The sequence below is a fragment of the Arvicanthis niloticus genome, chromosome 16 (genome assembly GCF_011762505.2).
Source record: "Arvicanthis niloticus isolate mArvNil1 chromosome 16, mArvNil1.pat.X, whole genome shotgun sequence".
Classification (NCBI taxonomy): Eukaryota; Metazoa; Chordata; class Mammalia; order Rodentia; family Muridae; genus Arvicanthis; species Arvicanthis niloticus.
This window is the reverse complement of record NC_047673.1, coordinates 30,335,150-30,479,328: the sequence shown is the minus strand read 5'-3', so window position 1 is coordinate 30,479,328 and position 144,179 is coordinate 30,335,150. Positions and strand designations below refer to the sequence as shown.

The 144,179-nt window shown below is 36.2% G+C and overlaps 1 protein-coding gene, 1 long non-coding RNA gene and 1 pseudogene across 3 annotated transcripts; 2 read left to right on the top strand and 1 right to left on the bottom strand.

Moving 5' to 3' along the window:
- The first annotated feature begins 21,472 nt into the window (after positions 1 to 21,472).
- On the top strand, positions 21,473 to 21,667 carry LOC117721296 (H/ACA ribonucleoprotein complex subunit 3 pseudogene; annotated as a pseudogene).
- A 30,729-nt stretch (positions 21,668 to 52,396) lies between these two features.
- On the top strand, positions 52,397 to 112,096 carry Msr1 (macrophage scavenger receptor 1). Of its 2 annotated transcripts, XM_034520314.2 has the most exons (10): positions 52,397 to 52,548; positions 61,445 to 61,550; positions 63,130 to 63,243; positions 71,481 to 71,890; positions 75,640 to 75,826; positions 77,820 to 77,900; positions 81,807 to 81,896; positions 85,467 to 85,520; positions 103,358 to 103,546; positions 110,804 to 112,096. In XM_034520314.2, the coding sequence occupies exons 1-10, from the start codon at positions 52,450 to 52,452 to the stop codon at positions 110,935 to 110,937; spliced, it is 1,464 nt and encodes a 487-aa protein (XP_034376205.2). In that variant the 5' UTR covers positions 52,397 to 52,449; the 3' UTR covers positions 110,938 to 112,096. The 2 variants fall into 2 exon arrangements, with proteins under 2 accessions (XP_034376205.2, XP_034376204.2); XM_034520313.2 differs by lacking the exons at positions 103,358 to 103,546; positions 110,804 to 112,096 and adding an exon at positions 87,661 to 90,210.
- Positions 98,618 to 110,819, bottom strand: LOC143434683 (uncharacterized). The gene is made up of 3 exons (XR_013104385.1): positions 110,777 to 110,819; positions 101,479 to 101,528; positions 98,618 to 99,054 (listed from the first exon to the last, which is right to left on the bottom strand). It is a non-coding gene; the product is annotated as an uncharacterized LOC143434683 (long non-coding RNA).
- Positions 112,097 to 144,179: the final 32,083 nt, after the last annotated feature.

The following is a 144,179-nucleotide window of genomic DNA, read 5'->3' as shown; positions in this document are numbered from 1 at the left end:
GCTCACATTCCTCTGCCTCACCTCCCTTCCCCAACTTGTTGCATTGTCCCAGAACACAATTCCAGCAAGCACCCTATCCCTTTAATCCAAAGACCACTTCTCCCAGGGAAACAAGTAGGCTAAAGGCAGACCCATGCATCTCCTACTGCTCCTGAGATCCAACCCCTCCAGTCTCATTTCCAGTTCTGTATCTGGAAACCTATGTGGTTTCCCTTTCTTCTCTGACCTAATCCCCAAGGGATCACAAAATTCTCCTCCAACCTTCTTTTCCCAAACTCATCTCAGTTAGTCAGCCTCCAATACCAGCAGGAATTTCCTATGGACATATGAGCTGAACGAGCCAGGAAAAACAATCAACACATAGCCATCACATTTCCAAAAATCTAGAGAGGAAACTAAGGAACAAAACACCCATACATCAAAGACAAATCCAGAAGTCAGCACCTAGAGCATTAATCATCCCAACCCCAGATGCTAAGATGCGAAGATAAAGAGAAAATCAACAATAATCTTGGCAATATGTCTCCATTAGATCCCAGTTATGCCACCATAGTAGGCTCTGAATAATTCCAACACAGTTGAAGCACAAATAAATGACCTAAAAGAGCCTTTATGAATATGATAGAAGTTCTTAAAAAGGAAATGAATGAATCTCTTAAAGAAATCCAGGAAAACACAGCTAAAACTGTTCAAGACCTGAAGTTGGAAATAGAATCAATTAAAACAAACAAGCAAGCAAGGGAATTCTGGAAATGAAAAATGTAGGAATTTTCATTTGCATTTTTTCTACAAGCAGAACTTCAGTTTGACTAGCACCATTTGTGAGAGATGCTGCCTTTCCTCCAACCCTGGGTGTTCTAAACTTCTTTATCAAAAAGTAGGTGTCCAGATTAAGGAGGAAACTTAACCAACAGTAAGCAAGAGACAGAAATGAGAAACTCAGGCATTGAAGATGTGATAGAAGAATTGGATATATGGATCAAATAGAATATTAAATCTAAAAAGGTACTGAAACAAAAATCTAGGAAATATGGGACACTATGACAAGACCAATTATAAGAATAGATATAAAGGAAGGAGACGAATCCCAGCTCAAAAGACCAGAAATTTTTTCAACAAAATCATAGAAGAAAAATTTCTAACTTAAATAATGAGCTGTGTATAAAGGTACACGAAGCATACAGAACATCAAATAGATTGGACCAGATCAAGAGTTCCCTCAGCATTTAATAATCAAAGTATTAAATTTACAGTGAAAAGAATATAAAAACCTGCAAGGGAAAAAGACCAAGTAGAATATAAAGGCAGGTAGACCTATTAGAATTACACCTAAATTCTCAATGAAGACTCTAAAAGACAGAAGAGCCTAGATGTGATGAGACTCTGAGACACCACAGATGCCAGCTTGGACTATTATACTCAGCAAAATTTTCATCAATGGAGAAATGAGATATTGCATGACAAAGCCAAATTTGAACAATATATATCTACAAATCCTTATCATCTACAAATATAGATGGTGATAAAAGGAAAATTCCAATCTAAGGAGGTTAACTACACACCTGAAAACATAAATTATCTCACAGGAACAAAATCAAAAGAACATAACACTAAGTACCTACATAAAAAACAAACAAAAACTAAATGGATCACATATTAGCCATTTAACAGCATACTAGAAAGCACTAAAACAAATGAAAGTAATCACTCACCAAAAGGAGTAGGTGGTAAGAAATAATTGGACTAAGGGCAGAAATCTATAAAATAGAAATTAAAAAGAATTCAAGGAATCAATGAAACAAAGAATTGGTTCTTTGAGAAAATCAACAGATAGCCAAACCCTTATTCAAACTAGATAAAAGGTAGAGAAAGATTATTCAAATTAATAATATCAGAAACAAAGTGGGGGAGCATGACAATAGACATTGAGAAAATACAAAGAACCACACACATATGGACACCTGATTTTTGCTAAAGAAGTTTAAAACACCAAGGGTCGGGGGGGTGGGGGGAGGAAGAAAGCATCTCTAAAAAATGGTGGTGGTCAAACTGGAGTCTTGCTTGTAGAAAAAAACTGCAAAAAATATCATTGTTACCACAAAACTCAAGTCAAATTGGATAAAATAATCAGCATAAAACCAGATACATTGAACCTGATAGAATATGAAGTAGAGACTAGCACAGGAGAAAACTTCCTGAACAGAACACTGATACCACAGGAACAATTAATAAGGGGACCCTATGAAACTAAAAAGATTCTGTAAGGCATAGGAAGTTGTCAATTGGACAAAATGAACCCTATAGAATGGGGAAAGATTTTCACAAACTTTACATCTGATAGAGGACTGATATCCAAAACTTACAAAGAATTCAAAATTTTGTACACACACACACACACACACACACACACACACACACATATTCTGGAAAGAGAGAGAGAGAGAGAGAGAGAGAGAGATTCCAATTTAAAAATAGTCCACAGATCTTCATGGAAGATTCTCATTAGAGGAATGTCAAGTGGCTAAGAAACACTTAAAATGTTCAATATTCTTAGCCATTTGGGAAATGTTAATCAAAATTTCTTTGAGATTCCATCGTATACCTGTAAGAATGGCTAAGATCAATAACAAAAGAGTTAGTTTATACTGGGGAAGATGTGGATGGAGGAAGAGAAACACTCTTCTATTGTTGATGGGATTTCAAAATTATATAGCTATTATGAAAATCAATATAGTGGTTCCTCAGAAAATCAGGTATCAATCTACCTCAAAACTCAAGTATATGACTCTTGTCTGTATATGCAAAGAACATTCTACCATAAGGACACTTGCTCAACTATGTTCAATGAGACATTATTCATAATAACCAGAAACTGGAATTAACCTATATGTCCCTAAATAGATGAATAGATAAAGAAAATGTGGTAAATTTACACAATGGAGTTAAAAAAAAAATGACACTAAAATTTTCTGGCCAATGGATGTAACTGGAAAACAATCATTCCTGGGTGAGGTAACAGAGACACAGAAAGATAAATATAGCCCTCGCCCGGATCCCGGTGGCTGGAACAGACACCCAGCTTGTCTGCTCTATGCCCCAGAGGCGCAACTGGCACATGCCCTATGCCCCAGAGGCGCAACTGGCAGCAGGGAGCCTTGAGGGCACACCTGGCACACAAACCCCGCCCCTGCAGAATACCACTCCCCTTCTGCCCCTCGCCCAGATCCTGGTGGCTGGAGCAGACACCCAGCTGGTCTGCTCCCATGTGGAAACCGCATCAGGAGACATCCTAGAGAGACCACTGACCTCAGAGCATGGGACACCATATCCCGAGGCATCCTAGAGGAGCCACTGAACTCAGAGCAGCAGACACCATATCCTGAGACATCCTAGAGGAGTGACTACACTCAGAGCAGCAAACACCTAGCTGGTCTACTACCGTGGGGACACCATATCCTGAGATATCCTAGAGGAGTCACTGTACGCCGAACACCTGGAGCTTAGGATCACAGAGACATCTGAACCCCAAGGAGTTCTAACACAACCAAGATAACTGGAAAGGCAGGCTCCGGTCAGAACCAGTGAGTGCAGGTAGCACTAGAGCTAACCAAATGGCGAAAGGCAAGTGAAAGAAAGTAAACAACAGAAACCAAAGTTACTTGGCATCACCAGAACCCAGTTCTACCACTATAGCACGTAGCAAGTAATGAACACCACATCACACCGGAAAAGCAGGATTCAGAATTAAAATCACTTCTCATGATGATAATAGAGGACTTTAAAAAGGACATAGACAACACTCTCAAAGAATTTGAGGAGAACAGAGGTAAACAGGTAGAAGCCCTTAAAGAAATGCAAAAAACACAACCAAACAGGTGAAGGAATTACACAAAACCATCCAGGATCTGAAACTGAAAGTAGAAACAATAAAGAAATCTCAAAAAGAGACTACTCTGGAGATAGAAAACCTAGGAAAAAGATCAGGAGTCATAGATGCAAGCATCACCAACAGAATACAAGAGATAGAAGAGAGAATATCATGTGCAGAAGAAACCATGAAAAACATTGTCACAACTGTCAAAGAAAATGTGAAATGCAAAAAGCTCCTAACCCAAAACATCCAGGAAATCCAGAACACAATGAGAAGGACAAATCTAAGGATAATATGTATAGATGAGGGTGAAGACTCCCAAGTTAAAGGGCCAGTAAATATCTTCAACAAAATTATAGAGGAAAACTTCCCTAACCTAAAGAAAGAGATGTCCTTAAATATACAAGAAGCCTACAGAACCCCAAATAGACTAGACTAAAAAAGAAATACCTACCTTCACATAATAATCAAAATATCAAATATATAAAACAAAGAAAAGATACTAAAAGCAGTAAGAAAAAAAGGCAAAGTAACATATAAAGGCAGACCTATAAGAATTACACGAGACTTCTCACCAGAGACTATAAAAGCCAGAAGATCCTGGACTGATATTATACAGACCTTAAGAGATCACAAATGCCAGCCCAGACTACTATACCCAGCAAAACTCTCAATCAATATTGATGGAGAAATTAAGATATTCCATGACAAAACCAAATTTACACAATATCTTCCCACAAATCCAGAACTTCAAAGGATAATGGATGGAAAACTCCATCACAAGAAGGAAAATTACAACCAAGAAAAAGCAAAAAAGTAGTCTTCCAGCAACCCCAAAAGAAGATAGTTACACAAGCATAATTATATGTCTAATAACAAAAATAACAGGAAGCAACAATCATTTTTCCTTAATATCTCTTAATATCAATGGACTCAATTCTCCAATAAAAAGACGTAGACTATCAGACTGGATACATAAACAGGACCCACAATTTTGCTGCATACAGGAAACACACCTCTGTGAAAAAGACAGACACTACCTCAGAATAAAAGGATGAAAAACAATCTTCCAAGCAAATGGTCCCAAGAAACAAGCTGGAGTAGTGATTCTAATATCAAATAAAATTGATTTTCAACCAAACGTAACCAAAAAAGATAAGGAAAGACACTTTATACTCATCAAAGGAAAAATGTACCAAGATGAACTCTCAATTCTTAACATCTATACCTCAAATGCAAGGGCACCCATATACATAAAAGAAACTTTACCAAAGCTCAAAGCATACATTGCACCTCACACAATAATAATGGGGGACTTCAACACCCCATTCTCAGCAATGCACAGATCATGAAAACCAAAACTAAACTGAGACACAATGAAACTAACAGAAGTTATGAACAAAATGAATTTAACTGATATCTATAGAACATTTCATCCTAAAACAAAAAAATATACCTTCCTCTCAGCACCTCATGGTACCTTCTCCAAAATAGACCATATAATTGGTCAAAAAACAGGCCTCAACAAATACAAAAGGATTGAAATAATCTCTTGTACCCTATTAGACCACCATGAACTAAGGCTGGTCTTTAATAACGATAAAAACAATGGAAAGTTCACCTATACCTGGAAACTGAACAACGCTCTACTCAATGATGACTTGGTCCAGGAAGAAGTAAAGAAAGAAATTAAAGACTTTTTAGAATTTAATAAAAAGGAGGACACACCATACCAAAACTTGTGGGACTCCATGAAAGCAGTACTAAGAGGAAAACTCATAGCTCTAAGTGCTTACAAACAAACAAACAAACAAACAAACAAAAAACTGAAGAGACCATACATTAACAACTTGACAGCACACCTGAAAGCATTAGAACAAAAGGAAGCAAATATACCCAAGAGGAGTAGATGGCAGGAAATAATCAAACTCAGAGCTGAAATCAACCAAGTAGAAACAGAAAGAACTATACAAAATATCAACAAAACCAGGAACTGGTTCTTTGAGAAAATCAACAAGATAGATAAACCCTTAGCCAGACTAATCAAAGGGCACAGAGACAGTATCCAAATTAATAAAATCGGAACTGAAAAGGGAGATATAACAACAGAAACTGAGGAAATTAAAAAAATTATCAGATACTACTACAAAGGCCTATACTCAACAAAATTGGAAAATCTGGATGAAATGGACAATTTTCTAGACAGATACCAGGTATCAAAGTTAAACAAAGAGCAGATAAACTATCTAAACAGTCCCATAACCCCTAAAGGAATAGACGCAGTGATCAAAAGTCTCCCTACCATAAAAGTCCGGGACCAGATGGTTTTGGTGCAGAATTCTATCAAACCTAACAGGAAAACTTAATATCAATTCTTTTCAAACCATTCCACAGAATAGAAACAGAAGGAACACTACCCAATTTGTTCTATGAAGCTACAATTACACTCATACCTAAACCTCACAAAGACCCAACAAAGAAAGAGAACTACAGACCAATCTCTCTTATGAATATTGATGCAAAAATACTCAATAAAATTCTCACAAACTGAATTCAAGAACACATCAAAGCAATCATCCATCATGATCAAGTAAGCTTTATCCCAGGAATGCAGGGATGGTTCAATATTCAGAAATTCATCAATGTAATCCACTACATAAATAAACTCAAAGAAAAAAACTACATGATTATCTCACTAGATGCTGAGAAAGCATTTGACAAAACTCAACATCTCTTCATGTTAAAAGTCTTGGAAAGATCAGGAATTCAAGGCCCATACCTAAACATAGTAAAAGCAATATACAGCAAGCCAGTAGCCAATATGAAACTAAATGGAGAGAAACTTGAAGCAATCCAACTAAGATCAGGGACTAGACAAGGCTGCCCATTCTCACCCTACCTGTTCAATATAGTACTGGAATTCCTAGCCACTGCAATTAGACAACAAAAGGAAGTCGTAAGGATACAAATAGGAAAAGAAGAAGTCAAAATTTCACCATTTGCAAATGATATGATAGTATAATTAAGTGACCCTAAAACTTCCACCAGAGAACTCCTAAACCTGATAAACAACTTCAGCAACGTGGTTGGATATAAAAATCAACTCAAAAAATCTGTAGCCTTCCTCTACTCAAAGGATAAACAAGCTGAAAAAGAATTTAGGGAAATGACACCCTTCACAATAGTCACAAATAATATAAAATATCTTGGAGTGAATCTAACCAAGCAAGTGAAAGATCTGTATGAAAAGAACTTCAAGTCTCTGAAGAAAGAAATCAAAGAAGATCTCAGAAGATGGAAAGATCTCCCATGATCCTGGATTGGCAGGATTAACTTAGTAAAAATGGCCATCTTGCCAAAAGCAATCTACAGGTTCAATGCAATCCCCATCAAAATTCTAAATCAATTCTTCATAGAGATAGAAAATGCAATTTGCAAATTTATTTGGAACAACAAAAAACCCAGGATAGCAAGAACTATTCTCAACAACAAAAGAACTTCTGGGGGAATCACCATCCCTGACCTCAAACTACACTACAGAGCAATAGTGATAAAAACTGCATGATACTGGTACAGAGACAGACAAGAAGATCAATGGAATAGAACTGAAGATCCAGAAATGAACCCACATACCTATGGTCACTTGATCTTTGACAAAGGAGCTAAAACCATCCAGTGGAAAAAGGACAGCATTTTCAACAAATGGTGCTGGATCAACTGGAGGTCAGCATGTAGAAGAATGCAAATCAATCCATTCTTATCCCCTTGTACAAAGCTCAAGTCCAAATGGATAAAGGACCTTCACATAAAACCAGATACACTGAAACTACTAGAAAAGAATGTGGGGAAGACCCTTGAATACTTAGATACAGGGGAAAAGTTCCTGAACAGAACACCAATGGTTTATGCTCTAAGATGAAGAAGTGACAAATGGGACCTCATAAAATTGCAAAGCTTCTGTAAGGCAAAGGACATCATCGATAAGACAAAACAGCAACCAAGAGATTGGGAAAAGATCATTACCAATCCTAGATCCGATAGAGAGCTAATATCCAATATATACAAAGAACTCAAGAAATTAGACTCCAGACAACCAAATAACCCTATTAAAAATAGAGTACAGAGCTAAACAAAGAATTCTCAACTGAGGAAATTTGAATGGCCAAGTAGCACCTTAAGAAATGCTCAACATCCTTAGTCATCAGGGAAATACAAATCAAAACAACCCTGAGATACCACCTCACACCAGTCAGAATGGCTAAGATCAAAAATTCAAGTGATTGTAGATGCTGGTGAGGATGTGGAGAAAGAGGAACACTCCTCCATTGTTGGTGGGATTGCAAGCTGATGCAACCACTCTGGAAATGAGTCTGGTGGTTCCTCAGAAAATTGGACATAGCACTACCTGAAGACACAACTATACCACTCCTGGGCATATATCCAGAAGATGCTCCAACATATAACAAGGACAAATGCTTCACTATGTTCATAGAAGCCTTATTTATAATAGTCAGAAGCTGGAAAGAACCCAGATGTCCTTCAACAGAGGAATGGATACAAAAAATGTGGTATATTTACACAATGGAGTACTACTCAGCTATTAAAAATAATAAATTTGAGAAATTCTTAGGTAAATGGGTGGAACTAGAAAATATCATCCTGAGTGAGGTAACCCAATCACAAAAGAACACACATGGTATTTACTCATTGATATGTGGATATTAGCCCAAAAGCTTGAAATAGCCAATATTCAACTAACTGACCACATGAAGATCATGAAGAAGGAAAAACAAGTGTGGATACCTCGGTCCTACTTGGAAGGAGTGACAGAATGCTCAAGGGAGCAAATATGGCGACAAAATGTGGGACAGAAAGTCAAGGAGGGGCCGTCTGGAGACCACTCTATCTTGGTATCTGTCCCATGTGCAGTCACCAAAGATAGACACCGATATGGATGTCAGGAAGTGCATGCTGACAGGAGCTGTCATGTAGCTGTCTCCTTAGAGGTCTGCCAAAGTCTGATATATCCAGAGGTGGATGCTCACAGCTATCCATTGATCTGATCAAGGGTTCCCAATGGAGAAGTTAGAGGACTGAATGAGGTGAAAGGATTGGTGGCCCCAAGAGGAGAGCAACAATGCCAACAAACCAGAGCTCCCCAGGGTCTAAACCACCAGCCTGGGAGCACAAAGGGAGGCACCCATGACTTCAGCTGTATACTTAGGGGAGGATGGCCTTGTCAGGCATGGGTGGGAGAGGAGATCCTTGGTTCCATGAAGGCTGAACACCGAGCATGAAGGAATTCGAGGGTGGGGAGGGGTGAGGGGGGAGGTGGGGACACACCCTTGTGGAGGCAGGAGGGGGAATGGGATAGGAGGTTCCTGGGTGGTGTAGGCAATGGGGTGAGGGGATAAAATCTAAAATGTAAACATAATATCCAATAAAAATTTGAAAAAAATAAAGATAAATATAGTATCTCTTCAGTTTTAAGGGGATATTAGCTGTTAAGTAAATAATAACCAAGCTACAATCTGTAGAGCCAAAGAGGTTAGGTAATCACAAGGGGTCAAGGGGGATGTAGGGAAGTCCCTGGAAAAAGAATAGAATTGGTTTTATGGACAGATTAAGAGCAGGTGGTGATTGGAGTGGGGATACAGATAAGTTGGGGCTAGGAATGAGGTGTAGAAAAAGCCTGAGGGGAGAGACAGCTGGAATTGGAGGCATTTGGGGGAAACCCAGCACAGTGGAACCTTCCTGAAATCTAAGGAGGTGATCCTAATAAGGACTGCTAGTAATGGAGAATACAGAGTCTCAACTGCCCATCTCTTGTAGCCAGATGAGGCTTTCAGTGGGAGGATACATTCTGTAGAGGGCCAAGAGGGTCCCTGAAAATTCCCAAATAAAACAAGCTGTTTCTGAGACAAAAGGCTATTCTCCACAAACTGACAACTGGGATCCGTTACAGGAACAACACTCATATATCTCACTGAGCCTAAGAAGTCAAGTGGTGCCTCCACAGAACCCTCACCCCAACATTCCAGCCTCTCTGGAGTTAGAAGGTGCTTTGTAGGCTACCAAAGAAGAAACGTGGGTTCCAACCTGTGACCTAGAAACTATCCTACATGAAAAATTTGCTAGAGCAATGGTGACTGAGAATTTATGGGAGAAACCAAACAATGTCTGATTTGACATAAGGCCTATTCCAGGAGATGGAACCCATCTTAAACACCACTTTCATAACCAAGCACCAGAGACTAGATAGCCCAGGAAGCTAAGAAAAAAATAAACCACTTCTAGTCTAAAAATAAAATATTCCTAATGATATTCTGATATACTCATAAATCAGTGCCTTATGTCAGGAGCCATTTAGGAAAGACAAGGGAAAAATGACTCACTGGAGATTGTTCATCATGTTGTCTGGTTGTGATGGGTGAACTCTGAATTGCAGGGCCTTCAGAGATCTCATCTCAGGACTAATTCCTGTTATTGTTATGTCTTTCCTGTCATTATCAAATAGTATAGTGATTCCTGAGAATTAGCCCACCCTATTGAGTAAATTTTCTGCAGATTAGCAAATATGTACTCTATTGTAGTAATGTTACATAGATAATATGATTTCAGAATTCCTAATATGTTTCTATACAATTTCTAAACTTATAAAAGTAATTTTGAGTCAGCTATAGTATAAAAACCGCAATTAGAGTTCTGTAAACCTTTATTGTCAGGCTACTTGCACTAGGATAGAAAGCAAGCTTGGGACAAATGTACAATCAGGGAAAACATTCCTTCTAGGTTAGCTGTGAAACCATTATCTGATAACTAAAGGTCAGAAACTGGGAATGGACAATTTATTGTAGGTACAAGGTCAGAAGATAAAATATTGACTGGATTTATCTATATAAAACTTCATTACTAATGAGACACAAGGCAAATGATTTGCTTCTTGGTGAAACTGTGCTAACTTACGACATAAGTGTGCTCTGAACTCATAATGTACGTGTGGAGCTAGTGACAGATAATAAATGTTTATTTAGATACGAGTCCTAATGGAAACACATGTAAATATTCCTCCTGAAACTCCTTATTTGATTCATGATGAATTTTCAGGATGTAAAGGTCCTAGGAAATCCATGTGAGCTATTCTCCTGAGAAAGAATAAAAACTAAGAACAATGACAATAAGAGATAGGGGGCTTCTTTCATTCAGCAATAAAAACAAACAAACAAAAAAAAGGGCATTTTATCGCCAATAGAGAGATGAGTCTTTCTTCTTACAGCAATAAAGAGTACTAGGTTTTTCTTAGGGGCTTTTCCTTACTTTCAGCAATAAAATACTTTCTTTCTCTGAGCAATAAAGGACGGAGCTTCTTCTTTTTAAGTCTGAATGAGTGAGTTCTTTCTGCGCTGGGCCTTGCTCAATAAAAGTTGCTTCTGGTGGCTTTTGCTCCATCCACTCTATCTATCTATCTATCTATCTATCTATCTATCTATCTATCTATCTATCTATCTATCTATCATATGTAAATATAGGTGCATGTATGCAAATATGCATGCATGAATATTTTGTAAAGTTGATGAGACAAGTGGTCAGGTCCAACCAGAATGTATGTGTGTATGAATGTGTGTGTACCTGTGCATATTGCCTCTGGAAGAGTTTTTCTTTCTGCCTCTTTTCCTGGTTCTCCAGGAGTTAAGGAACTGAGAGCCTCTGGAGATCAGTTATGCGGCTGAGAGAAAAGAACAAAGAGCCAGACTATTCACTTGTTTGCTTTCCCCCTCCACCCAGCTAAACAGCAGGTGTTACCAGGGATCAGCACTTTCTTTTCTTTTGCTTTTTATTTTCTTTTGAGTGAATTTTATTTACATTCCAGACATTGTCCCCTGCTCTAGGTATACCCTCCCACAATTCTTTCCATTCCCTCTCCCCTTTGTCTCTGAGAGTTTACATCCCCAACCCTGCATCCCCCTTGCCTGGGGCCTCAAGTCTCTGTAGGATTGGATGCATCCTCTCCAACTGAGGATGAGCCAGTTAAGGGAGTCCTCAAGGATACATATGTGCTAGGGGCCTGTGATGGTTTGTATGTTTGGCTCTGGGATTGGCACTACTGGGAGGTGTAGCCTTGTTGGAGTAGGTGTGTCTCCGTGGCGTGGGCTTTAAGACCCTCAACTTAGCTGCCTGGAGGTCAATATTCTGCTAGCAGCCTTCAGATGAATATCTAGAACTCTCAGCTCCTCCTGCACCATGCCTGCCTAGATGCTGCCATGCTCTTGTCTTGATGGATTGGACGTCAAGACAATAATGGACGGATTGGAACCTCTGAACCTGTAAGCCAGCCCCAATTAAGTGTTGTCCTTGTAAGAGTTGCCTTGGTTGTGGTATCTGTTCACAACAGTAAAACCCAAACTGAGACAGAGGCCTAGGACCAGCTCCTGTATGATCTTTGGTTGGTGGCTCAATCTCTGAGAGTACCCAGGTTCCAGGTTAGCTGAGATTACTGGCCTTCCTATTACTCTCCCTCCCATTCAACTTCTTCAATCCTTTCCCTAATTCAACCATAGGGGTCCCTGACCTCAGTCTAGTGCTTGACTGTATTTATCTGCATCTATCTCAGTCAGCTGCTAGTAGAGCCTCTCAGAAGACAGCTCTTGTCTGCAAGCACAACATAGCATTAATAATAGTGTCAGATTTGGTGCCCACTCATTGAGATCCTAAGTTGGGCTGGTCAACAGACAGCTTTTCCTGTAGTCTCTGCTCCATTTTTGTACCTGCATTTCTTTTATACAGGAACAATTCTGGGTCAGAAATTTTGATGTGGGTTGGTAACCCAGTCCCTCCATTTGGGGCCCTATCTACTGGAGATGGGCTCTGCAGGTCTCCTCTCCTCGTTGTTGGGCATTTTGGCTAAGGTCACCTGCAGTGAGTCCTGGGGAATCTCTCACATTCTATGTCTCTGGGACTTTTTAGAGTGTCCCCTCCACACCCTCCCCCAGAAGCCACACATTTCCATTCATTTTATTGACTCTCTGGACTTCTCTCCTATTCCCCTCATAAACTATCCTGACCCCTGTTCCCCTCCCTCTCCCCTCTCCCAGCCTACTCCCTCCATCCCTCTGCCTTTCTTGATTATTTTGTTCTACTTTTTAAGTGTGATTGAAGCATCCTCCTTTGGGCCTTCCTTCTTGTTAAACTTCTTATGGTCTGTGGGATATGTCATGGGTATTCTGTATATTTGGCTAATATTCATTTATCAGTGACAATAAATGGTGCTGGTATAACTGGTAGTCTGCATATAAAATGAGAATAAATCCATATTTATCACCTTGCACAAAGCTCAAGTCCAAATGAATTAAGAACCTCAACATAAAACCAGGTACACTGAATCTAATAGAAGAGAAAGTATGGAAGACCCTCGGACACATGGGCACAGGGGAAATTTTCTTGAACAGAACACTAATGGTTCAGGCTTTAAGATCAAGAATTGATAAATGGGACCTCATGAAACTGAAAAGCTTCTGTAAGGCAAAGGACACCTTCAATAGGACAAAATGGCAACCTACAGAAAGGTAAAAGATCTTCACTAATGCCATATCCAGTAGAGGGCTAATATCCAAACTACATGAAGAACTCAAGAAGTTAGCCTCCAAAAATACCAAATAACCCAATTAAACAATAGGGTACAGAACTAAACAAAGAATTCTCAACAAGGGAATCTCAAATGGCTAAGAAACACGTAAAGAAATGTTCAACATTTTTAGTCATCAGGGAAATGCAAATCAAAACAATCGACCCTGAAATTCCACCTTACACCAATCAGAATGTCTAAGATCAAACACTCAGGTAACAACAGTACATGCTGTTAAGGATGTAGAAAAAGAGAAATACTTCTTCGTTGCTGGTGGGATTGCAAACTGGTACAACCACTCTGGAAATTAATCTGGTGGTTCCTCAGAAAATTGGAAATAGTTCTACCTGAAGACCCAGCTATATCACTCCTGGGCATATACCCCAAAGATCCTCTACCATACCACAAGAATATGTGTTCTACTATGTTCATAACAGCATTATTTGTAATAGCCAGAAGCTGGAAACAACTCAGATGTCCCTCAACTGATGAATGGATACAGAAAAATGTGGTTCATTTATAAAATGGAAAACTATTCAGCTATTAAAAATGAGGACATTATGAATTTTGCAGGCAAATAGATGGAACTAGTAAATATCATCCTGAGTGAGGTAATCCAGACTCAAAAGGATCACCACTTTATAAAGCACAGTTTTATAGAGTAAAATATCAGCACTTACTAAAGCACAGAACAATAGAAGCTAAGCTTCCAAGCCATCATCCTCTGGCCCCCACAAAAGTAAAAAAAAAAAAAAAAAAAAAAAGTTACAAGGCCAGAGATCTTCAGTGCTGGGCCATTAACTCCTTGTTCCACCTCAACTTATTCCCCTAAAGGCCATGTAGGCTCCCAGTATTTTATCCAGTATCATCAGAGAAGCTTTCTGTGCCAGCAAATGGGGATATATGCAGAGACCCACAGCCAGGCATTATTCCAAGAAAGTCTAGATTGGAGGTTTAATCAAATCCACAGAGCTCAAGAAATCCTGATGAAGAAGAGGCACAGAGAGTGTAAGAACTAGAGGGGATGGAGGACACCAGGAGAACAAGCTCCTTAAGCAAGACACATATGAGCTCAGAGAGAATGAAGCAGGAAGCACGGAGCCTCCCCAGGTCTGCATTGAGTTCTCTAGGTACATATTATAGCTATTAGCTTAGCATTTACATGGGACCCCTGATTATTAGAACAAGCGAGTTCTGATTCTTGTGTTTGCTCTTGGAACTCTTTATTCTTCTGTTGGGTTATTGTGTCCAATTCTGACATGGTAGTTTCTGCTTCACACCATTATATCTTATTTTGTCATGTTTGTCTGTCATCTTGGAAGCCTATTCTTTTCTAATGAGAGATATAAAGGGAGTAGAGCTGGAGGAGAAGGGAGGTGGGGAGATACTGGGAGTAGTAGAGGGATAGGAAACTACAATCAGGATATACTGTATGATAAATGGATCTGTTTTCAATAAAAGGAAAAAAAAAACTTCCCTAATGATAATACCAGTTGATGCAAAAACCTGGAGAGAGAAAACCTGACAAGGCTCATGAATGAATTGCTACAGTTAATTACTGGCTACTGAGAGAGGGAGGACTGGTCTTTTCAAAGAAAAAAAAAACTCCCTGATAGATTATCCAATTCTAAGTAGTCAGCTCTAAAGTTATATATCTACAAGCAACAGTAAATGAATTTAGCAGTTGTGCACACACATATACACAACCTCCTTGGGGGCAGAGAGAGAGAGACAGAAAGAGGGAGAGGGAGAAGGAGAGAGGGGAAGAGAGACAGGGAGAGGGAGAGGAAGAGGGAGAGGGAGAAGGAAAGGAAGAGGGAGAGAAAAGCAGTCAGTCGTTCTCAGATCTGGGAGAACAGCAGTTTATAAACAGAGAATAGAAAGTTCAAAGAATTGTGAAATGTATACATGACTACAGCAGTCTTAACAGCAACAGTCTGAGCAAGGAAGGGACAAAGAGACTGGGTCATATAGGTTTATAGATGTAGATTTAAATGCACATTTCAGCTACAACAAGATGCTGGCATAGTTTGATTCTGAAATGTCCCTCAGAGTTCCTTGTATTTAAAAGCTTTTAAGAGCCTGTGGCATCACTGGAAGCTGGTGAACCCTTACGAGTGGACATGAACCAGAATGAAGTTAGCTTATTAGAGTTATGTCAGGACAAAGGATTTCCTTCCTGTCTCTATGTGTTTTTTTTCCAGACCACTATGAGAAGAGAAGCATTATGCCTGTATGTGTTTCCAAAATATACCCAGTACAGACGCCAATAAATTTAACCAATAATGCATTGATGCCTCTGGAACCACTAGTCAAAAGAAAGATTATTTTTCTCTGAAAGTTGACTACATCAGGTACTTCATTCCAGGGATGAAAGCTGACTAACACTGATGCCCCTGAACGATTTTCAATAGGGAAGTGTGTGCAGAAGGCAATAGTGAGACACACAAGAGAAACATTACTGTTGTGATATATTTTAAGGAGAGAAATCAATGACAGTGACAACCCTTGCTTTGTTTCAGATTGCTGTCATTTTGCATGTTGTTCCCAGAATTGTTTTTTTGTTTGTTTGGTTGCTTTTGCTGGATAATCAATTTTCTAGTCTTCCTGATATTCATGTATTCATGCAGAACATTTAAAAATATTTCTTGAAACTCTATGTACAAAACATTTTCCTTTCACTGTATTTTGAAAAGGAGAGTGATTTTCATTAGAACGATTTAGGTATCTCCTCATCTGAATCTAAAACAGGGCTTTGCATGGGTCCTGCTTTTAATTCTACTCCAGTGGTAAAAGTTTGCGAATTTTATTATTTCACATTAAAATGAGACACATGAGACAACTCTCAGCCTGCTGCAAGAAATTATCCAAATGGATTATAAATCATCTTTTTATTATCCCCACAGTTGCTACTGAATTGTTTAGATAGAAACAAAGTATCTGAGTCTTTTATTAGGTTGGACAAAAGTGGAAAAACAATAAAAGGCCCAGAAAATGTGTCACACAGGAACAATAAAGAGGTGATAAAAATGACTTGGGTTTTGTTATTCAGTTTTGATGTTTGACATCCAGTGCTCAGGAAGCATGCAAGAGGGTCTTCTATAGTAGATAATAAATTATTCAGCACCATTGAGTTGTAGGAGTTAAGCACTGAAGTCTTGAGATTCTCTCTCTCTCTCTCTCTCTCTCTCTCTCTCTCTCTCTCTCTCTCTCTCTCTCTCCCTCTTCTCTGCTTTCCTTCCTCCCTCTCTCCTTCCCATCCTCCCTCCAGTTCTTCCTAGCTCTCCTGCTATACTCAGTTACAAGGCCCTTTGTTGGAGTGTTAATAAAATGGAATTAGAGAAGGAGAAGCAAAGCCTAAATCCACCCCAGCAGGGAGCACCACACAAATGCAGGCACTAAAATCTGGACCATTTAAAAGTCCCAGAAAAGCAGTCCAACCAACCATCTCTAGGAGCCAGCCTCTGTGCTTGCTCTTGGCAAATTTAGACTATTGTTCTATTTACATGTCTGCTGTAGCTACAGTAACATAACTTTTCTTCTGAGTGTTGAATATTTTATTATTACTGTTGAGAAGAGTCTAAAATATTAAACTTGTTGATGTAGGGACTAAGACAAAAGTTATATGGAAGCAACTCTGAACATAACAATAAATAAGAGACAAAATGTAAATATGACACCAAAATGTAAATATATACCCCACAAATAATATTTGTATTTTACTTGGATAGAATCCTCTAGTCCCACGCTCATGCATCAGAACCATTGTGGTTTCAAATGGAAGGTACATTTATACCTTTCATTTAGTTTCTCTGTTGACTTTATGCTAGTACAATGATTAATGCTGAATGATACTCACTTGGGGCAGATCACCTGACCGAGTTGGGAATTATATTTCATATGAAGTATTCCAATTTGGTCATTTGTACCACTTATTTTTATAAAACTCAAACTCAAACACTATATATGGTGGGAAACATCTATAAACCAAGAACCGAGAGACCAAGGGAGGAATGTGCTATCTTCCAGTCCACTCAGTTCTCCATAGGAATATCCTTCCCCCATCCCTAATTCAGTAACATCTAATTTCCACAGGCCAAAGTTCAGCCTGTTATAGAAATACTCTTTCAAGTCAAACATGGTAGTTCACATTTCCAATCTTAGTCCTAAGAAGGTGGATTTCTGTGAGTTCTAGGCCAGCAAGGAATACATAGTAAGAGCACTTTACCCCCCTCAACACACACACACACACACACACACACACACACACACACACACACACACTTCCACAGGCCATTTATTTTCTAAATAAATCAGACCAAACAATCAGCACAAAGTTCAGTCATGAATATAGCTTTTTTCCTTGTTTTTTTTCTATTTTTCTTTTGATTGTTTTAAATGCTCCGTTTCCTCTGAGAACTTCCTTGCCTTTGAATCTCAGGGCAAAATAACTCTGTTGCCTGCAAATTGGCGCACACATGCATTAGGAAAGCAGCACAATACGCTGGGAGCTAGGAAGTCTGTGTTGGTGATGATGCCAACAATTTGGTAATCTGATGCTGATTACCATACAAGACTAAAGGCACTATGGCTCAAAAATCTGCCAGCACACAGGATGTTAAGCACAAGGTGAAGACTTACCAGTTTTCATTAAACAACTCCATGTTGTCAGATATTACTATGGTTATTTTTCAAAATATGTGGATTTTTTTTTCTTTGGGTCTTTTAATCACAAATAAAGTTTGGGAAATCTCCACTGTCCAGCATGGATTCAACCCAGGGCCCTGAAGTAAGAGCAGTTGGCATCCTTCTTTCCAGACCTTGACTAAACATAACTAGGTGGACTTCTATCATTCCTGGCCTTCCTGCAGCCCTGCAGTGTGTGACTTCTGTGATGCCTATTAGCCACAGGGGCAGGCATAGCAAAGGGTTGATCTGGGTCCCAAACTTTTCCCAAACTGAGATGATGTCAGAGGGTTGAGGATCTCTCATTCCTTAAAAACACTTTTTAATGGAAAATTGTCCATCCCCCCCCCCAAATTCCTTCATCTAGGAAGTATGGGAGGTGTGAACAGGATAATCCTCTGATAGCTGATTATACCCTGCATTGGGTAATTAGGAATGGAATGCACTACAGTAAGGAAAAAGGTGTGACCATTCTTTTTTATGGTCATTGGTCATGCCACATAACCTTATTTCCTTACCCAGTCCCCAATCCTTTGTTTTACAGAGGTACATTGCTCTCCCATTCTCTTAGATCAATGAGTGGCTTTTCAGACATATGACTTTCTCAGCATCTTCGATTTCAAAAGCAATAAGGGGAGAGAAGAGGCTAGGAAAGAAGAACAAAGGAGGAGAGAAATGGAAGAGAAGGTAGGGGAGAAGAGAGAAGCCGAAAAGAAAATAATGTTGTGCATACAAATGCTGGCAAACCTTCTGAAGACTGAGGGCACCTGAGGCTCGACCTAGTCAGGTGTGAAGGAGTCACTGTACCCAGCTACTTACTGGACTGGGTTTTCTTTATCTTTTTATAGTCACAGAGAAAGTAGAGGCTGAGTGATTATTAAATGAATGTTAATGATGTGAAATATGTTTTCCATGTTAATCATCATTACTGGAGAAATTCTGTTATCCTCAGGGACACATTGACAGTAAATGTGTAATTTCAGAGACGTATCAGAGCCAATTAAAATGTCACATGCTGATATCTCTGGTTCATAGCCCTCATGAGTTAGTGGTGTGTGTTGGCCTTATTTTATTCTTCTCCTTTTTCTTTTTACATTCTATTATTATGAACATAAATTGTCCTTGTTTGAATTGCCATCCCAGAGTTCCGAAGATATTCTCTTACTTACAAAGGCCAGAGAGACACACAAGGTACATACGTTGTTAAAATGCAATTTGTTCATAAACACAACATTCTACAACCCCTTTACACAGGCCATGTACAACCCAGGACTTTGTCTAGCATAGTGGGCATTACTGTATGCCAAGTCCTGGGCATATGGCAATGAGGAATTCTGTTTGAACTATGCTCTGCTGCCATTACACTTTCCTCCTTATGGTTTATGCTTCTAACACACTGTTGAAAAGATGTAACTCAAGGGAACCATTCCTATGTTTAAATTCAGGCTCTTGGATTAATATTCCTTCATGGTTTGCCATCCTGTGGAAGCTCTGCAGCCTGCATTCCTGTTGCCTCCTCTTTGAGATACCTGGTTTTCCTGCCCTGGTGACAAGAGTTTGTTCCTACCTTCATGTGATAGATAAAGTTAAAGCTACTGGATATTCTTCCTAAGCTGCCACAGATGTCCAGGTCTCAAGTCTTTAAAGCATGCTTTCAACATCGTATGTGATCTACCTTTAAAAATTAATCTCTCTGGATATCTTTGTTCCTTAAGTCACTTGGTACTTCCTGTGTCTTATGTCCTGCATGGACATCATCAATGTGAGAATGATTCCTCCTTATTTGTAATTGACTTTATGTAGCTAATTTCTCTGTTTTATTTCCATTGCACTTAATAATATAAAATAAAAGTTGAGGTGAAGTCAAAACATTGAGATGAGGTTAAGTACAATTTTTATAAAAGTAATATGATTATACTCACATTATTTTTGAGAAAGGAACACTGCTTAGATAAATTATTTCAACTCTAATTTTCTATTTACTTTATTAGAAATTGATTCCTTTTAAGCTCTTTTAGTTTCCATTCTCTGTGTTGTTTTTATTCTTTTTGCTTGAGATTTAAATAATTAGTTATTATTATTCTTGAATATATACACATGTTACATATGTAAAATGATTCTTAAAAAATATACTGCAACTCAGTATACATTGGAAATTTCATTCCATAAAAATTCACAATGCAGCAGGCTGACAATCCTCAATATACATTAAAAGCTTCTGTTGTGGTTGATTAAGAAGATATATCCTGAGGAGAGGCAATAGAGAGACTCAATGGCATATACTGTCCTAGGACTGTGAAACAAAAATATCGGCACGGTTTCCCTCTGAAGGATGTGGCATTTTAGATCATTGCCCTTGGTTATGTTCTTGTTTTCTTTGTTTTTCTAATCATAGACTTAAGGAATATTGTACTGTTTCTCAAAATGTTTTTTTGCCCATTTGTAAGTAACTAGCTGTGGATAACCCATATCTTTCTCTTTAATCAAACATAAGAATTCATTTTTGAAGAGTGGCCTTTATATTTTGTCAAATTAAAATAAATGCTTTACAAAAGACTTAAGCTCGTTTTGTCCGTTTAACTTATTATAACCATTGGGGTTATTTTTCTCCACTATCATCACCATTGTTGCTGTAGTCATTGTCTCCATCATCATCATCACCGCTATGAGAGAGGGCCTCATGTATCCCAACCTAACACACACTCCCTAAGTAGCCAAAGATGACTTTGAACTTCCAATATTTTGCTTCAACCTTCAAGGGCTGGGATTTCAGTCTTGCACTCTATGCCTAGGTTATGTAAGGCTGTGGATGAAACACAGGACATGTGCATGCTAAAAACTTTATCAACTGAGGTACAAACCTAGATTTTTTTTTTTTTACTTACTTTTAACTCATGGTGACTTTGTTCTCTTGGATTTAAAAAATCTAAATAAATTATTATATCTAAAAATGCATCAAAATATTTGGAATCTTCTTCTTTGAAAATAATTTATGCCTGAGAAGAGATGGAAAATGTATTTTCCATATATTAATATTGGCTACACTGTGGACTAACACAACAAAGAAATGGAAGCCGGGCATGGCTTAAATATCTACCTTGTGGTTCTTTCCAAGAAATGTGCAACAAGTGATTCTTTAAGACATATAAAATAACAATCATGTTAAATTTAATTAAGTTGAGTGAGGTAATTTGTTGTAAAATATTAGGTCTTATATTAAAGAGTTATACATAAGTTTGAACTAGTTTAGACAAACTTAAAATACACTGTCTTTCCGCTAAGGGGCATCAGTCATGTTTCTCCAGTATTACCTATGTGAGCAGGGCGGTCATGTCTATACACTGAAGAAATTTGACCCTATGGGACAACAGATTTGCTCTGCCCATCCTGCTCGGTTCTTCCCAGATGATAAATATTCAAGACACCGAATCACTATCAAGAAACGCTTCAAGGTGCTCATGACCCAGCAACCCTGTCCTATCCTCTGAGGGCTCGTCAATCTTGTGCTGCTCAGCCACGGGCCGATTATCAGCAACCAAATGCATCAATCTGTAAGTCTTAAAGCCTTCCCATGCTGTTTGAAATCTTATCTCACTCACTACATGAACGAGTCTATACTGGTTGGCCTCACCCTTAAAAGGAACAATCTTTTTTTCCTTTCATGTTTTGACTTGCTGCCAGATTACTAAAGATACAATGACAGAGAGAGAGAGAGAGAGAGAGAGAGAGAGAGAGAGAGAGAGAGAGAGAGAGAGAGAGAGAGAGAAGGAGGAGGAGGAGGAGGAGGAGGAGGAGGAGGAGGAGGAGGAGGAGGAGAAGGAGGAGGAGGAAGAGGAGGAGGAAGAGGGAGGGAGGAAGGAAGGAAGAAAACAGGCTGTTTTTATAAGCTATAGTCCCCATTAGAAGTAGTATTGTGGATTTTAATTTACTATTCTTCTTTTGTAGTTAATATCAAATATTTGTTTCCTCATACTCAAAGGAAACCAATATAAACCACATGAAAGCAGTATAATTATACTCAGGAGGAGATATTTCCCTCACTCTTTTCCCTCACACTATTACTGTTTACAATTGGGCTGCTGAGAAAAGTATAAAGAAGTCATGAGAACTTTGATTGCTTTCTGCTCTGGCTTCAGGTAGAAGAGTGGTGGTTTCTACTCTTTATGCTTACAGTAGATCCCTTTGCCATTTGTTTTTTGCTTACATGCCTTTATTATTCTTTGTTGGGTTATACTGAATAGTCATGGTACAATTGAGTCTCTCAGATTCATGGAGTCCTTTTTTATGTGTCCTCGCTTTTTATAATTTCTCTTTTCCCAAGTCTCAGTGTTCACTTTCACAACAATGGGGGATGTGTTTAAGGTTTCTTTGGACATGTATATCCGGGTTTTGTGAAGGTACATCAAGTTCTGATGCTCAAACATGTAAGAGAGATTCAGACACAATATTGAATTTCTGTAAGTATGAGACACATCATCATGGAGATGACTTCACTCAGAAAATAAAAGAGTTCATGTCATAGCTGAAAGTGGCTTTGCAGATTCCATCCTCTTAATGTCCAACTCCCTTGCCCAGATCATACCAAATGACTTTGTTCTTAATCGTCACTTCCAGATCAATGCTCAATTTCAGAAATCCACCATCTTGACCTGTATTCACCTGTAACATTACATTCTTCCTCTTTAGGCCAGTGGTCCTGATTCTTTGGGTCTGTAGTTATACATACAAATTGTTCCCACTATCATCAATGAATGTGGTTGTGTATGTCTCTGGATCTTTCCAGGTAGCATGGCAAATTCTTAATCTTTAGCTAGGTGCCATTATTCTTTTGCATTCTCTCTTCCTTTGCCTCACACAGTAGTGACATTTTTCTTTGATTCATTATCTTCTTGGCAGAGGAATGAAAAAAACACTGATAAGGCAATATGGTTTCTCTGACCATGACTTGTAAGTGCCCCTCAGAGGAATTTCTGAAAATGTGGGCCTGAAGTAACTGACATTAGCTGGAATATGGTGGAGGTTCTAACCAGTTCAGGCATGCACTTAGTAGCTCAAATGCATTTCTCTGCAGTTTTGCCAGCTCTGCTTGGTATGCAGGAAGAAGACTTTAATCTTTCATTGAGTTTCACAAACAGGATGTGAATGTAAAAGAAACTTAGAAAAGTTCCCACAGCAATTCAGAAGTAAGAGATTTGCAAGACATTTCTGGAGCCAAGTTTCCTGTTCTCCAAGCTGAGCTGTTATCTGCTAAGTGCAACTAGGACTCCTGGGATTCACCAACAGGCCAAGGAAGATTGGCTCTGATAGAGCTTGCTGTACAAGTCTTTGTCATGAGTCCAAGGAAAAGTTCTGGGAGCCATTGCTGAAGTCCATAAGCAGGATGAAGTTAACTCATATTTCCTGTGATAGTAAAATAGATCGAGTTTATTAATGCTAGCTTTCTTTTGCTGATCTTTTTTATCACCCCAAAGGATATTTATAAGTGCTTATTATACTTATGAAGTATATTAGGAGCATGTGGAGAGACTACAGCCACAACTCACTAAATGCCTTCTACATACAACTGCCGATTCCAATATTACAGGACAAAAAAAAATGTTCTTTATTTTTCCAAACTGCTTTATATTTTTAGTTAGATTTCCCCCCTCTTACTCCATCATATTATGCTATATTTAGTCCTCTAATGTTTAACCTAATTTTATTTGCAGTTTTCATTAGATTTTACAATCTCTTAATTTTAATAAATCTCATAAAATTAATCTCTTGGTTTGTACTTATTCATCACAAAGTCACTTTTGTTTTGTACCTACCTTTGCAATAGTTTGATTTATGTGTAAAGTTGCCAAAACCATGAATTACCTGGGAAGAGAGTTTGCATTGAAAAATTATTTTAGAATGGGTTGGGCTATGGGGATCTCTCTGGGTAACTGTCTTCACTGTTGGTGTATGTACATGGAACCGGCCCATTGTGAGAAACAGCATTCCCTAGTCAGAGGCTCCTAATCAATATGTCAGAAAATAAAGCTAGAGGTTGCAGGCAGGTACCACATGGGTGCCCTCACTACAGGCTGTTCATGGCTATGAATGCGACGTGACACTCACTCTTAGCAAACTTTTCCCCAGAATGACTGTAACCAGAGCTGTAAGCCAGATGAACATTTTACTACCTTGTTTTCTGTTGCTTTATTTGTTTTGTTTCTTTCTGGTTTGTCTTAATTTTGGTCAGGCTATATCATTACAGCAACAGAAATAAGCTAGAATGACCTTTATTCTATTTCTTAACCTTTCTCTTTTCATCCCTCATTTCCATTCATATTTTTGTCTCATCCAATTCTTAATTTTAAACTTTATTCTATATTTTTAGCCATTTCTCTAGATGTTTAGTCATTTTATTTTACCTTTTCAAGGTTATTTTTCCTTAGTACTTCAAATCACACACACACACACACACACACACACACACACACACACACACACACACACGTATATATAAAGTATATATTTTACCCCAGAACCTTGTATGAGGCTATGAGGTCCTTGGATTCAGGACTCCAATCTCATTGTCTCAGTGATGAAAGTGTGTAGTTTCTCTAAATGGTGTTGCTCTCTTTAGCAGTGAGAGTCATTTTCAATCCAGCTACCATGTCTGCCTGTCTATACTGTGAAGAGTCTTATACATTTTCTGATCCACTTTTAATGTCTTTCATGGATAATTTTTTTTGAATTCACACTCTGTGTCTGGTTAAAAGCACAGAGAAGCAACAAAGCTTGGGGAAAGAGAGTTTAGAGCATTTGCCTCTCTTGCAGAGGACCTAGGTTTAGTTGCCAGAACCAACTTGTCAGTTCACAACCATCTGAACCTTTATTTTGAGGAAACACAACACTATTTGCTGGCCTTTGCAAGTATAAGGCATATAGATGAATATATATGCAAATTCTCATAAACATAAACAAAAATAAATCTTTAAAAGGAAATGAAGTGTGAAAGCTACAGCTTCAATCTTATGATCTCATAAAATACTTCCCAACACATAAATTAAACTTGCCAGAAATTTGTGGAGATGAATTACAAAGTGTATCATGGATGGGTTATCATTTAATACATATTCTTTTCTAAAACTTCATGTATAAAACTCCTACAATGTGCATTTATCTAAGGCACCCAAGGCACATCTGTAGCCTGCAGTTTTAAACTCTTCTACAATCTTATTACATCTGAGTCCCCGATTACTATGAACCACACAATTGGGTTTATTAAAACAACCACAAGCTTAGTAGTAACTTTCCTCATTAATTACTTTTGCCATTGCCTTAGCAGAATATGACATAGACAAGTTAAAGGAGGAGATTTATTATAGCTCACAATTTAATGATAAGGAACACAGTTTGGTTGAGGCAGTTCAGTTAGTGGAAGTGAGAGAGCATGGCAGAGCTTATTCACAAGGTGGTTGACAGAATTAGAAGAACTCCTATTTGCTTTAGTTTTTCTTCATACACACACACGCACACGCACGCGCGCACACACACACACACACACACATACATACAGAAAATAATTAAATTTTCATCTTGTTTGTATTATAAGTGAAGCCCTGCAATGCATGTTGTATCAGAAATCATCTTAAAATAAGATTCTCAACTTTTAATGCAGGGGGTTGGCAATCACACAATTTTCCTTTCTGTATAATAAAAGTAAACTGATACCTCTAATTGATCAAACCAGGAGTCGCTTTAACTAATTTAAATAGGTAAGTGTTCTACAACTTTGTAAGGCAGACAACTTGTTAAGTTATGGTCATATAATTAAACCAAGAGAATAAAAAGAAAATTGTTAGGTTTCAATTTAGAAGAGTGTAAACTGTTTATCAGCCATATTAAGACAAAAATAACTCTGAACCTCCTTCCAATAATTTGAGTAGTCTCTTAAAGAATATCAATCCATTGTTTCAAATGCCTATCTAAATCTTCTTGTATATTCAACACATTAGTAACATTTTTTTTGCTAAAGGACTAACAAAAGTGGTTGTTTTAACTTCTTGTGTCAAATAAATTGCAGAAGCAGTGGTGCTAGCAATTAATGTAATTAAAGCTGTTATTCCAGGAGGTTCAGAGTTTAAGAGTAAGGAGCCACCTCAAATGTCATATCAAATACCATTGGATTTGTGTTATTTCTAAAATTTACAGTGGTAGTCATTATAATTAGGAAAAAGTTTGAAGACACTTGCAGTGTATTTGGCATAATTCTAACACCTGTCTGGATGTTTTAACTTTGCATAGTGAGCATATGAATTTAAAGAATGCTGCTCTGCTGAGCATTGATGGTGCAGATACTGTTGATAAAATTACCTGTGGCCTGAGGTCAGTATTTCTATTTTTGTAAAGCTTCAAGAATTGCATATATAGACTGATCATGCTAGCCCTTTTTGTCCTAAAAATACTTTTATTCCTGCCCATCATGTTAAAGTTACAACATCAACAAGTTGGCAGCCAAAGTACATGGCTTGAAACTGAAAATGGACACCCAGACAGAGTTATTAAATTAAAAGCCTGGCGAGCCAAAGACAGGTAAGATTCTGGACAGAGCCTTACCAACCTAAGACACAAATGCATTGCTTTTGATAATGCATATTCCATGATGGGTAAGGAAGGCATTCTTGTCAGAAGGACCTAAGACAGTCTCAGTCTTGATTATAAAATAAAAAAGAGGGAGAAGCAAAGAGCTTTTGGGGCTGCTTGGCAAGAATCTGACATGGGCCAAGGACAAGGAAATGGGCTGCTTAGCAGGAATATGGCATTGGCCAAGGAAAAGGAAGTGGAATTCAGGCAAGAATCTGACATTAGGCTAGAACAAAGAAGTAATTTCAGGCAGGAATCTAAATTTTAAGCTAGAACAAGAAAGTAGGCTTCAGACATAAAAATGACTTTGGGCTAGGACAGGGAAATTGGCCCAGATATTTTAGTCATCCTGACAAGCCCTTAGAAACAGTGACCATAGGAGTGTTCAAGGAACTTTGTTTATTGCCTTGCTTGTTTTTTGTCTATTTGTGTTTGTTGTCTTGCTTGTTCCTTGACTATTTGCATCTATTATATTGCTAGTTCCTCAACCTAGAACTGACCTTAATACTTGCATGTAATTAAAATGGTATAAAAGCAAAAAGGAGGAAGGTAGAATAGGGGTTTTCTAGAGAGAGGAAATGGGGGAAGAGGATGGTATCTGAAATGTAAATAAATAACATATTCAATAAAAAAGACAAAAATAACAACTAAAAACTTAAAAGTGAGAGTTAAAAAAATAATTTAAATTATTGAACATTGTGTAGTATAAATTTACATTTCTAACTGAAAAAAAAACCACATAGCATTGTAATGGTTTCTGTATTTGTGATACTAACTAAAAAATACACTGAAGCCTTGATAAATGAGATTGCTTTACAACCCAATTAAAAGATGAATACAACAGAGTACAAAGGCAGACACATAGGAAAGGTAATCATTCGATTAGTTATCCAACTCATGTACAATATAAGTCCATACATTTATGGTTTAGGTACAGAAAAGCAAATAGATGTATAAAGTGGTCATAGTTTAATTATTCATCAGGTAAACTAAAGCCTTATCTTTCATAGAGTGGTAAAATGAAAGTAAAAAGAAAATATCAAACATGTACTAGCAAGGAGCACCTGAATGATGAATTGCCTACTAGTATGTGAATTAAGACAAAAATCTTGGGAAGACAACTTTTTTTTTTTTTGCTAAGTTTGAACAAATCACATACCCTATATTCACATATTTGTTACCCATAAAGTTTGTTTTATTTAGCTAAAATGTGACCACTGAAAAAGACCTTATATAATAGGACTATGCCAAATATAATTCTAGGAATGTTTATCAGCTATGTATTTCAAACTAGCACCAAACAAAAGCACTTTAACATCAGTTAATAGGAAAAACCAATAAGCAAATTTACAGCATTTATTGGAATTCTAACTACTGAAATGAGTGAGCTGTAACAAAAGACCTCCATGCTAAGACCCAATACTGTAAAAAGGAAGGGGAGTCCAACATAGATTGTATGATTCTATTCATGATTTACATCAAAGAAGCAAATAAAAAATAGTCTTAGACATCAGACTTCTGAAATCATTTTCAGCCTAATAACCGATAAATTCATTATGTAAAACTGAGATTTTTAACAAAAAATAAGCAAATGCTAACATTCCTATCAGTAGATGCTGCATATAATTAAAGATATTCAAGTGATTCATGAACAACTCTTTTGTAGAGATTTTAATTATATCCTGAATCAGTAAACTTCAGTAGAAGACCAAGTAAAAGCATCTACAGCTGAAATGCACAATACAAACCACAAACCTTGTTTTCTACCACACTTTAACATCTAATCCTAATTAATGTTGTTGTTTTCTTTATGAGCTAAGAAGAAGTTTACAGCATCTGTCCTAATAATGTAGCAGGTTCTGTAGACACCATTATATAAATAGTTCTAAAAACAACTGTGTCTGACGCAGCTGATTTCTGACTGTTCTACATGGACCAGTAAAAAATGCTGAACCCAAGGTTACTACAGTTCTAAAGGCAATAGACCAACATCAATGGACAACAGAAACAGAGCTCATCTAGGTATTTTCATGTGAATTTTTATTCTATTTTTTTCTGGTGGACATACTATGTACAAATACAGAAATTTCAGCATTTCTTCAGATTCCAGATTTTCATTGTTTGTAACATAAACAATAGTGTATGGTAGACACTAGTGTATGGCATTTGGAAGAAAAGCATAGAATGAAAATTGAAGTCCTTGCATTTTTGAACTTGGTATTGCAAACAAGCTTCTCCACAAATGACCAATTAAAATTATTTTATGGATATAACCAAAAAATAAGCATTACCAAGCAAGAGCATCAGGGCATGCTGGTACTGAAAAATGTTTTTTGCTTCATGAAATCAAGAAACAAAATGTGTTGAAGAAAAGTAATTATCTGAAAATATTATAAACACATTAATTAACATAGAAATAGAATACAATGGGAACAAAGTTTGTCTCACATATTAATTTCCAAAAATGTATATTATTTTATTTGCAAAAAAACCAAGGAAATCCAATAATCTTACTAAGATTTCTCTGCTAATTTTATTTACATTAAAAAATATAAGTATCTAGGGACAGGAAAGATGGCTTGGAGTTAAAAGTTGATGCTAGTCTTGAAGAGTACCAGAATTTGTTTTTCAGCTACCCACAGCACATAGCTCACAGCTACCAGTAATTCTAGCTTCAGGTATACAATATCCTTTTCTAGCCTCCAAAGACACACACATACACATGTACATGAACTCATATAGGATTCCCCCATACATATCAATTAAAATGTATGGTTTCATACATTTGTTTCATACATATGGTTCATTGCATGTATATGCTTATATGTATTTATGTATGTGTGTATGTATGTATGTATGTATATGTACCATGTGCATGCCTAACGTAATTTTAAAATTAATTAATTAGTACCACAAATAACTATCTGGCCCTTAATACCTACAAATTGTAGTGTGGATCATTATGATTAAATGCAAACATGGAATGACCTAAATGGGATCAGAAGATGCTTATATTTTCCAAATTTCGTGGAGAACCTATCTGGAAATAACAAGATTGGCAGTGGAAGCATCCATGTTTTTTGACAGTACATACGATCATAAATAGTGTTGTGCAACACAAAACACAAAGTCTGCAAACTGGGTCAGTTTCCACTGAGTTGTGGGATGAACTACTGTGTGAAATTGTTCTCCCTTCCATTCAATAGGTGCACTGATAATGACTAACAACAGATGAATTTGTAGAAAGGTTCCCTTGTGTCTTGTCTGTTTCATTTTCTTTTGAAGGGACCTGAGAGATACTTGAGAAAGGGGCTACACGCTGAGAAAACTCACAGGTAAATAGTGACATAAACAACCCTGAGTCACAGAAATGAAAACTAAAGCAATGTTGGGTTCCATCTCATTCTGTCAGGTTGAATACCATTAAGAACACAAACAAGAGCCGGGCAGTGGTGGCGCACGCCTTTAATCCCAGCACTTGGCAGGCAGAGGCAGGCGGATTTCTGAGTTCGAGGCCAGCCTGGTCTACCGAGTGAGTTACAGGACAGCCAAGGCTATACAGAGAAACCCTGTCTCGAAAAACCAAATAAATAAATATATAAATAAATAAAATAAATAAAATAAAAAAAATAAACAAGAAGTGCTAGCAAGCCTGCAAGGAAAAGAGATCCCTTATGTGCTATTGATGGGATTATTAAATTAGGGTATCCAGGAAGGGAATTGCAGTTGAACTGTCTCAAAAACTGAAAACAGATCTACAGTAGAACCTGGCTTTAACATTGCTGGCTGTATAACAAAGGACTTTATCTACCACAGATGCTTGTACAGATGTTTATTGAAACAGTATTTACAATAGTGCAGATATAGGATCAGGCTGTCTTTTCATAGATGAGTGGATCAACAAATGTGCTGTGTATATATATTAGAGCTCTTCTTGGGGACAAATAATTTAAGGATTAACAGCTTAGTAGAATTTTGGATATTTTACACAGTTCACATAACTCAGATTACACTTTCATTTCTTTTAATTTTTAAAAATTTATTCAGTTTACATCGATGCCCCTTCCTGCTCCCCACTCACAAAGTCCCTCTCTCATTCCCCTTATCCACTAAGAGAGTTGGGGACACCCCCTGGTGTCCCCAATCCTGGCACATCAAGTCTCTTCAGAGCTAGGCACATGCTCTCCTATTGAGAGTAGCAAGGCAGCCCAGCTAGAAGAATGTATTCCCAGACAGGCAGCAGCTTTAGAGGTTAGCCCCCTCGGCCCCCACTCCCCCACTACCCACCTCCTTTTGTTCAGGACCCATATGAAGACCATTTGTTTTAATTTCAAATTGACACATTAAAATGCTAAACAGCACTCCTGTATTGTTTCAGCAATATTAAGCCAAATAAGAAACGTAAAAAGTGACCAACTGTTTTAATGCAGAAGTGTTTTCTCATTTATTTTGAACTTAGAGCTATACATAAATCTTTTTGTATTTCATATATTTCTCAACAGGATATAGTAGTGATTCCAGTTGTGTGAGAAATTTAAACTTTTCCTCCAGGCAATTTGAAGCATGCCTGTGACACCAGCACTGAGAAGGGAAAGGAACAATGTCACAAATCGAAGCCATCCTCTTAACACAGTGAATTCTAAGCTAAAAAGAGCTGCATAGTGAGACACTGCAACAAAAATACAAAACAAAGCTCTCTGAAAGCCCCTCCTGGTAACTCCTTTTCATAATGTAACTGTTCTTACTATTTTTAAAGGTAAAAATCCTTTTATTTGTATCTTGTAGTGACCATATATGACTTATAGGATTTAATACTTAAATTCCCCCATCTATGAATACTCCATGTATGGTTTTATTAATTGTTCTATAGAATACTGGCCTCATGTTCTTATGCTGATGATCTTGAATTGGTATGGCCATTTCAAAGTATAGCTTATGAACCTTGTACAACAACCCTAAATAAAAAAAAGAAGTAATTAGAAGAGAAACACATTTGGGTTCTCTGCTTCTGACTAATTTCCTTTATTCTGGACTGCCATTCAGTAGAAGGAGAAGTCAATTTACCTCCCAAACTGTCTGGTGATTGCTGAAGATTGAGTATAATTAATTGCTTGCTTATGTATCTAATCTTTTAAAAATTTGTCGTTGGCATCTGCTTGTAGCGCGCAGCCTCGCCGATAAGGAGCACGCCACACTCAGGATTCTTCTGACAGCATTTATTGAACAGCTCTTCAATATGGTGAGGTGGAGGGAAGGACGCCCGAGCTCAGAAAACCCGCTGCTTAAATAGAGCTTTGGGAGACGTGCAGATCCCTCATTGGCTCAAATCTTTCATCCAATTGTCATACTCGGTTTTCGTGCCATGCGCAGGCGCATTCTCAAGTAAAGCTTCCGTGAAGAACCAGGAAGCAGAAGCCTGCGCCATCTTTTAATGGCAAATGCGACTCCTCACATCTCCCCCTTCCCTATTAAACTGCAACAACAATCGAGGACTGTTAGGTTGCCGATCTAGCCCACCGTTCTACCGATAGGCGTTCAAGGCAGTTAAACAGTACGAGACCCTCCACACCTTTTATCCCGTGCAATGGGAACCTGAGCCCCGGGAAGTGTGGAGGACCACCACTAGGATACCTGGTGCAATGGGAACACGAGCCCTCAGGATATCCTGTTAAGTGATGGTGTCTCATTGTTTAAGCAGATTCAACCAGGCTTGAGGGGATGTTCCCTGCTCCATGGCAAGCAATGCTTGCGTGATCACCACCTTATCGTTTTGATGTTGATGTTTGAATTTGCAGAGCAACCAGAGGGTAAGCAGCACTCCCCCAAAGATCATGCAGCCAAATAACCCTACCCCCACCCATTCCTTAAATTCATATTGAATGGAGGTATTTGTATACACAAGCAGGAGAACACAGGTGAAAACATTTTACCACATGCACCATACAGCTGAGGTCACTAAACAGCAAAACAAGCTATGTGGGATAAACAATATATTTATCAAAGTGTGCTTCAGCTGTTATAGGCTTTTGAAAACCACGTTTTCAAAACCATCAGGGTATATGGTTCCAGATGGCTGCAAAGTTGATCTAGCCGCTTTCTACCAAAGCCATCAGTTTGAACAGCATGAACCCGAGAGACAAGAGACTTAATATCTAAACCGTTGATATAAAAGCAACACTCTTTAAGGCAACACACAACTTTCCCTGTTGGAGAAGTGAAAGATCTAAGCCTTGTACCCACAAATTTATACCAATGAAATCCTTGAATTTTGCATCAGCTTAGTAACAATTATACAGATAAAGACAGCCTAATATTAACCACCTCAGTCCCCAAGTCCAGGGAATTGGGGTGCCGACTCCTCATTAACTTCTTCAAGCTGAACATGGGCGTTGACTTTTAGAAGAGGAATGAGGGGAAGGGTAAATTGATAAGCATCTGAAGTCTGTCTTAACTGCATCCAGCTGGAAGTCCAGGGCATCAGTGAACATGCAGGTGATAAGATTCATTCTCCAAAGCTGTGTATTCTGCAATATACAAATCTCAAAACAAGGTTTTAGTATCAAGATTATTTTGATTCTCTGAAATCTAGTGTTCTGGAGGCCTACCTCTGTCATGTCTGATCCATATAATTCTGGAAGACATAACTATTACCTTAATGACTTCTTCAGAAAACACATAGAAAAACTTTTTCCAAATCAGCCTTTCTGTAAGTCAGTAACCAGAAAAACCTTTAGAGTTTTTATCCAGAAAAAATATTATACAACTCAGAATCACACCCATTTTGAAAGTTAAATCAATTAACATTATCATTCTGCTTAGCTCTCTGTTTAGAGCAGCCTTCTATTTATTCCTCGCGTCTTTAAAGCCTTTTTCATCTGTTTTTACTCACTTATTTCTTGCCCCATTTTCGTTACTATGTAATCACCTTTGTTTCACTTCTGAATTCAGCCAGCTCCTTCAGTTGACTAGTGCTCCTTCAGTTGACTAGTTCTCCAGCGCAGGAGTGAGGATGACCGCTTCCAATTTCCGTGGTGTCCTTCACTGTATCCCGCTTACTGGAGCTCTAACGTTGAGACTCTGTCCAAATTAACCTTTCCTTCTTAGTTTTCTTCTCTATCCTAGTTTTCTTTTTTATTTTATTAGCGCTCTCTCCCTTTTCTGCTTCTGATAGGCTATCTTGTTGTTAAGCCAAACAAGATCCACCATACCTTGCAGAAAAGTGTCTAGACTCTCCGCGCCGCCAGTTCTGAATCCTCTGCGAGCCAACAGGGTCCTTCGTGACTGGTCAAAACCCCGAGACGTTCGGCTCCGCCCGGGTTTCGGTACCAAATGTAGCGCGCAGCCTCGCCGATAAGGAGCACGCCACACTCAGGATTCTTCTGACAGCATTTATTGAACAGCTCTTCAATATGGTGAGGTGGAGGGAAGGACGCCCGAGCTCAGAAAACCCGCTGCTTAAATAGAGCTTTGGGAGACGTGCAGATCCCTCATTGGCTCAAATCTTTCATCCAATTGTCATACTCGGTTTTCGTGCCATGCGCAGGCGCATTCTCAAGTAAAGCTTCCGTGAAGAACCAGGAAGCAGAAGCCTGCACCATCTTTTAATGGCAAATGGGGCTCCTCACATCTGCTCTGGACTATGCCTTAAATAATGGTGAACAATTAGACAGATACATGAGAAAGAAACTCTTTCTGTGCTGATGACAGGCAAGTGTGTGTATGAAAACTACGTTTTCCCCTGCTCTATAAGTAAAGACCTAGTTAAAGTAAGCCAGAAAATGGCTTGTAGGAGATGACAAACATAGCACAATAAATGGGAAAGACCTTCATAAATGGCTTGTTATTATTCTTAATCACTCACTAGTTTCAATTATCTTTGCCTTACACTTCTAGATCACAAATCTGTCTTTGAGGAATGTCATAGCAGAAACTCAGAGTTCTTCAACCTAGAAAACTGAAGGCAGGAATGATAGAGAATCACTCCTTGATGCTTCTTTGTTCTTTGTCTCATTTACTAGTTCATGCCTAGCTAATTTTCTTAATCAGTCTAAGACCATCTGCTTAGAGTGATGTCACCTGAACCCTCCTACATCAATTAATAGTCAATAAAGTTACCCATAGCCATGGTTACAGGCCAATGGTATGTGTGCAATTCCTTAGGTAAAGTTTCTCCCTCAGTGACTCAGGTTCTTATGGTTCTACTCTTGTCTTTGCTCACAAACAATTCTCTAATATACTCTTGAATAAATTGTCTCGGTGTCTGTTTCTTTTTAAAAAAATATTTTTATGACTAGATGCATGTAATATGAATCATGAATCATGATATATGATCATGAATATATGTCATGCTTATGAGGGTGACCCTAGAGGCCATAAAAGAAAAAGTAAATTTCCTGGATCTAAAGTTATAGGCAATTATGAAGTCTCCATGTGTGTATTGGAAACCATGCTATGCTTTTCTGCAAAATCAGCAAATGCTCTTAAGTGTTGGTCCATCTCTCCAGCCTCTCAGTATGTACTTTTTAAGACCCTGGACTAACACAAGGGGAAATGATTGTAAATATAGAGTGACATACATACATATATTTATATACAAATATTTTGTATATTGTTTCATAGTATGAGAGAAATCTAATGTGGGACTTAGAAGTATATAGGGCACTGTTATCAGATATAGGCTGAACTAGATAATAATCAGCAGTAACAGAGATTTACAAACAGTGGACAAGAGAGCCAGGCCTCTTTACTACATGAACTGAAGGCTAGGATAGGACTCCTCTATGTCTGTCTGCTGTACTTGGAATGACCAGATGCAAGGAATGGAGAAAGCAAAAGATGAACATTATACAGTAGCTAAGTAAAACTCACTGGCTACACACATGAAACTGTTTTCAGTGCCTTAGAGAACTCATGACTACAAGTAATACATCTGAATTTAGAATTGATCCTGGTGTTGTTTTAGGGGATTAGAGTGAAGCATCAAGTATAAAGAGGGACAGGAAAGAGGTCAAGAGGACCAGGAGAATGAATGTAAATCTGCAGCTGCTCTGGGTTGGGGCGTAGGGTTTGGGGTGGGGGGGAGGGTCTCTTGGAAGTTCCAGAAACCTAGGATAGGGAAGGCTCCAAGAAATCAATGGAAGTCACATTAACCTAGATGCCTAACAGTGGGGACATGGAACCTGAAGGGGTCACCTCCTGTAAGCAGGAAGGACCCACGGTGGAAGTATCAGAACACCAACCCTCCCACTAAACTTTTGATCCAAAATTTGTCCTGTCTAAAAGAAATGCAGGAACAAAGACGGAGCAGACACTGAAGGAATCACCAACCAATAAACACCTCAACTTTTGACCTACTCATGGGCAAGCCCCTGACACTATTAATGATACTGTTATCCTTACATACAGGGACCTAGCATAGACGTCTTCTGAAAAGCTCTATCCAGTATCTGACTGCAACAGATGCAGATACTCACAGCCAAACATTGAACAGAGGCCAGAGACCCTTATGGAAGAGTTGGGGCAAGGATTGAAGGCCCTGAAGGGGATGGGAACCCCAAAGGAAGACCAACAGTGTCTACTAAACTGAACCCCTGGGAGCTCTCAGAGACTGAGCCACTGACCAAAGCATACATGGGCTGGACCAAGGTCCCCAGGAAATATTGATCAGAAGGCTGCGTTGTTTGGCCTCGGTAGAAGAGGATGCACCTAATCCTGCAAATAGTTGTGCACAGGGTTTGGGGATACCCAGGGGCCTCCATCCTCTCAGAGGGGAATGGGAGGGGGATGGGGGAGACTTTCCATGTAGGGGGAACAAGAAGAGAAGTAGCCATTGGAATGTAAATGAATAATTAATTTAAAAAAGAAAAAAAAACGAAAGAAAGCCTACTAAAGTGACAGTATGCATTAAGAAGAAGAGGAAAGTGGGAAAGGAAGAGGAGGAGAAGGAGGGGGGAGGAGGAGGAGGAGGAGGAGGAGGAGGAGGAGGAGGAGGAGGAGAGGAAGCAAGGAAACAAGCACAAGATTTCTTACTAAAAGAAAAAACAGAAAAAGAGAATAATTGTGTTTTTTATCAAAGACAGCATTGATATTAAAGTTGCAAATCATGTGGAAAAAATCATCACAGAAGAGGAAATGAAATCAACAATAAGGAACCAATCTATTCAAAATGGGAAAATGTTTAAACTGTAACACATGATAACTTTAAAATAAATGTGTTAAAAGTTTCCAGAAAAGGTAATACTAACCAAATAAAAGTAAAAAACAAAATGTTGAAAATCAAATATAGTTAGGCATTTCCTTATCTATTTCATAATTATTTAAGAAGTTATGTTATATTTAAGAAATAGCCTGTTATATACACGGACAAATTAGTAGTCAAAATACAAACCCCAGGTAATCCCAGTAATAGAAAATGGTACGTGAAGAATTAACTTTAGATCTACCTAGAGAGAAATACATAAATCCCGTGAGAACGAAGCTATAATTACTGAATCATGAACAGTAAATGGCACTCATATACCAACCATAGTCTACAAACCAACAAGAAAATTAAACACTATAAAGCACTATAAAAGACATGTAAGATTGGTTTTTAATTCTATTGAATATTATCAGAATTATCTATTATTAGCTGTAGTCAAAGACAAAGCTTACTAATTAGAATTTTTCCATGTATACTGAGTTAGATTGACGGGAAGGTTAGCATTTCCGACTAAACAAAAAGAAAATGTTTACCATAACACATAGAATATGCACTTTTAAGAAACAGAAAAAGTAAATCTAGAAGCAATGAGTAAAAAACACTATGTGAAAGTGAAAAACAATACTATATGAAATACAAATTATACAGAACATGGATAAAGTAAAATAGAAATCACTAGATATATTTATTTAACTTATATTTTAACACTGTAGTTTTACTTAAGATTTTATACAAATGTTACAAAACTATAATGCTAAATAGTTAAATAATATTACTATCTTTTTCCTTTATAAGAGTACAACAATGAAACTAAAATGTGAAGATTTTCCAGAAGGATTAAGTCTGTCCTATGTTAATTTAAACATTAGTGACCACAACTGTAATAAGAAAACACATTATAACTATTTCAGATTGAAAAGGGGTAGTAAACAAAGGAAAATTGATACTATTTCTATTTGTTTGTTCACACATTTCTATAGCCAAGCCTATACTTCACATCACTTAAGACCTCTAAACCTGTATAGATTGGCAGTGTGCTATGTTTTACAAGTTAAGGTCCTCTCACAGTTTATATATCAAAATCTGACAATAATATCAAAACCTGTGTGAGATATATATATATATATATATATATATATATATATATATTATATATATCACATCACACCAGGATGGCAATGTGACTGTGAAACAAGAAAGCGAGTAGGCTTAGATGAGATCTCTCAAGTTCACTCAGTGCTCTCAAGAGCATATATATACATATATATATATATATATATATATATATATATATACATATATATATATATGTGTGTGTGTCTATATACATATATACATATATATGTGTATATATGTGTGTGTATGTATGTGTGTGTGTATATATATTAGAAAAAATTCTGAATATAACATGATAAGATAAGGAACTTCCAAAGAATTTCATTTTCTGTTGACTGTCTACTGCTGGGCATGCAATCTACCTTTATGAGTGTATATTAAATCCTAGAAAAATAAATATATTTTGTGAAAGACAAAACAGTCATTCCAAAAATATTGTACACAATTTGAAAGACTCTGTAACTTTCAAAGATGCTTAGTATGCAGTAAAATACTTTTCCACAGATGAAAACCATTAATAATAACTTATCATGTCGAGCCTCAAAACATTTTAGGAATCGTATAAAAGTAGTACATAGACTCGCCCAGTTTATATGAAAAAAGAAAACAATCATACTAGGATGTTAACAACACTCTGATAAAAAATCTGAGTCGGCTTGGATTAGATCCCAGGTTTGTCCCAGATCTCTCAAAATTTACAAAATATGTTGCTGTTATTTTCACAAATAAAATTTGTTTTTAAGTTATTTATTATTATTATTATTATTATTAGCCTAGGGAGTACTGCAAAGGAAAGGAAGGAAGGGTCAGAGGAAGCAAAGGGGTCAAGGACATCAGGAAAACACAGCCCACAAAGCAAACAGATTTCTTACATACTAGATTTTTTTTTTAACAGAATGTAAAAGAAGCTGACATCTACCATTATTATTATCTATAATAATGGAATATTATTCATCCATTAAAAAGGATGCAAATAAACATAAAACAGATATCACAAGAATGATATGTTAATACCAATAGTGATGCCTGATAACCATTTTTTAAATAAAATACATACAAGATATTTTTAATTTAATATTTTTACTAATTTACTTTGCATCCCACTCATTGACCCCCCACCTCTGCCACCCCCTCCCATAGTCCTCCACCTATGCCCTTTCCTGTTCTCCTCTGAGTCGTTGCCTGTCTCCTTGGGTATCTCCCACACTCTAGCACTTCAAGTCCCTGGGAAGCTGTTTTCTTTCCCACTGAGGCCAGACAAGGCAGTCCATCTAGAAGGCAACAGCTTTTGGGATAACCCTATCCCAGTTGTTTGGGACTCACATGAAGACCAAATTGCACATCTGCTACATATGTGCCTGGAGGCCTAGATCCAGTATGTTCTTTGGTTTGTGGTTCAGACTCTGAGAACCTGAAGGGACCAGGTTAGATGATCTGTTGGTCTTCCTGAGGAGTCCCTATTCCCTTAGGGCATCTTAATCCTTCCTCCTATTCATCCATAAGAGTCCCTAATCTCTATTCACTGTTTGACTATGGGTGTCTGTATGTGTCTGAGTCAGCTGCTGGGTGGAGCTTCACAGAGGACAACATGTCTACAAATGTAAAAAAGTATCATTAATAATGTCAGGGATTAGTGCTTGCCATGGGTTGGGTCTCAAGTTAGGCAAGTTACTAGTTGGCCATTCCTTCAGTCTCTACTTCTTCCCCCATGTCTATATTACAGGTAGATAGGATAAAATTTAGGTTGAAAGTTTTGTGGCTAAGTTGATGTCTCTATAGCTCCACTGGGGTTTCTGTCTGGCTACAGGAGGCTGACACCTATTCTTAATCACTAGGAAAGGCAGGAGCTTAAGCTCATTTACAAGACTACCATGTAGCTTAACTTTATCCTTGTTATCCAACAGGAAAAGTATGTACAGGGTTTAAATAATTTGCACAAAATGATGTATAGTAGTTAAGAACTAAATTCAAGATTTGAAACCCAATAGCATGGCTCGAGGTTGGGATTTTTATCATAAAGCTGTAATAGTAGACTCTACATGCAAATTAGTTAATTATATAGTATGCATGATAAAGATCTTTCTAATAATATGTCATGTTTAAAAATTGTATTTCCGTTGTTGAAATGTCAAAAGAAAAGGAATTCTACTGAACAAGTGATAAATAAGGGGCTGGGAATTTGCCTTAGTGGTTAACAGCAGTTATTACTCTTGTGGAGAAACAGAGTTCTGTTTCCAGCACCTATATGGTGGCTATAACAATCTTTAACTGGAGCTCCAGGGGAAATTAAACATCTTCCTCTGACCTCTGTGTATCAACCACATGCTCCAGAGACACATGTGAAAGAAAGACATCCATGCAAATAAAATAAAATAAACCTTCAACATTTAAAATATTAATTTAAAAAGTAGAAGGCAAAACTGCCTGCTGCATTTCTTTAAAATTAAACACTTTGATTGAATTGCTGGATAAATCAGTGTGCCCAAACTGTTTGCTCTTGAACAATCAGATACAGAAGTTTCAGAAATTAACCAGTAAGTCAGCGTATATTTCTGAAGAGATTATGAAATTGGAAAAACAATATAAACATCAATAAAGGTAATTCAATTTTTAATATTTTCTTTTATTTTGCATGCTTTTTCCTATTTGTTCTATGATAGGTTGAGACAGCATTGTGCTCTGCAGGCAATGCTTGTGTCAGGAAAACAATAAAAGTCATTCTTATCAATCTCGCAGTGCTAAGCTTAAGGGGAGAACCACTATGTGCATGTTCTTATATTGGTTTTGTTTTTTAAAATTTTTTGTATACTTAATTTGTAGTTTGTCATTTGACAGTAAACCAGTGGGAGGTGCAGTAGATGTCAACACCTTTATATATTTTCAAAACTAAGAAGTTAACTCTTGGCCTTAGTTAGTGTCTAAAAGAAATTTTAATTCATATTTCATTTTAATTTTCACTTGGCAATAATAATATCAGGCTAAGTAACTTTTTTACCTGATGTTACAAAGTAGGCTCTAGAAGTTAGATTGAACATCTAAGCGGCTTTGTAATATGTGGGTACCAGATGGCTACTAGTGTCTTTCATAATACCTAGCTACCAGATGGATACTACTATTTTTCTCCATTTCAAAATGCAAATATAATGATGTCATCATCGATTTTCAAGCAATTCTCTTTAATCTCTCTTTGGCTTGTAAGTATAGTGTCTTTGTTCTAAGTTTTAAGATGACACATTTTGTATGCCACTCTCTACCTCAGTAAGCGAAAATAAAAGAACAAATACACAAACAAAAATCTTTTTCATATAAAGAAGAATCAGCCAGAGAAGACTGCTCCCCTGGGTTATGATAATGCCATGTGAAGTACTATGTATATTTGTTGTAAAAATTATAACAAATGGAGATGAACTGATTTGCATTTTCAAAAGGCTTTTGCATAGTAAAGGGATATTCTTAAGATAATTTGTCTGCACATCTAAATAATAAAAAGCTCATCATCATTCATACTATTAAAAATGCAATCTTGAACAACTTATTACAGTTTCATTTTTTTTCCCATTTTAGGAATCTTCCTCTTCTTTGAAATAGTATTCAAAACATGCAGCTGCCTTTTGTCCTCTGCAAGGTCTCCTACACTTTGGCAAATGACAGATGTGGCTGTTTTCTTTAATTCTTACCACCATGCCCACGGTTCATAGTCAGACACATTTTGAAAATTCTTGTCCTAAAGAACGCTGTAGGACTTCATCCTATCACTAGAGCCTATTTAATGAAGCTCTGAATATGCTTTTGACCAGAGACTTTGACAATAGGGATTTTGTCTTTAAATCTCTTCAGTTGAAAGAATAATTTAAAATCGAACATTTCTAAGAATAACAAAACATATCCCAAATTCATGACACATCTGGGGAAGGGAAATAAGTATGGCAAATGTCTTGAAAGAATTTGTGTGATCATACCTGCCATGATTTGATAGAAAGAGCTGGGCTGATTGGCTACTTCATGTGTGTGATGGCTGAAGAAGTTTGTTCCCAGGAGGCACATAGCATGGGGGACATAATCAAGTATATTGTGACACTGTGAGTCTGATAGAGTGCATTTTTAAAAAAATAAAGAAATTAAATTTTATTGATAAAAAGGAAAGTTAGACATTACATCCCCTCAAATAACCAAGTTCCATAGATTGAGTTGTCCCTGTGATTAGTGTTACTATACAGTTGTTCCTGCTTGCAAGTAGAGGGATTGAATACTTAGAGTGGTCTACTTGCATGACGAATGATACTGATTTTTGCTCATCCTGATAAGCCCTTAGAAACTATGATCACGGACTTTGTTTAATGCCTTGCTAGTTCTTTGACAATTTGTGTTCATTATCTTGCTAGTTTTTTGACTATTTGCATCTAGTGTATTGCTAGTTCCTCAACCTAGAACTGGCCTTAATACTTGTGTGTAATTAAAATGGTCTAAAAGCAGATTGGGGTTTTGGGGAAGAATGTATGATCCAGAAAAAAAAAGTGTATGTCCTTTGGCTTGGGTTCTGTAACAGGAGGCTAAAAATTCCTGGACATAGGTCTTTTAATATTTTAAAGGAAGTGTGTATGCTATTTACATAAATGACCAAACACAGCCATTAGTCAACAACACAAAATACAAACACATTTCATTTTAACCTACCCATAATGTAATGTTGAAATTACAAGTGACAATTGCTATCCTTACTACTGCATTGATAGTGTTTTGTTTATGAAATTCTGGGCAATAGCATAAATTATTTTTTGTGTTCATGCCCACTAGAGATCACTCATCTGTACCCCAGTGACAAGAAATGCTTTATTGCATAAACTTTTATCACTTAGCTTTCTATAGAAGCATCACAGAGTTATTACTATCTTCTGTCCTGAATTCCTCTCCCTAGAGGGCTTCAGTGACCTCCATTCTACAAACCGGAGCATTGTCATCCCGTACTTTAAACCTCACAAAGCCGATTTGGATTCTGCCCATTACAGAAAAATAGTTCTTCTTATCACTCATTTTGATTTTGCACTTAGGGAAAACAATCCCAGGATAGATCCACAGTTTCCAGAGATGTAGATATCAAAAAAAATGAGTTCTGAGATTCTAATGCTATTGCTAATCTTTAAAATACAATCGTATATGATTTGAAAATTCCATACATCTTTTGCTCATATTTCCCCTTAACATCTCCCTGAATCTAATCTCATCTTCTGTCCCTCTAATCTGTATGTTCTTTGTGTCTTTTAACTCTATTAAAATAAAACAAAAGGAAAATAAAACAAAAACGCCATAACAAAAGTCTGGGGTCTGATTTGTGATGTACAATTAACTATTCCTGAGTGAGGGGTCTGCCTTGGAGTGTAGTTGACATACTTCATGTCACTCCATAAAAAGAAAAGTAATATTCCATCTTCAGGAAGCTATCAATCGCAAATAACTTCTTGGCTAATGGTGGAACTCTGTGACCATTTTCCCTTCTCTGACTTGAACCTTTGCAGGTCTTTACATACTGCTATAGTCTCTGTAAGCACATATGTGCCTTGAGGTACCTGGAAAGGCTTTTTATTTCTAAAAGTTGTCTACCATTTCTGGATCATACAATTTTTCTGCACACTCTTCCATAAAGATGCCTGAACGTTGCAGAGAAGTTATGATGAAGACATCCAATTTAGAGCTGACCTGCCTTTATCTCTAGACCTGAGAGGTACAGACTTCTGTTTTTAAGTCACCTACACATGTATTTTGCTACTACACTCAAAAAACCTAGCAAAGTTGTTGTTCTTTCTAATACTGTTCTACCTGTCTATACAAACAGTAGCATAAGAAGCAGGAGTTTATTTTCCTATCAATGTACAAATTAAATGTTCAAAATGAATCTTCTTGAAATAAAATCAAGTTGCTAACATGTTAGCAATGTTTTCTGGATGCTTGAGAGAAAAATATGTGTCCTTATGTTTTCTTATTTTGGGTACCACTCATAATGTTTAGCAAGAGGATTTATTTCTCCATCATCAAGGTCAGCAATTTTGCATTTCTCAATCTTTTCTCTCAGAGCTTACTTCCTCTGACCTTCCTCCTATTTCTTTGTTTTCAGCTTTTACTTAGAAAGATGGTTCACTAGAATCACTTGGGTGATCCAGAGCAATCTACTTCCTGTAATGTCAACTGAGCAGGTTCAATGTAAATGTAATTAATTTTACATAAAAAAATGTGGCTCTCCTTTAACCTGAAATGAGGGTTTCTCTTTTGAGAATTAGGATGTGGACATCTTCAAAATAAGAAAATTATTCTGGCATTTTTTCCCTGCCTTTATCACTTTCTGGAACTTTCCACAAATTATCCTACTCTTGAGATATAGTAAATCTTAAACCTGGGTAATTCTACAGTTAAAATGTTTTGAATCCCAACAACGGTGGCAGGTGTTAAGGATGATGCAAATATAAGAGATATTATTGTTAAAAATTTACCCAACAGACCTAGTTGGGGTTTTTTGCTCTTTTGTTTATAGAGTCATATAATTTTTTAAAACACTATAAGCATTCTAAGACTATATTCTTTTGATTCATTTTTTGGTACTTTATGTGGAAATTCATATGGAGATTTACCCTTCTTCCTTTGGGAAATCTGCTTCCTAACTTCCCTTTGACCAAGTGCGGTCAGCAGTCGGATGTCTGGAGGCCACTTGACTTCGACTAATGTGTCAGCCTTCTATGAAAAGCAGAAGGCGGGGACAAGCTGGAGAGCACAAATGAAGTAAAAAACAAGAAAAGCTCTATTTTTCACTGAGTACATGAAGCAACATCCTTCCTGAATAGAAATCTTGAATGAAGTGACTTTCACAAAGTACATAAAAACTGTCTGATCTTTAATGTATATTTTATCAACTCATATTAACTAAAACTGTGAGAATGAACTTTGACTCTACTACTTATCCTATAAGATATGAATATATTCTGTACAACATATAGTCTTTCTTTAATTGATTTTATTTCATTTAAATCACCTATCAATTAGGTATTTGCCCATGTTTGCTAGACTATTTTTACAAATACACAAAAATTACAGATAGGAGATTCAAAAATTTAACTTCCTTGTAATAAGTAGTGTAGAAAAAGAAAAGACAAAGGAGAAAAATAGTAGGGCCTGTTGTCAGCTGTGAGCTAGAAAGAACCTAAATCTAGATGGCAGCCCTTAGCATTCTAGGGAGAAACTCAAAAGAAAGGAAGGTTTTCCCAGGGGCAAGGCCTTAGTCAGCTGGGAGCCAGGCAAAGATTTGATATTCTCATTGAAGAATCCTGGGTACCAAGCAAGAGTTTCTGTGATTCTCATTATCTTCCATACATGGTGGGTCTTTAGAATCTTCCATTAAATCATGCTAGGAGATGTGGGGAACATGAAAAGTCGACCTTTATTATTCAACTGTAGACAGGTCAAAGCATAAAAGAAGGACTCTCCCTTTAGAGATGCTATAGAAAATGATGAGCGATAACTTCGGGGGAAATTAAGCTGGGGGAAGATGCATAGAATCTATCACCGTGTGTGATTATGGAAGATTCAGGTGACCCAGGTGACTTAGTGGGAAAAACTTCAAAGAATATGCATTGTGATAACATGCTCTGTCATTGGACAAATAACCTTAGAGAATATAGGAATTTGTTACATTGTATAATTTGTTTATTTTCAAAACAGAGACAAATAAAATGGAAGGCATGAAATGTTTATGAAATAAGTAGTATCCACTTCGCTACAATCTACTCCTCCAAGGTATAAGATTACCTCGACCTCCTTCCATCTTGCCTTCAGCCTTTGCTCTTGCTTTCCCTCTTGCTCTCCCTCTCCCTTTCCGTCTCTCCCTCTCCCTCCCCCCTCTTTACTTCGTCTCTCTCTGTCGCTCTCTCTCTCTCTCTGTCTGTCTCTCTCTCTCTCTCTCATGTGATTCATGTGATGTGGCTGGGTATGTGCGTACACATGAATGATTGTGCATTTGTATGGGAGCTAGAAGTCAGCACCAGTATCTTCTTTAATTATCCTTCATTTTTTTGTTGTTGTTGACTTTTTGGGATGACAGAACATCTCACTAATGTATCCCAATTTGGCTGGACTTGCTGGCCAGTGAGCTCTCCAGTGAGCTCTCAGGAGACATCTGTCTCTGCCTTGTTAGCACTTGCAAGCCCTCACTGCTGTTACCAGATTTTACCTGTGTACTGGGTGACAAATGTGAATCCTAGATCCTTCACAAAGTGTGACATCTCTACAGACCCCACTTCTCTTTGTGGAATCTCTAGGTTGGTGTCCCTTCAGTTCAGAGATTCTGCGTAAGTATTTTCTTAGTTCTGTTTGCTTAGATTTTATTCAATTGACATCTTCACAACTCTTAAGCTTACTTAAACCACATCTTGCCTTCAATAGGATTCTATAGCCTTACTTGCCTGAATTTAGTTCAATGTATATTCATGTTTCTAAAATAGCACCCCAAATGGATTCATGTTCACTTTTTTTCTTACATTTCTGGTTCTTTTCAGTGAGACATAACCGTAAGGAAATGGTGAAATGTGGGTGTTGGTTGCTGTAGACAGCTGACTTTGCATGGTAATTAGTCACTATCATTTTGTAAATGCGTATTTTACTTCCCTAGTAGCCCAAGAAGTGCATGATCCATGGCATTAAGGATACACTAATAAGGAGGTTTTATATTACTTTAGCAAGGTGTTGGATTTTGCTAAATCTTCCTGTAGATACAGCCATCAGAAGCTAAAACTTTGGGTTTATCTACATACTACCTTTAAAAAATAATTTCTTAAACATATATACAAGTAATTAATATGAATTTGATGGGCTACATTTAGAGAGATATATGTGTATACAAACACATATATGCATACAATAAAAATTAATGGAAAACAGGTCATAAATTTGAAGGAGTGGACAGGTACATAGGAGAGCTTGGTGGGAGGAAAGGGAAGGGAAAAGTGTTATTATTAAACCACAATCTCAAAACAAATGACAAAATGACCTAGCAGCCCCTTCTGCTGCAATCCTGCACTCTCTTCTCCTGCAGCATTGTTCATTGAATGGTAAGGTATAGGGAACAGAAACATTTAATTCATGATTATGTTCTTTCTGTGGCCCTTTGTCCTATGACAGTGGGCTTGACAAGTATTTCATAGCTGAATATTTTTTCTTTACTAAGTTGAGCTAGAATCAAGTAGTGATCCCTCACTTACATAGCTAGTATGAAGCCCTGCTGATGTCTCCTAAATGAAGAATGGGTCTTGGTTGTGGCAATATCTGGAGCATATGATAAGTAGTTAATTCCCTATCTTCATTGTTGTCAGGTACTTTAGGTGGTATTTCCTGCCTCTGAAGTCTGAAAAACTCAACACATTATTTTTATTTATTTATTTATTTATTTATCTTAATCATTTTATTTGTTTACATTTCAAATATTATTCCCCTTCCTGGTCTCCGGTCTATGAACCACCCATACCATACCCCTCCCCTTTGCCACTAAGACTATGCTCCCTTACCTGCCTACCCACTGACACCTCACACCTCTAGCATCATTTTTCCCTGTGGCATCAAGCTTTCACAGGACCAAGAGCCTCACCTCCGATACAAGATATGCAGTCCTCTGCTGCATATGTAGCAAGAGCCATGGACCAGCCTATGTATACTCTTTGGTTGGGGGTTTAGTCCCTGGGAGATCTGAGAGGTCTGGTTAAGTGATACTGGTGTCTTTCCTATGAGGTTGCAATCCCCTTTAGCTCCTTCAGCCCTTCCTTCCACTAACTTTTCCAATGAGGACCCCGAATTCAGTCCGATGTTTGGCTGTGAATATTTGCATCTGTCTCAGTCAGGTGGGGGCAGAGCCTCTCAGAGGACATCCCTATCAGGTTCCTGTCTGCAAGCACATCTTGAAATCAGCAATAGTGCCGGGGGGTTTGGTGTCTGCAGATGGAATGGATCACATGGTGGGGCAGCCTCTGGATGGGTTTTCCTTCAGTTTCTGCTCCGTTTTTTTTTTTTTTTTTTTTCTTTTGTGATCTGAAACAGAACTTTGTAAAGAGTGACAGTAAAATGTCTAAAGGAGACAAATACAAAATGTGGGATTTGGGGTTCAAGTAAGGAGTCCATGCTTTCAAAAAAAATCAGTTTCTATGTATCGGTTATATTCCCACAACTTTGAATGTTCTCTGGACTTGTTTTTTGTTGTTGTTGTTTTGTTTTGTTTTATTTTTTGGTTTTTTTTTTTGATAATTCTATAGAGTTACAGTATTCAGTTGGAAATATATGTCCATTTCAGCATTCTTAAGTTCTATATTAAGTCAGAACTCATTTGTTTGATTCCAGAACCCACAAATATTACCTAAAAATCATATATATATGTCACAACTTACATATTTTATTTTATCATTTTTAATTCTGTATTTGGGTGTATGTATATGGGTTAGCTCATGTAGGTGCAATTTCTGTGGACAACAGAAGAAATCATAAAATCCTAGGAGTTAGGATTTCATGTGATTCTGTAGCAAGTGACATAGGTGCTGGTAATCAAGCTTGTATCATATGGACAAGTAGTGTATACTCATAATTGCAAAGCCATCTCTACAGACCTTTCATGTCATATCTTATCTCTTAGGACTAATGACTAGTTGAAAGGTTAGGCATATATTAGAATAAAAAATATTAAGTATTCTGTTAAGTTCATGATGCCTCTATGACAATGAATCCTGGTGAGCTCAATTCAGCTTTCCCAACCCATTTTCCTAATTATGAACTTTTATTGAATACTAGGCTAATCTTATGCTGCCTTCACTGTCAACACATGTTTAAAGGCAGAAGAGATATAGTGACTAGACCCTTGCCTCATGTACTGATAATAGGTGAGTACCCTATGGCCTGAAGTATGCTCATGTTTTGTTTTTATGTAATATTTCTGATGAAGAATGTACACACCCATCTGTAGGCTTAGATTTTTTAGTATTTATTCTAATAAGTATTCTTAAGTGCTTCAACCTCCCTTCTAGACAACTGATCAAAGGGAAGGGAAAAGAAAGATTAATAGGAAAAGGGGGAGGTGGACCTGTTTAGATATAGTTCTTTGGGGTGATTCCAAACCAAAATCAGTAGCGAGAGCCTAGTCCAATAGGCAAACAAAAACTAATCAGTAGCAGCAGCTCAATCCAGAAGAAACTACCAAGGCTTTACCTAATTTGCAGGAGTCTGCAGAAGTAGCAAGAAGCAGCCAGAATACCACAAGAAGTTTTTTTTGATACTTTTCTCTTTATTAAGTCACAAGGAGAAAAAATAAGCAAAGATCAACAAAGACCAAAAAAGCATTGCAAGGCGAACCAATGCAAGAGTGCCATTTACTGTTGGTTGGGTTATACTCAAACTCTTTCCAATCATCACACACCCTCTCATGTGTCTGCTTCAGCAAAATATCTTCCCATGTATCTGTTTCAGCAAAACATTCTCTTATACATCTGCTTCAGCAAAATGTGAATTTGACACAACTGAATCCCCAAAGAAACCAGAAATTTCCATTTCACCCCTCTATGGTCAATTTGTGGACCTAAGATTAAGAAATAATATATTTTGGGACATTCTGGAATCAGTACAGTCTACCTGCTACCTCTGATAACTCAGAGCTCAAGGCTCTTGAAATTTTACTTCAGTACATCTTAAAGCCATACTTCTTTTTGTGAACATTTAAGTTTTGAATAGAATGGGTGGGATTGGGACATTGTTCCACAGTACACATGAGAAACTCAGAAGACAGCTTGAAGAAATCAGCTCTTGCCTTCCACCAATTGGATCCTGGGAAACAAACTTAGGTCATCAAGGGTAGTGGCAAACACAGTTATCCTCTGAACCATCTCCTTGGCCTACCACACTGTGTTGATCAGGCCTGAGAAAATAAACAGTATCACATTTCTCATCTCTTCCATGGTTTAGATTAACCTTTGGTTTAAGTTTAGTCTTTTCTCTCTGGTTTCCAGGTAAGGAGTTTTTAATATATCATATTAAATAATATTTAATAGATAATATACTATAACACATCATAAAATTGTATAAACAAATATGATTACATAGAAACAAAATATATATAGGGAATATTTTTGTAGGTAGGAGAGATTTACAATTAGATTAACTAGAGGATGAAGAAATAAAGTAGAAATGAAATATATATGTATATATATATATACATATACATGTATATGTAAATATATAAATGTTATAGATAGACTAAAAATCAGCTGACCCTAGTCTAGAAAATCCCATGAAAATAGAAAATTGGAACGTCATCATAATTATGTGACTTCTTAAGTGTGACGTTTACAAACTTGTAGTATTAACAGGTTATCTACATTTAACAATATAGAAAGTCTTTTTCCTGAAACAAGATCTCACTAGATGCTTTCTAGACCTCAGACTCTGTATCTTCCTCCTTCAGTCTCCTGAGTTCTAGAGTCATAGGCCTCCATTACAATTCCTGGGTAGCATGTGATTATTGTACTACAGATACCATAGGTCCCATGCTTTATATTCAGATTTCCTCACAAATAAGAATAAAGAAAAGCGAATGAGATCTGGTGTCAGTTTTCAGTTCCTCTTTCTCTAAAATCTTGAGAAACTTAAGCCATGTGGTTATGAAATAGTGCAGCAGCCTTCATGCTAGTTCAGTGTGGAAGGAATCATGATTCTACTTTTTGGGTAAAGCTTCACAGCTAGAAATTATACACTACTTTTAAATGCTTCTTTTACTACTTTTGTTTCAATTTAAAAATTGTGATGCTAGGGATTGAACCAGGACTCCTCGGCTAAAGCTTGACAAATACTCCAACACTGAGTTACACCCCTGCCCACTTTTAGCCTTTTATTAGTTACATTAGGGATGGATTCACCATACTGTTATTGTATTCCCCAAGGTCTGAGGGGAGGCACCCAATGGAGATCTCTAATTTGGGTTCTCTCTTTGCCTAATGTTTAGCTGTGGGTCTCTCTGGATCTGCTCCCATCTGCTACTGCAGGAAGCACCTCTGATTATAATTGCTAGGGGTACCTAGCAATCTATGAATATAGTAGAATATCATAATAGTAGAAGACAGCAGGAAAATACGATCCACTGAATGAACTAAGCAAGGCTCATAGGAGCTGAAAGAGACTAAAGCAGTAATCACAGAGCCTGCATAGATCTGTACTGAGTCCTTTGCATACATATCATACATATCATCGTTTTGTAACTTGGTGTTTTGTGGGACTCCTAACAGTGGGAGTTGGGGTGTCTCTGACTCTTTTGCCTACTCTTGGGACCTATTTCTCTTCTACTGAGTTGCCTTGCTTAGCCCTGCTATGAGAGTTTGTGCCTAGTCTTATTGTGACTTGTTGTGTTATGGTTGGTTGCTATCTCTCGAAGGCTTGCTCTTTTCTGAAGGGAAATAGAGGGGGGGTGGATTATATGAAGAGTGGAGGTGTGTGAAGGGAAGAGTGTAGGAAGGAGAAACTGTGTTAAAGATGCACTGTATGATATTATAACAATAATAATAGTAATAATAATATTTAATAATAAAAAGAAGAGGAGGAGGGACAATTCTTTCTGTTTGGAGCACCAATAATTGCCTGTGGAACATAAGTAACATATCACTTTAAGGAATATTATCTGTAAAATCTTAATAATGCAATATTAAATTTTTAAGTGGGTTATACTTGAACTTCAGAATATAACTGAATGGATAAGGAAAATGTACAAACCTCTGACCACGTGTCAGAAGTTAGAAGGTTTTGCTTTCCCTTGAGCTGGCTTTCCAGCCTTCTTTATATTTCAGTATGGTCCTATAAAATGCTGAAACGACTGAACCAAGGGCGTTTCAGAGAGAGCTGAAGTGAGCAGCAGCACCCTTGCTCACCTTGGGTCCATGCTGTATCCTTTCCTTGTTTTGCTCTTTAGGCTCTTGTTTCATTCTTTGTTATAAATACAGGGGGGTAAGAGTGATAGAAAACAAAACATGGTATATTTCCCAACACTGTACGACTGGAAGAAGACACAGTGTGAAATAATGAATGCTGTAGAAGTCACACATAGCTTATTAGCCAGGGATGGCTGGTGGCATGTCAATTTTGTACCCTGCTCCAAAATTCTTGCTCTTTTTTTTTTAACTTCTCTTTTTTTTCCCCAATATGCTTTAAGGAAAGGGAATGAGTTATCTGACAAATTTAGATTTTGCTAACTTGTGCATTGATGAGAAGGCTATTGAAATACAATTCAGAGAAAGATTTTCAACACACACAACTGTGTCATTTCCTTTCCTTGTGGGCCAGATGCTGAAATACTATGTGATAAAGATTTTAGGTTTCAATTGTAAAGAGAGGGAAGTGGATAAATCAGTGCTGCCTTCTTTACCAGCAATGACAAAAGAGGTATAGTTTAATTTATTTCTTCTTAAAATTACTTGTGTTGATGATGTGAGCCTACTCTTGTACAAGTGTGTGTGTGTGTGTGTGTGTGTGTGTTGACAGAGAGAGAGAGAGAGAGAGAGAGAGAGAGAGAGAGAGAGAGAAGCAGCAGCAGACAGAAGACAGAGTATCTGATCCATAATTTCTAGTAAACCACTAATAGTTTAGATTTTTTAACACGTAAAATGATAATAAAAATTCTTGCCACTGTCTTCATTGGTAAAACTATAATACATATGCACAAAATAAACTACTTTGTAGTCAGATTAGCAAACAACTTTGTCACATAACTACGTGTGTTTTGCTAAAATGCTGGCTCTGTTTAAAGTATAATAGGTTAGTATGTTTCCTTACCATTTTCTTCATGTGACATTTCTGGCTTTAAACTGATTGCTGTATTAATATTTTCTTGCTCAGAGAGTAAATAGTGGTTGAGTCTCTTCTGCTGCAACAGTCTGAGTTACATACGAGGAAGAAATACAAAGAAAAAATACAGTTTATTTCATAAGACGTTCTCAATTCAAAGCATATGCCCAAGCAGAACTAATATAATTTGGGCTTCTTCCATAGAGCAAAATTGGTTTATGTAACTACTATGCAAATGGGTGGAGTTATAGCTTTAAAGGTAGAAAAAAAACTATAAAAAATCTTTGTGAAGATGTTACAATTTAGGGTGATTTGGATGGATGAGTAAGACTTGCACAGCATAAAATTGGGCTGGTGTTATCACTGGCCATGTGGAACTGTGGCAGAAGAGTCACAGAGCTGAAATGATGAATATTTGGGGCAATAGCAGGGAGCTCACATTGTATGAGTACACTGTCTGCTTTCAAGCCCGATGACCCTTACTTTCAGCTATATAACATTGAGTAAGCACCTAAGCCATTTATGTCTTAGCTTCCTAAGGGAATCAGTCTATAGGGCTCACAGAAGTGCCTTGAAGCTAAAATAAGCACTCATAAAATAATACAGAATTGTAAAAAAATGCTGATGCGATGTATTGCTGGCTTTCTCTGTATTAGGCAAGCTTAAAAATTACTTCAGTCTTCATAGTATAAGTGTACATTGATAGTATATTAGCATTTTACAAATGTAAAAATTATCCAAAGCTCTTCAAATAATTCCTGCTTTCTTAAAGTCATTTACCTAAAAGAGTGGTCATTCATCTTTCCACTTAGGACCAGTTTGCTAAGGTTTTTATTATTTTTTTTTTCTGTTTTTTTTTTTTTTGAAAATTTTATAGAATATATTTTGATCAGACTCTTTTCTGTCACTTTTGATGTTTTATTCAAACATTGATGTTTTTTCTACTTCACTAGCAAGGATGATTGTCACTACCATAAGGTTCAGTCTTAAACAGGGATCTTCACACATTCATTTTTAGCATTGCATACACAAATATACTAACTTTAAAGGTGATATGAATTATCAGCTACCTATATTAAAAGCAGAGTTTTAATTTAAAAGAATAAGGAACTGTTATGTTGGAGTAATTTACCCCACTGTTAAGAAAAAATGACTAAAAGAAGATCGTGACCATTATAAATGCACATTTATCTTAGAAGAAATGATGTGCAGAAATAGAAAAAGACAAATGTCCAGACACATGGTCAGAGGTCTCTTATCCAGCTGCTTAGAATGCCAAAGTAGTCAGACAACAAGATGTAGATGTTTCCATGCTAGAGAGTAAGTTCAAAGCCAGTCTGAACAATTTCAGTAAAATCTTGTCTCAAAATGAAAAGTAAGAGAGTACTAGGGTCATAGTTTACCTGTGGCACCTTTACTGAGCAGAGATTTATTTTTAAGTCCAATGCTAGGACTGTGAAACAATCAAAAAATATCAAATAGTAAATAGATGCTAGTCACACATAAAGTCCTTACTTAGTTACACATAGGTATAAGAAAGCTTCCCTAGAGTGTCCAAGCAATGGATATGAACAGGCAATAGCTGAGAGACACAGTAAACAATAAATAATTTCATGGAAATATCTCTTCCACACTAATTATAAACAGGGAAACAAAGATGTATTAAAATATCACAACTATCGTTCATATCTAAATAATTCTCTGATGGTGATTTACAATTTTCACACTCACACATTATTCAAATACATATGGGTATTATATCTTCTTTCTATATCCAAGACATTCGAAATAGTTTTCATTTAGTCTAGTACTTCAACACTGGTCCAAAATCAAACAGAAAAATATCAAAAGAATAAGTTTAATTAACCACAGTAGCTATGACATTATTTATATAAGTAAAATCATGAGTTCCTGAAAAGGGGTGGTCATAAACACCAATGGTTACAGAAATGAGTTACTCACATTTGATTAAATATTATACAGTTCATTATCTTTAAATTTGAAAAGACCATTCAAAAAAAAGAGAGAAAAACATGATTTTTAAGGAAAAAGTGTCACAGCAATCAATATGCACATTTCAACACCCACTGTGTAAATGCAGAACTATAAACAAAGATTCCAGTGTCCTGTGATGAATGATGGATTTTATGGTGTTAAAGTGGCTGGATGGTAGAAGTAGAATTTTATCTCGGCTTTCATGTCACTACATTGTTTTAATGATAACACGCCTGAAAATGAAGACTGTGGTTAGTGTTAACCTCCGAGTTCCTTCATATGGCTTTCCTGTTGCTGCCTCCATGAACATTTGACCCTTCATAAAAAGCTGATGTGGCAGAGATGTGTCTTGATTCTCATGAGAACACACTGTTGGTAGATTATACAACCTCAAAGGATTTCACAATTCTTTATCAGGATAAAGACGTGGGCTGGGAAAAGTTGCTTTATGTGAAATTATTTGTCTCTTAACTTGGAAATTACATTTAAGGTCATAGAAAAAATGTTTTAAAACTGTTCACAGACCGCTAACAAGGACTTGTCTCTGTCTATATTCTTATATTTCCAAAATAATAAAATAATAATAATAATAATATCAGACGAAGACAGAAATAATCTGATAAATCTAATAATAAATTTCTTTGAAGCGAAATGAAATGTACTAATGATATCTTTTTTGTCAGGTAACTAAGTTCATGCAAGTCAGAGAAACATTTTCCAGTATATAACAAGTTCTTTTTTAAAAATTGTATATGTGTGAAATTTGAACTTTCCTTGAGTAAAGTTTCCTTGAGGAAAAGATACATAGATCTGTGAAAAATAGTCACCCTAAAAATATGTTTTCTTTTCCATCTGTGTAATTTTTTCATTTTAATTTTTTGTTGTGTTTTTAATTTTTTGGCTCTTAGGATCAAACACAGAGACTTGCACCTGTTACATAAGCATTGAGATCATCAGGGGAATAAGTGGGGGAGATGACAGGTCCAAAGCTGGGCCAGAGCTGGGCTCTGGTACACTCACAGTCAAGGCATGGGGCAAGACTCACTAATACACTTGTGATCATTTAAGAGTCTGTGGGAGGAAGATTGCAAAGACCAGACTGGCTCACATAGTGATATGTTGTCTCAAAACAAAACCAAAATCAGCCAGAAAATAGCCAAAGGGTTGTTTATATCTTGAAATGCTGGATTATTCTTTTCTCAGCCACTAATCCAGCTTGTTCTTGGGTTTATGTTTCTCAGGTTTGTTTTCCTGATAAATATTGTCTACATACCTGTAACTCTCTAACTCTCTGTCTGTCTTTCTCCCTCTTCCTCTCTCCCTCTCTCCCTCCCTCCTTCCCTCCCTTCCCTCTCTTCCTTCCCTTTTTCCCATCCTCCCCTCTCCCTCCCTCTCTGCCCCCTCTTTTCTCTCTCTGTTTCTCTCTCTCTCTCTCTCACGCACGCACGCACGCACGCATGCACGCACGCACACACACACACATAAACACACACACACATGCCTTAAAGGGCTAAAAACTACAGACAATAAAGTGAGAGAAATCTCCCAACATGTGACAAAAGCTTTGTTGCTTCTGTAACTCATGAAGTTTTTTTTTTTTTTTTTTTTTGTCATGAATTCGAATGTTTATTAAAGGCATCCCAGCAGTTCTATTGCTGAAACCAGATGTTGCCCACAGTGATTAAAAACTCTACATCTACTTTCAGCAAACACATTCATAATGTACACAGAACAGTGGTTGTAAATGAGAACACTGTGTTTTAACAAAAACACTGGGATGCGGTCAGGATTGTTATAAGCTGGTGTACACCTACCCGCACTCCTACCATCTTTGTGAGATCAACACTTACCAGAGTATCTTGCCAGTCCTTCCACTCATTTCAATATCATTGTGTCCTAATTGCCTGTGGCTTCATGAACTCAGGGGGGAGGGTAGTACACATAGTAGGTAAAGGATAGTTCATCTATGCAAACACAAGAAAGCCATCATCCATGCTGGCTGAAGACATTCAGGAGGGCCTGCACTGAGGTCAAACATATTTCTATCAATAACATCTCAGCTATGCCTTTTAAATAAGCCCAGCACATTTTTGTTTCCCAGGGGGAGTTGAGCTATATTGTAATCATACTTTGGTTTATGAGAGCATAGACATTTTAGCAGTTGAGAATATCACTGAAAGGAAAGCGGAGATGCAGTGATATATGAGCTGTTACGAGCGTTTAGAGGGAGAAACTAGGTTAGATAAACATCCTCCAACCTAAATAACTGCCCCTCCCCCCAAAATCATTTCAGAAAAAGTCTGATAAAGTGTCCCTGAAAGTGCCAGTAGGCCAGTTGAGAGTGACAAAATGCAAAAGAATGCAGGGGGGACCAGGCAGAGGCATCCATCCATCTGTGTTCCTCAGCTCTAAAGAGCAAGCCTGGCTCTGGGTTCCAGGGATGAAACCGAAAATGTATAAAAAGAGGAAAATGAATTCACAGTTTTAGTCAAAATATTCCAATCAGGCTCAAACTTCCTTATATTAGTGTTCTGACTTCTGGAAAGGTTGAGGCAAAGCTAGGAGAAATGTATCTTGATTGTGCTGGAAGCTCAGGCTGTTGGAGCAAGAAAATAAGCCTGTCTCAGAGTGTCAAGGGAAGGCTTTGGGAATATACGCAGTCTCAAGTCATTGCAACACACACATACACACATACTCACAACCATACACAGCCACACACATATACACATATGTAAATAGACACACACACGCATATATATATACATGTATATATGTATATGTGTGTGTCTGTGCATGTGTATATATGTGTGTGTGTGTAAATATACATATGTGTGTATGTATGTATATGACCAATTGACCAATTGAATTACTAAGTTCTTGTGGGGCCTACTGTGTTAATACAGGGTCAAAGATGCCAGAGAGACTGAAAATAAAGCCAAACCCCCTTAGATTCTAAATCACAAATAAACATCCTCAAGAATTTCTGTCTTCAAAAGAACTTACCTCTGCAGTCCACTGGTTTTCTAAATATTCACCTCACTTGGCAAACAAAAACTGACAAAAACTTTGTGAGCTTAAAATCTTAGAAAATCAAATAAAATCATGGAGTGCTTATAATTATAATAATTAATATATTAATTAATTATAATGTGTATTCAAAGTTCCAGGGTGCCTGAAGCTCTGGTGGTATAATGTTGAACAAAGCACACATGTATCTGCCAGTCCATAGAGTTTATTCTCTAGACGTTTTTTCAGGTACAAATATTTTTATTTTAATTCATACACCTTCATACATGTAAAAATGAGTAGATAGCCTACAATGTTTCCTTTGTATTTAAGCAAAAATGAACCCATATTTACTTGTTTGGAGAAGAACCAGTAACAGCCTGTAAACAAACAAAAAAACCTTAGTGAACAGTGTGAATAGGATTTTTTTCTACCGCATTCATCCCCACCTGAGCTCAAAGTCACAAGTTTTATCCACTTGGCCATAGTCTTTTCGAATGTGTCTTTGAAGTGATTGTAGAGCTGTTTTATTGTTAACTGTTTTGTTTCTTTGCTCATTTGTTTTGCTTGATGGGTAAAATCATTGTCCACATTTCCATCATGGATTAAAAGAGGGGAAACAAGGAAAGCCTGGATCCAATGTCTGGTCCAAACCTTCTTCCTCCACAGTCAATCCCCAGGGCTATTTGTTACTTATGTACTTAATTGTTTGCTTATCTTGTGAGAGTCGCACAGTATGGCCCAGGCTGGTGCAGCATTCCTCTTGCCACTGGCTCCCAAGTGCCAGGATTATAGGCAGGCGGTGAGGTTGCAGGCATGCGCCACCATGCCTCACAGTTGGTCATTTTAATCTTTTTGTGATGGAGCTCTTGCTCCGCTTCTTACAGGATCTACAGCATCCTAAGTGTTGCAAAATGTTTACTTGATTTGGGCTTTTCCTTTCTTTTTCAATTTTGCCTTACCTGAAAAAAGAGAAGTTTGGGGTCCTCCACTTTCCTTTCCTTATCCCCTTGTCCCAGTGGCAAATCCTGTAAAGATCACAATCCTCAGACTGAACAACTTAAGATTTGTTGAAACCGATTCTCAGCAATGATCAATGCACAAAGGTTGCCTGTCTGAGCGGCCGAATAAATAACCCCCTCGGCCATAGTTTTAGAAATTTATCGACAGGGTTTAGTCACATCCTTGCTAGTCTATGAATCTTCCAAAGCAGCAAGTGCCTTTAGATATGAGTGATGGTCCTTCATGCCCAGCCCAGGCTGGAGGGCTGCTTCCTGACCCTGCTGTGAATTCAGTTAAAACTGCAGCAAACACATCTCTCAGTAATGGAGGGCATAAAGAAAGATTAGATGATGTTGGATTCTTCCTAAATTAGTCAACCTGCCTGGACCCACAAAACGTTATTCCATTTATCTTCAAGAACAGTGCCTGTAAAATACAGATCGTTTGCCCACAATCAGCACCATTTATTGAAAATTTATTAGAATCTTACATTATTTTATTAGTTTCTTTTATTCAATTACACTTATTTTCAAGTAGAATTTCAAACCCTACAATGTAGTTAATGGTAAAAGGGCTATAGCATAAAAGTCTGAGTGAGACCTTGATTTTAATGCCTAACACTACAAAGAAAAGAATAAAAAAATTAAAGAAACTTTGTATTTTAATTAAATTCATTTGTTTCAATGTAAAAATTAATATGATTAGATTTATTTATTTTTTATACATGAAACTAAGCATAGGACCTGGCACATGCTTGGTAAATGGTTTAGAACTGACCTAATCTTGGTATTAATTAAATCTGTGAAATATAAAACTGTAACCATTAGTGAGTGTTATATGATATTTTGATGTTTCATATGCACTTCATCATATGAAAATAATGTTTAACATTTTCCTTTGTTGGAAACTTTCAAGATTCTCTTTGCCACCTTTTGAACATGCAATACAATGCTGACATGTGTAGTCACCGGACGGTGCAATATCAGACTAGACTCGGCTTCTCTCATAGATGACTTGGTACCTATCGATCTAGAATTGTAAATTATTGACCCTCTCAGTTTATGGATCAGGAAGTCTGGCATTGTCGTCCATGGAGCACTTTATGAAGACATTCAAGGCCTTTGATACTTGTCAATAGAAATAAAAGCATAGATTGTTCAGTAGAATGTGGACTGAACTTGAATAACAAAGAGCAGATTTATATTGTGTAATACAAAAACCTAAAAAAAAATACAATACAAACAGAAAAACCAGAAAGAATAGGAGAGAGAGAAGGAGAAAAAGGAAGAGGGCAGGAAAGGAAGGAGAGAAAGCATGACGGAAGGGACGGAAAGAACATTAACTTTTGCCTGGTTTAGGGAACATTTCTTTCTACTGGGTTGCTTCATCCAGCCTCTATGTGAAGTAATGTGTCTAGTCTTATTGTAACTCATTAGCCTGTGTTCAGTTCATATCCTGGAGATGCCTGCTCTTTGCTGAAGGGAAAGGTGGAATTGATCTGGGTGAGAGGTGTTGGTGGCAGTTACTGAGAGGAGAGAAGCGATGGAAGAATAAATTAATTACCAAAGTAAAAGCAACAACAATCAAGGAGAAAATTTACCTTTTCCTGTGTATTTAAATCTAGGGACCTGACCATATCTTTCTAAATTGATAAACAGATGCCTTGGAAAGGAAATCTGGCTCACTAAGCTACATTTAATAAATTCAGTCCAGAAAGTCACCGGAAATATTTGTTCCCAACATGTGTAACTATTTGTTCTAAGGGAAGTCATGCTTTCTCTCCAGCTAGTTACTTTTTGTCACTTGTTTTTTTTGTTTGTTTGTTTGTTTTTTTAAATTAGGAAAGTAAGACTCCTCCTCCTCACATGCAAATGTCACACATCTGTACATACAGATGTCTCTCTACAGAGAACAACACAGCAATGAGTCCTCAAGAATGCGACCTTTGAAATCTGTTTTCCATGGCTTTGCCGTGTATGTCTGTGCATGTTTGTGTGCATATGAATGTGTGTCTGGAGGAGGTGCAACTGAACATATGTGTAGTTTTATGTGGATTCCCAAAATCAATGATGTATATTTTCTTCTATTGCTTTGATCCATATACTTTGAGGCTGGATCGCTCATTGTGCACTAGACTCACACTAGTTGGCTGTACTGACTGGCCAGAGTAGTACTGGAGATTCTCCTGTCTCCATTTCCAAGCACCAGGACTACACTATTTATAGCTTCTCAGGGAGTGCAGGTATTCATACATGAGTTGAAGGCATCCCATTGGCATCTATCTCCCTCATCCCATAAATTTGATTCTTTAAAATCTTAAATAGAAAGTCATGAGAAAGATTAGTATAGCCCTCTATATAATGTGTATATTTAATCAGACATTTTTCTTGCTAAAAATTGAATCTTAATTATAAATATTAACCTGAAACACCATGAAAACCAACCTTAGCCATTATATATGGCATTCCTGTATTCTACATGTGTTTTATAGATGATAGAGAAGCAGAGGCTCTGCTCTCATGAACCAGAGGATGCTGACTGCTACTCAGAATCCGTGAAATTTGACGCACGTTCTATGACAGCATCTCTTCCTCAGAGTAAGTATAAAATGACAGGGTGACACAGGTAGCTGTTTGGGTGGCTTAAATCACTAGAGATTTATCTGTCTGTCTGTCTGTCTGTCTGTCTGTCTGTCTGTCTGTCTCCTCACAGTTCTTTGTTCCAGAAGTCTTAAATGAAGGTGTCTAAAGGGTTATGGGTCATTTAAAGGCCATGTCTTCTCCCAGCTTCTAGTGGTTTCTGACGGTTCTTCATGGTCCTGGCATTTGACTGCATCACTATCCCCTCTGCTTCCTGCTTCAAAGGGATTGATTATTTTCCTGTGTAACAGTTTGCTCTTTTCTCTTGTTATAAAGATCCAACCATTGTATCAGAATTACCCTCATACCACAAGACATTATTTACACTCGAGTAATCTGTACTGACCCTGGGTTCCAATTAAAATCACCTTCATATTATCTCGAGCTAGCACTTCTTCATATCTTTTAGAGAAATAAAATCTCACTTGCAACGGATGAATCAGATTCTGACAAGAACACACACACACACACACACACACACACACACACACAAAAAAAAAAAAAAAAAAAAAAAAACCAAAAAAAAAAAACAAAACCCAGTGACCAGCATCATCTGTTTCATTTTAAGGTGACAGGACAGCCTACTAACCCTTGATGCCCATATCTGAGAAGATTGGTGAGAAGGAAGAGTTAGATATTTTAGATGAAAGAAACAGCATGCAAAACCTTCAAGAATCATGCATGAGATTAGATACATGAGTTCAAATCCAAGCCTGTAGATAAAACTCAGATGTCACTGTTTATATGTGTAATTCCAGTTTTGGAAAAAAGGAGACTGAAAGATCCCTGGGGATTTGGGGGCAGCTGGTGTAATTGAATCTGGGATTTCTGGGTCCAATAAGAGAACTTTTCTGAAATATGAGGTGCAAGGGACAGTGACAAGAAAACTTGGTCTTCTGGAAGACTTGGGTTTGGATCCTAGCATGCACATGTCGACTCAAAACCATCTATGACTCCCGTTACAGGTGATCTGACCCCTGACCTCCACATGCTCCAGACACACACGTAGTACACAAACAGGCTTTATGTTTACTCAGCCTGAAGTAGAGACAATTTCAGCTTGTGTGTATTATGGGTTGTTCTTTTAATTTTCCGTGAGAGCTTCTCTCTCAAAAGTGAGGAGTGGAGGCCAATGGAAGAAGACATCCCAAGCACTGACCATGAACATACACAAAAACTCACACGCCCTCAGAATAAATATATAATCTATTAATTTTTTCTGTGTCTTGTATAGCCCCACTGAAGTCAACATGCCATTATAGGAATATGTATTCTATGTAAATGCATGCCAAAAAGAGAAGTACAGTTACTACATTCTGATCTATCCACAGGATATGTAAATCATTTTTGTCTCACAAAAAAATTGTATGTTACATTTAAATTTTGTAAGATACACAAATATAAAAATCATATCTAATTATGCTCTCTTACTTGTGTGACAAGCTGATTCTTATCTCCTGCGCCAATTACAAAGATTGAAATCAAGGTTTTTAATAATAGTCTGGTATTTGTTCTGTTTTCTTTTGTTTTGTTTTAGACACTAAAAATGGCTCCTCCCTTCAGGAGAAATTGAAGTCCCTCAAGGCTGCCCTCATCGCTCTCTACCTCCTTGTGTTTGCAGTACTAATACCTGTTGTTGGAATAGTGACAGGTACTGTATCCGAGAATTTTGAAACTTCATTCATCTGCTTATTGAGAAACCAGAGCTATAGCAGCTGCTATAAGTCCGTAAAGAAACTTGATATGCAAAACTTTCCTCAATTTCAACAAATTCAGTGGAAACAGATTCTATAATGCTAAGTAGAAACCCTTTTAATTTTTTTCAAACAGAATGTAAGAGAGTAAAATAAAAATGTTGACATAAAGATGATAGACTAGGTTTATGTCTGTCCTTCCTCTCTCTTTCTCTTCCCACGAACTCCTCCCCTGTCCCTCTGTTTTTCTCAAACCATTGTATATTATTCTTTATTGTTGTATATATACAAGATATACATATAAAGATAAAGATATATCAATTTGTAAACTGCCTCTGGGTTTATTATGTGTTGCTTAAATGTATATGCATTTAGGTCTGACCTCTTGAGATTGGATAACATATCTGGAAATTCATCCCTGCAAATGATTGATTCTTTACCAGAAGCCATTAACTGCCTATAGCCAGCTCTTCATCCAGGGGTAGGGCCTTGTGAGATTTATTCCGTCTATACTGAAATGTCAATTGGTGTTATCATTTTCAGGTCTTTTCCTGTTGATCACATTGTTGACATTTTATTAGTGCAGATCCTAGGCATACACAGAAGATACCATCTCTCAGTAGATACCCTGGTCCTCTGACCCTGACAGTCTTTCTGTCTTCCTCTTCTGTGATGTTCACTGAGCCTTAGATGTACAGGTTGTGTTGTCAGTGTATCAATTCGGGATAGGTATACCACAGTCCTGTTCTCTAGATTTTGGCGAGTTTTTTGGACTTCTGCAATAATCTCGGTCCATAATGGGGGAAATATTCTCTGATAAGATGTGAGAGTTACACTTATCGCTGTTCACAGATAGTATTTAGGATGCAGTTAGAAATGTCACTGCTGTGAAGAAATGTTAGTAGTACGTTCTCTCGTCTAGGTTTACAGTATTAGGCATCATGAGCAGGAGGGAATATTGTCACCGCAAGTGGCAAAATTTTATTTAAATTGTGTGTGACTCTGTGTGTATATGTGTGTTTTTGTATGCATGTTTGTAATTATGAGCAAACATAAAATAATGCATATGATATATTTTCATTTACTTAGGATGTTGCTAACTTATTTCAAAGTTTTACATATATCTTCAATGTGTACTGGTAGACATGACTGAGACTAGATTCTCTTCTTGCTTTTGCAAATGTTAATGCATTGGAATCTTACACTGCAATTGTTCATTACTGCAACATGTAAATGTAATTGAATTTTTATATTGAATTTCTCTAGTCTCTTTTTATTTTGTTTTAAAGAAAGTATTGGTGCATTTCAGACTATTTCAAAATTATATTATACTCCACAGTTTTGTATACTTCTGGTGATGGACAGCAATGGACAGCAGCGCTCCTGAAGTTCCAGTTAGTATATAATAAAAATTTCCCTTAAAAGAGAATGAAGTTAACATAATGATTCTTTAGCATGTCTCCAGCACCTTATAATGCATGTGGAGAAAATAATACTCTGTTTCTGAAGTACTTGTCAGTATAAAAACAAGCATCGTAATTTACACTCACAATGTCTCTCCTCAAATAAAACATGCCTGTTTTACAGAAAGCTTTACATATCAAGTGTGGAAAGCAGACACGAATATTGTATCATAACTATATCTAGTTAATATGCTTCACATGCTGTAATCTAAAATATATATCAACAATAACACAACAACACCTATTAGGATTTTATGCTACTTGGGTTCTATGTTATATTGTCCAGGAAAATATTTCTCTAAGAGGTCTACTTGAACTGGAGATAACAATCAAATGAATGTTTTTTTGTTTGTTTGTTTTGCTTTTTTTGTTTGTTTTTTTGGCGTTTTTGTTGTTGTTGTTGTTGTTGTTGTTGTTGTTGTGGATACACTCTATCCCTTTTCCCAGGCTAGCTTCTAATTTGCTTGTAGCTAAGAATGACTTTGAATATCTAGTCTTCCTGCCCTTACCTCTGAGTGCTGAGTTTAAGGTATCAACAGATTTAGTTTACATGGTGCTAGAATTAAACTCAGGGCAACCTGAAGGCTAGCAAACCATTTTATCACCTGAACTACTTGCCCAAAACAGACATGTTGGATTTTAATTGATATTCAAATTCCCTGGTTTTGCATTCTCTTTTTTCTATACTCCTCCCCACCCCCCAATACATTTGGTATATGCTCATCAAGAGAAACGCTTAGGAAAAGTTCATATGAATATGCATACTAATCTGCCTAAGAAAATGGTCCTAAATGTAAAACCAAGGTTCCTTTGTTAAGGAAAACTTGAGAGAGTATGTCAAAACACATTAAAAATTCTACTCAGGAAGAAAAGCTAAGGAAATTAACAACAATTGTAAAAGCAGCTATTGTTTTATCATTCTGCATCATTTACTATGCCGGAGCAGCAGGCTATAAACTTTCAGCATATCCTCTAATACATCTTTACAATTACCCTTTCAGCAGACACTGTAATTATCTTCATTATCCACACCAGAAGACTGAAACTCCTCGGTAATGGAGCATGTGTTTCCGTCTATGACTTTTTTATCTTAGCCTCTCTTGTGTACTGTCTCTCAGTGCAATTTGGTTATTATAATAAAACATGATTGTCCGGGAAAAAAAAAATCCATGAAAATAGAATTTTCATGTCAACCAAGAGAATATTTCTTTTTAAAAAGCTATTGTTTTAATCATTAAAAATAGTGAAAACAAAAATCCAAGCAGGGCAACCAAAGCAAACAGCGAACAAATGACAGCTATTGAATAAAGGGAAGAGAAGGTTCTAACAACATAGATTTCTCATTTCTCCACAAGCAAGGCAATGTACATGTTGTCCATGTATACATATACATACTTATCTGTAATGTGAAATATATACTTGAATGATGTGACCTTGCTTGGTGTCAACAAATATACACTAGTTAGAATTTGGGTACATTTCATCTCTTTTATGCAAACCACAGTCCACAAAACCTACCTCAAGGACTGTGGACTTGGATAGGCCATTATCAAGCAAGATAGAATCATAAATAATACCTAGACATATAATCAAGTTCAAAGTTCTTGGGCTTTTAGGAAATATTACCAAGTCAAATATTTGCTCTGGGATTGCCAGTAATTGTTTTGTAGTTTTCTGTTTTTTAAAATTATAGTAGGGATCTATTAAGACAAATAGGAAAGAGGAAGTTACAATCTTATAAAATAATATTCGTTCCAAATTCATCAGAATCTTAAGCAGAACTCACTGTGACTGTCATGTACTCAGAAGAGATCATTGTTAATGCATTTATAACTCTTAGTACCAGATCACAATGTCTTTCAAAGAGAGCTAAAATGTATCGCATACACAAACATGATATCAAAAGATTACAGATGTAATCTGCTAAAAGTTATGGTGCAACATATGAATTAGTAGTTGAAGTAAAATGAACATAAAGCTTTCAAATTTAAAGTAGCTAGTACATGAAAAGTTGTTATATTATTCTTGCGGCATATATTATATAATATTTTTCTCAAAGAATGTGAAATATTCCTGACAGAAAATAGTATTATAAGACTGGACCAGGATGAGAAGATATGCTATAGAACTGAAGTGTATAAATTATTACTGAAATACAAAAATCTTTTCTCAAAGTATTATAAATGTTAGATGGGAAAATATATTACTAACATGAAAGAATAAACATGATGTGTAGAATCAAATATCACCAGTTCCCCAGGTATTTGCATAGGACATAAAAGTTTGCTTTCTTCAGTATAAAAATAGAGATATTACAGAATGTCATCTCTCCAGGAAAGGATAAAAAAACTGTGAACTTTTAAAAACATAAACTCTGATATTCTTTTTTAATTTACTTTTGAGATTATAGTATAATTGTACATGTTACAACAATTTCCCTTCTGTTTCCTTCCTCTAAACCCTCTTACATACTCCTGTCTACTCTCCTTCAAATTAATAGCCTCTTTTTCACTATTGTTATTACATGTATATATATGCATATGTATATATATATACATACATGCTATATGTACACATATCTATATATGTACATATATACATATATAACATATATGTGCATGTAATATATATGTAATATATATGCATGTAATAACAACAGCACCAGCTAAATCTGTATAATGTTATTTGCATGTATCTTTTTTTTTTTTTTGCATGTATCTTTTCAGCATTGGCTGTTGACACTAGAAAATCAGTTTGTGTGTTCTTCCTTGGGAAAGATCACCTCTCCTACTCCCAGCTTTTTTAGTTGCCTGTAGTTCTTTATGTAAGGTTAAGGTCTTGTAGACTTTTCCCTGTTCTCTTTGATATGTCCATTGGTGGGTTAAAGTCTATGACCATCATGGTAAAGAGAAAGGGAGGCAGAAGGCAGGTATGGTCTGAGAACTCACATCTTGAGACACAATCATGAGGAAGGGAGAGCTATCTGGAATGGCCCTAGTTTTTTGAAACTTCAAGTCCCACCTTTATTGATATCCCTCTTCTACAAGGTCCAACTTCCTAATTCTTTTCAACAGGTATACTAATCGTAGAAACAAAAATTTAAATACATGAGTGTTTTGATCCTCATTATTAAATTTACCACAGTTAATTGGTTATTACTAAAGTTTGGATTCTAAGGTTCACATATGCATGCTCGGCAAGCCCTATAAAGCTAAGTACTCCAACACTTGAGTTACCCATTTGTAAAGGAAGTAAAATTAGTTTCATTTGTGATTAAGGAGACAAGAAATATTATGTTTTGAAAATGAAACTCATGTCTACCTTCTCAAATGAAAATCCTAGTTCACATAACCTTTTGCAAAAATCAGGTCTCTTTTATGTATGCTGAAAAAATACTTATTTTACTTTATGAAATAAAGGTTGTTTTCAAAGTAAAATTCTATGCTGAAGCAAATAAGGCCTAGGTCTAATAAAATAAAGTACAAATTACTGTGTTTACAAACATAACTCACTTAAGGAAGAAATGTTTTTATATTATACAATATACTAATATATTTATATATTTAATTAAATTATTTTATATAAATTTATTATTAATTTTATTAACCTTAGAAAATAGTCTACATATTTTTATATATTTATTTGCTGTTAATAAAAGTACAAATATTATATTTACACAGATGGCAAAATAGAACCATGAACATTATTAACATATTCAATACCACTGCTTAAAAAGGACGAGCTATAAATGTTAACCCAGGCCATTCTACTCAAATATTTAGTATCTTATCTGATGGCTAAATGAAGCCATGTTTGTCATGGGATAATTTTGAAACAGTATTTAAAGTACTATTTATTTAAGTTTCTTATTGTTAAAGGAAATAATTTCCTCCCCAGTCAATTTTGTTTATTTTTGAAATTATAATTTAGTTACATTTCTTTTTTCCTTTTCTTGTTTTCAAACCTTCCCATCCTGGCTCATCCTCTCTTTCCATCAATTGCTCTGAATACATATGTGTATTTGTATATAAATATATATTCCCAAATATAGCCTGGTGAGTCCACGTAAAGTTACTTGTATGCATGTTGTCAGAGCCGACCATTTGACAATAGATAGCCAGTTGTTATGTTCTTTCCTGGAAAGGGACACCTCTCCTAATCCCAGCATTACCCAATTGACTGGTTCTTTGAATGGGGTTGAGGCCTCATGGGGCTTTTCCTGTGCTTTGATATGTTTGCTAGTGTTGTCCTTGTGACATCTTTATCTAGCTCTATTATCAGGAAGCGATCTTTACTTTTAAATTGTATTTATTTATTTAAATTGATTATTTACTTAGTATCCTCCTTGTTCAGCTCATGTTCAGACAGTCATGTGTGTGAGACTTTACAGATGTATTTTTAGATGATAGTAGGAGACACAATTTTACAAAAGTCCCTGATCTTCTGGCCTTTACAGTTATATATGCCTCCTCTTCTGTGGTGTTCCCTAAGCCTTAATTGTGAGAGTGTTTTGTAGATGTAGTACCTGTGACCTAGCATCAATAATTATTAAATTTGATTTATTGTAATTTTGTGTAGTAGTCTTTGTCTGTTCCAAAAGGAAGTTTCCTGGATGAGGGATTTTTTTTTTTCAGCTATTCAAGTGATGTTTCACACTATAGATGCTCAATAAATAAAACATTAAATTGACAACTGCATAAAACCTTGCTCCCCATTTTGAATTTCGTAAACATGGTGATCTTTGGCAAGTAAATATACTTATATGTCCAACATATTGATGGGTTAAGATATGAAGAATGACTGACATACAATAATTGTGGTCCTGTTATAGATCACATCAAAATTTTGTCATTGATACAAAATTACTAAATTAAGTAAACTATATCACAGAAGAATAAGCACAGAGATATAATGAATTTTAATTGAAATGCACATAACATTTATTGTTAACATAAATAGTAATTAATTAGCAGATATTTCTTTCCCTGAGGGTGGTAGCTACAAGGATCCTGTAAGGTATTCTTTTATGTATGTAATCAGTAGAATTTTATTGATGCTAGCTGCCTGTAATAAGGTCTAAATATTTATTCAACTCAGTCTCAACTTATGTTGAACCCAATAGCATTTTTACATGGTTTAAGCAATCTAACAAGAACAATCAAAGTGACCAGTGAGGCATAGAGAAGGCTTCCAGAATCAGTTTGTTCCAGCGGAAACACAGATTTAATGATAATACTAAGTAGACATTTCTGTTGTCTTATTTAATTCTTAAAACCTCTGAAACACTGGTTGAAACTAGGAAATTCAAGAAATTCATATATAGCTATATATTTAAACATTTTAGCTATGTGGAGATGTACTTTTCCTGCTCTATATTGTCATATGTGGAAAACATTATGCCTTAAACTAACAATAATATAAAAGGAACATATAGACAAAAATATATACATAGTTATAATCTGTTAAGTTTCATTAAATATATTATACTATTATAGAGTAGTGGTAAAATATTTTAGTATTTACTTCATTGTATATAATTACAACATATGTAATTTTATCTTTAAACTTGATGTTTTTGTTTTCCTTCATTTTTTATTTCATTCTATATCATTCTGACAGGATAATTAGCTCATTTAGAGAACATATAACCATTTGCAAACATGTTTCAGCAACTCATTATAGTCCCCAAATTTCATTGAATAGAACGGTTATCCTTGATGATGTGATTCATCACAAGGCTGCTTTTCCAAACATTGAATGTGTATTGAAAGTACAAGCAAACTTAATTTGCGGAATTTCTAAGCAAATCTGGCAGATCCATCATGGGATAGAATGTACTTAACAAATGTTTTTGAATAAGATTTTTAAATTAAAAATAAAAAGTGCTTATAATATGACACTAAATTAAAAGACAGTTTCCAGATTGTGTGATTCTGAGATGAGGAAGGCTACATCAGAAGGATCATTGAGTTTGAGGTTAGAGTGGACTGTATAACATTGTCAAGGCCAAGCTGAACTATACACTAAAGCCCTGTCTCACAAACCAATTAATATAATAATATTATTAATGGAAACAAATATGATTTGATAAATGTACAATCAAATGTTAGACTTTAGTTCAGAATGATAATACATATGGTAAATTATTTTTTCATATTTTCTGCTATGATTAAATATTTTCCAACAGGAGAAAATATTTATAATGCATTTTTAAAGAGAACAAATGTATCTTCCCAATTTCATCGTAGAAAAAATTAACCTAAGGTGACCATTTTCTTGTATCTTCAGTGATGAACCAATAGTTTACCAATCCTGTGGATTACATTAGTCTTCTAATTATTTTGTGTATTGATTTTATAATTGTTATTCTGATATAAATATGTCCAACAGGGTAATTTCAGAAGAGTTGCTTAAAATGAACTCATTTTCTATTATCAGTAAGTAGTCCATGGAGTAGGATATTGTACATTTCAGTCTGTAACATTTTCTCTAATTAGCAGAGAATGGCCGCCAAGAAGACTACTACTCAGCAATCAGAAAGACTGATCGATACTGGATTAAATTCTAACATAAAAATCATAGTGGTGACTATGTGATTGAGTCTAGTCAATGAAACGTAGATGCTTGATTTAAGCTTGTATTCAATATCCCTCAGTGGGATGGAATGCAAAGACAGGGATGATGAGGACAAAATGATATAGGCTAAAATTTTATTTATTTTATTTATTCAGCTCAGCTTGTGAATTGGGAAATGAAGAACTGCTTAGTTGGTTCAGTTAACACAAGTGATACATCTCAAAGTCTGATTGGAAAAGAAAACACCAGTAAAGCAGAAATGAGATTTACAACTGCCATGGAACACATGAAGGACATGGAGGAGAGAATCCAAAGCATTTCAGACTCAAAAGCTGACCTTATAGACACAGAACGCCTCCAGAATTTCAGCATGGCAACTGATCAAAGACTTAATGATATCCTTCTGCAGTTAAATTCCTTGATTTCATCAGTCCAGGAACATGGAAATTCACTGGATGCAATCTCTAAGTCCTTGCAGAGTCTGAATACCACACTGCTTGATGTCCAGCTCCATACAGAAACACTGAATCTCAAAGTCCGTGAATCTACAGCAAAGCAACAGGAGGTAAGCCTTCGGAATGCAATGGCATTGCTGTATTCTAGAACTAAACTACTTGGATATGTATATACATTTGTGTTCCTTAAAATTACCTGGTTTTTTTAACTTTATAATACTACCTCTATGTATGTTTTCAGACTGATGGTTTAGCACTGGACAACCAATTGCTATGCTCTTCCATTGGTTTCCTCAGTTACCTATAGTTCTTTGTATAGGCTTAAACCCTTGTGTGCTTTTCTTCTGTCTAGTTTGGCCCGTTTACTACGTTATCCATGTTCAGCCCACATTTGAGCAGTCATGTTGGTAAAACTCTATGGACATAGTTTTTGGTATTTCTCAGAGACATTCTTACAGAAAACTCCTTGATAATTTCTCTTATGATCTTTCTTCCCTTGCTTCCTCAATGTTCCTTAATCATTAAGCACAGGAGTCTATATCCTTTGGAAATTTACTCCACAACTTTGCATTTTGATTTGTTGTAGGTTTTTTATAGTGCTCTTTATCTGTTGCAAAGAGAATTTCCTGATGACAGGTGAGGACTACTTACATCAGTGGGTATAAGGACCTTACAGATCATATAAGAACTTTATAAATTATTGTTAATGATTATGTTGGTTTAGAGATTAGTGATTCAAGAATTTTCTCCAATAACTATGATTTTCCTAGCAACAATTTGTTAACTAGGTTTTCTATATGAGCCATGGTCTTTTAAAAGCTGAAGTCAAGGCTAGAGAGATGGATCAGGGAATCAACAATGATGGACAAGTATAAGGAAGGACTGGAGGTTGTATGGCTTTCCAGATTCCACATAAGGTCAGATAAAATGACTTACATCTGTTATACCAGGACATCTATGGGTGTGTTAGAAAATGGAGACATGAAGGTCTCCAGAAATTCACAAATTGTCTATCTCCACGAGATCAAATATCAACCTCAGTAGAAGGTGATAATCTTCCCCATGGCAGATATACACCATCACAGATGAATATATAAACACATGCACACACACACACACACATGTGCACACACACTTGCACATGCACACATCATACACACAATTTTTAAAAACATCTTAAATGTGTGCCAATTATTGAACAAAATAAACTCCTAATTTTATTATACCTAATGAAAATCTACTAAGTTTTTGATGAAGCATAGACTAACCAAAAAAGAAATTTTGTATATTTATCACTTATATGTTTAGTTGTTCGAAGGGTTTGAATTTTTACATGTTACTTCATTAATGTTACCACAAGATAATGACATCATCATGGGCAGCCACATCTTAGGGAGTTCAGATATCCTGCTTCACTTTCTTGTGACATACAAAAAGTTTGAATTTCCATGGTTCCCACATTGTATCTAAGAATATAGCACAGGAATGGGTTAACATGTATTTAGGTGAAGGATTCAGGTGCTTTAAAAATGTTGCTTAAAGAAGCACCTATGGGGGTGAAGGATATAAATAAAAGAATGGAATTGAATAGAAATACAAAGATCAAATATCAGCTGCAAATGTAGTCTTTGATTAAATTGGAATGAAAGAGAAAGCAGACTCTTATTTTGTGTGGCAGCAGAGCCAGGGGTCTATGAGGGAAAATTGAGGAGTGAAGAATAAAATGCAGGAATAATCCTCATTATATTTGATAATGTGCTAGTTCCAGCAGAAATGATAGAATGATACACAGATAATTCATTTTAGCCAGTAGACATTAAGACTATGTCTGAAGACTTAAGGAAGGGTTTTTGGTTTGTTTGTATAGACTACACTTTTAAATTGGGGTAATTACAAAAGAAGGTACATGTACATGACAGAAGTTCCAAAGTTGCATTGCATATGTTTTTAAAGACAACTGGTCAAAAAATTTACAAATGAAGTCAATGCTGGTATGTGAGTGAATATGCACAAGGTTTCTCAGAAAGTAAAATGAGGTTGTAATTTACATTGATGAAATTATTTTATTTGCCTTTAAGTTTTCCCATCATAGTGATGGGAGGATCATAATCAAGGCCTCTCCACATGATAGGCAAGCACTCTACTTCTGCTGGTCTCCTTGCAATCTTTATGCCACTAAGACAATAAGCAAATTTAATGCAAGACAAAAATCAGTAAATGCTTTCTAAGAAACAGGAGCATCTTAGGGAACATTATCCTACTAAGATATGTCAAGGATACGTCAAGTTTGAATTTGAAAGAGAGACGGTCTTCTTTCTTGCTCACATATTTTCTATATGAATAATGAATGGTAGTACATATCAGAAATCTCAGCACTGAGAAAGTAGGGGAAGAGAATCAGAAGATGAAGATCATCCTTAGCTAAATAACAGATTTAAGACCAGGAGGTATATGATACTCTCCATCAAAGGCATATTAAAAAAGAGAAAAAAAGCTGTATACATTCTATGTATGTATGTATGTATGTATGTATGTGTATGTATGTATGTATATATGTGTGTTTATCTATATATATTATCTTTATTATGAATAAAGATAAAATAAGAAAGCATCAAAAAGTGGCAATAATGTTTGAGAATAAAATATAACAAAAATGCAAGTTAAACATTTTACTGAATCTCAAACTCTCTTACCATCATTATCACTAAGAACGACATTAAACTTCAATTGTTACTATAAACAATTTCACAAACTAAGAATATTTTACCACAAATAAACAGTAAAGAAATGTCATTTTAGATAAATTAAAACCCCTATGACAAGATGTTATTTTTAGGTTTTGGTATTTGACACTTGCATATTTGGATGTAGAAGCATTTTTAGATGTACAGCCTAACTGATTTTGTTTGACTAGGAATTCTAATGAACATTTTGCAGCTGAAGAACTAGAATTTTGAGTACCCATTTGTTATATGATGTTTGATCATACTATGAACCCCGAGATTATTGTGTTATTTACAGAAACAAAACAAAATAAAACAAAAACAAAAAAACAAACAAAAAATGGTTTCAATTGTGTTGTGGTTTAGCCCTTAGCACACACCTTCAATCCCAAACAATGAAGGTAAAGTTATTTGTAGAAGGAAGTAGCCATGGTTGAACGTGATGTCTAATTGAGTGGCAGGCAAGTGATGAATCAGAGAAAGATTTGGCAGAGTAGGATATGCCCAGCTCTGAGAAGAAAGGAAAAAGAAGCTACTTAAGAGGACAGTGCAGAGATTGGGGAGAAGGGATAAAAAGAAAGAGGCAGTTTTACTAGGACAGTTGTACAGAGACAGGTTGCAGAGGGAACAAGCTAGACATATGTGAAGACAGAATGAGCCAGAGGATGAGAAGGAACATGAAGATTAGAGCATATTTCCATAGTTAGTATAAGACCAAGCAGAGAAATTTAGGAGATGCCAAGAAAGAGAAGCCAGACTGAATCAGTCAGCTTGGAAAGGCATTTGAGGCAGAACAGTTGAGTTGAATCAACCAGCCAGAAATCAGAAGGAACTAGGAAGGGGCAAGCTTATTTAGCCGCAAGTTTTAGAGGCTGAAACCATTCTAGGCCTACATTAGATTGCATGGAGGGTAGAAGCATCCAGGACAAGGCCTAGGTTAGCAGACAGAGGCAGAAAACCTTGGGGATGACAATTATATCAGGTGAATAAAAGTTAATATTTACACTCACTTTCTTATTCTTGTTCTATAACGCTCCCCCAATGCTATGTGCTTTTAAAAATCACATTTTAAAACCCTACACATATACATGTGTCCTGTGTGTAACAAAAGTTGTGGTGTTGACTTTGTTTTATAGGACATCAATAAGTTGGAGGACCATGTGCACAAAGTAGCAGCAGAAGTCCAGTCTGTGAAAGAAGAACAAGCGCATGTGGAACAGGAAGTAAAACAGGAAGTGAAAGTATTGAACAACATCACCAACGACCTCAGGCTGAAGGACTGGGAACACTCACAGACACTGAAAAACATTACCTTAATTCAAGGTAAAATATCTTGTCCTGGAAATGAGACATTTGGCGTTCTGTCATTTGAAGTAAATGGATTCTGAGGATGCTGTTCCTACAAGTTCACAGAAGAAAGTTTAGTATGAGGTCAGGCATGATAAGGCCAGCCACGCCCTAGAATTTCTTAGAGTAAAGCAAAGCCAGACATGGTGACTCAGCACTAGGATGCCACCACAAGTTTGAAGCTATTCAAGGCTTCCTAGTGAGAGCCTGCCTTAGCAAAATAAAATAAAATAAAATAAAATAAAATAAAATAAAATAAAATAAAATAAAACAAATTAAAACAGAGATTTCTATATAAACATGAAAATCTCTTCTTATTCGACTATACTTTTAATTTGAATCCCATCTTAAGCGCTTAATAATAATAGATACATTATTTTCTTCTTCAGTTCCAATGAACCTTACTGATATTTTAACAAGCATAAGTCATTTATATCTATATATTAGAATATAGCTATTTTCACTTGGTGAATATTTTTGTTTTACAGTTTTAACTTTCTGGCGTGCAGTTGTAAAGTTTATGTCTTGTAAAAATGCTTACTGTAATCTGACATTTCCTTTCCCTGCATCTATTTCTACTACTTAATTTTGTGTTGTTGTGTGTGTGATTTTTTTTTCTTTTTTTCTGCTTGATTAGTGTCTCTCACTTTCTTGCTGTCTTTTTGTCTGGATTGTTTTTTTTTTTTTTTTTTTATTGAATATAACTGTTCAAAATTACCAAAAAGAAAATGGTTAGGAGACTTTATGGCATACTACTCTTGTCTTCATTGCTGTTGAAATGTGTTGTAATGTATTTTGATGATGGTCAGCATCTTCAAAGATAACTGAGTGGTATAGGGAACTGAAAGTGGTTAGTCTCATGACACACTCCCTGGCCTCCTTTGTTTGAGGGTACAGTTCATCTCCATGTTAGGAAGTTTTTAAAAGCAAGAATTTAGTTTGTATTACTCATCTAACTTTTTACTAAAGGAATTTATTTGGACTTGCCCATGAGATAGTCAACTCTACTCCTTTAAAAACTGTGTCGCTCATATCTGGACCATGTTCCTTCTGTATAAAATAAAGCTGTTGGAAGTTCACTTAGACCAAGTCAATTGCATAATCTTGAGCAATTTTGTTTGTTCTTGATTTTTCCACCAGTCTTACTCCATACACATTTTTTAAAAATGTCCACAGTTATTTTGGTTATTTTATGAGGATAATAATTGATGGGAAATTTGGCTTCTGAATACTAAACATCTGTGTATGCCCATCTGTCTTATTAAATGGCCCAGTATTTAGTCTCCATTGTGTATACTTTGAATAACTGATGAATTAGTTACTATAACTAACAAAATGGAAATGCTGTTCAATAGTGGATGCATAGTGGCTTTTAGGGAATGAAGACAAGAAAATAACAGGCATGTAGACACAGATGTCATTTTCCCACTTCAGTGCTGGCCTTGTACATGCTGGTTGCCAACTCTACTGCTGAGTTCCACCTAGCTCTCTGGTTTTCTTGTATTTTAAATATATATATTGAGAAATTGCTTAAAGCTATATATGTAGAATTGACAATAAGAGGTCTTAGCATATTTTGGAGAAATTATTCCTGTAGATTTTGGTTTTCCTTATCTTCATTCTTCTCTCTGTAATATCTGTAAACTCCATTAATCTGAACTTCAGGTGGAAGTTTTTGAATTTTTGGATTAGACATTTGCTGTGAATTCTTCACAATTCTCTCTCCTTCCACTGTAATTGTCATTAAAGTGAATTGGACTGACCCATTCTATCTCTCTGTTACGTTAAGCTGTTTTCCATGATTTTAATATTTCCCTCATTAGTAATTATATTAGAAATTAGAAATTAAATATTAGAATGGCCAGATGAAGCCTTATTTAAATATCTGAAATTCCATATAACTGTCTTGATAAATAACAAACTTACCTATGATTTATAATTATAATCAGTACTTGTCATTTTTTTAAAGGACCTCCTGGACCCCGAGGTGAAAAGGGAGACAGAGGGCTTACTGGAGAAAGTGGTTTACCTGGCATTCCAGGCCCAGTAGGTAAGGCTATAGTAATCTCTTAATCAAATATCATGAAGTTGAATGATGTGTATTGATATTTGTATTTAGAGGAAAATGGCTTTTTCATCTATTTAATTGTAGGTGTGTGTGTTTAAATCCTCTCACATTTTGGGAAATATAATGTGTTATAGCATCCTAATCACATAGCAAAATGAACAGTAATCATTAATTCATTTAAAAATATTTTATTATTTTGTGTTTGGAGCTTTTGGCTACACATATGTATCATGTGCATGCCTAGTATCCTCAGAGACCTAGAGAGATTATTGAATCCCAAAGAACTTGAGTTACAGACAATTATAAATTGTAATATGAGACTCAAGAATCATGCATGGGTTCTCTGGAAGAAAGTCAGTGCTTTTAGCTACTGAAGTAATTTTTCTAGTCTAATCTGTAATTATGATTTTTCTAGAATATTTAATGTTTTATTTAGTGTTACAACATGAGGTTGTTTATAAGCCTGAGGAGTTTTGGAGAGACTAAATACAGTATATAGTAGACATAAGGCTGTATGTGAAAAAGAAGAAAATCATAGATAAGTTTGCAAGATATGATTTTCAATATTGTTCTTACATATTCCTTGCAATATACTTCCTTAAACTCACAGAATCATAAAGTAAATAAATCTGAGAAGATGAACAGTTTTTGCCTGGGCTTTCAGCCACTCTCTGTATTATATTTTACTTAGAGAAAAATTGTTCCAAATTATTTTCCTCTGAGTATGCTGTTATCTTGAAACCAATGTTTTGAAAGAAGATAATGGAAGATGGAGAAAAGAAGAGGGAACATAAACTACCTTTACTGGAAAAAATGAGACCAACAATAATAACAATGTGACTGTTATGCTATTCTAATGCCACACTTTGCAAACAAATTCCCTGCACACTGTTTAAAAGGAATATAGCCTGAATGGTCTAAGCATAATTAGAAAGACTGACTGAACAAAAATTATATAAATACCTTAGACTCCATCTTAGTTTTCCTCTTTAGATGAAAAAAAAGTTATTTTGATATTTTGACTAACCATGAAGAAAAATATCCAAGGATGGAAAGTATAAATGACATGCATTTGCTAAGTACATCATTGTGTATCTTATATTTAAAAGATAAAAAACTACTATATAATTTCTGTCTACCATCCATCAAATATACATAAACATATGATGAATAAATATATACATATATAGTGTCTCTCTCTCTCTCTCTCTCTCGCGTGTGTGTGTGTGTGTTCATCTTTCTATAAACCAGTGAATGTGTGATTTTAAAAATAATGGCAGATAGGTGTATTTTATCCAGCAAGGTCCTCCTACTTGTTGAGGGCTCTGTAGTTCTAAAGAAAAATACATTTATATCTTAAGTAGGAGACGCAACCAACAGTATTGTATTTGTCAAAGCTGCTATCATTAGGAACTGTAAGAAACTATCCCTCAATCATGAAGCACAATTGGTAAAGCCATATAGTGCAAGCATAGAAACCAGTGAAGCCCAGGACTTGCTGTTCAAAGCATCATCTTGAAAACATTATTCTAATTCTAGGGCTAAAAGCTTGGGGGTATTCTTGAAGAGTGACTGTCCTTCAGTTCATGTGGGAGACTCAAGAATCTAGAGTCTGCTGTCTGGAAAGAATGTTGGCCACAGCATCACCAATAGCAACCAGAGCAGTAGCTGTAACATCAGGGTAAACACTCACCAGCAGGAAGCAAAGTTACAAAGCATCCAGCGCTGTTCATTCCTCATTGCTATTTTGTGACTGCGTTGTTGCTGAAAAGTGCCACCTATTCTAGGAGAAGGTTTTCCCTCTCTTAGTTCCTCTTAGAGCTGCCATCACTGGACACTCTGCCCCCAACACACACAAGGGCTCCTCAATCTAATCAAATTCCAGACCCAATCAAGTTGGCAGTCATGATACATGATAACAATAAGGATTTAGTGGCTTTTGAGCAACTTGCTCATTTACACAAATAGACACTATGCACTTCAGTCACATGACAGTTAATTATAGTTCCTGGTACATAACCTGTTCAGGTAGAGGGTTGCAATTTCATTTGATGTATGAATACTAAAACTATGCAAGCTTCAAAAATGATAGGTTTTAGCATCATTTAATATCTATATTCTGTTCCTTGTTCTCTATGATTGCTTCAAATGTGATACGCAAACCAGGAACCTAAGGATACATGGTGATCAATCGTAATAATTATTGTTTCATAAACCCCATATATACTGCTATTTAACTCATTAAACTCATCTTAATGAACACCTACTCCCATGCCAGGATAGAAACATCTTAGAAACTTCTGTGCTTACCCTAGGGGTCCTAAATAGTTCATGTGTTATAATCATTATACACCATTCAGAGTGCACAAGAGAGTAAAATGTGCTTTTTCTTAAGACAATATAATAATAATTCATTTTATAGTATCAGTCCCTTTGAGAGAATGCTCTATTGCTTTATACTCTTTATCTATCTATCTATCTATCTATCTATCTATCTATCTATCTATCTATCTATAAATGGACATTCATAGCATGTAATAATGTGTGGAGCATAATGAAGCAGTTATAGAGTCTGCTTTCATGGAGATTTCCGAGTGTAAGTTATTCCTCTACTGGTCTTCATTTGTGATAGTACCAGTTGATTAATACATTGATAAGGTCGGTGCCTCTTGTGATTCCTTTACCTCTCAATAACATTATCAAACTTTTACTATAATAGCCTTTTAAGGGTATACTTTAGATGCAAACAATATTTCTTAAAACAAGTTCTGATATCTCATTGCATAGTGAAAGAAGGCTTAACTAACAGTTTACCCAGGTAAAATAAATTAAGCCATTTTTAGGTTACATGTTTAAAAAATCCAGTGAATATATACTACAAACTATGCCATATTTGATATACATAATACAGTATATATGCAAAGTGGTATTTATTACATAAATAATAATTCATTTTTACTATATAACACTATTCACTTACATTAAATTCTTAACTTCTGTTGGAATCAAAGTTTTAGGAGTTGAATAATATTTTTAAATATTTGTCATATATTTCTTAAACTTAACATTTTTGGAAGACAATATATCTGATTTTAGTTATACTTATAAATGCACAGAAAATATTTTTCAGAGGATTAGCTACATATAAATTCTGCTTCCTGGATCTTGTAAATAAAGGCAATATTTGTATAGTTTGACATTGGAGTAAGAAGTATATTCAATTTCTGATAATGTGCTTCCATGGATATTCCAAATGAAAATTGTGTTAACTAATTCTCACTAGACTGATTAATGCTGGAAACAAGGTAAAACACATATTATTTTATGTTAGCTTATGTTAAGTTAACTCTACAATAAATATTTTCTTCAATAGAAATAGCTTTTGCTACATGTGAAGTTTTCATAGTCACCTTAGAGATATGCGGTAAAATAATGTTAATTTGCAGGATTCATTTTAAAAATCTACAGATATCTATGAGCATTTCATACCCATAAATAATTCAAGGGCATAGTGCTTAAATAAACACTCATGGATACTTCTTATCATGTTGTATTTTTACTAATATGAATAACAAAAGTTCAAGCTTCAAAAATTTATCATACTGGCTACAGAAATATCTTCCACTCAAAATGTTCTGGTTGATTATAGTAGCTTTCTGGATACAATTAAATTTTTTATCTTTAGTTTACTGAGAATGAGTGTTTCATTGACTATATCATGCTTAATGCAATATGTTCATGTCATTTTTTTATATTATCTTCCAACTGGATACATGAATGATAGGAAAAATGTCATACTCCCCTCAGGGATTCATTCCATTTATTGAGTGCTCAAATATGTTCAAAAATAATTGTTAAACATTTCTGTTTTCTTTATTAACCACTCAGGTCCTCCAGGTCTTAAAGGTGATCAGGGACCACCTGGCTTCCCTGGAGGTCGAGGATACCCAGGAGCACCTGGAAAGGCAGGGAGGTCAGGTAGGTATCTGTTGTCATAGAGTTTGCAAATGAATAGTGGATCATTAATATTGTTTCTAAATACTTACATAATAAAAATATTTCTTCATAGTATGAATAGTAGCACTCTCATAGTTAACTTGAGAGTCTAAAATAATTTGAACTAATTTTTGCCCACCAGAAAAAAATTCTGATGAGTGGAAGGAAAATAGTTCTGTACACAGATCACATTCAACAGACACTCACTGGATCTATACATTTTACATAGTCACAGCTTGCTATGGAGAATGCTATCTACCATACAGTAAGCAGAATGGAAAGAATACCAGGAAAAAGTAGCAGTATAAATAAACTTTTAGACATAACTGACCAAATTTTGGTATATCCCAGGTTAAAAAAATATTCATAACAAAATAAATTGGTTTCTCCTATTAGTACATAATAATCAACACTGAAATCATTTCAATTTTACATAAAGATGGTTAATACCACTGATTATATAAATAGATATTGGATTTTGTTTGACAGATAGCAGAATAAGGAAGAAATAAACTTATTTTTTCCATTTTCAAATGAAAGTAATGCCACAAGAATACAGCCCACATTGTTAAGGTAGTTTTGATAGATATTACCCTTACATACTTCTAGGTTTATAGGAACATGTCAATACAGCATACAGTTCTTATACACCTCTCAGATGCACAACTTATAATACCTTGTCTTGAGGGATCATTGGACACAAGTATATATATATATATATATATATATATATATATATATATATATATATATATCCGTGTTACAGAATAGTGTCTCAGTCCCAAAATACCCTGTAATGCAGCTAAATATCATAAACTCTTCATCTAACCTCTACCAACTTACATCATGTGAATGGATAAGTAAACTGCCAAGAAGGCAGAAAACAGAATCACAGTTAATGACAAAGAGAAATATATAATCAGGTGACAAAATGACATGGAAAAATTTTAAATGCATGTTGCCAATGGAAAGAAGGTGCTCTGAGGGTGCTATAAACTCAAAGATTTGAACTGCATGCACTTCTGAAAAAGGCAAACCATGGAGACAGGAAATACAGTCATGGTTGGCAGGAGTCTGGAGCAGAGGCCACGATGGTTAGGAGATCACAGGGTATCTTCAGGTCTGGGGTCCTCTTCTTTGTAGTGCACTGGTGGAGACATCATTGTATAGAAACACAGCCAGCAGTTGTGTGTCACTTTTCCCATCCCTGAGCATAAATTTCAAGCTAAACTTTTAAAACTGAGTTTTATATTGTGGCTTCTTCTCTGTGAAGAATAAAACTGATGAGCCACATATGGCTTTAACCCTTCCCTCCCCTTTACATTTTTAGATATGTAATATTTTCTTTGGGAACAATATGAAAATTTGGTTATAGTCTTTATTAAAAAACTACTCTTAAAATTAAAACTTTGGGTTATTTTGTGTGACTTAATTTTTTTACCAATTTAATGGTACTTGAAATAATTTACTCAGAACTCAAAAGCACATTTAATGGTATAAAAAATTGCAATAGAAACTTGAGTATTAGCAGTTGCCTTCATAGGCATCTGATCCATATTTAGCACTTGGCTAATGCTAAATTAGTTTAAAATAAAATTACAAACCATTTCAATTGGTATAATTTATGCAGTTTAAGTGCTTCAAGTCTCAATCTATTTTATATAGATTACATTTTTTTAAAAGTTTGGTGAATTAGGAACCAAAAATCTTTAAGAGGGACATATAAATATTCCAACCAGAGATAAAGACAAAACATGAAACTACAAAATGAATGAAATAATTAAAGCCGTAAAATTAACTTTTAAATAAGTGTGCCATGAAAGAGGTTTTCTGTACAAGGTCAAGATAGCCAAAATCTGAATATTACGATAGATGGGTACATAGCCTCATCATCAGTAGCTAAGTCACTGTTGACAATTGCTACCTTTTGTGACAGGGATGGTCAATTTTCTTTAAGAGTATGACCCTTAGTATATCCAAAGGGGTCCACCTTAGGCCCCATATCCAAGAGTGGTTGGGCAATATAAATAGAATTTTTTTTTTTTGATTTTTAAAAATGGACACAAAGTTGTGTGGGTAGGGAGGTGTGGGTGGACCTAAGAAGAGTTGGGGAAGGAAGGCAAATATGATCAAAATGCATTACATGAAATTCTCAAAAAAAAAAAAAAAAAAAAAAAAAAGTCCCATAAAAGAAAATGAGCTGAGGTGTAAAAGTCTTTTTCTCTCATTTATTAAGTATAAAATCAATAAAAAAAATCAGACTCTAGCTAACGTGTCAGAAATGACAAACTGAGAGGCTAGTAGGAGGAGCTACAGAAGCTGCCATCTCTTACGAAAAATCTGTGATTAATATTGTGAGTAATTTTCAAAGCAACCATGCAATAGAGGGGGTTATTTTCACTTCATGGAAGAATAAATCTCAGCTTTAAAAGGTCTAAGGGCCAGGATCTGTCCTAAAATCTGCACGCAGTAGAGACGAATAACTGATGAATATTTTAAAAATTCTTGATAGTTTTCCATAGTCTGAAATTCTTAAGCCACATCTGCTGATGTAGTTTAGATGGAAAGTTAAAGGGAAATCTAAGTCATTAGTAATGATTTTGACTTTGAATCAAACAGCACTGAAGTCAGTACTGTATTAATGCTGAAATGGTAGTACTTGCAAGACAGGCATCTGGTCCCTCTTGGAAGAAGAGTTAATAGTCAGACAGAACCACTCTCATGAGATAAAGTTGTCACAATGGAAATTTTGTGTTGGTACCATAACATTATTTCCTAAATACCATCATTTAAAGTGGAACATAGAACAAAGTAGCAAACCATTCACAAAGCCGAACTGTCAGCACTTCCTCATTTACTTACAAGTTTGAGTCACTGACCTTCATATAACACTTGGGATTTATACCCATGTAAATGGGTCAGGGTTCTCATAGCCAGATTGAGTAGACTAGAGTCAATGAGCATTTAGGAACAGTTATCAGAATTCTTCAAGCCCCTGAACTTTATAGTCCTTTATAGCACTTTAGGGTGCTCTGTTACCAAGAAATAAAAAATGATACCAAAAAATAAAGCTATAGTGAGGAAAAAATAAAGGATTTAGAATAATTTGGAAGATGCTGGGATCATGAAAGTGGGGAAAGACAGAGAAAGAAAAAATGAGAATTCATATGCAAAAATCATACTACTCTCCAGTGTTGTCTCTTTGGGAACCTTTCAGACCATTGTAAATAACATTAGGTGCTGTAATACCAAACTCACATGGGGATTTCAAAAATGATTGTCTTTATTAGCATCATGGCATGATTATTATATTTTGCTAACTGTAATTTGATGTAATTTCTTTTTCTTTTGTGGTGTCCTATTGCCGTTTAAAGCAAGTTTTGTGGAGATTGGAACCATAGCTCAGTGATAGTGTTTGTTTAGTATATACAGACAGGCCTTAGGTACAGTCTCCAGCTTCCCTAAAATGAAGAAGAATAAAGATAGAAAGTAAGAGAACATCATTTTGAGTTGAACTGATTTTTTTTTTTGCTGTTGTTTTTATCTCCTAAGGATTTCCTGGACCTAAAGGGCAAAAGGGAGAAAAGGGGAGTGCAGGCATATCAAGTAAGTTTACAACTTCTTGTTTCCTGGGTCAGTTTTTGTAATAAAGTAAGATTGTGGTATTAGTAGCAGAGACTTGAAACAAGGGTTGAGAATTTTAACACTGATCCACAGAGCTTCTGTAGAAGCCATAGTTTTCTGCAAATAAAGCATGCTAATTGAAATAAAACAAATAGATTAGATTATACAACTCTTCAAGCTCATTACCCACTTGTATTTTTTTTTTTGATAGATAAACACTATTTTGTAAAGGAAAAAAATCACACAGAAAATCGTTCAATTTTCAAGTCAATTTCTATCCACTAGAAGGAAATCAAGCCCATGAATAGAAACAATCACAGGTCCCTTACACACTAAGTGTGCTTAACAAAATTTCATATGTAGACATTATGACAAATTGAAGACCTTGACCAAGTTATTCTTTGGCGGCTATGGCTTTTGTTTTGTTTAAAACCTTGAAAATGTCATATTCCATACCCAAGACTTTCCAACTTTCAGAGGAAAAGCTTTCACACCAAAGAGCTTCCTTAATGGAAATCAGGCTTCTTATTGAATTGCACAAAACCTGGGCAGCAGACATTAAATATTAAAAATCAGCTGACATGGCTATTGTTTGCTGGGCCATCAGTAATTTTTATAATGCATAGAATGAATATACTTTAACATATTAATTTTGAAGAAGAATGTAGTACACACACTCTACACACACACACACACACACACACACACACACACACACACACACTTAGATTCTTCAAATCAAAAGGTGCCTCTTCTGTCTTCCCAGTTGAGTCTACATGTGAAACGGCTGTTATGAGTATGTCTGGTGGGAACAACAACCACACTCTGTTAATTCAGTTAGACAGATCATGGTAAAGTCTTTATTTAAAAAAAAAAAAACTTTTCTGTTGTGATCATTTTTTAAAATATAGAATCAGCATATCATGGTTATCCAAAATAATTTTAACTTAATACCACATACAGATGGCATGATTATACAGTATAAGGTTATCATTGTGGTCAGTCATTGGAGTCTAACACCACCATGGTGATTTTTAAAGTTGAAAAACATATTGGAGTGGTGGATTTCTCAGAGCTTAAGTACTTTCCCCACTGCTCTTGACATATTAAGGCAACATAAACACATTCCTTTGCGTATATATTTTCAAGTGGCCAGTTTTCTGTTGAATGCTTGTTAACCACCTTTATCTCCTTTCTCTTCCATCCCATTTAAATTCAGTTGATCTCTTAGCCCTGAGTCTTCAAATTTCTGTGCACTTTTCATTCTATTTTTATTTTCTTATACTTTTATAAAAAGTACTTTGTTCTCATCTCCTTTCCCTGGGTCTTTCTTTGAGCTTTGAAATATGACTGTAATTGAGTTTGGTTTGTAAGGGACTTCTCTACTTTTAGTCTACATATTGAGAAGCCATGCTGCATTCTGTTTCCCACAGTTCCAAATGCTTGTAATAATTTTTCAGCTATGTCTAGAAAGTTACAATACAAATTTACATGGCGATTTTGGATTGAGTTCTATCTTTGAGAAAGCAGTAAGAGCTATTTTTTTGTATATGATCATGTACAGCCTCTGAATTCTTCTACATGTGTCCCCAAGGATAATGTAAAGGCAATTCCCAAGTACTCCCAAAGAAAAAATAATAATATTCTTATACATCTAACATAATAGGTCCTGGTTTTCTGTGTTTCATAAGTAATCACATGTGCTTTGACCTTTTTCTCTCATTGAATGGACATCCTAAATTACAGGGACAGCACAATTGCCTCAAATTAGTTGTTTATTTCCTTATTCTTGAATAGTCAGTAATTTTTGCTTGCTTTTATTTGGCGTCAATAAGCAATGCTGCACTCAACATTGCATATGCCAGTTTGTGAGACTATTATTAAATAGATTTACTAGAAGTAGAATCAATTGTTCAAAGGACGTATGCATTTTACAATGAAGTCTGGTGAGTGCCTCAAAAATGGTGCTACAGCTTATTCTGTATAAATTGTCCAAGTCTTCACATTTTAATTGCAATCTTTAAAATTTGTATTGAGCAAATTCAATGTACATTTTCTATACTTTGGGAATGATTTAAATTTAAAAAAATAATCATGATTTCCTCTTTTATATGCATGTCAGAATCAGTATAACTCCCTGATCATATTGGGGCAAGACCCTTTAAGATCAGCTGGGCTGGGCAGAACATTCTACTATCATCTCCTTAAAAGACCTTTCACCTCTGGACAAGTCATCAGCACAAGTGACTTCTGGGATTCTTTGGCAACTCTTCCAAATGACATTGGTTCCTGTGTCATGCCATGCCTGCCTTCTCCATGACTTCCTCTTCTGACCCTGGGTGCTGTTTGGGCTTCCATTGCCTTAAATATATCATTATACACTCTGCTACAATAACCCTCATCCCCTGGCACCCTTTACCTAGATGCCCCACATGTTGAGTTGAGAGATGTTCCTGCCTCGTTCAGACCTTCTACTGTTGCCCTCACCTAACTGTGTAGAATCCCATTGGATTCTAGGAAAAGCTTAATTGGATATTGATTAATTAAATATTGGTTCATGAAATTTAAGATACTTTCCTCAAATACAAATAGGGATGGAATAGAGATCTGTCCATCCATTTAGTCACTAATACATTTAGCATAAGTTCGTTGTGTACCAATTGGAGCCTGACTTAACAGCTATAAATATTTTTTTCTAACTTAATTAGACTGATTATCCCTAGGAGACACAAATATGCCAGTTATAAACAAACCAGGGAGAACTATTCCAGGAAAAGAACAGGGCTATTTAGATATTTAGAAGAGATAAAGAATTTTAGTACTCTAGTATATTAAAAATAGCTTTATTTTTATTGCTTGCTTCAATTTCCTACCTTCTTATTCCCCAAATCGAAGCATATATCTCTCTATATATATGTATATGATCTCTGTATATAATTATATAATATATATGAATCTATATATGAAAGAGAAAGATGAAAGTTGAATTTGGATAGTTTTATATTTGCATGAGAGCCAAACTTTCTTTCAATAATTGCTTATCTATTTCAAACAAAAACGTTATGATCATAAAAAAGCAGTGCTTATTTTTATTCTAGAAAGCCCTTTATTTGTTTGCCTTTTATATTTTAAGTATATATACTGGAAAATAAATATTTCAGCAGAAATGGAAATACTTTGTATAAGTTATAATATTAAGAAAATACAAAACAAGAGAACGAAAGAAAACAAAATGCAGGAATAATAAAGATATAATATCCCATGTTGTTTCCATATTGTTGCTTCTCTGTAGTAAACAGAGCATAATTTTCAGGACTTTCCTTTGAGCTTTAACACTAAGCTCTAAGGTCTGCAGCATTAAGATAGAAGCAGATTACTAATTGTGTGCCTATGTATATCTCACTTTTCCTATTTTATGCTCTGCTAATGATTATGTCAATTCCTACCTCACAGGGTTGTTGTGGGGGCCAAAATATCTGTGAAAATGTCTGTAAAATTATGAAGACCTTTAAAGTCTCAAGAAGAGTTCACAGCAGTCTTTTTTTAACAGAACACCTGTTCATTGTTAGTTTTATGCAGACATGTTAAATCTCTAACCATATTAGGATTGAAAGAAAAACGGAAATGCCAGGAGCCAAATGTACGTCTTGAATAAAAAAGAGAGATGTTGTTGAATAATACAAGATTTCTATGTTATATGGAGCAATGTATGTGTGCCCAGAACACAAGCCAGTGAGTTTGCCTTAGCAAAGCAGAAGAGTGTTATAAGAGAAGCAGCTAAACCAGAGGCCAGATATGTTGACAGAGGTCAGAACAAAATGTCAAACTAATAAAACAAGTCTGGGCTATGCAGGACAGAACCTGAGCCCAAGACATTTCTGTCAAGCACGTTCTAGGAAGGACAGCAACAAATTGGTATTATTACTGGTACAAGGTTGTGTCTCTGCCTCCAAGCCTCCAAGACATGATGAAATATGCTCCTGAGGACAAAGAAAGATGGAATTAGCAAGTGATTCTGGGAGTCTGCAGTAGTAACAGACTACTTATTCTGTGCAAACATCTAGAGAAACCTGGATTTGTGCCTGAGCATTAATTGTCCTGTGCTGTGGAGTGTGGTGACACTTTTCTTGTGCCGGGGCATTGCTGTGGACAATTTTGGCTTCATACATAGTGATCCTGATCCCAGATGTGCTGGCAGACAAATTGTAGGAATTCAGTTCTTAATCATTTTACATTCAAAACTACACATATATGATTAAGTATAGAATATTGACCTGAACTTTCCAAATCAGTCAAGAAGGCTCTATTTTTCTCTTTAGATAAAAATAAATGCTGAATTCCCTGCTCAGAAGCATCAATTATCTTATCTTTTATAATGTATAATGAAAAGTGAAAAATGGTATGTTCTGTTTCCATGCTAACTAGAAAGGATGTTTCAATCAAGTAAGGGAACCATGTAAGTAAATACAGTGAGGCATCATTTAAAAGGGTCCTGTTGCTTATCCACGGTGTGTCAGCATGCTTTGCTCATGATCAAGAGGAGAGATAGAATGTGAATTTTGGGCATCTTCTTTTGAACCTCAAACAATGATGTGAAAAAGAATGTATCTGCTTTGTTTTATACTGAAAACTCAACATGATCTTAAATAAACTTCTGGTCTTTCTTAAAACATTCAGTTGATTAAAGTTAAATTCTTCTTCCATCACTAACTAATTATGATAATGGATATTCTGAGGATACCTGTTGTGTATTAGGTGCTTTTCGTGCCTTTTTAAATCTAATACTCAGAAAGCCAGTGGGATAAACGCTATTTCTATCAACATTTAATGAACTGGAATCTAAGGCTATGTTATGCTAATGAAGGAAAGCAGCAGAGATTCAAAGCTATACCTCTCAGCTTTCAAATTCTCATAACTCTGTGAAATGGTTCCAAACTAGACAAGTATTTTATACATATAAACCCTACAAATATTGAATATGAAAATGGAGAGAGATAGTAGAATTGTAATTAGCAGTTCTATTTTCCAGAATGAGCCTTATAATTTGAAGATCTCAAGGAGGTAAAAATGTATAGATTAGGTCAAATTCCAAAAGTATACTATTGAGTCATCTGTGTTTATGTTTCCACCAGCATAACTACTGTGTGTATAGCCCACATTCTCCACTCCGAGTCTATTACTCAGACACATCATCTTCCTGGAAGTGCTCTCAAGACTTCCATTATCACTAATGAGAGTTACTTACAGGTGCCTTGGGAAGAGCTACCTGCTAATAAATAGTCTTCCTTTATTTCAGTAACTGACTCAGTTTTCACACTTTACAGTTTCACCGACTGCTTTGATGCCTCTTTTTTCTTAATTTCAGAGTGTGCTTTTCACAGTAGCACTAGTTATGAACCACCAAAACAGGGTCCAGTATACCTGAGCAAGAACAGCTCTCAGTAAATTAGACAAATGCTACCAACTTATGAACGTTATGTTTTGTATATCACTTCCTGGGGTTCCCTGAATGTTAATAAAACCATACAGCATTCTCCTAACACAATAAATATAGCCTTAATAATATTATTGTAATGTCTTATAAATAGAGAGTTAGATCAGCAACATACATAGTTAGCTTGTCCTGTTCAGTTCCTTTTCCCACTAACTGTCAGAGCCTGAACTCCACCAGATCCAGTAAGAAGTGGGGAAAGTCAATATAATTCTATCCAGGATTTGTACTAGCAAATTTGAAATTTATCCAGCATGAATGGGTTTGGATAGAGAAAAGATACCCAGAATGTCACTTCCCATCCTTTCATAAACCTCTGAGCAACTGGGCATCTCCCTATATATCGTCTCTAGTTATGAGCCAGTGCCTTCAGTTCTACACTGAGAAATTCTGCTTTATAAGAACACAGTATCACATAATTTGTTCACATTAAAGCACTTTATAAGAATAGGCTGGCAACCTATTATTTGGTTCCCTCAATCTGTCTTGTTTGGAAGCATGCTACTGTTAGGAAATTAGTCTCAAATCAGTTCCCTAGAAAAACAGTTAGCTGGACTACGCGGGGCATGTCCAAGGCACCTATGTACACTTGCATTAAGGCTTAAGCCATTCACTCTTAATCATTGCCTAGGGTACTAAAGTTACTCTTATTTCATTCCTCCCCTAAATCCTCACACCCTGCATAATACACTTTAGAGTAAGATATGTGAATTCCAGAAATATTGTGAAGCAATTTAAACATCTCCAATGTAAAATATGTAGCAAAACGGCTGTATTTCCTAATGATATTTTGTGGGAGTCTGAAGTTTCACTTCCTCTGGAGTGAAGTCAAGTGTGACTGAATGCAATACTCAGTTTTCTATGCACGATATTTTCATAAAACTCCATGTCGTCGACAGCATGACTCATTAGACTCTAGTAAAATAGTTAAAGGTTCTAATATAAACTATCATCTAAATGAAACTCTCTCCTGTGAAATTCACATTTATTTTTTAATACAAGTTTTTTTTAAATTATGTAATTAGTTCTTGAGACTTTGATATGATGTGTTTGGATCATATTTACTCTCTTTCCAACTCTTCCCAGATCTACTCCTACTTCCATACCCACCCCAGTTTTGTGTCTCTCTATATAAATCAAGACCAGTTTGTGTTACCCACATATGGGTATGACTTCTAGAGCATGGTCAACTTACCAGGACTTTCTCTCTCAGCAGCTGTCAATTGTCTGCAACTTCTGGGCTTGGAATGGAGCGTCTTGCAAAATTCTTTCTCTCTGTGGCATGATTAGGCTTGGCTTGAGCATGAACAAGTATTGTGCATGCTGTCACAGCTACTGTGACTTATATGCAGAAATCGAGGGATCAGGGATCATTGTGGAAGACAAGGTCATCGATCATCATGTACTCTTTACACCTCTTCTTCCACAATGATCCCCAGCCCCTCCATTTCTGATAACCACACTGTCACCTACAGGAATACAACCTATGCATCCAAAGAACACAGGTGTTCCAATCACAAAAATAACCAGTTGAATAAAGTTTATTAACATTTACTAAGGAATCTAGTAGATCCTTAATACTTTGAAACTTTAAAAATTTAATGTCAGACATTTGTTTTCAGATGGCAGCAAAGCTGAGGCCTTGTGCAGTTAGGCGAATGCTGTGACACTGAATTGCACCATCTATTAGCTTTCTCATTATTTTGATAAATGCGCCTTATAGAAAGGCTTGTTTTGACCGACAGTTTGAAGGTGTCTTATACCATAGCAGAGATGTTATGGAGATTTGAGCATGAGATATCTGGCCATATTTTCTCCATGATTAAGAAACACAGGGAGAAACATATTGATGCTCAGCTTCTTTTCTCCTTTATATTCATTTCTGGAAGCCCAGAAAATGTGGGGGTGCCTCCCATAGCTGTGGTTGGTCTTTTTTACCTTATTTAATGTAGTCTAGAGACACCCATACACACATTCCCAAAGGTTTGTCTCCCAAGTAATTCTACTTTTAGTCAAATTGGCAATATTAACCTTCATTTCAAACCCTTAAATAAAAAACTTTATTTATTTATTTATTTATTTATTTATTTATTTTTGAGATTAGTCTCACTACATAGCTCAGCCTCCCCTCAAAATCATAATCCTCCTATCTTGGCTTCCTGAGTGCTGGGATTACAGGCATGCTCCTGCTATGGCTAGCTAAAAAGATGATCTTTTTGAACATTTTTGATATGTTAAAATCACAACCTGGTTAACCAACCCTTATTTCTCATTTAAAAATTAAAGAAAGTCTTGTTTTTTCAAGTTTCTGCCCACTGGATTATTTCTATTTGTGCCCTTCTATTTCTAAAGGCCCTTCTATTGAGGCTGGGCAAGGCAACCAAATAGGAGGAAAAGAGTCATAAGAATAGGCCAAAGGCTTAGAGATGTGCCTGCTCCTACTGTTAAGGGTCCCACAAAACAGTAAGCTAACAGCCATAACATATCCACAGAAGACCTGGCACAGACCCTTGTGGACCCCATGCTTGCCACTTCAGTCTGAGTTGATTCAGTGGGCTATGCTCTCCTGGTGTCTTCTATCGCCTCTAACTCCTGCAGTCTTTCCTCCTCCTGGTCCACGGGGTTCCCTGAGGCTTTGAGTAGAAACCAGAAATGTTCACTCTTGATTCTCATAATGAATCTATCCCTGCACTTTGCTCAGGAGTGGTCAGAACCTTTAAAACAAAAACCTCTGTGAGAACTGCTTACAGGTATAGTTGGTCTGTGCACTTGGAAACTTGGCTCACTTAATATTCAGCTCAAAGATAACATTGTAGTCAACCTTGATCCAACTTTACCCCTCAGACCTCATTGGAACACACTGTGTTTTTAAGTTAGACCTCATCACAGTTTCATACTGAGATGGTTGTGTTTATTTGTGCTCTTATTTTTGGATACATAAATAAAACCTAAGTGAAAGGGGAAAAGAGAAACCAGCTGGTCTTCTTGCACTGTCAGAATAAACTGATTGGTCTTATTCACAGTTCTGGACACTAGAGTAAAAACCTAAAGGGCCAGCAGGGTCATTTTCTCTAAGACCTCTCTGAGTAGTAATGTTGGTGCTAAAACTTACAAAGAATAATTTCACTTGCCTTTGCTTTGTACTGATTTTGTAACTTTAAATCTCAGTAATGGTCTTTAACAGTATGCCATTTCATGAAATAATAACTGTTACCTGAATATACAATGACCAATTTTTAAAAGATTAATGTCAAACAGAATGACCTTGGTTATCACTTATATTCTTTCTCAAATAATTTTCACCAATATATTTGTGAGAGCAGGTAAGTAGGGTTGAGAATGGTGGTTCAATGTAATTTCAGCATTTCAGAGGCCGGGGCAGGAGGACTGAAAATTTGAGGACAGCTTACGTTACGTAGGGAGGATTTTTTTTTTAAAGCAATTAACAACAAAATAAAAAAAAAAGAAAGAAAGAAAGAAAGAAAGAAAGAAACTGAAAAGTAACAAAAACCAGCTCATTAAAGAAATACATGTATTGTCTCATGCAAGAATTCTACAAGAGATTTTATTTTATGAATGGCATGACAGAATATATTGGGGTTCTCTATAGAAACAAAACTAATCACACACAAACACACACACACACACAGAGAGAGAGAGAGAGAGAGAGAGAGCGAGAGAGAGAGAGCGAGCGAGAGAGAGCGAGAGAGAGCGAGAGAGACGCATTAAAATAATAATAGCACCAAGAATCTCATCCGCAAGCTGAGAATCTGGTAGTTCCTCTCATATTGGGGCTGAGTCCCTTAGCATCTGGACCAGTCTCACAATGGCTGACCCTCAGTGGGGAAGAGGCAGACAACCAGTAATTCCTTATTCTACAAGGCTGTGTGCCTCCGTAGTCCCAATCTGGCACTAGAAGCCTGAAAGTTTCCATGGTCCAGAACCAAAGCTTGGAAATTCTGGTTCTGCTGGCAGTGAAGGAAGCAGCAGCAGCAGCAACAGCAACAGAGCAGATTCACTGCAGCATGATGGAGGATGAACTTTCTTCTGTCACATCCTTTTTTGTCCACGCTAGTCCTAGAAGGTACTGCCCACATCCAGGGCAGGTCTTCTCACAGCAATCAAGATACCTCTTCAGGTGAGGTTCTTACTCAGGCAATTCTCATTTGGGTCAAGTCGACATCAAAAACAAATATAATGCCAGAGTTGAACTAAATCTTCTAGACTCAGTCTCTCTTCACATGTCTCTTAGATTTCATATCCGTCACCTTGTTGACAATAGCTTCATGCTGAGCCATATTATCTTTACTTCTTGCCACTTTTTTTTACCCCTTCAATCATCCTCTGATTATGTCTACTTGGGGCCTGAGTTTACTCTTGTCTCCTGTGTTCAGTGATGGGGGTTCTCATTCCCTAACAATGCTCTAAATGACTACGAGTTAGGAAAACATGATTTCCTTTTCACAATCTCCAGGATACAACGACACAACGAGACACTGAACAACCACACGGTGTGTGTCAATAACATTTAGGAACAATCTTGCTGATTACACATTGGACAGCTATTTTAGCTGTTGAATTCTCTCACAGTGGGAATGAGTTATAATCAAGTAACCACAATGCATCCCGGTAGCCACTGGTTTAGAAGTTACTCATGGCCTGTGGGATGTAGAGAAATAAACTCTGGGGATTCTGTTTCATGACTGTAGCAGACTTGACACAGAGACCCCTTTTCATGAGGTTTGTGACATGAGCTAGGGTGGATGCTTCATAAGAGCTGTTTGGGGAATTAGGGAGGGAAACGTGATCAATGGCTTTTTATTATGTAGTGCATTGCTGCTGCCATTATGGTTTTCTAAGCATTAAGCCAGGTATCAGAATCTTTAAGAAGCAATGTAATGAATAATCTCCCACTGCACCCAGCACTTTGCAATGCATTTATTTTTTAATTGAAAATAGATTTCTCTCTTGTATAATACATTCCAGCCAGTTTCTCCCCTCTCCACTCCCCACAACTCCCTCAGCTGCCTTCTCTCCCAGATACACTCCCCTCCATTTCACTTCAGAAAAAAAAAAAAAAAAGAAAGAAATTTCAGGTTCCAAGAGACTACAGCCAAATACAATAAGACAAGGTAAAGGGCCTTCTATTGAGGCTGGGCAAGGCAACCAAATAGGAGGAAAAGAGTCATAAGAATAGGCCAAAGGCTTAGAGATGTGCCTGCTCCTACTGTTAAGGGTCCCACAAAACAGTAAGCTAACAGCCATAACATATCCACAGAAGACCTGGTACAGACCCTTGTGGACCCCATGCTTGCCACTTCAGTCTGAGTTGATTCAGTGGGCTATGCTTTCCTGGTGTCTTCTATCACCTCTAACTCCTGCAGTCTTTCCTCCTCCTGGTCCACCGGGTTCCCTGAGGTTTTGAGTAGAAACCAGAAATGTTCACTCTTGATTCTCATAACGAATCTATCCCTGCACTTTGCTCAGGAGTGGTCAGAACCTTTAAAACAAAAACCTCTGTGAGAACTGCTTACAGGTATAGTTGGTCTGTGCACTTGGAAACTTGGCTCACTTAATATTCAACTCAAAGACAACATTGTAGTCAACCTTGATCCAACTTTACCCCTCAGACCTCATTGGAACACACTGTGTTTTTAAGTTAGACCTCATCACAGTTTCATACTGAGATGGTTGTGGTAATAAATAAAAATAAAATAAAATGACAATGGTTGAACTGCATGCCCATAGTTTTAAGTCTGGTTGGTAACACAGTTGGGACCAGAAACTGCTCTCTTCAGCTTCCAGACTAGATAAATATCCCTTTCAAGACTCTGGCTCACCTGCAGATGAATAGACATTTGGTGTATTCTTAAAATAGTGTTTGAAAACTCCATCTAACTTACAGCTCATTTACTGAGATCCACCATTCAGTAGGCATATTTTTTTCTGCTCTTATTATTATCTGAACAAAACAAGACAATCCATATTCATATTTTTAGTGAGTTTTTGCTTTGACTAGGTCAAACAAATGGAGGCAACTATATTTATTCTGGTAAGAAGACTAGGTTTTCTGTTGATTTTTGAGCCTTCAAATACTTTTTTCTAAATACTTCCAGGTACAGCAGTGGTCCATAAATATGGCACTCCTATTAGAAACCAAGGTAATAAAGAGCACACACACACACACACACACACTTGTCTTCTACCAGTTCCATTAACTCAGTCTGATTATAATTTGCATAGACAAAAACATTTGTAAACATAAACAAAATATATCAGATAATGCCACTCGGACTGTATATTGTCTCTAGAACTGTATATTGTCTCTCAATTGCCTCCAAATCTAATTCAAGGTATAAACACTCAGTAAATTGTGAGAATTTTATTTTCATTTAAGTCAGGAAACTCTGTACTAACTTGTCAGAGCTGACAGCAACTAAGAACATTACTCTAGAGGGTCAAATTTGGAATGCATTTTCTCCCTAACCCTTACCTTTTAAGTTCCCTTACTACCCATGACTTCGGAGGATAATTTTCAACATAATGACTAATTTCATTCTATTGTACTTTCATACTATTCATCTATAATACTGCATGCATACAACATTTAAGCCAAGATTACTTCATATGGGATTAAGGTGCTCTCTAATTTGGTGAGCTCATCTATAAAAACGGGAACACACCCAAAGAAGATCTGAAATATTGGAGCTACAGCCAAAACCACCAAGAATTGGCACAGATACAAGAATCTTGGAAGAAGAAAGCACAGATTCTACCCAGCTTTGAAAAACAGATGCCCCGACAGCTCCCCGATTCCAGTCTTATGGCCTCCTAATCTGTGAATTTCTATTTTAAGCTACACAGCCACAGTCATTTGTTATGGCAATCCTTGGAAAGACATCTTTGGATCCACCTTCTCCCAAACATAATTCCAATGATTCTTACACATCTCTCTCCATCTGAGGATGAGCACCAGCCCTTCTTGGGCATCTAAGAGAATGAAAATGATATCTGTAGATAATGAGGAAGTATATGCACAATCCTCATATAACTTCCTTCCCTCTGAACTCAAGGCTGGCTGGGTGCTGTTTTCCCCTTCTGCTCTTCTGCATTTCTAGAGGATATGAGATTGCATGTCACTGCCATAAAAGAAAAAAACAAACTTGGGCTGGAGAGATGGCTTAGTGGTTAAGAACACCAACTCCTCTTCCAGAGATCCTAAGTTCAATTCCCTGCAACCACATAGTGGCTCACAACCATCTGTAAATGGGATCCAGTGCCCTTTTTTGTTGTCTTTGAAGAGAGTGACTCTGTACTCACATACATAAAATAAATAAATCTTTAAAAAGAAAGAAAGAAAGAAAGAAAGAAAGAAAGAAAGAAAGAACTCAAAGTCAAACATCCAAACATTTTCTACTGAATATGTATCACTTTTGTAGAAATGTAAAGTAAAAGGCCATTAAGACAAACCATTGTAAGTTGAGAGCTGCCTGCAACTAAAGTATTCATTCTTCATTGGTCATTTATAACTTTAAGAAAAGATTTGTACATGAAGCACTTCATCATTTAGAGCTCTGATGAGGATTTATTGCCACTGGTGTAAATGTTCCATTTTCTTCTTTAAGTGAAATACATTTTAAACAAAGAAAACAAGGAAGACCATTTACAGAAAACAAGGAAGACAATTTACAGAAAACAAGTGCTACGTAGCCGCAGATGCTCCAACACTGGGATTTGTAAAATCTCAATATTTACCATATTGAACACTTGACATAGTTGAGTACATTGACATACATCAAAGCAAATGTGGAGTATTTTCAAAGGCAACGGTATATGTTCTCTTATTAATTAATTAATGAATTAACTAAACAATCCCGTTTTTTATTTGGCTTCATCTGCCGTTTTTCCATCAGGGAACAGGGCCCTTGTCTCGCATGTTCAGATCTCCTTGTGTTTGAGGTAGCTGTGTTGACATTTAGTCAGAAGATAATCGTCAGCAGCTAAGCAACAGATCTTTGGTCTGAGCTGGAGAGAATCAGATATTAAAATATGTTCAGTTGGTGACTAGAGGCTCCCCTTGGCCTCCATGCCCTGCGATGCTTGCAGTAGTCAGCAAAGTCAGTTACTCCCATAATAGGGCTCAAAACTATGTAATTTAAATCAATACTTTTGTCAGGGTATAACTTACTTTTCCTACACATAAAAACCACCTCGTATAGAGAATTCAAAAAGAGTACATCCCATTCTTTTATTGTTTCTTATTTAAAATTTTTAACAATTTGATTTACCCATCTTCTCAATCCCTTCATTCAAGAGAATCTCATTATTTATCCACATACATGACCTGTCTTATAACTGTGTGCGATGTGAGCCCTAGGTTGCCTCATGTGTTCTGCAGTGTGCTGGGAAGTTATTAAGGATCCAAATCAAGCGGGGAACCTATTTGGGTTGATAATGCTTCCAGATGGGCCAGTAATAATAACAGAATCTAGAAGGGAAAAAAATCTGTGCACACCTGGAATAGAGGGTGGAAAATTGAGAAGGAAGGCAGAGAGGAAAGCAAGGAACATGTCAGATGAAGTCCCAGAAACTATGGGTGTGGAGGCATATTTGAAACATTGAAGAGTTACATGGCTGGAGAAAAGGAGGAGGAGAAAAGGGAGGAGGAGGGGAAGGAGTAGGAAGGGGAGAAGGAGAAAAAGAGAAAGAGGAAAGAGAGAAGAAGAAGAAGAAGAAGAAGAAGAAGAAGAAGAAGAAGAAGAAGAAGAAGAAGAAGAAGAAGAAGAAGAAGAAGAAGAAGAGGGAAGAGGGAAGAGGGAAGAGGGAAGGAGAAGAGAAGGAGGAGAAGGAGGAGAAGAAGCAGAAGGAGAAGAAGGAGAAGGAGAATACAGGATAATTTTTCTAAGGTGGTCAGGGTTTAAATGACAACCTCAGTTACTCTAGGAGTCACTGAACAGATATATCCTTGCTGCAACCCTCCATCATCTTAGAGGATTGTATTTGTAGCTATTAAAAATAATCAAACTGCCACTGTAATCAGGAAACACACATTTGTTTTGCAGGTTCTGTGGTGTCTGTTCCTCTCCACTTAATGCTGTTGGAGACTAAAGGTAGCTGCAGATTACCTATAAAATAATAGTTGTGAATACATTCCAATAAAACTTTATCTAAAGATCAGACCGCAAGTGGGAAATGCCCACAGGTCATAGATCTTTATTACCAGTTTAGAAGAGCATCAGCAAAGTAGAAGAAGAAAATTACTGGGGGAAACAGTGAAAGCCAGATAAATTCTTATCTAAAACTATCCATCAGGTATTGTCTACCTGCAGAAACTTTTCAGAATAGATTAATAATCCCTGTTTGGCAAGAACAAATGTTATATGTGAAAGTGTTGAAACATATATGTGTGTGTGTTTCTGTGTGTGTGTGTTTCTGTTTTTATTTTTATTTTTTTGGTTTTTCAAGACAGGGTTTCTCTGTGTAGCTCTGGCTGTCCTGGAACTCACTCTGTAGACAAGGCTAGCCTCAAACTCAGAAATCTGCCTGCCTCTGCCTCCCAAGTGCTGGGATTAAAGGCATGCACCACCACCGCCCGGCGTGTGTGTTTCTGTATGTGTGTTTCTGTGTGTGTGTGTCTGTGTGTCTCTCTGTTTGTGTATCTGTGTGTCTGTGTGTGTGTGTGTGAGTGTATATCTGTGTGTGTATTCAGGCACATTGATATAAGATAGTTTATTATAATTTATTTAAATCAAATCAAATATTTAAATCTTGAAAACAAAAACTTTGTACTTGCAATAATTCTGAAGATTGTATTGTTTATTTTAAACATAAAAATTTTACTAACTTTGAGTGCATGGCATATGTTTTAGTAACATTTTTTTCACAAATCCCAGAAAAGATAATTGTGTTTAGTTAGCTATATTTAATTAGTATTGGATAATATTTTCTTCTCTCTAACAGTTGAAACATTAGGCTCCACAGATTTCAAAACATTTGACAATGCCCCATCCACATTGTCCAAATAAGGTCCAAAATATCTCTCTGTCTCTGTTCCCCCTCTGTGTGTGTGTGTGTGTGTGTGTGTGAGTGTGTGTCATGTGTAGATGTGTATGCATGTTTATGTGTGTGGAGGTATGTGTGCACTAGTGTAGTACAGGTAGTCACAGATTCTATGTTCATAATTGCCTTGGTCATATTATATCCAGAAGACAACACTCCTTCTCATCCTCCACCTCTTATATCCTGCCACCTGATATTCTAGGATGTCTGCTGACCCTCAGATAGGTGATATAAATGTCCTAAGAGCTGTTTCCAATATAACAGGTCTTTTTCCTACAGTGTTATCTTCTAGTTCATGTTCCTCAATATGTGGTTGTTGGGCCAGCAACAAAAGTAACCACTCAGGCCCTACTAAATGCAAGGCAAGCAATTTGAAATTTTGCTGCTTACCAAAAATTGAGAGCCACTTCTCCAGGGTAATGAAGGCCCATCAATGACATCTGTGGAGGAGAAAATATTACAAATACATAAACAACTTTGGGGACAACCTCACTTGCATAGTCAAATGTTTGAATATGTCGATTTGCCCATAGAATGAATGATAAATATATTATGGTTGGATATTCTGAAACTTATAAAACTAAACTCTGGGGCACAACACTATTGGGAACAATGTAACTATAGCATAGAAAGCTTTATAAGATCATCCTTTGAATCTTTTCTGATTTTCTTAGGCACTTGCTATAAATGACTGAGTCACTCATGTATTTTTCTCAGCAGTTGAGAGTTTGGATTCTGTTGCAGCACGTTATTTATATTTCAAAAGAATATTTAGAGTTTAGATTTTGCTTGAGTGAGGAATTGATTTGTGCTGTGGCTCCATTAATTCTATGGAACCAACAACATAATTATAATAATGTCTATCTACAGGCCACACCACCTGTTATACTTCCGTGTGGCTCAGTAAATGGTTTAGGAAATTTTCAACTTTCTTCATATGTTGTTGACTTACTATTTCAGCAAAATTTACTCAGATTAGAAGAAAATGTACCTGAATAATTCTTACATTTAATAAACTCTAAAAACCAAAGCTATAGATTCTATTCGGACACTAGAGAACTGTTATTTTCAATTTATGTATTTTTGCCTGCATGTATGTCTGAGCAACTTGTGTGCCTTCTTCCCACATAGGCCAGAGACATCAGGTCCCCTGGAACTGGAGTGATAGCTGGTTGTAAGTCACTAAGTGGAAGTTAAGAATGGATCATGGATCTCCCTGGTTCTCTGGAAGAGAAACAAGTGCACTTAACCACGGAACAATCTCTCCAGCACACTCTAGCTTGATTCATAATTTAGTATTATTCATACATTTAATTGAAAGGATACCTTTACATTGAGTTGCTCATTTCCTGTTATGATTATCAGAGAGAAGGATGTCATTATCTATCATGAGTATATTCAGCTGTGTTATTCGCTGACAGTTTATACATATGATGCGCTGTGGTCATGTGTTACATGATCCACTATTCCCCCCCCCTGCCATTCACTTTCCCAGTCTGACTCTCTCTTACTTTCTTATTTTGTGTACATACAACTTACTGGGTTTATTTAGGATTGCTTCCATAGATATATGTGGAAGGCTATACTTACTAGTATATGGACAATATATCAGACTGAAGACATTAATACCTGTCACCCAGAGGAATGAGAAACTGTAAACATTTGTGGGAAGATATCTACGATTTATATAGCAAGGAATGTTCTTGCTAGTTCTAAACATAACTACATGCTTTTTTTTTTTTACCATAGAATACACACTTTGGCATTCTACTTTCTCCTTTGTGGTGTACAGTATCTTTCTGATCTTGATCATCTAAACTATCATTGGATTGCAAGACAGTAATTATACTCTGTGACACACTTTACAAATAACATGAATATATATATATGTATATATATACACACATATATATACATATATATGTGTGTATATATATACATATATAATTGCAATTAATTTGTATGTCTCAAACGTCGAAGTTGTTGGAACAATTTTTGAAGTGTTTTAATATATGTAAATGTAACTTCAATTTAGCATTGCAATGAAAAAATGCTTGTAGTTAAACTCTTTGCCAATAGGTGGCGAAAAAAGTTTAATATTTATTTCAATCATTTAACTTATTGAAGAAATAAATGTATCAAAACACTTTCTTAAGAAAAAAAAAAAAACAGGAAAAGAATTAAAAAAGATCCAGGTTCAACCGCAACTCCTGCAAAAAAATTAACAAAACAATGTGAATATAACCAGTCTTTGTTTCCCATGTTATAGCCTCTCTTAAGACAGTTCGACTGGTTGATGGTAGTGGACCCCATGAGGGCCGAGTGGAGATCTTCCACCAAGGCCAGTGGGGCACAATCTGTGACGATCGCTGGGATATACGAGCTGGACAAGTCGTCTGCCGGAGTCTTGGATACCAAGATGTTCTAGCTGTGCACAAGAGAGCTCACTTTGGGCAAGGTAATCTGAAATCTAGTTGTTTCTTTAAAAATCAAAGTAGACGGCTTTTAAAACATTTTTCTTTTGAGAATTTCATACATGAGCATTTCATGCACATCATTATCTCTCCTCCCTCTTTCTTCCAACTCCTCCTGCCCATCGCCCAAATTCTCCAAAGTAGGCAATTTCTAACCATTTGGAAATCAAATAGGTACAGAAGCATGTAGGGGGGAGGAAAAGGAATCCGGCCTAAAAGTTTTGAATCATTCTATCCTAGAAAGTAGATATAAAAATACTATATGACATGCTTCCTGATAACATAATATTTAAATTTCACTTAAGCTCATTCGGTTTGTTAAGAAAGTAAGTGGTGCATGCATTGACCAGGAAAATAATGAGAAATAGGGATGAGAGAGTTAATGATAAAACATGGTTCATCCTTAGCAGATGAATTTGCACAACTGTTTCTGGAATTTCTGGAAACATCTGTTCAACGTCTGTGTTGAGCTCCAATCTGTCCTAGGAAGACTAAGAGAAGGGCCCCAGCCTTGTGTGAGTCCCATAGGAGTGAGGTTCTGTTATTTAGTCTGAAAAATATGAGATGATTCTTTGGCTACATATACTTTAATATATCTCACCTTGAGGGTAGTAGCCAGTTGTATGACTGCATTAAAGGATTAGGGAAAGAATTTTCACTGGAAAATATATTTAAATGTATGCCATGAAATTTTCACTGTCAGTTTTTTGGGGTTTTTTTTTTTTTTTCCTAAATCTGCACCTTATATCAGGTCTTATGTGTAAGTAAACATCTACAAAGGCTTTGAATCTGATGACAAGAGATTAGGGAAACAAGTGCACACTGTTTTTGTTAATGTATTTAAATCTGATGATCAGTTTCTCTGCAGCTGAACTTGACTAAAAATAAGGTGTAGCCTCCATGATTTTATAACTTTATTATTCTAGATGCACATGGTCAATCAGAAAAAAATGGAAAGGAATCTGTATTGAAATTATAAAGATAAAATAGCATTTTTTCTCATTCAAAATTTTAGTATGGGACATATGTCAAACTATCATATCTAAATACTAGAATAAAATTAGATGTTCTATATCCCTATAAAGGGTATGACTGATATGACACCACAGTTTATTGATGACTGTGAGCCTGATTTTATGCTAAACATACACATTAATAATACTGACAACCACAATCACATCCTTTACTGAAATGAACTCTCATAATAGGTAAGAAAAGATTGATCTGAGCAGAGATGGCAGATTCTTAGTCTTCAAATGCATGTTCTAATGTGGTGAAGGAACCGTACATAATGTAATTGTCTTGATGTTCAGAGTTTGTGTATACAAACTCGGTCCCTGATTATCTATTTTCATTTAACTTATGCTATGAAAATATGAATTGAAGAAAAAAAGGAAATTGAGGAATCCTATATTTAATGTTATATATACAATGGATTAACATGGATTATATATACAATGGATTAATTTACCATCTCTATCATACCTTCAGGACTTTTAATCTCCCTCAGTATCTGTGAGTTTACCTAGTATGGAGTCCTGAGCCTATACTCAGAGCACTAGAGATGCTGAGGCAGGAATATGATGAAGGCAAGGCCGGCCTAGGCTACTTACCAAGACCTCTCTAATAAATAAAACAAACAGAATAGCAAAAACAATACTTGCAGAGGTTAATCATCCTCTTGCCTTTAAATATACTTTTCAAAGTGAAATCTTTCATTTCATCAATGGATTATTTTTATGTCAGAGAGGAATTAAAACAACAGACCTCTGAATCTGAAGAGGGGCAGTTTACTCTACAACATTTGGAAATTCACAATGCCAGTCCAGAGGGCTGTGCTCCCAAGCAGTACACTCTCGATAGCTAGAAGTACATTTGCTTGAAAGTAGAATCAAAATAATATTATGTCACACAGTGACATCAGTGGTACTCCATGAGTCACAAAGGGAAATGTGATTTTTTTTGTGTAAGAACGTGTGAAAAGAGATCTCAGACAACACTGCTCACTCTCAGCACAAGTCTTGCCTCAGTTCTCTAGAACACACTACCAACCCACTGAAGAATGACTAGGAAAAAATTTTAAATAATAAAGGAAGACATGCTGGGATGGGAAGACACATAGAACCAAGATGATTATCTCTAAGAAGAACACATTTTAAACTCTGTGTCGTGATCTACATATCAAAGAAGGCCGGCAAGCAAGCCCTGTTAGCTACTTTTGGATTTGACACCATGAACTATTTAATTTAATATTTTATTCTCGTAAGATATGTAGACTCTGTTCTATTGCACAGTTAGAATATCTTTCCACATTTAATTTCTAGTTCCACCCAAGGGACGGGGAAAAGGCCACTCTGAAAGCTCAATAGAGACATAAAAGGAAACCCAGAGACAGGAGTGAATGGTAGAGATCAAAAGACAAATGTGCATGAGAGTTTTAATTATTTATTACTTGCTTGGGAAAATAAAAAAAAAAATTCAGTTAATTTTATATTATCAACAACTACCAAAATTTAAATAAAGACAACAAAGTTGAAAATCATCCATTTTGTATAATCCCCATTTCGGACAGAATGTAGTGTTCTGGCCAAAATTTCCTCCAGTCCACATACTTTTTTTCATTTTCTCTTTTCTTCCTACCCTTTTTTTTTCTTGGTTTCAAAATAGCAAACCTGGCTTACCAGAGATAATCCTTGTTAGCTTTAAGAACAATTAGTTTTGCAGCTACAAGCAAAATGATTTATTGGAATAAAGCTTAAGCATGCTCCTTTAAATAGTTTCTTTTATCTGCATGTGCTGTTTGCAAAAAGTGGAATGGTATTTCTTTGCCTGCGAAAACAAAACCAGTGAGTTTCAGGCAGCACAGAGAGTCATATGGTGTTTGTCATTGTAGGAGGGAGAACCTGTTCCTTATTAAAACTTCATATCCTGGCTTCAGTGTCCACTCTGTAGCAAACAAGGGTAGACTTTATTAGACTCTGGTGTTACTGCCTGGAATCTGCTCAGGAAAGGAAGAGTTGAAACCAAAGTGACTATTTAACTTTCCCTAAGTTAGGGGTGCTGGGCTCCAAACTGTAGGACAGAAGCAAAATTCTCCTTATAGTACTGTCTCTTACTCATTCTTACCTGCCTATTCTGCACTTTGATATTAAATGCTATCAATTTCCATATTTAATTTTCCAAAGAAATGTTTTAAAAAATGCAAAAGGAGAGAGATGGCAACCAAAAATCAACCCTGCATCTTTGACCTGTCTTTTAATGAATTAAAAATAAGACGAATGAAATGTAACTCAATTATTAAACTATTATCCTTCTACATAAAGACTTTGTAAGTGTAGAGGCTGGAGCAAAGGCCCTGTTGGTAAAGCACTTCTCTTAGCCATCCTCTTTGTTTTCTCTAAAAGCTATCAATTCCAATGGAAACCAATGTATATATGTATGGATAAATAGGTATGGTAAAAAGATAATATGTAAGCAAATAGGTAGATAGGTGACAGATATATAGATAGACAATTGGTAGATAACTGTAGCTAGGTCAGTTGACTAATAATTTGGTCAGAGCATAAATCTACTAAATTCCACACAATTTATATACATTCCCTATGAGTAAAAAAAATGTATCAGGGACAAACACCCAACAGTGACCTCAACAACAGTAGAAGTCCTGGAATAACTTTAGTACCTGAAGAAACAAAACCAAGCTTACATTTTAATATTTTAGGTTTGCATAAAGATTAAGTTTTATAAATTCTATGCTACCTTTGCATTAATTTTTAAAGGCAAAAAACAATTTGGAATAAGCTGGGACATATGTATTAGATAAAATTCCCCTTCGGCTCAATATTTCTGAATATATTAATGTAAAATAAAATAAATATGTATGAATGATTTTCCTGCCTCTGTTTAGCTTCTGTGTAGTGAGTATCTACTGTGTTTTGATATCTTTATGTTCTCACTTGGCTTTTCATTGCTATTGTGTGGTAGCAATTTGTTCTCTGAATCTCAGTTTGTTTTTAGTTCTGAAATGGAGGCATTGCCTTTATTTTATTTTAGAGCAGCATTTCTCAACCTTTTTAATGCTGAGACCCTTTAATACTGCCTCTTGTGGTGATTAAAATTATTTTTGTTTCTACTTCATAACTGATGTGAATCATAGTATAAATACCTGTATCTTCAAATGGTCTTAGGTGATCTTGTGAAGGGATCATTTACAGCCCCCAAGGGAGTTGAAAACCACAGGTTGAGAACTAGTGGCTTAAAGAGTAAACAGAATTATATGGAGGAATACCTAGGATAGCATCTTCAAGCACTCAAAATGTTCCCATGGTTACTGAATCCTTTCCAACTAGTAAAGGCGATAGTCACTGAAGGTATCTTATATTTTATCACCTTTACATCTCCTAAGTATAAGGTCTAGAATAATGATCAGGAGTTGTGGATGCAAACATAAACTCTGCTATTACATTGGTGACATCAACTGTTTTACCTACCTAGAAAAGAAGCCCCCAGGTAGAAGGTCCTTCTAAAATAGTATGGATTTAGTTTTGTTACACTCAAAACAAATTCATGGTAGGATTAAATCTAAAAATGCAGAGAAATGCAGGGATATTGATTGACCCTAGGCAGACTGGACATAGGGAATCTGTATGACTTTGGGTGAAGTTCTTACTTCTATATGATTTCTCAGTAGAAGAACAGAACAAAAAATGAACTTTTTGAATATTAGTGAAAGATTCAGTGAAGCACCAAATCAAACAAACCACAGTGTGTCTTGTGTCACATGAACAGTCCTTGAAGAGTAAGCCTGTGTTTTCATTATCATCCTCAAGTATCAGTATACTAGCACCCATGAGTGGCTTGGTCATAGCACACTGAATATGCCATTTCTTTTTATTTTTTTCATGGAATAGTTACAACCAATGAGATTCCTTTCACTCTCAATTTTTTTCCCCTCAATGACAAAAACTATATTGCTAAGATCTGGGCCAAATGAGTATAGCTATAAAATAATTCTGAAAAAAAACTATCAAGGTAGCCTGGGGACAGGGGTCATGAACTTCTCCATTATCCTTTCTCCAGAAGGATAATAAAATCATGGTTTCTCCAGTTTCAACTCTCTCTATTTACATTTGCATGTAACAAATATGATTGATATATTTTTCTGTTTTGTCTTCATTCCATGGTAGCATGGGAATGACCATACAGCTTTATTATTTTGCCTGCATTTTTTTTAGTATCCCTTGGGGGACTTTCTAGAACTTTCTGTAAGATTTGATGTACTATAAAGATAATACACACACAAACAAATACCTACAAATACAGAAAGGATTGTACCACAACTGACAATCAGAGAACTAACAAGTATTTGCCAACCTTTCTGTTTTCATATTGCATTTCCTTATATTATTTCTTTTGTCTTAATAGTCAAGTCACAAAAATACAATGCTATGTAGACACTACTTAAATGTTTGAATTATCCAGCTAATTAGTGCTACATTTATATCTAAGAATCCTCAAAATATTTTGCTCCTTTTTAATAGAAGCATTGTAAACTGAGTGTGTACCTCAGGAGCAGTTCATTTGTCTTTAGCATGCCGGAGACCCTGGATTCAATCCTTTTGACCACCATATTAAACAAAATAAGAAAACAAATAAATCAAAGCACTAAGAAAACCTTTTTATTATTGTTACATAAAATATGTAATATTTATAATTACTTCATCACTTAAATCTTAAATTAACACAGTAATTTATGGGGGAGGGGTTGTTCTGTTCTAGGAACAAAGGAAAAATGAGTCCTCAAAGAAATTTTCCATAACAAATCTTACAAAGTCTCTTTCTCTCTTGTAGATTTTTTTCCATTAAACATACACCCTGACAAATAACCATAAAATATAGATCTGATAATGTGTGTATTTTGATAGTTCATAATGTATAATTAAAGAGTTTTCAAAATGCAGCCCAACTTTTAATGTAACCTGCCCAGTACATCTCCTTCAGATATTAACATTGATTGTATTTGAGATGCTCAGAGATGATTCTAAAATATCAATGATTTCCATACTATCTTTGTCACATGGAATGAGTGGCTTTGTTTATAATGGGAAAGCCTTATCTGTGTTTTAGAGCTTATGTTATCCACACTATTCATTATAACATTACCAGTAGCTGCTTGTTTATTTATGCACACATTCCCATGCAATTATGTTAGTGATTCACCATTTATATATTGTTCTTGAAAACTCATTTGGAGATTTGCAATCTGACACAGACAACCAAACCTTATATAAGTACATGTTTATAAGTTTCCTCAAGTTTATGTTTTCAAACATCTTGATAAAAGCAAGGAGAATATTCATAGTGATAGATTGAAAAGAATTCTTCAGTGAACATAAGAAAAAATATTTCTGAGAACTTAGTTTTAAATTTATCTTTTTTATAATCCAACTTCCTTTTAAAAAGAATTGTTTTTATTGATAAAATATAGTCTTTAGTTAATATGTTAGTCTGTTCATTTATAAATTAAATATTTGATAGGTAGTCTATCAGTAAGTAATTCTTTTTCATTATAACAAACCTGTGAATGACGTCAGAGGAAGTAAACATGTTTTAGACTCACCATTTTCCTACATATTGGTGCTTAAAACCGACACTATCTTCAACCCATGGTTTCCTTATAGGATAGTTTTACAAGTGTTTTGGTAAATCAATAAGGGCAGTTTCATTTAGAAAGACAGTATATTCAGTAAACTAGACAATGCTCAGTGAAATATACTACTAGCTAGAAGGTAGAAAAAAATGAAGTTGCTTCCATACAGTTCTTTTCCTGCCAGTATTTTCAGATCCAGGTGTGCATCAAAATTCCAACATTGAGAAACACTTCAATCATCACATAGTTTTATATATATATATCCACTGATATCAAAGCCTTCTTATTTTTAGATTGCCAATGAAATCCTGTGCATTCTTAGGGAAACCATCAATTATCCTATAATCTTAGCTTTCACAGAACTGTGCAGGGGCTTTTATAAATTTTACATTATTTTGAAGTATAGTAGTTTATAAGCTTGCAGGTTGTGACATTTTCTAAGTCAGCAAGGCCAATTTTGTATTCTCATTACTTTTATCTCAGGAGTAACCAATACTTTTTATTTAATTAATTAGTGGCTTAACTGCTTTGTCTCATTCAATCATAAACACTTAACCACACTTACTAATGCAGATGTATCTGACTGTTGCAGGTACTGGTCCAATATGGCTGAACGAAGTGATGTGTTTTGGGAGAGAATCATCTATTGAAAACTGTAAAATCAGACAATGGGGAGTATTAGTTTGTTCACATGAAGAAGATGCTGGGGTCACTTGTACTTCATAATATATCTTATTTTCAGTCACATTTATAAAATTGCTATCATAAAACTATTTTTGTTACCCTGATCCACTAAAATCATTTTAATAGTAAATGGATTCACAATACTGGTAAACGAAAAGAAATATTTGAAGCAGGTGGGAAAAGGTCGTAAACACATCAAACTTTATGTCTATAGATAAAGGATTCAAACTTCTTGTAATGGTTAATGTTGATTGTCAAACCAACAGAATTTTCCCAGGAAGACAAAAATACAGTTGTATATATGAGGGCATTTCCAGAGAGGTTTAAGGGAGGTAAAATTGTTGGTAGCACAGTTCCATGGACATGGGATGCAGACTGAAATAGAAGAAGAAAGGGAGTTGGGCACCATAATTCATCTCTCTCTGCTTCCTGACTGTGAACACAATGTTACTATCTACATCATGCTTCTGTTACCAAGATGGACCACTTGAAGCTAGGAATCAAAATAAGCTCTTTCTCCTCAAGTTTCATTTATGGCAATAATGGGAAAAGCTAATAGAATTTTTTATTACCAGAAGTGGGGTTGTAACTATAATAAACCTGACAGCAGTTTATCAAATTGTTGAATTTGCTGAAAGAATGGAGAAAAAAATCTTAGTCATAGGCTATAGGTGATCTAGAATAGTATCATCAGAACTTAGTGGGATATTCTAATAGAAATTTAGATTCTTATATTGGTAAATAAATAGATAAATGGGTATATAAATAAAATGAAAACTCTAAAGGCCAGTTTACAGAGGCTTCAGAATAAATTAAGTACATGTTGATAGGAGCCTGATATAGCTGTCTCCTTAGAGCTCTACCAGAGCCCGACTTATACAGAGGAGGATGCTCACAGCAACCACTGAACTGATCACAAGGTTCCTAATGAAGGAGTTAAAGAGAAGACTGATGGAACTGAAAGGATTTGTGGCCCCATGGGGAGAGCAGCAATACTAACCAACCTTAGCTCCCAGGGTCTAAATCACCATCCTGGTAACACATAGGGAAGGACCCATGGCTTCAGCTGTATATGTAGGGGAGGATGGCCTTGTCGGGTATAGGTGGGAGAAGAGGTCCTTGGTCCTGTGAAGGCTAAATGCCCCAGTGTGAGGAAATTCAAGGGCAGGGAGGTTGGAGTCAGTGGGAGGGTGGGGGCACATCCTCATAAAAGCAGGAGGAAGGGGGATGAGATGGGGGTTTCTGGGTAAGGGGCAAATGGGGAAAGGGGATAACATCTGAAATGTAAATAGAATGTCTAATAAAAATTAATTTAAAAAAAAGAACTGTATTAAGAACTGAAAAGAGGCATTTGTGTCACATCGCAACTACTCTGACTCCATTCTATTTGTATTCTGAGACAAGGAGTAAGACTAAGAGACTACTTTAACATGTTTAATGTTAAATGTTTAATGTTAAACTCTAATGTTAAAACTTCACGATATGATAGAATCAGGCTGTGGCATTGTTACAAGTCTCTGTTCTCACCCATATCTGCAGTGACAAAAAGCAAGAAGAGTAGGAAGATAAATCAACTGTGCTGTTTTAGGAAGAAATGAGCATAAACTGGCTTAAAGCTGCTGTCAAAGGAGTTAAAGAAAGCAGAATTGTGATTGGTAAAGAGATTAGAAAAATTAATGAGAAACTTGACCCTTTGCAGAAGAAAAATCTAAGGGGCCTTGGTGGCAAAACCATTGAAAGGCTCCAACTTATTAAAAATGTACATTTATTTAAAAGGATAGAAGTTAGACTGAAAATTCTGCTCAAGGAATTCTCTGCTAGAAAACAATTACCTAGAGAAGTATTTGTCCTAGAATCCATCACCAATGTACGGAGACAACTTTATAGCTGTCCTAGAAAAAGGCCAGACTATATTTCAAGATAGTAGCCAAACTTAGAAACCTAATCCACATGATATAAAATAAGAGTGATGGATTCACAAAGATTTACAGTAAGATGCCATACAGATACTGAGGTCAAAAAATGTGTATCAGATTCAGTTTCCCTTTAAAGAATTCCCTAGAGGACACCTTGTGAAGCTATGAAGGTGAAACCTAAGTTGAAGTAGGGCTGTGGGAACTGACAGATGTTCCCTGAGACAAGTTTCTTGTAGAGAGTGGAACTTGTCCAAGAGGAAGTCGAAGTGTTTAGAGACAACAGAAATAGTTTCTAGGTGACTCAGTACTGTAGGATCTCAAAGGATTCCCTCAGGAACCCATGTGCCCAACACCAGATTATATGATTTTAGTATTTCTTTAATTGTTCTTTTCTTGATATGCTTCAGTTTGTCCTATTTGGACTGAGAAAGTTCATTCTGTAGGACTATATACTGTAAGTATGTAACTTGTAGTTTTAAAAAATAGACATTCACAGTTAAGATATTGTTTGATTCTCAAAATACTGAACTTCTATTTTGAACACTTTTGAAATTCTTATGACTTTGGGGAATCTTTGAAGACACATTAAATGTTTTTTACATTATAAGATTTAATGTGATAATTTAGGGACCAGGTCCAGGTGGAATGTTATAATTTTAAAATGATGTGTTTAAATGTTAACTTGACAAGACTGAATATGTGATGAACAACATTACTGGTAAAGTTATTGGGATTTAGAATAATCTAGGATATATACTTCTTCCATCTCCTTGAGAACATGTTCAAAAAGATTTAACTGAGAAAGAAAGACATGAATTTGCTGACTCCATCTTACTGTTTGGAGTTCCAGCACCAAATGAAAATGGAAAAAAGGGGAGCGAACAGATGCTCATTTCTTGATTTCCTGATGTTACCCATGGGCTCATGCTCCTGCCATCTTGCCCTCCTTGCAGTGATGGACTACACCCCAAACCATGTGCCAGAAGAGACCCGTCACTCCTTAAGTTGAATTTACCCATTGTCTTGCACAACAATGAGAATAGTAAAGAATACACTCTGAGTTTAAATGGAACATCTAAAAATAATGATGCATTGGAGTGGATAATTTTAAATTTGAAGCTTCTATAAATGAGAAGGGAGTAGAGAAGAAGGAAGTCCTTACATACTAGGAACACAGGAAGAGTTTTCTGGATTTTAAAACTTAAATACAAAAGGGAGAAGAGAGACTTGCAGAATTGTGTGTTCATGCTGGGCTGAGTTCTCTTCAACTTACCTTTTAAAGTAGGATGACATTTAAGACTTCACTGCTAAACTTTGCTTTATGAGGGCAATAGTGTGCTGAGATTGAATCATATATTCTCAGATTTCAAATGAGCTTTGTAAAACATAAAACTATTGTATTGCTATGTAGTTTCTTTTTTTCTACAAAATGTCAGATACCAAAAATACAAGGTGCATTATTGTACTCATTTTTAAAACTGTAGAAGTGAATGTTACTCTTAGAGTTCAGTGAGGTTCACTGAATTATATATATATGTATTATATATATATATGTATATATATATACACACATATATATGTATATATATATATATATATATATATATATATATATATGAAATACACAATACATACTGGAATAATTTTAGGGAACAAAGCAAGAGACTGAAATACAGTGTTAACTTATCTATCAGAAATTTCTACAGGGCAATAAACTTCAATCGAATATTTTGGAAAATATTTCTTTTGTTAATCACATAAAAAAGTCTTGGATGCTTCATTTTCATAAAAAGATGGCTAAAATTAATGATGTTGTTTGGTTTGTTTTCTTAAATAGCAAAATAACCATCCCCACTGTGAAAATATAATGCTAGAACAGAGAGAGCACACCTCTATTACTCTGGATAAATAGTGACTAGGAATTTCAAGTATGTCTCTGACACCTGGCATGCCATACATCCCAGTTGGTTGCTGGAGTGATTAGATAGAAGTGCTAGTCCAGGGAAGTTGAGAAGAAAAGAAAAGAAGAATGAAGGAGTGACAAGGAGGAAGAGTATATGGAGGGAATTTCAAGAAATAACATATTTGCTAAACATCTCTATTATATGTTATACATTTTGAGTAAGTCACTTGGTAATACCTTGAAGTGGCTTATGATAGACATGGGTATGAGGCAGTAAATTAACTGAAGGAGAAGTCCCTATGGGCCATAGTAATATTAGGTCACTATTTCTATCTTACTACTCAAACTCTACTTTGTGTGTATGTGTATTTGTGTGTATGTGTATGTATAATATGTATGTGTATGTGTGCATTTGTGTATATATGAATGTGTATATGCATATGTGTGTATGTACATGTTTCCTGAACTGAGGAAGATAAAAAACTACAAGGAAGATATTTCCAAGCCTTCCTGCAGATCCTCGGCAAGGATGGTGGAGAGAGCCTGCTCTAGGCCTTCACAGTAGTACAGAAACTAACAGACAGAAAAGACAATTTTCCCAAAGACAGATCTTAAGTGAGCCTTCGTACCACAGAAAGCTGGGATGGGAGGAGGGGTAGGAGAGGAAGAGGGTGGTGTATGTCGTAGAAAAAGCCCCCACAAAAAACCTCCCTTTTTGGGTTTTTTTAGAGAACCCAGGCCTTCAGTTCTTTTTCTGCACTTGCTTTCTTTTCTGTCTTCGTTGTTTCCTTACTTTCTCTGTAGACGAAATCCAGTTTTTTTTTTTTTTTTTTTTTTTATTTTTTTATTTTTTTATTTATTTATTTTTTTTTATTTTTTATTTTTTTTTTTTATTTTATTATTTTTTTTTTTTATTTTTTTTTATGTAACGCTACCACAGGACTATTGGCTGGACCCATAGAACACTTGGCCAGGAGCTTTTCTCAAAGCACGCTCTCACTAGGAAACGATGGCATAGCAAGGTCCCAGCCAAACTGTGGGAGGCTGCAGAGAAGCAGGCGACAGAAAGAAACTGGAAAACAAGTTGGACTCCTCTTTGAAGTTCTTAGGATCTAAAGGAGAAGAGTATGGTTGGTACCAAGATTTTTATAAGCGATGCATGACAAGATAAAGGCATGCGACAAAGCCATTAGTACAGGGTGGATACTGAGGTCCAGAAAATTTTGAATATCCAAAGACAGCTGGAAATCACAGAAACTGTGTAGGACGAGAAGTGCTGCGTGATTGTGCTGCGACAGCAAGAAAAGCTGGCTTCGGGAGGTGCATGGGCGCATCACCACTTGAAACAGAGCTAGTTTTAGCTAAGCGATGCTTGGCAGCCACTAGAACTAACATGGTTGTGGAATAGAAGCTCAGCCGGACCCATGATGAGCAGCGAAACTAACTATGCTTCCATTCTAGGGCTTAACAGTTTTGCATCTTCCAGATAAGACATCTATAATCTCTCATACCATATGTTTGTAATAATAATTTCTAACAATAGCTAATGAAAAAAAGGAGAGATCGTTAATTTGAAGAATAACAAAAGTATATAGGAGAGTTTGGGAAAAGGAGGAGTAAAGAAAAATTGTGTAACTGTATTATAACCTCAAAAGTATTATTTGAGGAAAAATAGATTTTGTTGTGAAAATGATCCTAAACCCTACAGTCTCGTGATATTTAAATTGGCTTCAGTAGTTTTATTACGGCTGTCTAGAATAATAAAGGGAAAGGCAGAGAGAAACTGTCTTACTTTTCAGTAAATCCAACTTGGCCCAATTCTTTACTCAGAATTATAGGTGTGCGTGGCGAATTTTTAATATTTGATAACAATACGAGTTTCTATGCAATTCTGATTAGTCATTTGGGCGTAATTATCTTCCTTTGTTTTGTAATTTATGGATGGTGTTACTGAATATCTTAGCAATGCTAGTTGCAGAAACTAATTTTTGTTTCCTTAAAGAGTTTATGCAAAGGTCTAATTGTCACATAAAAAGCACAGGCTTGTATGGCAAATACTAGGGGAATTATTTTGGCAAAGGCATGGCAGCTGGAATAATTCATCACTCATGAATGTCACCTGCCCCTTCAGTCTCCTAGCCAGATTTGAGGTGTGATATAGTCCCACCAGACCATGGTTTCAACTCTGTCATCATCCAGCCAAGAGCATCACTTTCTTGTGCATACATGAGGGCCATAAAGTGAATTACATGTTTGTTAAAAAGCAGTAAAATAGTACTGGGAGGTGGCTCAGTGGTTTTGCCAGCTTTTATGCTCTTTGTAGCCATGCCCGATAGCCTGCAGTTGATTACAGGAACCCACAACAAGAGGGGCTATGAAATCTACACAGTATAGTTGCCTGACCTTCAAACCCATCAGTTTGTGAATTTGAGGATACTTTCCAATAAATATAGTTTTGTTTGTCCTTTTTCTCTCTCTTTTTAAATTTATTCTTTAATCTTTTCACAGTCCAGACTTTATCCCCCTCCTGGTCCACCCTTCAACTGTTCTACATCCTACACCTCCTCCCTCCATCTCCAAGAGGATGTCCCCACACCCCTACCCAACCAGACCTCCCCACTCTCTGGAGCCCCAAGTCTCTCCAGGGTTAGGTTCATCTTTTCTGGCTGAGTCCAGACCTGGCAGTCCTTTGCTGTATATGTGTTGGGAGCCTCATATCAGCAGGTGTATGCTGTCTGATTGGTGGTTCAGTGTCTGAGAGATCTTGGGGATCCAGGTTAGTTGAGACTGCTGGTCTTCTTATAGAGTCTCCCTCCTCCTCAGCTTCTTCCAGCTTTTCCCTAATTCAATCCCAGGGGTCACCAACTTCTGTCCATTGGTTGGGTATATATATCCGCATCTGACTCTTTCAGCTGCTCACTTGATCTTATAAAGCAGTACATTATAGTACAGACTGATCTTGGACTCAACTATATCACTTATACACATGTACACACACATCCACACCCCACCCCACACACACACACTTAAAAATCATTAAGAGTAATGCAAGGGTGGGGAGATGGCTCAATGGTTAAGATCACTGTCTGATTTTCCAATGACCAAGGTTTAATATCTAGCACCCATGTCATCCCACAACCACTTCTAACTGTAGTACTAGGGGATATAACACTCTTTTCTGCTGTCTGTGTGAATCAAGCATGCATATGTGCAGGGATAAAATAAAATAAAAAAATAATGCAAGAGTAAATTGGGCTGATTTGTAAGGAAGGATGCTCTCCATGTGAAGTCATTTGGAAAGAGAAATTTCTTCAACAGAAAAAGACACAGGGTGAGGATTGTGTTAGAAGCATTGAGAACAAGGAGAATGAACAGACTTTTATGAATTCACATTTATTATCTCGTGTTGAAACTATAGCTCACATCCCATTTTAAAAATATAATTTTGAGATCATAAGGTAAATATACCATTTCCTCCTCCCCATTGCCCCTTACAAAACCTCCTATGTTGCCCATCTTGCTTTTATCCAAATTTGTAGCCTCTTTTTCATTAACTGTTATTACATTCATATATGTGTACATATCCCTAAATGCATGGATGCAATTTGTTCAGTCTGTATAATATGACTTGTATGTACGGTTTCAGGCCTGACCATTTGGTATTGAATACCTAAGCAATTCATGTGCTCTTTCCTCTGTAAGACTGTTTCATTCTCAGCATTCTTTTTTTATTGGATATTTTATTCATTTACATTTCAGATAGTAGCCTGTAGTTCTTTGTGTAGGGCTAAGGCTTCATCAGCTTTCTCCCATCTACCTTAGCATGTGTATTGATGTCATCTTTCAACTCATATTTAGTCATCCATATTGGTGATGATTTATGGGTATATCTTCAAAAGTACATCCCTGGGAGACAAATTTCACAGCAAACTCCCTCTTCCTCAGGCTCCTACAATCTTTTCTCCCTTCTCCTGCAGTAGTCCCTGTGCAAGAGTTGTGGTATAAATGTATCAGTCAGAACTAGGCTCTACAATGCGTATACTATTTATATATGTAAATATGCCTAGATGCATAAATAACAATCTGTTCAGCCTGTATAATGTTACATGCATGAATATCTTTTCAGGCCTGACCATCCAGTATTGGATAATCAAATAATGTATTCTTCCCTGGAGAGGAGGACTATTGTGTTGTATTGTGTTTATTCCCTGGGTATGGCATTTTAATTGGTTGTGGCCTTCTGTAATAGTCTCTATCTGTAACAAAGAGGCATTTCCTTTATGAGAGATGAGAACCAGACATTTTCTTTAAATGTTTGTTTGTTTGCTTGCCTATTTATTTACTAAATACTTTATTTAGTTACATTTCAAATGTTATCCCCTTTCCCCATTTCCCCTCTGGAAACTCATTATCCTATTCCCCCTCCCCCTGTTTCTATGAGGGTGCCCTTCCATCCACCCACTCCCAATTCCCCATCCTGGCATTCCCCTACACAGGGACATCAAGCTTTCACAGGACCAAGGGCCTCTCCACCCATTGATGTTCGACAAGGTCATCCTGTGCTACATCTGCAGATGGACACATGGGTTGCTCTATGTGTATACTTTGGTTGATGGTATAGTCCCTGGGAGCTCTGGAGGATCTGGTTGGTTGATATTGTTATTCTTCCTATGGGGTTGCAAACCCCCTCAGCTCCTTTATTCCTTTCTCTGACTCCTTCATTGGGGTCCCTGTCCTCAGTCCAATGTTTGGCTACAAGCATCCACCTCTGTATTTGTAAGGCTCTGGCAGAACCTCCCAGAAGCAGCTTTATCAGGCTCCTGTCAGCAAGCACTTCATCCACAATAGTCTCTGGATTTGGTGTCTGTATATGGGATGGATCCCCAGGTGAGGCAGTCTCTGGATGGCCTTTCCTTCAGTCTCTGCTCCACACTTTGTCTTTGTATTTCCTCCCATGAATATTTTGTTAACCCTTCTAAGAAGGACCAAAGCACCCACACTTTGGTCTTTCTTCTTCTTGAGCTTCATGTGGTATGTGAATTGTATCTTCAGTATTCCGAGCTTTGGGACTAATATGCACTTATTGGTGAAAGTAATCAGTGAGTGCATACCTTGTGTGTTCTTTTGTGACTGGACTACTTCAATCACGATGATATTTTTTAGTTCCATCCATTTGCCTAAGAATTTCATGAAGTCATTGTTTTTAGTAGCTGAGTAGTACTTCATTGTGTAAATGTACCACATTTTCTGTATCCATTAATCTGTTAAAGAACATCTGACATCTTTCCAGCTTCTAGCTATTATAAATAAGGTTGCTATGAACATAGTGGAGAATGTGTCCTTGTTATATGTTGGTACATCTTTTGGGTATATGCCCAGGAGTGGTATAGCTAGTAATACTATGTCCTCAAGTAGTACTATGTCCAATTTTCTGAGGAACTGCCAAACTGATTTCCAAAGTGGTTGTATCAGCTTGAAATCCCACCAAAACTGGAGGAGTGTTCTTCTTTCTCCACATCCTTGCCAGCATCTGCTGTCACCTGAGTTTTGATCTTAGCCATTCTGACTTGTGTGTGATAGAAACTCAGGGTTGTTTTGATTTGCATTTCCCTGATGACTAAGGATGTTGAACATTTCTTTAGGTGCTTCTCAGCCATTTGATATTCCTCAGATGAAAATTCTTTGTTTAGCTCTGTATACCATTTTTAATAGTGTTATTGTTTCTCTGGAGTCTAACTTCTTGAGTTCTGTGTATATATTGGATATTAGCCCGCTGTTGGATATGGGATTGGTAAAGATCTTTTCTCAATCTGCTGGTTGCCATTTTGTCCTATTGCCAGTGTCCTTTGCCTTAAAGAAGCTTTGCAATTTTATGCGGTCCTGTTTGTCAATTCTTGATCTTAGAGCATAAACCATTGCTGTTCTGTTCGGGATATTTTCCCCTGTGCCTATGTGTTCAAGGCCCTTCCTACACTTTCTCTTTTATTAGTTTCAGTGTATCTGGTTTTAAGTGGAGGTCCTTGATCCACTTGGACTTGAGCTTTGTACAGGGAGATAAGAGTAAATTGATTTGTATTCTTCCACATAATGACCTCCAGTTGAACCAGCACCATTTGTTGAAAATGCTGTCTTTTCTACTGGGTGTTTTTAGCTCTTTTGTCAAATATCAAGTGACCATAGGTATGTGGTTCATTTCTGGGTCTTTGATTCTATTCCATTGATCTGCTGGCTTGTCTCTGTACCAATACTGTACAGTTTATGTCACTATTGCTCTGTAATACAGCTTGAGGTCAAGGATGGTGATTCCCCCAGAAGTTCTTTTATTATTGAGAATAGTTCTTGATATTCTGGGTTTTTGTTATTCCAAATGAATTTTCAAATTGCTCTTTCTAACTAATAAGAATTGGGTTGGATTTTTGATGCAAATTCCATTGAATCTGTAGATTGCCTTCAGCAAGATGGCCATTTTTACTATATTAATCCTGCCAATCCATCAGTATGGGAGATCTTTCCATTTTCTGAGATATTTAATTTCTTTCTTCAGAGACTTGAAGTTCTTATCATACAGACCTTTCACTTCCTTGGTTAGAGTGCAGATATAAGGACAAGTATTTAGAACATAATTATGGATTATGCTATTAGTAAAATGAAAGATGTAGGTTCTTCTTCAAGATTCAAGACTTTATTAGTCCTAGGTAATTGACTTAGTTTCCCACACATACCAGGCATTATTTCCCTCCTATTCACCAGGTCTTATGTCCAATTATAGAGCTGTTGGGTACCACCAAAATGTGACTGTTACTCATACATTTATGATTATCATATCACAGTGGTCCATGTTGTGGTTTGTAGACATCATGACTATGTAGGACTGCTGATAACTTCTCTCCTTTTAATATTTGCTTGGCACCTTCCAGTATCATGAAACTCAGAGAAGAGGATTTTATGTGAGTACCAGCTCAGAAGTCTCTGGAAATATGTCTGAATTGCATGGTATCTTCAGCAACAGGACTTATCGTTCATCTCCTGATAGCAATCAATGACAATAGCAATAACCTATAACATTTGGAAGTCTCTTGGACAGCACTGACATGGACGAAGGCTATAAGAACTGATATTGTTGTTTTTTGGTTTTTTTTTGTTTGTTTGTTTTTTTGTTTTTCTCATTGGTTTATGGATCTTGGATACAGCATTGTCAGGCCAGATAGAAAAATATTTAAACGATGTATTTATATATATATACGTTAACTTATATGTGTTATAGGCATTATGGGAAGAAAATTAGTATTATTCCTTAGGACTTTTCCAAACAGTTAGGTTTAGGATATTAAAGTAAGCAATAGATTGCTAATGTGGAAATGTGTACTTATAGAAATTAGAAGATTTTAAAATCTGAATTTTTTTATAGAATAGTTTGCTTGATATACTGCAAAAGATCATGGGGATGAGCAGTAACTAAATTTTGCCTTCCCCAAAATCTAAATGATTATTTTAGACAGTCAGGTCTATATTGAGTCTTAAAGTTAGGAAATAAAATGTATAGGTGATTTCTCTCTTGTGATGTAGAATTGAGAAGTCATAAACTTCTAATGCCCTTCTAGTTGACAGATTGATTTCCTTCCCCACCAATAAAGGCCCCTTATAACATTTACTAGCCATTGCTCAACCTGTGGCTCAAAGACCACATGCGTCAAAGAGTAGTTATATAGAATGAGCATGTTGTATTCATGCATTTAGGGATCAATGCATACATATGTATGATCCAACACAACATAAACTCATTATTAACGAAATGAGTAAGGCTGGCAGTAACATCTTTTTATACCTATAGACATAGATATTTAAGAGACAATTGGAAGCTACGTCAACTTAGCTAAACAACAATAGTAAGGTCTACATTATAACCTTCTCAGTATTTATTTCAAATCAGGTTTACAGAACCAAACATGGAGTAAACAACTTACACACACACACGCACACGCACACACACACATGAGAGTGCAATTATACACAAAATGAATGTGGAAAGAGCTTTGTAAAGATGAATAGTTAGAGGAAGGGCTGAAGGAGCTGAAGGGAATTGCAACCCCATAGGAAGCACAACATTACTAACTAACCAGTCCCCACAGAGCTCCCAGGGACTGAGCCAACAACCAAGGAGCATGCATGGACTGATCTGTCCCCCACTACATAAGTAACAGAGGGCTGCCATGTCTGGCCTCGGTGGAGGGGATGTGCTTGGTCCTGTGGAACCCTGATGACCCAGAGAAGGGAGATGATAGAGGGGTGGGGTGGGGTGGGAATCTGTGGGTGGTGAGCACTCTCTTAGAGGTGAAAGGGAGGGGAGATGTTGTAGGGGGCCCTTGGAAGGAGGACCAGGAAAGAGGACAACATTCAAAATGTAAATAAATAAAATAATTAATAAAAGGAAAGAGAAAAATTATTGAGAGAAAGAGAGTTGGTCTTCACTAAGGTTACACTCTATCCATAAAATCATGAATATAAGGCAAACTTAAATGGTCTCAGCAGATTGTCCTTATATATTTGTATGTATATATATGTGTATGTGTTTGTGTGCATGTATATATAATTACAACAATTAAAACAGTACATGGACTTGAGAGGGAGCAGGATCTGGCTAACAGGAGTAGTTAGATGTTGGGGGCTGACTTTTAGCAGAAAGCGGCTATCAGCTTTGCAGCCATCTTGAGCCATATACCCTGACATGAGATTTGGATTACAATAGCCTACAACAGCTGAGAACACTCCGATAATCTTGGTTTAGATACCTTGAGATTAAAGGTGTGTGAGATTAAAGGTGTGTGAGATTAAAGGTGTGTAATTTAAGAGTATGATTTAGAAGTATAGAGATCAGAGTTAGAGACAAGACCTGAGGGCATGATTAAAGGTGTAACTTAGAGGCGTGGCTTAGAAGTAAGACATATAAAATGCAGAGGCAGACAGTAGGATAGAAGACATTAGGGAGACACAGCAGAGAGAAGACATTAGTCAGACTATAGAAGACAGAACCAGAGATCAGAGAATATAGACGGAGATCAGAGACTACAGAGGGATCATCAGAGACGAATCTCAGACATTAGGTAGAATCTGCCGTCACCCTCGCTCTTGCTGAACCCCCGACCTGAAGACCGGAGCGGCAGCTTGGGCCGGGATACAGTGGCCGCCCAGACGTGGGTCGGCCCGGGCATCAACATTTTGCTCAGGCCGAGACATTTTTTGGCCACCCCAACGTGGGACTAGTGCGGTCCTCAACAGTTAGAGGGAGGAGAATGATGTGGAGAGATCCTTTCCATACATTGATCATATATGAAATTCTCAAAACTACTTTTAAAACTAAACAAAACTATTTCCCTTAGAATTTACCCACAATCCAAAATTGAGAAAGCAAACTCTAGACCTCATTTTATTGCCCTTCTTTTCTTAGTATCCAACTAAAAGTCTTACAATTTTCTTCTAACTTCCAACAATTCATCTGCTTCAACTATTCAATTTATAGGAGTCAATAAGAGACAACCTTTGGGGTACATCTCTGTGGAATTTCTTGCTCAGAGAATTGGAAGTAGGAAGCTCCTAAATAAAGGGAGAATCTTCCGGTGGTGCCTCAGATAAAAAAAGGGGGTTAGAAAAATAGACTGTTGCCGGGCGGTGGTGGTACACGCCTTTAATCCCAGCACTTGGGAGTCAGAGGCAGGTGGATTTCTGAGTTCGAGGCCAGCCTGGTCTACAAAGTGAGTTCCAGGACAGCCAGAGCTACACAGAGAAACCCTGTCTCGAAAAACCAAAAAAAAAAAAAAAAAAAAAAAAAAAAAAAAAAAAAAAGACTGTTATTTGCTTCACTACTTTCATCTCTTACTAACTAAATCATCTACTCTTAGTGTGAATTCACCTACCCTGTTGCAGGTGTCACTACTGCTACACTCCTATGTCGATATTAAGGGCAGCATTGTATAGGCCCCAACATAGACTGAAAACCAGTAGCTTTCTTTTAGATCTTCAGCATCAAGTTAAGACTTCTCAGGCATTCTGCATCTGAGACTGAGCTACTACCAGGTACTTGCTGCTCCAGTGTGAGGATAGCTGTTGTTGGACAAGGGAGACTACATCATGTAAGCTAGTTTAAGGAGTTCCATTATATACATATGTTCATACATCACACACATAAACCACACGAGTATCATCATACACACATACAGCACACACACATATACTCATATATTCTCTCTCTCACACACACATATATAACACAACTCACAGACACATACACTTATAAAACAATACATATAAAATACATATGTACAAACATCACACACAGATACACATATAATACACACATGCACATGCACACACACATACACATATTGCACACACATCATGTGTGTGCGCGCGCGCACACACACACACACACACACATATAATACACACATAAAGATATTGCACACACACACATTCTACTAGTATGTGTGTTTTTGAAAGAAGTCAACCTCCACCAAAGAAATGTGAGCATATCCTGAGAGTCCTGCATCAGCTAGCCGAACTGCTGAGTTACTACTTCAGTCCCTGGCTAGGGCAGCATTGCTATTTTCCTTAACTCTTAAGACCCTGCCCACGCTAATGTGGCCTTTGCATCCTTTTTTTGTTTTGTTTTGTTTTTTTGTTTGTTTTTGTTTTTTGAGACAGGGTTTCTCTGTGTAGCCCTGGCTGTCCTGGAACTCACTTTGTAGACCAGGCTGGCCTCGAACTCAGAAATCCGCCTGCCTCTGCCTCCCAAGTGCTGGGATTACAGGCGTGCGCCACCACTGCCCGGCGGCCTTTGAGTTCTATTTAGAACTTTCCAATACAGTTTTCCTTTGGGCCCAACTAAATACTCATGATCTAATAAATCCTATTTGTACTTCTATTCATATTGAAATATAACATGAAAACTACTTCCCTCTTTATCTCAATTTCCTTTTTGTCACTTATCATTTGGACCTAACATGAATAACAGTCATCTCTCTGTTTCCCAGTCCACACTTAGAAGACCTGAAGTTTCCTTACCCAATCCCTGTTATTTCTGAATTCACTGAGCCTGTGATGTCTCTCTAGCTGCCATTTGAAAACACTTCAATTCTTTTTATAACTTTATTTTATTGGTAATACAATATATAATTTTATAGCCTATTGTTTTAAAACAATGCTCCATTTAGAAGATAATATGAATAACTACTAACTGAAGCACAGAACTGCTAATAAACCACAAAAATATTTGTCCATATAACCACTCTTTGCTTTCTTACTTTACCCATATTGTGAGTATAATATTAAGGTCCCCATGCTGTAATGCACTTTATTTTTGAACTTCAAAATGAGCCCTAAATGACTTACACATCTGCTCAGTCAAGGAGGCACAACCTTCCCTAAGTGTTGATGCCAGGGCATATTAAATGGTCTCCCTGAACATCTCCAGACCACTCATAGCCTATTTTAATAAATTAAGGCTAATGTAAAGCATTTATCATTTCGATAGCAAACAGGTTGGAAATATAAGAAATTAGTTGTAAAACTTTTTACAGCTGAACGTTCTCTCAAAGGAAAAAGCAGTATAGTATAAGAATCGGTTTTCATTTTTATGCAATAGAAATAGTAGAGATTAGAAATAAGAAGAAAGATAGTAGAATTGAAAGAAACTTGACTTTCTAGCATTTATGATGCCTTAAGATTCAGTGATAAGATGGAGTGTTGGGGAATGATAGTACCTCACCTCCAAGCAGAGTAGAATGAAGCACAGGGAAGGACATTGGTTGGGAGGAATTTGTGTAATCTAGTCAGTTCTCCTCAATAAAGTATATGGCATGTAAAAAGTCATCAAAGGTCTAGGTTAGACACAGAAATGTGAAAGTTAAGTGTAATACAAAGAACAGGAGAAAGAACATAAAGTCTGAACTTGGGAGACCTGTATTCAAGTGTTGACTGTTTCTCAAGTTAACTAATTACATAACTGCTCTTATTTGTTTTCTATTGCTGTGATAAACACCACATAGTTTTGTGTCAACTTGACACAAGCTGAAATCACCTGAGAGAAGGGAAACACAATTGAGAAAATGCCACAGTAGATATGGGTGTGGACAAGCCTGTGAGGAGTTTTCTTAATTGGTGATTGCTGGGTGAGGGCCTGGTCAGTTATGGGTGGTACCACACCTGAGTATGTGGTCCTCCATTCTATTAGAAAGCAGACTGAGGAAGTCAAGAGGACCCGGTAAGCTGCGCTTCTCTGTGATCTCTGCACCAGCTCCTGCCTCCAGGTTAGTGCCTGCTTTAAGTTCCTGCCTTGGTTTCCCCAAGTGGACATGTAAGCCAAATAAAACCTTTCCTTCCCTAGTTGCTTGGTCATCACAACTGATGGTGTGTCATCACAGCAAGAGAAAGGAACAAAGGCATGCGATGACCCAAAGTAACTCAGGAAAGGAAGGATTTATTTGACTTGAACTTGCAAGCCAAAACCCAGCATTCAGGAAATCAGAAAAAAAAAAACAAAAAACAAACCCTCAGGGCAAAAATCTAGAGGCAGGAACTGAAGCATAGAGGAAAGATGTTTACTGATTTGCTCTCTGACTTATATAAACAAGACCCACCTGTCTAGGAGTGGTACGACCCCCAGTGGACAGAGACCTCCTAGATTAATCATCAATGAGGGCAATCCTTTACAAGAATTGCAACAGGCCATTCTGATTACAGTAATGTGTCTGTTGAGATTCCCTCGTCTCAGGTGACTAGGTAGATTTTTTTCAAGTTGACAAGAAATACTAACCCGGATGATAGCTTTGGGCAACTATTTAACTTTCCTATACTGTAGAACATTCATAAGACTTAAAGACAACAGACAAGGGACCTACCAGCATGCTATTGTTTATAATTAACAAATTGATTCTGTCTCTGTGAGCTTTCTTCTTATTTTAGTTATTGTTTCTTTTGATATATAAAAGCTTTTAAATTTTATGAGGCATCATTTATCAGTGTTTATCCTTAATTTATATAAGAAGTGGGGTCCTATTCAGAAAGTCTTTTCCAATATCTATACCATGTAGTTTGCTGCCCATGTTTTCTCCCAGTAGTTCAAGTTCTAAAGTTTTATACTGAGGTCTTCAGTGCATTTTGAATATACTTTTCTGGAGGGTGATAAATATTTAATTAATTTAATTCATCTACACACACTTAGTTTTCCCAGTCCCATCTACTAAGAATCTAAAAATAAATTTTCATATATATATATATATATATATATATATGTGTGTGTGTGTGTGTGTGTGTGTGTATACACACCTAAACTTTGTCACATTTTAGATGATTGTGATTGTAGTTACATTTACTCATGTTGGATCACCTGATTTTTCTTTCCTTTTCTTTTTCTTTTTTCCCCACTTCTTCTTTTTATCTTTCATTTTTTCCCCTTGGAAGGATCTCATTTTATAGCATGTTGTCCAACTGATAATGCTCCTACATCAGTCTCCTTGTGCCAACTAAGGAAATATTTGGTCAATGAGAAAATTATACTTACTATAATGAAAAGATTAATTTTTTTTTACATTTTCAAGTATTGAAAATATAAAAGACTGGACCAACCCAAAACCTCCTTTTTTATCAACTTGAATCACATGATATAAAGGAAGCTCAGTTGAGTGTTTGTTGTTATTTGGTTGGTCTGTGAAGAACTGACTTGATTGATGGTAGCTTTAGGAGGTCCTGGCTTTGTGGGTGGTAGAACTTCCAAGACAGATGTTCCTTGGCTGTGTAAAGAAACTAGATAATCATAAGCCTAAGTTATCCAATAAAAGAAACAATAAGCATCATTCCTCCATCATCCCTGTTGCCAGGTTTCTGCCCTGAGTCTCTATGGATTATGACCTGAAAGGGTAAGCCAAAAATATCTTTTCTCTGCAAGTAGCTTTTGATCAATATTTTATCACAGCAATAGGAAATCAAATTAAAGCAAACTCTAAGTCCAAGAACTCCATAGTCTGTGAAAACTTCCCACTTAGCAAACACTTTAGTAGTCTCCCTTTTCACTGAAATAAGTAAGGCTAATTGAAGTATTTCACTTGACCAACAAGTGGTTGACTGATGTGGTATTTTAGAAGCCCATAGTAGTGTATTTAAGCAATGAACATTATAAAAAGAAGTCACTTTGTGTGTTTTAGGTATGTATACTTAGCCTCTTTTGTGTTTCTGCAACTGAATACTACAGATCAGATAAATTTTGAAAAAGAAGTTCATTTTGTCTCAATGTTTCTAGCCTAAGGCTATGGCTTCCATCCTGTGATGTCCTTCTTGCTCTCAGTGTGCCATGGAATTATAGGATATCATGTCATGAGGCATGAAGAACGTGTGAGACATAGTTCAAATGGCTTTCAAGAAAGAAGCTCTCTATCACAAGAATTAATTAACTTAAGGACAGCCCACTCTATTCAAATCAACTGAAACACACAAATCTTTATACAAGTTTCATAAACATCAGCATCATAAGCTATGGACACAGAGAGAAAAGTGCAGAATTCAAACCAGCTCAATCATGATCAAGCTGATCCAAGAGAAAGTTTTTGGATTTTTTAAGTGAACATAACACACTAATGTGCTTCATTTGTGCAATATTTAGCTCAGAATGAACCATATCTAATTCCTTTCCAGGGAAAGGCTGTGTTTTATGTTGGCAACTCATTTTCAATGATCAAAGTGAGTAAATAAAAATATGTAATATACACTGTTAACTGGTCAACAGTAAACTGAGAGGTGAGAAGCAGGACCAATTACAGCTAGGAGATAAGTACAAAGACTCAACTGTAGTTTTGCCATTTAAGTAATTATCTCCTAGGTATCCACTACATTATGATTCTAATCTTTTCATGATTTTAATTATTATAATTTTAAACTAATGGGTATTTTAGGGATATGATAGATTGTGGTTTTATGTATCATTTATGCTTTTCTTATCTATTAGGTTGTCATATGTTGATGTTGTACTCTTCTACCTCTCCCATCCTCCAGGGCTATACAGTATGTGGCTGAATCTATCTGACAGATCATCTCCCTCAGGAATTCTCCTTCTGCTTCCATGTCATGTGTAATCCATTATGATCTTTTCTTCTTAATCTCTTCCTCACCTCATGATCCCTGTTTTGCTTTAAACATACCCACTAACACATATGTGGACATACATCCATGTATACATGTACCCATTTACAAACACACACATACACACACACACACACACACACACACACACACATACAAATACACACATATGCATTGTTTTTTAGTTGGGGTATTGATTTTTAACAGTTTTTGAGGTTTTCATATTAATGTACTGTGTTTATATCATTTCTACCCAACCCTACCCTCTCAAATTCATGACCACCTTTTCTTGAATTATTATTGTTACATATGGATATATAAATAAATCTCCTGAATGTTATGACTTGCTAATATGTAAATGTAATTGGGGTTGACTACTTCAGATTGGATAACCATCTCTAGAGAAGATAGATTCTTTCTGCCTTAGCCATTAATTGCTAAAGTCCTTTGTCTATGGATAGGGTTTGTGGGATTTCTCTACCATGTTGGCATGACAATTGATACTGCATTGTGTAGGTCTTGTTTATGCAACCATGTTTTTAAAAATTTTGTGGGAACCTCCTGTCATATTTAGAAGACATGGCTTCTCAGCAGATATCTTGTTCCCTTTTTTCAGTTTTTCCAATTTCTAGGTCTAAAGTGCATGCCGTTTTTAACAGTAACATCTCACCTTCAAGTTCTGGACATTTTCTCCTGCCTGACACTGGAGGAGTTTCTGTTAGATAATTTATGGTTTTTGAGAGCATTATTGCCCAAAGTGGTATAACAATTTAAATTATTTATGTATATACATATACACACACATATATATATATATATATGCGGACATAGAACGTTTCCCTATAGCCATTTCAAAATCTCTTAATATTCTTCATTCAGCCTTTATCTTTCTTCTTTACATTTCCTTACCATCCTTTTAAATAAAACACTTCCCCATTTTCCCATTTATCCTTTCATAGCCCCTGTCTCTTACTATCTTTCTCTTTCGAGCTCTTTCTACCATGATAGAAGATGTAGCATTTGTTTTTAGGAGTTTGAACTGTTTAATTTAACATAATGACTAGTTATATGGACTGTCTTGCACATATTATGATCCAATTTTTCTACATGCCTTCATAAAACCACTGTATATAAATAAGTTCTACAATTTCTATATTTAGTTATTTGTTGATGGACATCTAGGCTGGTTCAGTATCCTGGCTTTTGGGAGCAATGCAGCAATAAACATGAGTGTATAATTATGTATGTGTGTGTTGACATAGAGTCATTCAAGTATATACCAACTGGGAGGACTATGGCTCATTAACACAGTATTTCTATTTTCAATTTTTTTGAGTGGCAGGTGATGAAATCCCCAAGGACTTTTAATTTTCATTTTTCTAATAGCTAAAGATATAGAGTGCCCTTTTAATTATTTGTTAGTAGTGTTTCAGATTTTAAAATTATCTGTTTACTTAATTACCCAATTTATTGTTGGATAGTTTTATTTAATTATTCTTTGAAAATTTCATATCTGATTACTCTAATTACATCATTTTCCCTGTTCTCTTTTCTTTTTCTAACTCCTATCCTGTACCCAATTCTTTCTTAAAATTATAATCTTTTATTCTTATAATTATATATGTATATGCATTTAAATTTTCAAATATTACCTGTTCATTTCATTTAGTGTTGCCTTCATGGATATGAGCTTATGATTTATTACTATTAAGATTATTAGTTCATAGTATGTCTATGAGATTGGATAACCTATGAGGGGTCTCATTCATGAAGAAGATTTATTCTCCTTCTCTTTGCAGCCATTAATTACCTGATCTTTATTCAGGAGTGCAATTATGTGATATTTCCCTTATCGTGTTGACTTGATAATTTATGTTTAATGTTTCAGTTTTTAAAATAAAATTTAGAAGTAGATTTTATTCATTTAAAATTTGCATTTATTAATACAGGTATGTATGATGTGTTCCAGTATATGCAGGCCAATGCTGTAGTGTGGAAGTCAAAGAACAACTTTTGAAATGCTGTTATCAATTTCTACCTAGGGCTCCAGGTATCTAAGATAAGTCATTGTACTTATGGAGGAAGAATTGTGACTGACTGAAGCATCTGGTTCCCACCCTATAAATTCTTGATATTAATCTTTTGTCTAATCCGTGCAGCTGTTAAATGTCTTTTTTCCATTCTATAGGTATATGATAACTGAAAGTGATAGCTTGCAGAAAGAAAAATTACCAGTAATGTCCAATGCTACAGAGAGCTCAACCCTGTAAAGTTGATAGAGTTTTCTCTGGAAGAATCTGCTAGATTGTTTTGAACTGCATTTTAATTTTGAAACTTATGAATAAGGCTAATCCATGGCCTTATTCATAACAAACAAATGTTCTTCTACTCGACTATACCCCCAGCTCTGTTCTCATTATATTTCTCACAATAATTTGTGTTGAGTGGGAGCATAGAGATTAGGAAGATGTGGAAATTTTGAGGAAGAGGTGTGACTGAAAGGTTCATTAATTCCAAGAAAGCATATATGTCTTCTGATTGGATTTTGTTTTATTGTTTCCTTGTTTGATTTTGCTTTCTATGACAGGGTCTCTTGTGCTTGAAAGTTGACTTCTAACTCATTATGTAGCCAAGGATGAGCTTGTATTCCTGATCTCCATGCCTATATCTCCCAAGCAATTACGTTACAGTGGTGAGCCACTACTGTCTAAAACTCAATGTTAATATGGCCAGGACACTGTTCACCAATCACAGTAGCATGCACAGATTCATCATACATGCTTTGCTCTGTGCACACAACTATCACACTCCACAAACACTGGAACCCTTATAACTCTAGAATCAACAGCAGTATGGCAAGCCTTCCCACTTAAAAATTTTGACATTTTATTAGCAGCATTGATTGCTCTGGCTACAAGTCACCTCACATAAATGAGAAGAAACCTAAGAGTCAAGAAGTTTGCAATTGTTGATGCACCTAAAGAGGCTAGAATGAAAGAAAGAAAGAAAGAAAGAAAGAAAGAAAGAAAGAAAGAAAGAAAGAAAGAAAGGAAGGAAGAAATCAAAACATCAGTGGAAGGTACAGAAGAGAGAGAGGGAGAGGGAGAGAGAGAGAGAGATACAGAGGACATTTTAACAGTACACGTGTGTGCCAGAGAAGTAAAGTGGTGTGAAAAAAAGATTTGGAAATTCCTCCACAACTTGCAGTTATTCATCCATGAGAACACATTTAATTCTGCCTTTCCCTTCAATAAATACAATCACAATTAAAAACACATTATCTGTGCACAACACATTGTCAAACTACGTGTTCTCTTCTGTAAGCAGCCAAGCTTAAGTATTTAACTAAATGCTTACAAAAAAAATGTTAATCCTTTGGCAACAATGTCTGGGAAATTGTATTCTCTCACTGAAGGCAGAAATAAATTATCAAAAAAGAAAGTTCAATCTCACCGCCATACTAACATGTAAAGATGAGAAACACATATATAATACTAAGAATTAAAATGAGATTTAGTGGGTAGTCTGCTCTTAATAGACATATCAGGAGTAGAAAATAATAAACAAGATGACTACTTACTTTATGTTTAAAATAAGCAGCATATAGTTGTGGGAGTCATTTATTATTGCATGGAGGAAAAACAAGAAAAAGGGTAGTGTTTGCTAGAGCAAAGCCCAGAAGTCTCTCCAAGTCACACAGTAGAAAATGTGATAAAAACAAAAAGCACACAGAACAAAACAACAAACAAACAAATCATACCCTATTGACTTAAACATTAGTACCATGCACAAAAGAAAGAGAAGAAGGCTCACAGTGCAGAGTCTAAAAAGGGCAAGTGTGAATTTGCTGGAAAGTCCCAGGTACAGTTGCATTATAGTGTTCATCTTGGAAGAAAGAACTAAGAAACATGGTAGAACTAGTAAATACCAGGGTGTTGCTGTTTGTTTCTTTTCGTAGATGTTTATAACAGTTTGACTCACAACACTCCAAAATTTAAATTAAATCCTGTAACATAAAAGTATGTGCAGTTTACATTCTAGAGTCCAAGGTTAAGTTTCACTGTCAAAGCTACTAAAAGCCATTCTTAAGAAGTAGGTCCCATCATGACCTATGTGTAAATGGTCTCTACTCCATTTCTGTAGCTTAGAATCAGTTGTATATGACTATATGACTGTATATTATATATATATATATATGTGTGTGTGTGTGTGTATACACACATATATGTATATACATATATATGTATATACATATATACACACATATATATATCCCACATATATGTATATACATATATATGTATATACATATATGTATATACATATATATACACACATATATATCCCACATATATGTATATACATATATATGTATATACATATATATACACACATATATATCCCAGAGGTGTGTGTGTGTGTGTGTGAGAGAGAGAGAGAGAGAGAGAGATCAAAAGTGACAGAGAGATACAGAAGCATACAGAGAAAAATAACAGATAGAGGGATACACATAGAAAGGCACATAGAGAGAGACAGAGGTGGCAGAGAGAATGACAGACAAAAGACAGACAGAGAAATACAGAGGCAAAGATATAGACAAACAGATATAAAGAAAGACTAAAAATACATGACAACCTAACACATACATAAATACGCATACACAAACACACACGCACACACACAGACCTGGGGCGGGGGAGGGGCAGAGAGGGACAGAGACAAAGATGGACAGAGACAGAGAGAAACAAAGAAAAACACACAGAAAACAGAGTTGGTGAACAGAGAGGGTGGGACAGAGAAAGAGAAGAGAGACAGAAAGACAGATGGAGGCTGAAAAAGAAAGGAGTAACAGAAAAAGAGAATACAGAGAAGGGGGAGGAAAGAGAGAGAATAGACAAAGAGGGACAAAAAACAGGAGAGGGATACAGAGGACAAGAGAGGGACAGAGGAAAACATACCAACACAGAGAAGAACAGTGAAATGGAGATAAAGGAGACAGGAAAGCAGAAACATACACAGAGACAGACACATATAGGGACTAAGGCAGAAAAGAGAAAGAACACACATTTTTACAGTACATGTGTGTGTCAGGAAATATTTAGGGCATAGTTACATTAAGATTAAGTTACTTTATTGCTTATGAGAATGAGAACTTCATTTTAGTTGAATGTCCCATATTTGATCTGTCAACACTAGTCCTTAGGCTGCTTACTGACTTGATTTTAATCAGTTAAACATTCATATTCCTTTTGGTTCTCACTTAATTTCATTTTCAATTGTCTGTCATGCCACTCTCCCGTTTCTTGTTTTACATATCTTTAGAGTAGTAAGAAACTGAATATGGGCTCATTTCTCTGAGATTCTATGTTTTACACTAATAACCTTTGCCAGTGGGGGAAAAAAAAAAAAAAAACAAGACACAAGTCTCTCTCCAAATGAAATAAGAGATTATTAGGAACTAAATATGAGGGCCAATTGATGCTTGGGAAAATAGGTCCCGATTAACTCTTATTTTTTGGTTGTGAACCTAGCCTTTAATGGCTGAGCCATAGCTCCAGCACCAGATTAACTCTTAATAGTGTGCTTGTCTATTGTCTTTTATCATCACAGAACTAACAATTGTAAATAAGAACATTTCCCAAATCCATAACAGGAGTACCAAAAGGTCAGGCTACAGTAGAAAATCTAAGAATGCTGCATTTCTGTTATATTAAAGACTCTACATTTTTGACCTTGGTTAACTATAGCATTATGACCATGGTTTGGAAAGATGCTATGCTGTAAGCAGAGAAACAAATTATCATAGGCTAGATTTAATATCTTTACTAGTTATTTGCTTTCAATCTCTCTGTCCAGCTTCAACATTATTTAGTGAAGTGGGTGAAATTTTTGAACTATATCATTCAACATAGAAGACATATAGCAACCCTAAAGCTAAGATTGCTATCAAATACCACCTGAATAACTGCAAACACAAACAGTAAGCTTAGCTGGGAGGGATCTTGCCATGAGATCACTACTCTCTCAATCTGTTTATCTCCTTGAATTCAGGATTCAGTTCCATTTTGCTTCTTGGGGCTCCTTTTTTTAACTTGAACCAAACATTTTTTATTTTTGCTTTTAATGTTTCCTATGCTTGATCAAAATGAGCTTCGTGAGAATAAAGCAAAAGACACGGTCTATGCTGGGCTTTCCAGAGACTTCCTTTGTCAATACAATTAATCTGATTCTCTTTACCTTAGAATTAGCCTCAGAAAAACTCTAGTCAAGTGCAAAAAGCAGCCACATTATTCACCAAAATACCACACAATAGTTTCTAGGTCACATACTAATATTCTTCACCTCTGAAACCACATGAATCGGGTCCCTACAGTTCAAGTCACCCTTAGCACCAATGTTTTTTATATTCTTACTGGGATGGCCCAGCCCTGCTTAAAGCATTTTACTGCTTTCCAAATCAAAAATCCCAAAATCCATATTCTTCCAAATAAAAACAGGGTCAGGCCCATCACAGCAGTACCCCAGTCCCTGATACCAACTTCTTTGTTAGGGTTTCCATTGCTGAGAAGAGACACCATGACTGAGGCAACTCTTATGAGGGACAACATGTAACTGGGGCTGGCTTACAGGTTCAGAGATTCAGTCTATTATCATAATGGCAGAAAGCATGGCAGAGTCCAGGCACACCAGGTACTGGAGAAGGAGTCAAAAGTTCTACATCTTGATCCAAAAATAATCAGAAGACTGTCTTCCAAGCAGGTAAGGAGAAGGTCTCAAAGCCCAACCCCAAATTCACACACTTCCTCTATGAAGACCACACCTACTCCATCATACTTAAGTAACATAAAACAATGCTAAATTCATTCCCAAATATGGTGATTAAACGTACTCTTGCTTACTAAAGCATAAGTTACAGCATCCTACAGACTAGCTCTAGAATTATGTAGGTTTGAAATTAGTTAACATGGTACAACAACACTGCTTTTGTCTCATACAATCACTTATAAAGTCTAAGATTCAATTTTTACTTTTGTCAAGTCATCTGAGTGAACTGCTTCTTAAGGTTATTGCAAAACCACCTATGGCAAATAAAAGGAACTTACTGCAATCTGGCTTCCTCTAAGTGCTCTCAATACTCAGTGAGAGCTGTCTGAAATCTAGTGCTTTTTTTTCAATTTTGAAAGCACTGATATTTGTTATATTCATGTTCACAATCATCTGTGACTTCCTTATGGAACAGAGAACATGGGCAAAAGTGGGGCAGAGTGTATGCAGAAGATCTGGTCCTCGCTTCTCATACTGCCTTTGTCTTCTTCTGCCCCATATATTCAATGTCTTTATGTGGTGCCTCATAGTTATAAAGAGATGATGAGTATTTTTTCTTTCAAACACTACTTCTACTGAAATGTATATGATGGGAAACTTAAGAAATGGCTCTTTGAGTGAGTACTCATATTATCTAAGCCAAAATGGAAACCCATTCAAACACCTAACTATATTCAAAGAACACAAGGAAATCATGTGAAAAGCCAGGGTGCCTACATTTTGCATAACAAAATGTTAAAAGAATAAAGCTAGAAAGAAAAAGTTATCCATCACCCTTTATTAGACTCTAAGACAGCCAACACAAAGAATTAGGATTAAGTCTGTGCCTTAGACTTGAAGCCTAGTATGAGAACCACCAAAGTGAACTGCAGTGCCAAGTCTAACACTTTAGGTTTTAGCAGAGGAAGAGACATACATAAATAAATGATCTAGTCAAGGTATGATCTAGTTCATCATTGTCTCAGCCCAAAAAGTTCTAAGAAGTTCTATTGCTTAGGATGAGACCTGGAGTCTTCTAAGATAACTATTTCTACTCCAGCAAAGGAGAAAATTTTATTTTGGTAAAGTGGGTCAGTTCTGTGAGACTCACAGTTGAATGGCAGTAGTTTTGATCTTCTTGATAATCAGTTCTGTTGATAATCAAATCCAAGCCTCAAAATCTAATGGTGTTTACCTTACTGGGTTTCAAATTCCTTGAAATTTATCTCCTTTTCCCCCTGATTTTCCCTTCTGGAATGGAATGTTTATCATATGTCTGTCTTACCACTGTATTGTAGAAGCACGACATGGTCACCATATATTTGGTACCTAACATTTAGACAGTATATGATAGACTGCTATGCAGGTAAAAGGTAGTAGTTAATATCCTAAAGAGCCCTAAAACGATTATGTAAGACAATGTGAATAGATATAAATATAAGTGATCATCAATGTCAAGAAAATTAAACTCATCCATATAATAATTATACCTGACTTGAATTTTGCAGAAAATTAAAAAACAAAGAGAAAAATAATTGCTAGAATTACTATAATTAATAAATTGAAAAATGGCAATTATAAGCATACCAAAAAGCATCCTGTCAGATTTTAGTATGTAAGAATCTCAGAAAGTTACATTTTTCAAACAGAAAGAAGTACTCTGGACTTGCTAATATCCAGTGTGTAATATGAGGAAACAAAGGCATTGGGTTATATTATAAGATATCAATCAAATCTAAGGGTTTGGAAAAGCTTTCTGAAGGAAAGTTCATGGCTTGGAACATGTGAATAAGATCATAGGGTTAGCTTCCTGGTAGAGAAATGGCTTGCTTAGTGTGTGAGGGTCCTCTGTTAAATCACCAGCAAAAAAAAAAAAAAAAAAAACTAAATGGTAAAAACCATCAAATATGTTCATGTTCTCATTCCTAAATCCCATGGCTATAAGACAAAGAGGAATTAAGATTTCAAAATGGAATTATATTTGCTAATAAGCTGACTTTAATAGGGGGAGATTATCTCAGATTATTCTGTTATCACAAAGCATTCTCTGGGTCCCTTACAGTATACAGTATCAGTAAAAGAAGACATTAGGGTGATGTAAATAAGAAAACCTCTAGTGCCTCTATCAGACAGCCAGAGGGAGAGGCCAGTAAATAGGGTAGCTTTATCAACTGAAAGAGGCAAGTAAGGATTTTCCCCTAAAGTCTCCAGGAAAGAAAGAAACCATGCAGATACCTCAATTTTGGCCTAGGGAGAAGCTAAAGGCTTTTCTGTCCTTGTGTACATATGTGCTAAGTGGTTCTATCTCCAGTTTTAGGTATTTGTTATCTTTCTTTGTATGGTGGCTGTATCACCTCTACCACAGACTGTGGGGAAACATGGCCTCCTCCATTCCTTCTCTCTCATCTCTCACTCCTCTTTCCTATACCCAACCTCAACCTCAATTGGATTCAGGGCCCAAGTAGAAAAATCCCAAAAGTCCTCTCTCCCAAAACTATCAGAAACAAGAGAAAGGAGAGAAAATAAAACAAAGAAAGAGGAAGTGTATGCATGTGTGGTGGAGGCAGTGGGATGGGTGTTGGGATTTCTGATTCCTAAATTGCATATTACCTGGAGGCAAAAGATCAATTCTATATAATATGAATACAAATAAATAAATATCACTTAGTAGAAAGACTAACCCTTTTTATCGCATTAGTAATATGAGAAAGATACTAGGTGAAAAATGTAAAAATTGTCAGTGGTGTGAGAAGACAGATCACTACACAGAATAAGACTTCTGTTACTAATTTCAAGAATTTGTATTGCTCCAAGGGTGTCTTTTTTCCTCATATTTGAATAAAATGATAATTTGTTATATTAATTTTTAATTTGCATGAATAGTACCAAAGTAATAAACAGAAGATTATGTGCATGGTTAAAAAAAATGTGACATTAAGTGTTATCCACTACATCATCTGAGACTTTTAATCAGATAATTTGTTTAGATTGCCTACCATGTCCATTTTTTATTTTTATATATATTTTTCATTACTTTATTTATTCACTTTACATTCCTGATCACTACCCCCTCTCAGCCATTCCCTCACACAGTCCCTCCTTCTCCCCCTTCTCCTTCTCCTCTAATAGGGTGGAGTCCCCATGGGTAGCCCCCCTACCATGTGACATCAAGTCTGCAGGGCCAAGCACATCCTCTCCAACTAAAGTCAGATAGCATAGCCCAGTTAGGGGAACTGGATTTATAGACAGACAAGAGCTTTAGGAGCAGCTTCAGTTGTTGGGGGACCCACATGAAGACCAAGACCAGAAGAGATGGCTCAGCTGTTAAAGATTAGGCACACACCCAAACATAGTTTTATTTATTTTAATTAAAGTATAATTATATCACTTACCCACTTCAACTTCCTCCTTCTGATTCCACCCATGCCCATCTATTGAAGCTTTTCTGTGCTCCTGTCTAATTAATAGCCTCTTTTTATTTAATTGTTGTTATATATAGTATGTTCACTAAGCCATAGATGCAGGGGGGTATGATGTAGATACATCCTTTATGCTTGGGCTCTGCATGATTAGTTGAAGTGGGTTCCCACTTCTGGACTTGTAACAACATTGTACTGTTTTAAGCTGTGGGTGACATACCATTGCATCTTACCTTGGCTTAAGTACCTTCTGATCTTTCTATCTCTACATTGTGTCCAGTTGCAGTTTCCTGTGGTGGTCTCTGTCTGTTATGAAGAGAAGCTTCAATGTTGGTTCGTGGCATGAGAACTCTCTGTGATTACAAAGTAAATGCACGGATCAGTAAAGGGCCAAGTTCAGGAATTCACATATCTATTGAGACAGGGACTGATCATGGGAGGAGGCTCAATAGTCTCATGGTTCCCTTGAGCCTTTTGTTTTAAAATCCTGTTTGAGATCTTTTTAAATTATCTGTATCTTTGTATTGATTCAATTCTTACAGAGCTAATTTTGATCCCTTGTCTTGGGTATCATGAAACAAATTTCTCATGAGAGTAATGCCCCATTACTTCTAGGTTATAACAAAGATACTGTGTGTTTTTATTGTGACTTCCCACAATAGTAATCAATTAAAATTAACTCTCATGTTATCTAGGACTAAAATACAGGAGGAGGTTTCTTTTACACCTGCTTCTCAACCCCTCCTCTGCTGCTCTTCTCAATTTTCTGATGCCAATGTGAGTTCCCACTTCTGGACTTGTAACAACATTTTACTGTTTTAAGCTGTGGGTAACATACCATTGCATCTCACCGTGGCTTAATTACCTTCTGATCTATCAATTCTGAGGTGTCTCTCTCTTATTCTATTTGTTCAAAACCAAGAATGACAATCATTCCCTAAAAAATTTTATCCTCATACAAACTTCCGAGTCTTCATTTTCTACATGTAGCATTCATAACATGTCTAACCATAGTTCTATAGTTCCGTAAAACATTAAGTATAGCATATAGTGTTAAAATTCATTTTTGAATTAAAATTTCCAACAAATACCTCTGATGTTTCTGGCATAAGTAACTTCTATAAAATACCTAAGATTATGAAGATGATGATGCGATTAAAGTAAAATGTATACAAATAATTTCAAGGCTAAAATAATAATAAAGGAAAAGTTGCATTTAATTCTATATTAAACCCATTTATCATGAGTGAAGAAGGACTCAAATGATGAGAAGGAAGACTTCTCCAGCTGATTTGGAGACCAGCCTGGTCTGAGAGCTGGGATGGATAGGCTGAGTGTCTGGCAGTTGTCTCATTTGTCACAGTTACCTTTAAATGAATGGCTAGAACTTTAATCAGCCCACTCAAAATAAAGTATCCTCTCAGACTACCTTGTCTTCAATATTTCCTGAGGAGACCTCATCCTTTCATCAGCCAACAAGTCAGAAAAATGCTTGGTCCCAGCCTTCCGCTCACAGAGGGCCATCATTTTTCAACTGAAAGCAATCACCATCCACTTCCTCTGTCCATTAACCATTGCCTTTGTCTTAAGTCAAAGTTGATAGTTCATAGGAAGAAAAGGAAAAAAAGAGGAAAGGTATCTCTGTAAGACTCTGCTCTTGTTTTTATTTCATTTCTGAAAATAATCAAACAGTACCAATGTTCAGCAAAGAATATCACTATTTTGAATCCAGAATTATCTTTTGTAAAAGAACAATACCGAGTCTAGTTGTGGACTAGCAAAATGTGTGCAAATGTGAAGCTTGTTACTGGGGGGCCTTCTCTGTGGTTGATCATAGAACTCCATAACTTGTTGCATGGAGGAATACACAGGTATTCACAAGCCTTAGGAAGGAAGCTGAGCAGTGTGGCACCTGCAGAAAAGCATACATGAGTATTATAATCTTTGCTGATGACACATAATGGAGTGACAAAGTGATGGTCGTTAAATATCCAAGGGGTCCTTGCTCTACTATGAGAGAAGCAACCACTCCTGAATAGCAGAGGCTATAGATACATCTGGAAGGTTTTGTGCTTGCAACCATCTTCTAAGATACAAGTTCTTGTTGATACCTTTAAAGCATTGCTTTCATTTGATGCTGCTCTATAAATCATATTTTATTTGAGAAATTTTTCTCCCTGCAGGTATAAAATTACTTTCATGGAATATATATTTTCAGCCCTACTTTTTTCATATTAAAATGTATAAGCATTTCAACTAAAAAAGTATCTCTTCTATATATTTTTTGCAAATTAGAACAACTTATTATTTAGAATATTTTTAAATAATTTACAATGTTAAATGTTGTAGAGTATTTTTATTTTATTCTAGTTAAGAACAAATTGTAAATGTATTTAATCATAAAAAGAAGCATTAGAAAAAGATGTTTTCCCATGCTGAGCTATTACAATGAGTGCAGAATTTAGAAACTGCATCTTTTTACCCAAGTTCACATCAATCATTTATACATTTTCAATTTTACCCTTCATGGGAAAACTCACCAATTCCCTTTATTTTCTCCTTTCCAATTGGTTTGAATCTGTTGGGTTTTTTTTTTTTATCAATTTTTATATTAGTATTTACAATGTTCTGAATATTTGCCCTTTGACAAGGAAAATATGGTTTATTGATATGAATGGATATAAAAACATATCTTCCCAATGCAAAATTTAAATAAAACCTTCTCATCCAAAAATTATAATGAAATGAGTTTTGTTTATGAAAATTTGATCTAAAACCTTCCCAGATATTTGAGAAGGGGTAACAATTTCTTTTACACATATATTCCAAATTAAATTAAAATAGTGTATACCACATTACTGACCAACTCATTAATAAGCAAGTAAATTCTATATTCCATGTGATTCTTTTACTCTTTAAACTGTCTGTTGGATGTAGGGAAGGAACTCCTGATAGTTCTAGCTATCAGAAAAAATTAAATTTATATTTCAAGGATTGGGTAAAAAAGAGATAAAAATGCAATATGGAGTTTAGTGGGAAATATGTGAGTATCTCTCACACTGACAGAGGATAAAGGATTATTTTGCTTTTATCAAGTTATGCAAATTGACCATTGAAGGGAACATTATCTTGGAATTATAACATTCTAAACAAAGATAGTAGAGGATTACCGAGATGCAAAGTAAGAAATATAAAAAGAATTGAGTATACATGCATTTGGTCTAGAGGTACTCTAAATAAGTTTGACAGAAGAAATTTAAAAACATTAAGAACTTATGTCATTGATATATCTGCCTCTTATGCTTCATCTCACAGGACAATTTGTGGTCACCTTTAAAAAGGTTTTATTACATCAAGGATTTGTGTCTGAGCCTGCACTAGAGAGTATAAAAATCCAACCAGCCAACATAGTAAAATATGTAGATTTTATCCCTTCTTCTGACAGTCTACTGTTGATAAATTTTATGTGACATTCTCTAAGATTATATATATATATATATATATATATATATATATATTCCCTGACTTGTAGAATGTAAACCCTATAGAGTATAGGCAACATTTTCAGTGAATTGCATTGTCAAATTTTGTGATGAGAAATTCAATTAGATAAAATATTGGCTGAGTCAAAATACAAAATTTGAGCTTCAGCTGCATGAAGAACTTATCAAACTTCTTTTTTTAATTAGATATTTTATTTATTTACAATACAGATGCCATCCCCTTTCCCCATTTCCCCTCCCTAGAAACCCCTATTCCACCACCCCTCCTTCTTTATACTTTTATACTATTTTGATTACATGCATGTATTAAAGTCAGTTCTAGGTTAAGGGTTTAGCAATATAATAGATGCAAATAGCCAAGGAACAAGCAATACAATAAACGCAAATAGTCAAAGAAAAAGCAAGTGATTAAACCCAATTATGCGAACACTCCCATGATAACTGTTTCTAAGGGCTTATCAGGATGACCAAAGTATCTGAGCCTACTTCCTTGTCCTAGCCCAAGGTCATTTTCATGTCTGAAACCTACTTCCTTGTTCTAGCCTAAAATTTAGATTCCTGTCAGAAATTACTTCTTTGTTCTAGCCTAAGATTTAGATTTCTACCTGAAATT

What these genes read in the sequence shown, in the direction of transcription:
- Msr1 (XM_034520314.2), top strand. Translation starts at nt 52,450, where the DNA reads ATGCTGAAATACTATGTGATAAAGATTTTAGGTTTCAATTGTAAAGAG. An exon ending in CTACAGCAAAGCAACAGGAG is followed by an intron (nt 71,891 to 75,639) that starts GTAAGCCTTCGG and finishes TTTGTTTTATAG; the next exon opens with GACATCAATAAGTTGGAGGA. An exon ending in GAGAGCTCACTTTGGGCAAG is followed by an intron (nt 103,547 to 110,803) that starts GTAATCTGAAAT and finishes TGACTGTTGCAG; the next exon opens with GTACTGGTCCAATATGGCTG.